Genomic DNA, 144,179 nt, shown 5'->3' on the forward strand with positions numbered 1-144,179 from the left:
GAGCATGTGAAGATAACTGAAAGCAATACTTGCGTATATAATTTCAATTGTGAACTATTTATTCATCTATTTACTTCTTCCATTGTGGGAGGGAGACTGGTAGCTGGGAGATAGGCCAAGGCCCTTCCAGAGCTGTATAGCCACGTTTTTTTATTTACTTCTATCGGTCCGGGGTTCCATACCCGGTGGAAGCACATAGTGGTTCGGATCTCACTTTACAAGGTATGTCAAGTCCCGATTAGCTTTTCTATGCAAAACGTGGATTGAAAAATTACTTAGTCAAAATTTGTGACAGTTAGTTACTGATTGCAAATTGCATTGTTGCAGAATATGCGGATACTAGACATGTTGAAAGCAGAGGTGTTCATTTGAAATCAACCTCCGAGATCGCAGTAGCCCTCGCCCTCCACCGCCCTCACCCTCACAACTCTTCCGGAGAGTGAGGGTGAAGTCTGCCCTCACGAGGGTGAACACATCTAGTTAAAGAATCACAACGATGAGGATGAGTCATGATATGATAAAAGCACACAAAAAACAATGCCCAGGCCGGTATTTTTTTTTTTAAAAAAAAAGGATACACCTATTCGGTAGTATCCCCCGTCATTCACACATTTCTTAAACTTTCACACATGTCAATTTTTACTCTAATTGTTTCTCGGATATGAACGAGATATGCCTCCCCAAACGCCCCGTCAAACAAAAAGCGGATTTTCCCCGACGAACACATTTTGGATCTAATACCACTCATAAATTAAGTGTCCAGAAACAGATATTAGGCATGAATATACGATAAAATAAATACTCCTTAGCAATTACAAATAATTATAAGCTAACTCGTGGCCGAGAGTTAGAACGAAGTGACTAAACTTCCCCGCTCTTGCTTCCGAGTTCGAGGCCTGGTCTCAGCATGGAGTTCTATCTCTGCAGTGTTTCGTAATCATTTTAATGTAATTATCATCCATCCTCATATTTTTTTTTTTAATTTTGAATTTAAAATTTTGGGTGCGTCAGCACTAAGGCTATTTTGCACCCGTCACATTATACGGGGTCCAGCCCCTTATCGTTACAAATAACAACTCTAACGTTGCAGAACTAAAATCATAAAATATTAAAATCTTCTGACTTTCGTTAAAAGCTGAGGCTGCAAAGGGGCACTCAGCACACATATGGACAAAAGAACAGGACAATACAAACAAAATTATACTGGCCATGGGGCCAGTCGCCAGAGCCTCGTTAGTCTTCAGTCCAGGGTGTACTAACGTGGAAGTGAGGTTGACATTTGGGTGTACTATGTGGAAGGTCACCCCTTACACCCCCATCCTCACAGTTGCGACAAATTATAAATGTGTCATGATAAAAACAAAGCAAAATAAGAAAAAAAAAATTGAAACATTACTGCAATGTCAGAACTGCATTGGCAAAAAAAAGTGAACACCAGATCATTTTGAAAAAGGCATTTGGGGAGAACTGTGTAGAGGTAGACAGACAACATGCTCCCGAAAGTTGTCAATTGACATGACCTTCGGTACTGAATTTGTGCGTTGAGAAAACTGTGCTTGAGGCTCTTCAAGCGTCTTATCACAAATGCCTCGGTGTTCGTAGTATTGCCAACTCATTTTTCGTTGAGAAAATCTTTTTTCTCCTAATTCATGTGTTGTTGATTGTACCACAATGTTCTTCAATTTAATCACTGCCACTAACACCAAAGTCGGAGTCTTCCAAAAGATCTAAAGTTTGATTCAACATCAGGTACATATGCCGACTCATTGTTGCATCTAACACGACTCAGCCGAGAAACACCATTGTTGCATTTGTTGACTTATAGTGTGATTGTGCAATTCTATGTTTATCTCTGGGGCAAGTGAACGAAACCAAGTCTCTGCGCAAGTAGTGATGCAAGACGGTTTCACCAATGAACTCATGAGAGGGAATGGGATTGCATGGAGGGGAGGAAAGCAACTGCAGTTACCAGTCCTCGCAGCAGCGTGTACTGCTTTGTTCTGGCCACTAGGTTCCCTCAACGTTTTCTCTGCCCCTCTTCTCGGCCTTGCTCCAGAGGTATCCAGGACAGAGTATAGTTGATTTTATGAGAGTCCATTATGCTTACTGTGGGGAGGAATGTTCATGTTCCTAGGTAGTGTCTCTTTTGAATTTGAATTTAAAATTGTGGGAGCGTCAGCACTTAGGCTATTTTGCTCCCGTCACATTATACGGGGGCCAGCCCCTTATCATTACAAAGAACAACTCTAACGTTGCGTAATTAAAAATCTTAAAATGTTCTGACGTCTGTTAAAAGCTGAGGCTGTAAAGGGGCAGTCAGCACACATAAGGACAACAGGACAATACAAACAAAATTATACTGGCCATGGGGCCAGTCGCCAGAGCCTCGTTAGTCTTCAGTCCAGGGTGCACTATGTGGAAGTGAGGTTGACATTTGGGTGTACTACGTATAAGGTCACCCCTTACACCCGTTCAAAGTACTTCCCTTAGGAAGCTATATACTGACGCTAGCACCTACTCCTCCCTTTGAAGCATTTCTGGGCATGTGTTTATGGAATGGTCTTCGGAGTTGCCATCGTATTAGCCTTACTGTCCTCAATGTCATCCTTTCAAAACTTGTTTGATCTTTGGGTAAAGAAAGAAGTCATTGGGGGCAAGAATAGGTGAGTATGGTGGGTGGTCTGCCAAAGTTATTTGTTTCCTGGTCAAAAACTGCCATATGTGCAGGTGCATTGTCGTGATGCATGAGCCATAAATTGTTGGCAAAAAGTTCCGGTCGTTTGCATCTCACATTTTCACGCAACCTTCAGTAAAATTTTCCGCAGTTTTCCTATCAATGTTCATTTGGTCTGCTATGGATCTCACGGTCAGTCACCGATTTACATGCACGAATGGACGGATTTTGGCAATGTTTTCGTTCGTTTGGCTCGTTACTGGCCACCCTACCCTTTCTTCATCAGTCACTTGTTCCCTCCCCTCTGACCTGGTGGAGTCATTGGCACATCGTGTTACGATGTCAAGGGTCCGGGTTCAAAGCCTGGGCTGGGCACAGAAGTTTGCGAGTGTCCATTCATCAATTTCATCACTCATCCCAATCTTTGCAATTAGCCAACAGTGGCACAAAAGCGAAGTGAAATAAACTAAATTAATCAATGATGAATGGACACTCACATACACCCATGCCCAGACGGGTGTTCAAACCTGAAATGCCATCATTCCATCTTGAGTTTTAAATCTACTTTATGCAAAAACACTAATCGGGACTGGATCAACAGTTTATAAGCGGGAACCAAATCACTGTGTTCCGTCACAGTGTATTGAACCTGAGACCTCTTAATTATAAGGATATAGCATTACCACTACGTCACCAGAGGTTCTTATCATCCATCTACAACTTCCAAGCATACTGCATGAGAGAGAATTGGGGGGGGGGGGTAGGGGACAGGCAATGTAGTACGCATCACTTCTTCCTAGCTACCACCTCGCTACCCTCCAAAGTTCTGCCTGTGTACAGCACCAGAAGCGACTGATTCATCAGATGCCAGGTTTCACTGTTCATTCATTTGCCACGGGTTATTTGTAGTACAGATATCGCCAAGTGAACGCGTGTATTGTGTTTTAGATCTGCTCTGAACAGCATGAGCACAAAACGGAAGCATTCTGCATTTACGGTAGCAGAAAAATTGAAAATAATTCATACCGTTGAAAAAAAAAGTGAAATCGCAAAGGAATTTGGAATTCCTTTGTCAACATTGTGTACGATTTTAAAAAATAAGGATTTGTTGGAGAAGACTGCTTTTGAAGGAAAGGAAACACTTCACAGAAAAAGGAGGCGTGAGTAAAATATGGTGACCTAGAGGAGAAACGGTTTGAGTGGTTTTGTGAAGCGAGGAGAAACAGAATTCCTTTGTCTGGGCCGATAGTAAAGGAAAAGGTGGATGAACTGGGTCTCAAAATGGGGCTGCAAGATTTCAAGTGCTCAAACGGATGGCTTCAGCGATTTCAGCATCACCACTGGATCGTTTTGCTACAATTTGAATTTGAATTTAAAATTTTGGGTGCGTCAGCACTAAGGCTAATTTGCACCCATCACACTATACGGGGTCCAGCCCCTTATCTTTACACATAACAACTCTAACGTTGCTTAATTAAAATCATAAAATATTAAAATGTTCTGACTTTCGTTAAAAGCTGAGGCTGTAAAGAACACTCAGCACAAACAAGGACAAAACACACGACAACACAAACAAAATTATACTGGCCATGGGGCCAGTCGCCAGAGCCTCGTTAGTCTTTAGTCCAGGGTGTACTAACGTGGAAGTGAGGTTGACAGTTGGGTGTACTACGTGGAAAATCATCCCTTACACCCCGTTTTGCTACAAATCAGTGAATGTAGCAGATGCCAAAAACTGCCAAGAAGGTGTGAGAGATATGCTGGGTAGCTATTATGTGAAAGATATACTGTGGCGAAACAGGTCTATTTTATAATTTGCAACCTGACAGAACCTTAACATTAAAAGGCGAAACTTGTAGAGGTGGCAAAAAAGGAAAGAACGAATGTTATTAGCGTGCTGTGGTGATGGTTCGAAAAAACTGAAGCCATTGGTGAGTTCTTTCAGGTTATGTTTATAAATATATATTTTTTAAAAATCGAAGACATTTTTTCCTGATAGTAATTTATTGGAACATTCAATTTGTATTGTTTTAGTTCACTGAATCAAAAACTATTTAAAAATTTCTGGTAACATAGTTAAGAATTGACAATCGAGGACTCGCACCTTTAAAATTATTAAGGGGAGGAGTTACAGTTATGCATTAATTGCACATTTATTTAAATATTGCCTGAATGGGCAATCCTCCAAAAAAAAAATCTGGGTGTATCCAAGAGTATAAATTTCTCTCCATTTTGCAAGTTAAAGCGTTTTTTTATGTTAATTAAAAAGCTGGACACTATGTTTGAAAAATATGATGAATAAGAAGTTTCGGAATACCATGTATTCCTTATGGAGAATCAACTTCAACATCAAGTTACAGCTAATCAAATGGAAGTTTTGACATTTCCGCTGGTCAAATGCATCTTCAAACTGATTTCTTCCCGTTGATATATTTTTCTATTCCATCGGAAGTTTGATATTGCCAAGAGAAGAAATCAAATAATACTCCCCTAAGCCCAATGCATTTCTTCTTGCCTTCTATTTCCATTCTGGCAGTACTGCCAAACCTGATAAAAGAGCTAAATTTTAGCTCAACTGGAGTTAAAACTGACTTTCAAGGAGTAAGATTTACGAAGGCTGGATAAAGTGCTTCCTAGGGTATTTTTTTTTTTCGAAAATTTTGGGTGCGTCAGCACTAAGGCTATTTTGAACCCGTCACAGTATACGGGATCCAGCCCCTTATCGTTACAAATCACAACTGTAACGTTGCAGAATTAAAAGCATAAAATATTAAAATGTTCTGACTTCTGTTAAAAGCTGAGGCTGTAAATGCGCACTCAGCACACACAAGGACAAAAAACAGGACAACACACACAAAATTATACTGGCCATAATGCCAGTCGCCAGAGCCTCGTTAGTCTTTAGTCCAGGGTGCACTACGTGGAAGTGAGGTTGACTTTTGGGCGCCTACGTGGAAGGTACCCCTTACACCCCCTTCCTAGGGTAATTTGAATTTTGAATTTGAATTTAAAATTTTGGGTGCGTCAGCACTAAGGCCATTTTGCACCCTTCACATTATACGGGGTCCAGCCCCTTATCGTTTCAAATAACAACTCTAACGTTGCAAAAATAAAATCATAAAATATTAAAATATTCTGACTTTCGTTAAAAGCTGAGGCTGTAAAGGGGCACTCAGCACACATAAGGACAAAAGAACAGGACAATACAAACAAAATTATACTGACCATGGGGCCAGTCGCCAGAGCCTCGTTAGTCTAAAGTCCAGGGTGCACTAACGTGGAAGTGAGGTTGACATTTGGGTGTACTACGTGAAAGGTCACCCCTTACACCCCTCCTAGGGTAATGTTAGTTGTCAAAGGGATGGGGCAAAGCTATTAGCGTTAACTCTAAATTGATGAAAATTTTGAATTTGAATTTGAATTTAAAATTGTGGGTGCGTCAGCACTAAGGCTATTTTGCACCCATCACATTATACGGGGTTCAGCCCCTTATCGTTGCAAATAACAACTCTAACGTTGCAGAACTAAAATCATAAACTATTAAAATCTTCTGACTTTCGTTAGAAGCTGAGGCTGTAAAGGGGCACTCAGCACATATAAGGACAAAAGAACAGGACAAATAAAATTATACTGGCCATGGGGCCAGTCGCCAGAGCCTCGTTAGTCTTCAGACCAGGGTGTACTAATGTGGAAGTGAGATTGACATTTGAGTGTACTAAGTGGAAGGTCACCCCTTACACCCCTAAATTGATGAAAATGTATTCTTAGTTTTCACCATCTCGATCCGGCGGCATCACCCATCTCATTAATCCACCTGGTAACAATATTATGTCAATTTCACGTCTACACGTCAGTTTTAAAAAAAGTAGCTGGGGATATAAGAGGGGGTGGGTGATGCAGCCAATATAACAATATCCTGTCACTTGCAAAATGTATAATCATGGTAAAAGTTGGTCTATGTGGGCCGGAACCATCATACTGGGGCAAGGCGGCAGGCACTCTAGTTCACAGTCAAACAAGTGCAGGAAGGAGACAGATCTGGCTCTAAGAGAGGTAAGTTGGCAAAACTGCTACAGGGGGAAGAACTCCGTGGAAACTGTTCCGCATGCCCTTAAACTAAAAACATGCATTACCCATGCCACAGCAGACCATTGAGGGGCCAGACCTCACTCCTACTTGATCCTACTCTGAGGTGAGAGATCATTCAACCAGTTACGTGGTGACGTATGGTCAGTACAACAAACCCCCAGTTGTCGTTGTAGGTTTTCACGACCAAGTTACGCTACTCATTTGTAGTTCCCCAATTTAATTATGATGGTGAGTGTTCACCAGTCTCATACACAGGCCAAAATATCAGGAAAAAAGCTGTTACATTACCCCCAGGAGACTCGAACATGCACACATCCCATACCTGGAGCCCAAAGCATGACGCCTTAGACCGCACAGCCACAGTGCGGGACAAAATGTTTAAATTATCTAAAATACTATGTTCTGAAATATTTGACCAACAGTTTGATTCTACTCTTCCTGGATGGTGTAACAGTTAATAGATCTGTGATCAGTTCCCAGGTTTGCGCATTGCAATACTATACTAATACTTGATAGCTGTGGTGGTTTATTCGATCTCCGTGGCAGAGTGGTTAGCACATCACGCTGCAATGCCAGGGTTCCCGGGTTCGAATCCTGGTTTGGACGTGGATGTTTGGGTTTGTCCCAATGAGAATACAGAGAAAATTGATGTGTGTGAAAATTGAAAATATAGAGAGAAAACAGAGGGGATAATACTGCTTTGGGGTATTACTTTTGTTACAAATGTACAAAAAAAGTCGACAGGCTGTCTGACTGTCCTGCAGGAGACCCGGGTTCGAATCTTGGGGTGGGTGATCTAAGGTAGGAATTGTTCCAGCCTTGTCCTTGCATAAAGCAGCTCTGGGTCTCACCCAGCCTCAAATCAATGGTTCCCGGAGGGGTAACGGCAGCTGGAGTTTGGTTGTGAGCACATCACATCCACAATGGCCAAGATCGGGAATATTCTGGCCCTACCCCCATATCCCATGAATGTGCCTTCATGGCACAGTGCTATAGGGGCTATCCACCCAAAGGAAGTGTTTTCGCGCAGACTCCATAGTTGTAGCACAATAACTTCCAGTTCGTAGATGAACAACATGTTGCTGAATGAAGTTAAGGTTGTTTTGTACAAGAAAGGAACGAATGGGTGTGTGGCAGTAGGATGTACAATGCGATCAGGGCTAAATAAGCTTTCACAGATATCTTTTCATTCATTTCTGCGAGATTCAGAACGTCGAAATTGTTGGGTGCAAGCTGTCAGGCATGAAAATTGGAAACCGATTTGATTTGATTTTAAAATTATGGGTGCGTCAGCACTAAGGCTATTTTGCACCCATCACATTATACGGGGTCCAGCCCCTTATCTTTACAAAGAACAACTCTAACGTTGCATAAGTAAAATCTTAAAATCTTAAAATGTTCTGACTTCCGTTAAAAGCTGAGGCTGTAAAGGGCCCTCAGCACACACAAGGACAAAAAACAGGACAACACAAACAAAATTATACTGGCCAGAGTGCCAGTCGCCAGAGCCTCGTTCGTCTGCAAAACGCAGTCCAGGGTGTACTAACGTGGAAGTGAGGTTGACAGTTGGGTGTACTACGTGGAAAATCACCCCTTACACCCCAATTGGAAACCGACAACCAGCAGTAGGGTCTGCAGTAACCCCTTCATTACAGGTAAGTGAAATCATTCACAACCCGATATTCTGTTTCCGTTTTAGTGATAAGATAAAGGAAATATGTTGCTTGTTATTTCAAAAGATGCTTTAAGGATCTTGCTTATTCAGTAAAGTTACACATTACGTTCTCAAAGAACACATAGACTGTAATAAATTTTTGCGCAAGGAGAAAACTCAAGTTGTGGTATTATTATTAATTGTTGTGTATAGCACATTGTAATCTCTGTAACTTCGATAGAGCCTCTGTGCTGAAATGATCAGTATTACGCGATATGAAGACAGGGTCCCAGGTTCGAAATCTGGTCAGGCAAGAATGCATCATTGAGTAATTTCTCCACTTCATTATACATCCTCATTGTCGTGATAAACACCAGTGGGAGAAAATCGACGTGAAATAACAAGAAACGGAAGTTAGTGTGATCGTACAAATGTGACCTCGTAGGTAGACAACTTTTGTAATGATATATCCCTTGCATTTCAATACTGGAAGAGCACCAGATTTTTTTTCTTTTTTCAAGCAGTAACCATTGGTGCACTTGACATCACTTCCTTTATTTGTCGACAGCCTTGTGTGTAATGATATTGACCGATGTAAATATCGATTGAATCTGTGATTATAATGTAATGAATTATACTCAGCTCCTATATCTAAGAAACCCCCCCCCCTTCCCCAGGGGCCCAACTTCCTTTTGTTTTATTGCGATTTCATCATGCTATGAATGCAACTTTTACATGGTTCGATTTCAATGTGCTTCTGTTAACACATACTGCAGAGTTTTAGCAATTACTTAAGATTTTGTTCAATATATGCTTTCGTGGTTAGGTTAGGTATGGTTCTCTTAGCATTAAAATAAAGTCCCTAAATGTATTCTACTAAGGTTACGATTTACTTCTACATTCATTCCAATGCTTCTACGATATTTACTGTTTGAATTTGAATTTAAAATTTTGGGTGCGTCAGCACTAAGGCTATTTTGCACCCGTCACATTATATACGGGGTCCAGCCCCTGATCATTACAAATCACAACTCTAATGTTGCAGAACTAAAATCATAAAATATTAAAATTTTCCGACTTTCGTTAAAAGCTGAGGCTGCAAAGGGGCACTCAGCACACATAAAGACAAAAGAACAGGACAATACAAACAAAATTATACTGGCCATAGGGCCAGTCGCCAGAGCCTCGTTAGTCTTCAGTCCAGGGTGTACTAACATGGAAGTGAGGTTGACATTTGGGTGTACTACAAGGAAGGTCACCCCTTACACCCCGATATTTACTGTTGCTTGTCGATGGAGAAAATCTTGTCCATGGGAAGTGCGCATGTTTGCGTAAGGTAATTTTTAAGTTGGTTTTTTTTCAACATAAATAAACTTTTTTTCGAGTCCAAACTTTAACGAAGGTTCAAATTTCGTGTGACAATGATTTCCAAGATTCTACGATAATTAGTCTTTGTGCTAGAAGAAATCATAAAACAATCGGAACCGTTACCCATAATTAATTTTACATGCTTGCCATTTGTGTCACCAATCCAAACTGATGTATAATGAGAGTGAAATAGTTTCAGAAATATGAGCAGACACAATCATGTGTGCACATACAATTTTCATCAGGTTGTTGCATTGATTTGATTTGATTTTAAAATTTTGGGTGCGTCAGCACTTAGGCTATTTTGCACCCGTCATATTATACGGGGTCCAGCCCCTTATCTTTACAAAGAACAACTCTAACGTTGCATAATTAAAATCTTAAAAGCTTAAAATGTTCTGACTTTCGTTAAAAGCTGAGGCTGTAAAGGGGCACTCAGCACACACAAGGACAGAAAACAGGACAACACACACAAAATTATACTGGCCAGAGTGCCAGTCGCCAGAGCCTCGTTCGTCTGCAAAACGCAGACCAGGGTGTACTAACGTGGAAGTGAGGTTGACAGTTGGGTGTACTACGTGGAAGATGACCCCTTACACCCCGGTTGTTGGAATGAACCTGCAAAACTCTAATGCTAATACAACACAAGATTGCTGCAAGCTCATAGTGCAAGGGATGCAATAAAAATGAGATAGAGGGGGAGATAAATGCCATGTTTTGTGCAAACTAGGAGGCCTGAGACCAACTGCACCCATCGAAAATCACATTGATTTTATTTATTGTCAGAGCTCAATGGTTTACTTAATGCTAAAATTTTGTTTGAAAAGTAGAAACCATATCCAACATAGATATTTGATCCCAAATTTTGACCCATACAATTATATCTCAGGGTTGTTTCACTTTTTCCTTTTTGTGTGTGTGAAATGCAATCACAAACACACATATTAAGACTAAATATATGTAAAAGCTAGGAGCATCAAACTGAAAAATAAAAATAATAACACCATAAAACTGAACTTTTCCAACCAAACAAATATGTTAAATTGCTACGAGCCAGAAACCTTGCAGGCCTAGCGTAACAAAAACATACCATTTCTAAAATTAAAGAAGCAAAATAAATATATAATGCTATGGAGGATGAAACTGAACTGAAAATTGTAAAATTGCTAATAATCTCCCAGAAACATACCTAACCTAACAGAAACAGGCCATGTCTAGAGGTAAAACAACATGAAACATGAATCTAAATCTAAAATTCCTAATACTAACGAGCCAACCTTGCCTTACCCAAGAGTAGATACGTTTATACAATCAAACCAATCTTTTGAATACATTAAATTACTAAGAGCATTAAACCAATCGGGACCAACCTAAAAAAGGACAAGAAAGTTTAACAGAAAATAACTTCATTTCACTGTAATGCATTTCCGTGAGGTAAAATTGAGGGTGGAAAAAAAGACATTCATATGTAGAAAAAACTTTTGTAACACCATTAAGCCTTGTTTCCATGATTATGAAAAACTAAATATGCTGACCAAGGCAGTAATTTATTTTATTAAAAACATAAACTAAACATAACGTTTCAACCATCTAGCAAGGTCTTCTTCAGATTCTGTATCAAGTACAAGACTATTGTACTTGATACAGAGTCTGAAGAAGATCTTGCTAGAAGGTTGAAACGTTACGTTTGTCTGCAGCCAGCCGAAGGGTTAATGTTAACCCTTACGAAACTGAGGCATGGCTTAACAAATTCTATACTGGCACATTTATTTGGTACAAGCGAAGCTAGTGTGTCGAGAACATTTCATGTGTACTTGGACTTGTTATATAATGTTATGATTACACTAATTCAATGGCCAACCCGGAAATTAATCAAGAAAACTTTACCTGCTTGTTTTGAGAACAGTGTGTTTGAAAAGTGTAGGTGCATCATTGATTGCAGTGAGGTGTTCATAACTCGGCGAACAAATTTCACTGCACGTGCTCAAACATATTCGCACTACAAGAACAGCAATACGCTAAAATTCTTAATGGCAATTTCTCCTACTGGAGCTATTACTTTCATATCTAAGTTTTGGGGTGGGCGAGTAAGCGATAAAGAACTGACGGAAAAAAGTGGTTTCCTTGAGAAACTTCAGCCAGGAGACCTTATTCTGGCAGACAGTGGTTTTAATATATATAATTTATTGACCAAGAAAAGGGCTAATCTCATAATCCCCGCATTCACACGTGGAAAAAGGCAATTGTCTGGGAAGGACATTGCAGAAGGACGAAGATTGTCCAGTGTCCGCATACATGTGGAGCGTGCTTATCGCAGGTTCAAAACTTACAAAATCCTTCAGCACAAGTTACCCCACACATTATTAAAAAGACAAAATGATACTCATGAGTGTAGAGCAGACAAAATCCTTGTCACATGTGCAGGATTATGTAACCTTCAACCACCTTTAGTAGCAGCCTAGTTATATATTGTATCTGGATTATTTGTATTTGTTTAATATAGGGGTGTTAGGGGTACCTTCCACGTAGGCGCCCAAAAGTCAACCTCACTTCCACGTAGTACACCCTGGACCGAAGACTAACGAGGCTCTGGCGACTGGCACTATGGCCAGTATACCAGATACTAGAGGTTTGTTAATGTGATTATAAAGAGTGAAGCTGATGGCTCGGCACCCCCCCCCCCAAATATTGCATTTGAAATACAAACGTGACAAGATTTAATAACAAAACAAATATACTCATAAGCGTCGTGACTGAATATATGCTTACAGGCCGAAACCAAGTGTTAGGTAATAATCAAAATCTAATTATTGATAACAACTCGTTTGAACCAGTTTCCAAATTCAAATACTTAGGAGTAATATTAACAAATGAAAATTATATTAAAGAGGAAATAAAAAGTAGGCTTAATTCAGGAAATGCATGTTACTTCTCTCTTCATAAAATTTTGTCTTCTCGTGTAATATCTAAGAAACTGAAAGTTAAAATATACAAAACAGTAATTTTGCCTGTAGTATTATATGCATGTGAAACTTGGTCCCTTACATTGAAAGAGGAACATAAATTGAGAGTATTTGAAAATAAGATCCTTAGGAAAATCTTTGGACCTAAAAGGGATGAGGAGACAGGTGAGTGGAGAAGGTTACATAATTTAGAACTACATAATTTGTATTCATGTCCAGATATTATTAGAATAATTAAATCAAGAAGACTTAGGTGGGCAGGCCATGTGGCACGAATGGGAGAGGAACGAGGAGTTTACAGGATTCTTGTTGGGAAACCTGATGGTAAGAGACCTGTAGGAAGGCCAAGACGAAGATGGAGGGACAACGTTGAGATGGACCTAAGGGAAATCGGTAGGGATGGAAAAGAGTATATAGAACTTGCTCAAAATAGGGAAACATGGAAGGCCTGTGTTGCTGCAGCCATGAACCTTCGGGTTTAAGAAGGCTAGAGAGTTAGTTAGTTAGTTAGCGTCGTGACTGAGAATGACTGACACATTTACCTATCCCATCTGCTTTGAGTTGCGAGACTCATACCTGCACCTGATTCACGCTGTGATCAGCAAATTAGTGCATACGGTATTGAATCTTTCAGTCATCATCTGCTACAAAAGGCATTTGAAATATTTCACTTGGCACTTTTCTGCTGTAAAAAGATGCAGAAAGGAAATGTTGAAACCATGTGTTGCACAAGTGTGTGCAGTGAAAAGATCTCGTATAAGTGTAGATTCATTAAGAACCAGTCCGAACATAACTTCACAGATATCAAAATAATGAAGGCACCATAGAACTGAATGATAGAATCATGGTATTTCCATTCTCAGTTAAGTGAAATTAATATTAAGACTTTGCCAAGTAACCAAAATCCATGTATTCTCACTGATCTGATCACCTGTCACAATTTTACTAAATTAAAAAACTGTAAATTTTGCTAAGTGAAATTTTGTTACTCCTTTAGTAGTTTGTAAAAAAATTCAAAATGCATATTGCTTTGTGCAAGTCACAGGATTTAAAAAATAAGAAATGTATGTTTTGAATTTGAATTTAAAATTTTGGGAGCGTCAGCACTTAGGCTAATTTGCTCCCGTCACATTATACGGGGTCCAGCCCCTTACCATTACAAATTACAACTCAAACGTTGCATAACTAAAAACTTTAAAACCTTAAAATGTTCTGACTTCTGTTAAAAGCTGAGACTGTAAATGGGCACTCAGCACACACAAGGACATAAAACAGGACAACACACACAAAATTATACTGGCCATAGTGCAGGTCGCCAGAGCCTCGTTAGTCTCTTGTCCAGGGTGCAGTGAGGTTGACTTTTGGGTGCACTACGTGGAAGCAGCACCCCTTACACCCCAAGAAATGTATGTGTCCTCTTTTTTTTTGTCACATACATGACCATTATAAAAAGCAATTTATAGGGCCAAACGCTGAATGTAATATATTCTCTGATATTATTTACTGTTCTAACATTCTAATGTATACAATAAAATATGTTTCATCTCAATACTTCATTTGAGAGCCAGATTATCATTATTCGTGAAGGTGTGTCTCATTGTGACTGTGGAGTGAGCCATATGATTTCAAACACACTGTTGTTCATGCATAACTGAACATCAAACGGTAAATTGCAACCAGTTTTACTGTTAAGTTTCCAAAGTGTTATATGCTTTCATCATCTCTGTGCTCTGCTATCAAGTTTCCGTCTACCAGGGCGAATAACAATCATTTTTGATTTAAGTAAGAAATTTTTTATTTAAATATTTTATGATTTTTTTAAATGCTTAATGTTGCTTGCATGTTTTTCGGTACCATAGATATAAATGTTTTTTATAGAAAGACTGTTTCTAGCAAACACCCCTGTAACCTAAATACAGGTTCACCCCATGTGAGTTTTCCTCGTATGTACCTTACCGTGTGATATGACGAACAAAAAAATAATACAGAAACATTACAAACCTCCAGCGCACAAGGTACTTGTTTTCAAATTTCTTTTTAAAAAGTATGCATGATTGGAAAACTTGTATACTAGGGTTAATTGCTGCACAGCGTGGTGGTTTTGTTTGGAATCAGCTGTCCTGAAACTATTAATTTCAGTGGTTCTGAAGGTAAATTCTTCAATTGTACATTATGATTATATATTATTATTACATAAAATAACATTTAACTACATACAATATTCTAATTTTCTTCCAAGCTCAAATCTAGGATAATTCAGAAGTATTTGACCTTACTGAAGTAAATAGTTATATACAGGAAAAGGATTTTTATGTAGTAAAAATGTGCTAAATATGTAAATACATATTTAGTTATTCTGACCAAAATATGGACTTTTACAATTATAAGTTTTTTTTAATAATATAAGACACTATACTAACTACATAAAATACAGTCTTGGCATTGTAAGTATTACCGTGACAGTCTTGAAGAGAAACCAGATGTGAATCCCTTACGTGTGCCACAAAATCATTGCTCCTGGCATGCAATTACTAGCAAGGGTGGGGTTAGCAATGCAATGTTCAACTTGGGACTCTCTTCCAACGTTGCCAAAATAACATTTGTAACAAGCAGGAGCCGATGCTCGAGCCTTCATTCTCTATTGTTGACAACAATGACAGGATTTGATATTTGAATTTAAAAGTTTGGGTGCGACAGCACTAAGGCTATTTTGCACCCGTCACATTATACGGGGTCCGGCCCCTTATCATTACACATAACAACTCTAACGTTGCATAACTAAAAGCATAAAATATTAAAATCTTCTGACTTTCATTAAAAGGTGAGGCTGTAAAGGAGCACTCAGCACAAATAAGGACGAAACACAGGACAACACAAACAAAATTATACTGGCCATGGGGCCAGTCGCCAGAGCCTCATTAGTCTGTAGTCCAGGGTGTACTAACGTGGAAGTAAGGTTGACTTTTGGGCGCCTATGTGGAAGGTGCCCCTTACACCCCAACAATGACAGGAATTTCAAGTGTTTTACAATAGCCAAATCAAACAGTTGGGAGGTGTACAATAAAAATAATGTTCTGAAAACTTGTAAATAATTGCATTTGAATTTAAAATTGTGGGTGCGTCAGCACTAAGGCTATTTTGCACCCGTCACATTATATGGGGTCCAGCCCCTTATCGTTACAAATAACAACTCTATCGTTGCAACTAAAATCATAAAATATTAAAATGTTCTGACTTTCGTTAAAAGCTGAGGCTGTAAAGGAGCACTCAGCATAACAAAAAACAGGACAATACAAACAAAATTACAACAGCATTACAACAGTGAGTGACAATTTCAGTATCTACTCTCCTGTCCACCTCATCCCCTAAACCAAATACATTACGCTTTACTCCTATGGGCTACAGGAATGAAATTCTTGTTCCTGCTCTTCCGACAAGTGTCCCAAAACTGAATGTATGAATGAGACCTGGCACTGAAACCATCATCTCTGACATGTCATGGATTCTCTGCAGTGAGAGCAGGGGCCTTAGTCTTGAACTGTCCACACGTTAAGGTCTAACGATTTGGTGACGTTTTTGTCAAGAAAGGCTAACGAATGCCATTTAGCGTAGTCTCCACTCTTCGTTAACGAGTGTGGTCACGGATACACCAACGGAAAACGACTGGAATCCACTCACAAGGCATGCATCTACCGAGTTCGTTCACGGCTGCATATTTTCAAGATGGACACAATCAGCTGTTGCGGAGGAAGGTTTTGAAGAAAGAAGAATCGAAAGCCCACTTCGTTTCAGTCGTATTTCGAGTAAGTACGTCATGTTAGTATGTTATTAATATTATTGTGTATGAAAATTAAGGGCAATTGGAACAAATTTGGGGGAGAGTGAAATACGTATGTATTGTGAATTGTTGCTACGATGTACCTAAAGAATTGAATATATCATGCGATTTTCCTTTTTATTGTTGATTACATTGTTATACGTACTTTGTAAGACTTAGAGCTGATATTTTTGCAACGTTCCTTAAGCTTGGCAATCGCGAAATAAAATACTACTGCAAAATATGTTTTGATACACCTTGGAAATGTGTGCCAACATTCCACCCACGTCACATCAAAATGTAAAATAACGATGCCGCACAAAATAGGAACAATTAATTTTCTGCAACATATTGTCCTGTTGCAACCAGTGAATGAAATTATGGTACTATAAAATACTTCAATTAGGCACCACTATCATATGTTATATATAGGGGGGGATGAATGATACGCATGATTTATACAGTACGTGAACTGATGATAGAAAGATTTTAAAGGAAATTCCGAAACTATGTTTTAAGTTGTATTAATTGCAGGTCGAGTGTACTAAATTACGTACTCCCTCGAATTTCCAGGAAAAATTCCCCATGAAAAGATTAACTGTTGTTAAGCCTATATCAGAATTTTGAAGGGATAGAAACGTATATTTACAGAGTTACGGAAATTAGAATGTATTCCAAAACTATTTTCTTTATAACGACGGGAATGTAAAATTATATTTTTTTTATTGTAATCACAAAATCTAACCTAACTGCCTAAGCACCAGTAAAATTAAAGTACTCTATTCCGTTACCCAGACACTGGTGAGAGAAAACCTTTTTTTGACAAAAATGTATTTAGTAATGTATGTGATTTTTGATTTGATTTTGAATTTAAAATTTTGGGAGCGTCAGCACTTAGGCTATTTTGCTCCCGTCACATTATACGGGGGCCAGCCCCTTATCATTACAAATAACAACTCTAGCGTTGCATAATTAAAAATGTTAAAATGTTCTGACTTCTGTTAAAAGCTGAGGCCGTAAACGGGCACTCAGCACACACAAGGACAACAAACAGGACAACACACACAAAATTATACTGGCCATAGTACCAGTCGCCAGAGCCTCGTTAGTCATTAGTCCAGGGTGCACTACGTGGAAGTGAGGTTGACTTTTGGGCGCCTACGTGGAAGGTCACCCCTTACACCCCTTAGTAATGTATGTGTGTGTGTGTGTGTGTGTGTGTGTGTGTATGTGTGCATGGGAGGGGGTATTTGGTATACTGTATTCATAACCATCAATTGAAAGGGGAAAATATGTTTTTCTATATGCAACTATCAACAGAATGCACTCAGTTTAACTACCTTATGTCATGTGATAATACAGTGGGTAGCATGAATTCATTTTAAGCATGAAAAGCTTTGAGTCAGTGGGAACTGTTTGATAGGAGTTTCCTTGTAAGATAATTTATTTTTATTTTTTCTGAAATAATTTTATAGGTGCTAGAAGCTCTTATTTTCACAACATGGAGGTACCAGCCAGATGGTTATAGGTCATCAGCCAGTATATAGAGCAAGTGTGCAGTGCTATGGTGGTTATTGCTCCTCACAATGGATGAAGTTCCCATTGATACAAGCAGAGCAGCTGGATGTTAAAAGGAGGTACGATAGTGTGTTATTTTTGCTTCATTATACACTTCTTGCTCAAGATAGGTTCAGATGGAAGGCCTGTGTTGCTGCAGCCATGAACCTTCGGGTTTAAGAAGGCTAGAGAGTTAGTTAGTTAGTTATACACTTATTGACATCCATCATGTGGTGGGTTTGACTTTCTTTCCATTCTCATGTGAAAGTTTTGCACAAAAATTGAATTTCTCTGGAACATTGCATTTATAAATATTTTTGCAGTAAGTAACTAGCTTAAGTATGTATAAATATTGTTAAGCCTATTCTTACACGAACAGTGCAGTTTAGACAGCTTTTACAATAAAATGTAATAAAACATAAATACTGAAATGGGTGGCTGACTGGGTATGTAGGTAGGTATATTGCACGAGTGAACATGTTGGTTAATTTTCAATACTATCCATATAGTTCTGGATTAGCAAACAAAATTGTATCACCTTTTATCTCGTATTCCTATTTGCATGGACAAAACAATAGAATTATAATTGTTAAGACAAACCAAATCAAAGGTGTTCATGGCAATAACTGTTCCAGATATTGTTATTATTTTTTATTGGAACACAGTAAAAGGTGAATTTGTGTGGTTTTCAAAACAGTTGCTATTTCAAATAAATCAGAAGTAAACAACTCAGTAATGTGTAACATCAGATGGTATTTCTCTTTCAGAATAATATGAATATATATATTTTTTATTAAGTTTGTGCAGTATCTCATTACCTCATTACCTCGATACCTCAACTTGTTAACCCAAATTATTTGTGCAAAAGCTACAGTACTTTTCCTCTTTTGCAGATAGCCAATTAAAATGAAAATATTGTGACTACTCTCGGTATCCAGGATGGATACATGAGGAATTCCAACATCAGATACTTTTGTCAATATAAGAATAAGGCAGGTACAAGGAACACTTGGCTGTTAGGTATGTAGATGTTCTAAGTCTGGAATAATTATTGTTTATAATTTCTCGCATGAAGTATTTAAATTGCACTCCTCATATATGCACTGCATTATTAAAGATGTGAAGTACTATGTTTATTACCATTACTGTAATTGAATACATGTGCAGTGTTGTTTCATAATTATGTATATTCTACAATAAGTCTAGTATTCTGTTTTCCCATTTTTATATTATCACAAAATGGGCATGATCAGTAAATTTTAAACTTAAACATTTCTGAGTTCTTCAAATGTTATCAAAACGTTTTATTCTTAGATACAAGTAGTAATACTAATAATAATAATAAGAAGAAGAAACCCTACCAGTATACAAGAAGACCATGCTAGGGACAATTTTATGTGGCAGCTTTTTTATTAATAGAAATGTTACGTGAATGTTTCATAAATCATATAACTATTTTTATTCCAGACAATACTTTACATGGAAGCCTTCACATAACATTCACAGTTACCATAATCTATAATGTTTGCCACATAATGAGCATGTGATTAAATATGATACATGTTTAATTTGAATATGAATAACAAGATTGTTGAAATGTAATAGAATTTGTAGAATGTAAAGCGAGGATGATAAATTTACCTAACCTCATTTGTTGTAGACAAGTATAAAAAACACCTAGGAGTCATAACACATTACTTGTTCATTTGTTCAACATGCCATTTGCTATGGAAATAGAACTTTTGTGAAACACTTGTGTCTTTTTAGAAGTCAAACATTGACATTGCGATTTGAACTAAAGTACTCCAAATTTCTATCACTGTGGCACTTTGGAGGATTGCCAAATTTAACATACAGTTTCTTCATAAGGACTGGGGGAACTGTCACCGGATATGTGCACTTTAGATGTTTTGATTTGATTTGAGTTTAAAATTTTGGGTGCGTCAGCACTTAGGCTATTTTGCACCCGTCACATTATACGGGGTCCAGCCCCTTATCTTTACAAAGAACAACTCTAACGTTGCATAAGTAAAATCATAAAAGCTTAAAATGTTCTGACTTTCGTTAAAAGCTGAGGCTAGAAGAGGCACTCAGCACACACAAGGACAAAAAAAAGGACAACACACACAAAATTATACTGGCCAGAGTGCCAGTCGCCAGAGTCTCGTTTGTCTGCAAAATGCAGTCCAGGGTGTACTAACGTGGAAGTGAGGTTGACAGTTGGGTGTACTACGTGGAAAATCACCCCTTACACCCCTAGATGTTTTGAGGTAAAGGCATAGATTACAGAAGTGCTCGTAAGTTAATACTTGAATTCCTGCTGATCCTTTAAAATCTTTTAAGTGTAGTTACTTTCAATTGATATTGGGATATATATTATCTACAGTGGAAACTCAGGACAGGCCCTTTTTTTTTATCTTTGCAGATAACAGTGGGTATCCAGAGGACCGTGGGTCATGACACCAATAGAAGGTGCTGGTGAAAACACTCCCGAGGTGCATAGCTGTGTAATGTTATGGACCATTGGCATCCTAAAACAAAGATGGAGGTGTCTTTTAAAGGACATGGCGCTTCACTATCGCCCTCCTACGGCAACAAAACTCATAGATGTGTGCTGCACTGCAAGATACTAAAGTGAACCTTTGTAATAAAAAAAATGATGCCAACATTAAAACACTTGGAGGGATGGATTACCAGGAATGTGACATAAAAGAATTACATCAAAAGGTTGCTTTTGCACTTTAATGTTATGTGAACAAAGGATAACTCCTGTATTTCTCAATGTTTGATGTGTTCGTTCGATTTTTCAATTAGAAACCTCCTAGGCACTCGGATATTCTGCTTCCTGAGGATGGAAAAAGTTTGTACATAAGGCCTCGGCTTGACTTTGAAAATGGTCTTCAACTGAGTTGCCAACAATGCTTTGTCTTTCAGTTCAGCTTATAGGAATGTTTAATTTTGCTTGTTTCAGTTCGGACATCTTGACGAACCTGGGGTACGACGTCTTTCTTCTTAGTGACCTTCATGGGTGGGACGACTGACAGATCTCCCGCCTTGGCAGTTGGTTTCAGGGTATCCCAATCTTGTTCCGCATGATTCAGGTCACGCATGGTAGACTGCAGTTTCCTGTTTTCGGCTTCTAACTGTCGAACTTTATCGATCCACACTAGAAGTTCAGCACTCGAACCGGCTCCTAGTTCTTCAGTTCCTTTCTCCTGGCTTCTTGTTTCAGCTGTTTAACTTTTTAAAGCAATAAGGACTTTTGTTATGAACATTTGAATTAATGTAAAATGAGTTATATTCAACTCTTATTACTAGTTCTGAACTAAGTATTTTTCATTGTTAACTTGTTTAAACATGAAAGAAGTTGTGATAAATTATCTTATGTAACATTTATAGTATAATCTTTCTCGAGTTCTGTAAGAGAACATATGTTTAATTGTTGTAAGGTTAACTTTCTAATCAAAACTTTTTCATTAAAATAAAAATATAGAGGTGATAAATTTTAAATCAAAAGATTTTCCCCGAAGGGAGGGGTAATTGTAAGGAACCCGTCTCGTCACAAATTGTACGAGTCACACCTCTATTTTCATGACCATTCTAAGAATATAAGAATTTGAGATTTATCTAAATTTTAAAGATGAGTTCCACCTATATTCTGGGGAACTTATTTTAGGAATATACTTTTATTAGTTTATTACTTCTCCACCCGTCTTCGCTAGCGTCGCAGACCCTATATAAAGGCCAAAGCAATGGAGTTAGACTCCGCCTGCGGGCGAGAGAAGGTGTGCTCCGCTACGGCGAGAGACCAAACACCAAGAAGGGACTTCCACTCTGCCTTCGGGCGAGAGAAGTTGCGCTCCGCTAATGCGAGAGTCCAAGCACCACAGAGGACTCCGCTTTCGGGTGAGAGGAGATGCGCTCCGCTCCGGCGAGAGACCAAGCACCTCAAAGCAGACTCACTTCGCCACATCGGGCGAGAGACCAAGAGTAGTAAGGGCTCCATCTTCGGATGAGAGAAGCTGAGCTTCGTCTCCGGACGAGAGATGAGGTTGGACTCTGTCCACGAGTCAGAGAATCCGCTCCATTTTCGGATGAGAGATAGCCTCGCTCCAACTTCAGATGAGAGATGTTAAGCTCTGTCTCAGGACGAGAGAAGTGAACTTGGCACATCTAAGGAAACACTCCACCCTCTGGTGAGAGAAGTGACAAATCAGCTTTCCTTTACTTCCTCCTCCCCCCCACCACCATCGTCCAACTGCGTGGTAGGAATTTATGTTTTAATAGGTATATTATTTTAGGAGATACTTTAGTAACAGGTTTCAAAAATGTAAACGTTTTGGGTTCCTATGTATCTAGGTAAATTATGAATGGATTAAGTTTATCCTTTGTAGAACTCATAACCTCTCTGTGTTTGTTTAAGTTTTTCTTTCTGAACTTTGTCGTTAAATAAAATTTTATATGTTAAAGTCTATCCTGTGCATCGCTCTGGTCAAGCCTTTGGCAGTACCCTTTCAGCCTTTGGCCACATACACCCGAACCCTGAGAGCAATTTAGAGTCTCATGCCCCCCGACTACTTAAAAGGTTAGCATTATGGGTAATCTTGAAACGACGGTATAGTGTGAGAGAGAAAGATCTAAAGTCTATGCCTGACTGCCTCTGCCGAAGTGGTGGACGACCGAGGACGTTTCACTTTTAACAGACAGATACATTTTGAAAAATAGTGAAATCAAAGTAATTGATTGATTATTTTACTTTGCAATGATATAAACTTTCAGTGCCATGGTGACAAAGGTCCAAAAACTATAATGTCAAACTTTAAAGGTTTCTTGACAAACTGAATTTGAATTTAAAATTTTGGGTGCGTCAGCACTAAGGCTATTTTGCACCAGTCACATTATACGGGTTCCAGCCCCTTATCGTTACGCATAACAACTCTGACATTGCATAACTAAAATCATAAAATATTCTGACTTTCGTTAAAAGCTGAGGCTGTAAAGGAGCACTCAGCACAAATAAGGACAAAACACAGGACAACACAAACAAAATGATACTGGCCATGGGGCCAGTCGCCAGAGCCTCGTTAGTCTGCAGTCCAGGGTGTACTAAGTGGAAGTGAGGTTGACTATTGGGTGCACTATGCGGAAGGAGCACCCCTTACACCCCGCCAGTCGTCAGAGCCTCGTTAGTCTGCAGTCCAGGGTGTACTATGTGGAAGTGAGGTTGACTATTGGGTGCATTACGTGGAAGGAGCACCCCTTACACCCCCTGACAAACTGAAAAATGGACAAAACATTTACATTCTCAATGGAGATGTTGAAAAAAAGACTAATTTTCCATTTATTTTTTTAGCGTAGGTAAAAGGAAGTAGCTAAAAATGAGTCAATAAAAAATATTATGTGGCACAGTGGTTAGCACAGCATGCTAAGACACCAGGGATCCTGGTTTCGAATCCCGACCTGTACATGAGTGTTCTTTGTGAGTATCCCTTCATCAGTTTCAGCATTCGTCGCTCATACTCATCTTTGCTTTCTGAACCGCCAGATTACCAATTCGGATGTACAGCAGTCCCAATGCCTGCTCCAAGTTGCACAGCTGCTTTCGGAACCCTTGGTTTCAAAAGGGGGTGGGGGTGAGGAAAGGGTCTTGACTCCTAGGAGGAGCTCTCTGCTTTAAGGAGAATTTACAGTATATACTTAGTGATTTCAGTTTATTGTAAGCAGTTTTTATCTTATTGCCAGAAAATGCACGCAGTATTACAGCTTCATTTATCTAAATGAATGATCGAGCAAACAAAAATCTCCTCACTGAAAACTAATTGTTTTTCATTGCATGGTGCCTTAAGCAGGCACGCAGTGGCGCAACCAGAGGGGGGCAGGGGGCATTGCTCACAACCTTGGACGGAAATTAAGTCTAGCGGAGGGGTCAGGGTGGGGGTCAAACATTAAAGCACAAGAAAAAACAGGCTAGCAGAATTAAAGAGTAGCAGGGCTAAAGGGTACTCAAGATGGAATTAAATTTCATATTTTTCTTGCATTTTCCTTCCAGACGGCCAAGGTCACCTGCAGAGGGGGAATGGAGGGGTAATTACAACCCCTTGATTTAAAATTTTATGAAAGTATAAATATATTATAAAATACTATACAGTCTCATCAAGTTCAATGCCGTAGAAAAGGGGTAGCGGGAGACGGTCCTGAGCGCCGAACGATCTAAGTGAGAAAAGTTTTAAAACAGAGAATGCTATGGCGGCCCGTGATATTATTTGCTATTAATGTTGGTTTGTTACGAGTTGGATGAATTGATTATGTAATACGTCGCTCCATGTGAAAAGAAAATATTGTAGATGGAAATTTTACATGCCATATGTATGTACATTCGGAATGCATTTATCATGCACTTTCTTTCTTTCAAAAACAGTTTGTGTGCTTGTTTTCCATTATTAACTAATGTGAAATTGACGTGTTGAAAAAAAATATTTCCAAACGAGGGTAACGGCAATGCCCCTGGCTGGCTACGGCCCTGGTGTTCGCAGTAGAACAGTGTGTTGTTCGACTCGCGACCTCAGTGTCGAACGTGACATGTTTCAGTCCTGCCCTATATCACTATATATACGTATATTGGTTGTTTACGACATATACTTATGGATCCTGTGCCACGGAAAACCTATTTCAATGTGTGTGTGGGGGGGGGGTAGCAACAGTCGTAAATCTCATTTCATTGGTGATGTCGCTTACGAAGCTTTGAGTTCCCTTTTTTAAGTAGTGAAAATCTAGTGCAATTGGCAACACTGCAGAACGGTGTGGCTCCGGTGCCGTTTCTACTCGAAGCAACTACGTCATGCAGAGGGAGGGGCCTGCAGTTGATGGAAAGAACGAACTGAGACCTACTAGGTATCGTAAGACTGCGGGTACCCGGCGGGTCTACAATGCCTGCCAGGAACGATCTGGACAGGTGGGCATACAAGCTGCTCAAGCGAGGATGTTGCGCAGGTTGCATGGCATATCAGGAGCGATGTCTCGCGAACGGGTCTGCTCCAGGTCTTGTGCAGGCCTCTGGTAAAGTGTACAGATAGGTATCTGAGTAGCCATACCCTGGAATGATGTTGAAGTGACATTTTCTCATTACCTGATTTCACAAACTTGGAGACATTTGTATTACTTTATGAATCTGGGGTACTGGATTTTCAGTTCGTGGAATAAGGTGTTTTGACATTTTATGAAAGAGTAGAGCTGTAGAAGGTGTGAACCAAAATTCTTGACCCCCCCCCCCCCCAAGGGTTGCAAATGAATAAAAAAAATTATTAGTTATTATTCTTATTCACAGCTTTCATTCTTTCTAGTGTAATTAAACACTTATTTTAAAATTTAAAATACTGCTTTGATATGGAATTCATAGCTAGTCAAAAAATGAAACTGACTAATCAGTTTTTTCAGTGCATTCTTCAAATTTCAGTTCCGTTATTAAATGGAATGTGTGCACATTCACAGAGCTAGAATATATCCATACAGATACAGATATATCTATACAGATATTGGCTCAGCACTAGGGCTGAGCCAATATCACTTGGATGCTTGGAAATTGTAATGATAAAAGCTTTTCGAAATATTGATTGATATCAGAAATTATTCCACTCTAATTATTTGCATAAATTTACCCAAGTTTTTGCTTTAAAACATTCATGAATATTACATGTAATGATAATACAAAATTCAATATTTTTGCACATAAATCGGGCACAACTTCCAATCCTGCATAATTTCCAGGATAATTAGCCTCTGCGAAAGTGTTGTGTGGCATTTATGTGGATCCTGCATATAGCCAAACAACGAAAAAGTATCTGCCAGTATTGGTAAATAGAAAAGATGCTTTCTGATACAGATACCACTGGTATGAGCTCCGCCCTAGTAGGCACACACATGAGGCAAAAACAAATTAATTCCTAGAAGCAATACCCAATGTCTTCTCTCATGACTGCTATTCACATTAAGGAAGTGTTTTCCCACAATATTTTGCTAGGACCAAAATTTGGAATTCCACTGAAACTACTAATAGTGGATAATTTTTCTTGGATGTATATATTGTTTCCATTCCAGAATTATTTATCTCGAGACACCTTCACGTCTTTGGTTTCTGAGGTATGAGGTAACATGGGAGAAAGTTGCCGTGGAATTCCACAGTATTTATGCATGACAGTCTCAGCAAGTTTTATTCTTACGAGAACCTTATAAATGGTGGCGTGGCATTTTTCTGTATGGTAACATGTGTAAGCTTTCATCTGATTATTTTAAAGCCCAAGTATTTTGTATGAAGTTCAAAATTTCAGAGATTAAATCTTGTTACTGCACTTTCATTTGTGCACCTATAGTCATAATGTTTTTTTCTTTAGAGAAAACATGAGCAGAAGTTGGGAGAATATTCTTAATTTTTGCCTTCTTCAATTATTGTAGTGTACTTTCTACGATTCCAAAGTTCAGAATTTGCATAATATTTTTCTCATAAATTTTGGGTGATGCATACACTTGTGTTTTATTTTGTGGAGATTATTAGAAAATGTTTGCTGCATTTTTCAAAAATGGATTTCCTTTGAATGATATGCTACATTTAAAGTACATGAAGGAATCACACTTATGAATTGTTTTAATATTTTCTTCACAAACACCAGTTTATTGCTATAACAAACATTATATTTACAAATGAATACATAAATTCCTACAATGTTTTAAAGTAAAGTACATTTTATTTTTGAAGCAATATACTGTGGTTACGTAACCATTAACCAAAGCAATTGACGTTCTCCAGGAAGACAAGAAGGTGTCCATTGGCTATCTTCTTTCCACACACTACCAACTTCTCCGGATACTTGATTTTACATTGGATTCCGGAGATCTAGTACATTGTGATGCCCTTGCCAGAGCTATTTTTGATGTTCAAAATAATTTGTTGGCAACCTGTATTTTATTTAGTGCATGCCAATGTTGAACTTGTCTTTGGTTGAGAGGCGGATATCTAGTCTTGTCCAATAACACCTTGTGTTATGTGAAGTATACATTTCAGCTGTGTCTTTTCACTAATTTTTTAACATTCGTCTCTTACTAATTTGTTTTTATAAGTATATTTTTTGATGCAGTTTCTCAATATCCTAAGAGAGTTTTTCTTGTATAGTTTCCAGAACTTGAAACACGGTTGCTTATATTTTTTTTCAGTGTTCAAATATAAACCAGCTGCCTTCCATGGCGCAGTAGTAGTTATGAAAGCATACTGATACCGAGGAGTCTTGGGTTCAAAGCCCAGGATGGGATTGTGTGCTCTTTGTGATTGTCCATTCATCAGTTTCACCCATCCTCATCTTTGCGATTAGCCAAGAGTGGCAAAAACTTGAACTAAGATAAACAAAATCAATCAGCCTCTCGTTCATTTGTCTCCACCATATCAGTCATTTTCTCTCTCTCTCAATATGTCATTTATTCTCTCACTTATTTTGTCCCTTGATGTACTTTTCAAATATCTCCCTCTCATATTCAAAATAAACCAAATCAATTAGTTCAATGTAAACCTGGAATAAACTTGAAATTGTTGCCCCAAAGTGGACATCAAAGATTTGTTTTTGTCTTCAGTGTAGTTAACCAATATCCTGATGTAGCACTTTTATTGTATTTCAGATTCAAATTGTCATGGATTGAATCTGAATAAAAGATTGAGGCACGCAGATGGATGGAGAGAGCTGTATCTCATGATACGAAGGCGACTTCAGCTTGTCAGAATGAAGAGAAGAAACTAGATGATTTTGACGATTTTTTCAAGTTTGACCAAACTCAATCAGAAACAGAACTACAAGAACTGTGCAGGTTTCTAAAGGTGGAGACACTGAACAGTTACAGCAGCAACTTTAAAGAAATTTTCATCAAGTTGAACATGGTTATGCCATCAACTGGAGCTGTTGAGCGTTTGTTTAGTGTTGGTGGAAACTTGTTTTCAAGCAAAAGGACACGGCTGACCGACCAGAACTTTGAAATGCAGCTGTTGCTAAAGTTCAACAGACAGTTGAATTTGGATTAAACAACTTGTAATGGACAAACCAAACATTGTAAACCACACATGCATGTTATACACAAAGTTAATAAAGTGGTTTGTACATTCTCAATAGGACTTTCAATAGTGTTATAAAATTAATATCTTGTCTCATACCAAAAGTTTGTCAGCAACTAGCTTCAGGACAGGTTTTTCTTAACTTTATTTTTTTTCCCAAATATCTATTGTGGAAGTTTAATATCGTATTGAGACACACTTTTACTGCATATATGTATTATATTATATATTATATACGTAACCATATATAGAACAGTAATACAGAATCATTAACCTGAGTGTTGATATAGAATGAATGAGTGAGGGTGGAACCCAATAGGTAGAGAAAAAAAAAGTGAACAATAATGCTTAGTTGTGCTGAACGCTAATATCAAGATAAGGACATCCAGATGATAGATGTACTGATATTACAGATAATGTATGTATGCACAGTTTAGTTATTTGATATCTGGATACATTGACAAATATGTATGTAGAGGATGTATAATCAAGTACTGTATTTGGATATTATACATCCAGGTGTATAGTTTACCAAGTACCTAAATAATTTTATTATCTATATATTAAGGCTAAGCCAATACTACTTTGAATCAATATCAGTGCCAACATACATCATAATGGCGATACTTGAAAAGATGTAATAATTCAAAGTAGGTCAGAATGTGTAATACTTTTTATATGATACTGCCCCAGTGGAACTAGGTTATTGTCTTGACTATTAATTTTCATGCAAGATGATCGTTTAATCACCTCATTCATTTTACTCCCAATGTCTCTGGATATTTACCCTCTGCAAAGTGCAGAGACATTTTTGCAGACTCTGGGAAACCACCGGACTCCGGAAAAGTATCAGTCAGCATCTGTGATTCCATTCAATGCATGGGACTCTGTATCAGTTCATTCCTACATGGTGCCGAAGTAGTAGGGAAACTGCACATAGCGAAAGCAGACTTAACGTTATTGAATTTTTGGAGGGAAGTTAGCTACAAAGCCTGTAGCAACTGCAGTAATATATGGATATGGCGCAAGAGAAGGAAAATTCTGAAGTACAATTACGAAGCTGGTCAGTGTGAACTTAGTGAGCACTGTTATTTGCTTTAACATTTATTATTCCCTTCATTTTGCTTCATTTGCTTGGTTTGATCAGTCTGTCATTAAAAATAAACAACAGCTAGATAGATTCCAACTTATTTCCTCCATATGTTAGTTGGATCGGCTTCTTTGGTGTACACCAATGTTCAGCGGCGACGCCAGGATTAATCATGTAGGGGTGCTAGGGGGGTGCAGAATGAAATGTAGAGGGGTGCTATGTTCAAAATAAACAAAACATGAAATATGCATGCATGTTTTAGTCCCATCAATCAACTTTTAGTAGGCAGATATTACGCTACTTAAACTGAAGAATACTAGCGACTTGCTTAATGTCAGGCTGATTTTAGCACAACAACGACGTTTGGAAATTTGAAAAGAACAGCTTGCTCAAGGAAAGCCAATGATATATTTGAATGACTGGAGGATTTTGTTTCCATGGACAAGCAAGCAAGACGAGGCATTTTTAAATTTTTATTCCCCCCCCCCCTAATAGTGTTGCTCAATTTCTCACAGAAAATCCTCCAGTTTGAAGTTACCATGTTCGTGCAATGCAACATAAATGACCGTGATTGAAATGTACACTTTTAGACTTACATCCATTGTTTTAAGTCCACTTTATGCACATACAGGCTAATGGGGACTGTACCTACAGTTTAAAGTGGGATCTGAACCATTATGTGCATCCAACGGGTATCGATCCCAAGATCCCTAGATTACAAGGCACAACCAATTGAGGTACAAAATTAAGTTATTAATCAAATCTCAAATACGTTGTATAGGTGACAACTTCTGAGTGTTCAGTTTCTGTACATTGGGTAAAATAAAAAAAATAGCTACTGTGCAACCTAAAGTTCTGCTATTTGAAAAAGAAAATAAGCAATAAATACGAAATCATGTATGAATAATTATCAATTCACTTTTTTCGGACTGCTTCACTTTTCTGAAAATGTTCCATTGCTTTGTTACGCCTCTTTTCATATGCGTTCAATTTACATAATACATAGCCTACCATCTGTCTGCCCAGATGCTGTGGTGTCAGCAACACAGCAACTTCTTAATTAAAATTCTTGTTCCCATGAAGGAACTACATTTCTTGGCCAATTTTTGTCCTCTTCGTAACAGTCTTTGAAAACTTCTGAAATGGTACGTTTACAAGAACAAAAAGAACAAATTAACAAGGAAACTACCATCACGATACAACTCACGTTAAATGATTTCCCGAGAACCATCTGATGATACTTGTAAGCAACTGTTCCAATGCCTCTTGAAGAGGCGGACACCAAAACTTAACAACAATTCTGAAGAAATAAAGACAAGGGACAAAAAGTGCTAGGTAATCAGAATTCGAGGGTATGCCTGAAATTATTTTTAGTATATCATGTATCAAGTGGCTTTTTAAGTAAAATGAAGGACACATATCACATGCTTGGGTCAATTGAGAGTAGTAGAAATGTAAGTATGCTGCATGTTGCAACTGAAACTGTAGCCTCGAAGGCCGAAGTCGTTGAGTGATCCACTCATACACTCGGTACCAAACATTTCAACTTTGAGTAGACACCTGAGCATGAGTTAATGGTAGGAAGTTTTATAAAATTACTGTTTCTAGAAGATTTGATTTGATTTTGATTTTAAAATTTTGGGTGCGTCAGCACTAAGGCTATTTTGCACCCGTCACACTATACGGGGTCCAGCCCCTTACCGTTACACATAACAACTCTAACGTTGCTTAATTAAAATCATAAAATATTAAAATGTTCTGACTTTCGTTAAAAGCCGAGGCTGCAAAGAACACTCAGCACAAATCAGGACAAAACACAGGACAACACAAACAAAATGATACTGGCCATGGGGCCAGTCGCCAGAGCCTCGTTAGTCTTAAGTCCAGGGTGTACTAACGTGGAAGTGAGGTTGACATTTGGGTGTACTACGTTGAAGGTCACCCCTTACACCCCTGTTTCTAGAAGAATCTTGTCCTTTGTTCAGATTGTATTTCTCAGTCACACGTTGTTCAATGTCCATGTCGACTGCTGTTCTTGCGTTCTTGAAAATTACTTTCATGTCTGCCTATGCTCTTCTTTCAAACATGGTAGGTAGGTGGGCACTCTGTCTGTTTCTACACCAAAAAGTTTAATGCACCTACTGTCCAAGAAGACAAGAATTACTGAAAGTAATTTTCAAAATTGTAAACAGATGAGGGTCCTTGTAAATGATAAAATATACTGACCTTTCATTCGCTTAGTTTAGAGAATCACTTTCCATACAATTCTTGCCTTCTTCAGAGTCCAATGGCCCTGTCCAGCTACAGACCAGTTGCACAAACGCAGTTTTGTTTATTTCGTACAACAATTCCATCTAACATTTCGTTCCTACGTATTTTCTACTTCCTAAAAGTGCCTTTCATATAGAATCAGGGCGATGTCTACTCGGATGCTTTGGGACCGAAGGTCACATGTATAAAGTTTGAAGATTCAGATTTTCCGATTTTGCGTGGTGCTGCTGCTATCAGTTTGGTTCACCTTCTCAAGGTCATGCAGCAAGCAATTATTTTTTGTCTTCCGATAGGAAAAAGCTTGCTTCTCGCTTAGGTGGACGAACGCGTGAGACATCGTGCTTGACTCTCATGGGGGAAGGTTGTGTGGTTGACAAGCTCATGCGAGATGGTGCCAGGTTTCCGAGATGGGGGTGGACATCACCACTTGTAGAGTGAAGATCGGCCTGGGTGGCTTCGGAAAGAAAGAAAGAAAAGAGATGGTCAAAAGGAAAGGAAAAGGGACAGTCAAAAGGAAAGGAACGCCAAGTGAATGTATATTTTGCTTATGGAATAGTGGTGCTAGTGTTACTCTTGCATGCAGGGGTGGAATCTAACCCAGGGCCAGAAAGAATGCTGGAAGAGATATATAATTTAGTGCAAACAGGACAGGAGAACCTGAAGCTGGAAATAAAAAAAACTCAGTGAAAGTGTGCAAAGTCTCATACAGAAGAACAGAAAACTGGAAGGATCATTGGCAGTGACACGGAGACAAAACGAGTGGCTCTCTCATAAGGTGTATGAGTTCGAGGACAGAAAGCAGAGCAGTTAAGAACAGTGAACAAGTAGTAGACCTCATAAAAGGACTTAAGTTAAATGAGATGAAGACGACAATGTTTAGCTTAGACGTGAAAAGTATGTTCCCGAGCATCAAGAGGGGACACGTTTTGGACATTATTAAAAAGAGAATGGGACAAGAAATTATAGGAGAATGGGATAGTGAAAGGGTAGTGAAGGCGCTGGAAACCATTTGGAATAACGGTTACAGTATAATGGGAGATAAAATAATGTTAATGAGTGAAGGACTAAATATAGGTTCCAGTCTAAGCCCAGCATTGGCTGAATTGGTTATGAATGAATGGGAAAAGAAAGTGATAGAAAAGGGAGGTGACAAAATGATTCTGTTTTGCAGATATGTGGACGACTGTTTTGGCATATGGAAGGGAACGAAGAGGCAGCTTGACATTTTTGCCAAAGAAATTCAAGATGAAGAAAGAGGGATATTATTGGAACTTGAAATAGAAGAAGAAGACAAGTTAAGCTATCTAGATATATTGATGAAAAGGAAAAGAGGACAAGAAATTGAAACCGCTTGGCATCAGAAGAAGTGTGCAGCAGGGGTATTCTGCCACAAAAGAAGTGATGTAAGTGAGGTGACAAAAATAAATTTTATAAAGAATATGGAGGACAGAATCAAGAAAATATGCATGAAAGAATGTGAAAAAGAAGGCAAAATAAATAGCCTATGGAAACAGCTGGAAAAGAATGGCTATGAGAAGCAGGATAGACTGGACATAAACAGAAGAAGTAAGAAAACGGGCAGGGGAGAATTGGAAGAGAAAGAAAAAGAGGAGAGAAGGTTTGGAATAAGGAGTATGGGGAAGACCACAGAAAAGATATGCAAAGTGCTTAGGAAAGCAGGAATTAAAACTTACAGGAAGGGAGGAAGAAGCATCTTAGGAATAGCGAGGAATGCTAACAAGAAAAAGGAAAACAGAGAAGAGGAAGAAGAAGGGATTATCTACGAAGTAAAATGTAAAGAATGTCAGAGTGTGTACATAGGAGAAACGAAAAAAAGGCTGAAAGACAGGTTGAAACAACATAGGGATGATGTACGACTTAAGAGAGAGAGAAATGCAATATTTAAACACACGAGAGAAACAGGACATGACATAGAGTGGGATGAGGCTAAGCAGATAGGAAGGGAGAAGAGAATGCTAGTGAGAAAATGGAAGGAAGCCAAGGAAATAGAGAAGAAAGGCGAAGAAGACACAATGAACTGGAATGGGGGACTGAAGTTAAACAAGGAATGGAAGAAGATGTTGGAAAGAGTGGAAAGGACAAGAGAAAAAGAGGAGAGGAGAAGGAAGAAAAATGAAGGGAAAAGAGCGTGAGATTAAAAAGTCCAACCACATTCTATATGGAAGTGTTTAGCCTTTAAGGTGAAAGTAAAGTTGGAAAGTGAAAGTCATCTGCTAGAAAGTTCCAAACAACTTTCTAAATAGTCTGGAGGGAGTAATGTTTGTGTATATATATTACCCTTCTTGTTGTATCTGGTTACTTTTGTACTTGATACAGAGTCTGAAGAAGACCTTGCTAGAAGGTTGAAACGTTACGTTAGTTTATGTTTTTTAATAAAATAAATTACTGCCTTGGTCAGCATATTTAGTTTTTCATAATCATGGAAACAAGGCTTAATGGAGTTATAGACAGATTAGATGCAATGGAAAACCAGAGCAGGCGCTCCAACCTGGTTTTTTACAATCTTATGGAGAAAGACAAAGAGAGATGTGAAGAATCTGAGGAGGCTCTAAAAAAAGGGGATAGAGGACACTTTGAACATGACTGTTAATGAAAGATTTTTCCATCAAGTTCACAGGCTGGGGCAAAGAAAGATAAGGATAAGCCACGACCGCTGACATCCAAATTCGAGCACTTTAAGGACAAATGTGCTGTGCTCCAAAGGGCCAAGGACCTGCGAGAGTTCAGCGTGAGCATCGCGGAAGACTTCTCCTATGAAACGAGGCAGTGCAGGAAGCAGCTAAAAACGTACATGTCCCAAGCCAGGTCAGAAGGATGACAAGTGCAACTGAGATACAAAACGTTGTATATAAACGGGAGGCCATGGACACTTGAGGAGCTACAGAAGAGAGACCAGACCCCGGCTGCAGACAACGGTGTGACAATGTCGCTTGAAGAGGAGAACGCAAGGTCCATCGAGTATGTGGCAACGTCGCAGGAACCGGGCGGCTTAAGGAACGGGACAACGGAAGAACAAAGACAGTCGATTAGGAAACGAGAGATCCACGCCTTAGAGATCGAAGTTACAGTGAAAGGGGGAGGGATGGACACCCCCCTCTCACCTAGGACCAGGTAGGCGAAGTTCCTGAAGGCAAGGACGGACAGACAGACAGAGAGGGGGAAGAGGAAGGGATCTAGGATGACGAGAGAGGAGGAGGTAAGGTCAATGACTTTGAGGGGGTTGAAAGTGGGGTCATAAACATTCTATTTTGGAACATTGAGGGTCTCAGGGCAAAACTCTCGATCTCATCGTTTGTAAATTTTGTGAAAGGATTGATATTTCATGTATGGTGGAAATGTGGTTGCCAGCAGGCAAAGCGCTGCAACCGCTGGACAAATACTCTCTCCTGCAGGAAGCACAAAGGACTGGGAAGAGGACACCTGGGGAGGATTCTTATTAATTTCGCTCATAATATCAGGAAGAACATGGAAGAGATAGATACAGGTGTAAGGGGATTATTAGCGTCAAGGATAAATATTGGAAACTGGCATTTATATATAATAGTAGCCTACAGGCAACCGAAAAATTCAAAATTTCACTCAGAAAAATTCTTTGAAAACTTAACAAAATGCAGGGAGGATATAACAGATAGCGACCCAACAGCAGGCATTATACTATTAGGAGATATGAACGCCAGAATTGGGGACAAAGAAGTCATATCGGAAGGGGGGAGGGGAAGAAAAGATAAGACTATCAACATGGACGGCAGGCAGTTATTACAAATGTGCGAAGCGATGTACCTAGATATATTAAATGGGAAATATTTTGGAGATCGGGAGGGGGAGTATACATTTGTAGCTCAATCGGGGAAAAGTGTCATTGTTTATGCTGTGTGTTCCAGGGAAATAATAGGGGAGCTGAGGGACTTCTATGTAGGAAACAGAATAGATTCGCACCACTTCCCAATCATATTGTCACTGAGATCAGAACCACATGAGATGAGCCTGGGAGGACAGAGAGCACAGAAAAGGGGAAAAGAGGTACAAACTAGAAAAGTTCCGAAATTTAAATGGAAGGAGGAGGAAAGGGAAAGGATGGGAGAAATCATGGAGGACGGGCTTACGTTGATGATGGCAGAACGAATAGAGAGAGAAATGGAAAATGGGGAGGTGGAAAGAGCTTGTAGACTTGCTGCAGCACGCTATAACAAGAGCAGTGAGGCATATGAGAGTGCACAAAATAAAACCAACGAGAAGAGGGTGGTACAATAGAAAATGCAGGGAAACAAAAAATACTTGCAAAAAGCACTGAGAGATTTTAGGATATTAAAGTGAAAATAAAAGACAAGCTGTATGTAGAACTCAGAAGAAAATATAAACAAATCATAGAAAAATAAAAAAATACGGAGATGCTAGAAGCAGTAATGAAGACAAAAGACAGTAGAGCGATATGGGAGGTGATAAAGAAGCTAAGGGGAAGTAAAGGGACCAACAGTACCATAGAGCCAAAAGCATGGGAAATATATTTTGCAGAACTATACAAAATACCAGAGCAGGAAGGGGGAAATAATGGCATAAATGGAATTTTCCAACCAACCCTGGGGGGACATATTCCTGTTCTAGACAATGAAATAACAGAGACGGATGTCAGACGAGCAATACAAAACTTGAAAAGCGGGAAGGCTGCAGGGGCAGATGGAATTTTGGGGGAAATGGTAAAAACAGGACTACAAAGGTCCAATATGGTGGGAGTAGCTACACGTTTATTTAATAGTATGTACAACAGGGGATTATCCCCCTCCCCCCGAGTGCTGGAGCCAGTCTATCATCTGTTCCATTTACAAAGGAAAGGGGGATATGGACAATCCAAACAACTATATGAGGGTCTCGTTGCTTCCAGTATTAAGTAGAGTATACACGAGCATACTGTAATGGAAAATTAAAAAATGGACTGACATATTCGACAAAATCACATCATTACAAACCAGATTTAGAGATAAAAGCACCGCATTGGACAATATATTTACACTCCAAACATTGATGGAAGAAAAACTGAAGAAAAAGAGAGGGAAGCTACATACCTGTTTTGTCTACTTCCAAAAGGCATTCGATACTGTAAATAAAAAACAAACTTTGGGACAAACTGTGGGAAAAGGGAATGTCGGCTGACACCCCCAAGGTCGAGACAACAAGGGTACCGGCACTTCTGTTCATAGATGATGTGGTTCTGCAATTAGTGATAGGCAGGAAATAATAGAGGAATGTGAAACTAAGAGATTGCTCGAGCTCCAAAGAAGGGGACCGTGGGAATGGGGACAAGTAGCATACATCAAGAAGGTGAGCATGGTGGCAAGAAAGGGGTTGGTATGGATGAGGCTGGGGGAAGGAGACACAACAGTAAAAAAATTAGGAAGGGAGATATAAATGCATATTATGAAATGGTGATGGGCCAGAACATTTATTCTTATGTCAGGACACGTGCGTTCTGCAGGAGGAGAAGCTACGCAACATAAGCTTGGAAAGTATGTTCGAATCAATTGAGTAGTATGATTTGTGATAGGATGAGCACACTTATAGCATAGAAAAGAAGAGCTCATATGATTAAACAGCCCGATTTGCCTACACTTAAAATTATGCCAAGATGCCCATATTCTCCAATTCTTCAAGTGTGATATGCTCTTAATTCTAAGAATTTTGAATCCTAGTGTAGAAAAGAAGAGTTCATATGCCCCGATTTGCCTACACTTAAAACTATGTCAAGAGGGGGCATATAGCCCAATCGGCCATGTGTGTACATATTTAAATCTAAAGAATTTTGAATTCTAGTGTAGAAAAGAATAATCCCCCTCAGACAGATTTGCCCATGTGTGTAAAAGCTACATCTCTCAGTTTGTTGTCCATAAACTTGTCAAAAATATGCCCCCCTTGATATTGTTTTGGCTACACTTAAAACTAGGACAAAAATGTTTATATTCTCATGCTCTTCAACTTACAGATCAATACAATAGGACAAGGTCAGGCTGCAAATTGTTTCATGTTTTTTCTAATCTTTGATCAGTTTCATGTCCCGGCCAGCAATAAATTATGCACGCCTGGGAGATTTAATATGCTTGCATGCAAGAGATAAAATCTACACTGTGCTCTTTCAGGGAAAATTCCCCATACATGCCATCATGTTATTGACTCCAGGGGAAATTCTTAGTAAAAAGAACATTGGCCTCTTGCATGTATGCCTGAAATGGATTCAGGTTTTGCCTTGTTCTGATAATATATACCCTAGTGAGACTTACAGATATTCATTGCACAGTTCAAAGTCCAACTTTGAATTGTATTTAGCTGATATAGAGCTCATAACTCCTGGGTTCTGATATTCAATATGTATTGCATGTGGACATAGTCCCATGGCTTATATGCTTTATAATCAAAGGCTTCTGGGTTTAAGACCTCTCTATGGAGAAGTGCTAGTCTTGTTGCCTTGTAATCAAGAGGCCCCCAGGTCTGAAACCTGGTAGAGTGTGTGGGCCTCCCCTGATGGCAAAGTGTTGGTATTATTGCCTTGTAATCAAGAGGCTCTGGGTTTGAACCCTGGTAAAATGTGTAAGATTGAAATACATGTGGCAGAATAATATCCCCACACGTGAGATTTTGAGAATATTCACTGCTAGTTGATATACAGCTGAGGTTTGAAACCTGGTAAAGTGTGTTGTACAACAGCATAAAGGAGCAAAACTATTTTATATTGGGGATCACCAGAGCCTAGTTATTGCTGTTGTTTGGGTATAAAAGCACCAGCTCAGCCACTAGCTGCTGTTATAATTGTTTTGGCATATTGTCCATAGTTTGTTTTTTTTGGACCAATAAATTTTATATAAACAAACAACAAAAATGCCAAACTTGAAATATTGCAATCAATGCAATAAAAATATATCTAGTTCTAATTGGGCTAGGCACCGGTTTATTTGTGACCTTAAGAAATGCAGAAGGGCCACAAAAATGTGTCCAAGATGCCATAAAATATTAAGCAAGGCTTATTACAAATGGCATAAGTGTATTTGTTATGAACAGTCATCAACATTGCCCCCACAACCATCTACATCTGGTCTGAAAAGGAAGCATGAAGCACCTGTTAATGCTGGACCAGCAAAGCAGCCACGCTATGCACCACCTATCCATAGCAGTTTTAAAGGCCAACTTAGGGATCACCGGTTTGTATCAGAGCCAAGATGTGACATTAAGAATTTTTTGAACAGTATAAATCCAGATGTGCAGGCAATTCTAAATGCACAAAATGGCTCTTATAAGCTGTCCCTCAAATTGTTTACACAATATAAGAAGCCAAATGGCACAAAATTTACACAGCCCCACATAACAGAAACTGTACTTGTATATTCAAATACAAATTCAGACAAAATAATAAGCAGTTTGATAGATCAATTGAATATTAAACACTCTGAATTTGCAGCAAAAGAGTCTGGATGGAGCCTATGCGGTTCTCCATACAAGCTCTATGTTAATATTTCTGAATTCAGCCCATTACAAGGTTCTACATATCTGCCATTACCTGCCAATATTAAAAAGAAAAGAGCCGTGGTTAACATAAAAAATAATGATGAGAAATGCTTTTTGTGGTGTATTTTAGCTGCTTTGTTTCCAGTTTTAAGGAATCCTCAGAGAATAACTTATTATAAACAACATGAAAATGATTTTGATGATGCAATGAAGGGCTTAGAATATCCAATACTGTTCAGAATATTGATAAATTTGAAAAAAAAAGGCCAGGGATATTAATGGTAAACAATTATCTATTAATGTATTTACTTGTTCTACTGGCCGTGGCAATTGCTTGATAGCACCTCTTAGAATCAGTACATTTGATGATGATTCTGCTGTTCCGATTGATCTGCTCTTAATTGAAGGGGATGACACATATCATTACACTCTGATACGTAATCTTGAAGCTTTAGTCAGAAAACAACTAGACAAATCCAATACAATATTCAAGTTGTGCAGAAGATGTTTGTCTGTATTTGATGGTAGAAAAATGGTGAATGGTGTTTGTGAACAGAATGCAGAAATTGCTAAAAACAAGTTAATTGAGCATCTGAAATACTGTGGCATCCATAAACCTGTTCATATGGTGATGCATAATCCAAGTGAAAATGCCAAATTCAAAAAATTTGAAGCCTTGTTGGAACACCCAGCATATATAGTCTGTGATTTTGAATCAAATCTCAAACCTCTTGCATTCTGTAGCCCAGATCCTGATGAATCTTCAATTACATCATACCAGTTACATGAACCTTCTAGTTTTTATTATGTGGTTGTACAGGATGGGGTTGTTAGTAAAGAAGATATATACATGGGAGCAGATGCCATCAAAAAATTTGCAGATGAAATAGAAAATGAGTGCCGTTGCATAGCATCTAATGTCTTATTAAAATCAAAACCCATATTGCCTTTAACAGAGGATCAGATTGAAGATTTCAACAATGCAGAAAAATGCCCGGTATGTGATTCTGAATTTTCAGATACACATATCAAGGTGAAACACCATTCTCATACAGATGGTAAATTCTTAATGGCCCTGTGTAATAGCTGTAATATTAAGATCCAGAGACCAAAATTTGTCCCCATATTTTGCAATGGTGCATCCAATTATGATTTTCATCATTTGATCAGGTACGAGGGGTTTGACAAGCAGAATTTAAATATTTTAGCTGAAAATAATGAGAAATATATTGCCATTAGCAAAATAATTAAAGTTAATGGTGTTCCTATTCACTTAAGATTTCTTGATTCATACAGAATTCTGTCTGCTAGCCTGGCTACACTGGCCACTCAATTATCTGATGATCAATTCAAAATCACATGTGCTTCGTTTCCAAATCAGGAGCTGAAATTAATTAGGCGGAAGGGTGTATATCCATATGATTATGTTACAGATTTTTCTAAATTTGATGAGTGTTCTCTGCCACCACAACAAGAGTTTTACAGCAAAATCAGAGGATCTGGAATTACTGATGAAGATTATCACCATGCCCAGTTGATGTGGAACAATTTAAAATGCCAGACATTTGGTGATTATCACAAGGCTTATTTAAAACTTGATATCACTCTCTTAGCTGATATACTTCAGGCATTTAGAAAATCTTCCATGCAAAATTATAAGCTGGATCCAATGTATTTTTACAGTGCTCCGGGCCTAGCATGGTCTGCAATGTTTTTAAACACTAAAATGCAATTGGATCTGATCCAGGATCAAGATATGTATCTGTTTATGGAACAATGTATAAGAGGAGGCATGGTGCAATGTTCTCAGAGATATGCCAGAGCAAATAACAAATATATTCCTGATTATGATCCAGCACTGCCATCAAATTATATACTGTATGTAGATGCCAATAGCCTCTATGGTTATGCTATGATGAAAAAACTGCCATATGCAGGGCTTGAGTGGGTTGAAGATTTCAATATTGAAGATCTTAAGGATTTTGATGACAGTAACTATGGCCTGTTCTTAGAGGTTGATCTGACAATTCCTGATGATTTACACAACACATTTTCTGATCTGCCCCCAATTCCTGAGGTTAAGTGTTCACCTGGCTCTAAACAGAAGAAATTGATGATGACTCTAGAGCCGAAACAGGATTATGTCATATATTACAAAAACCTCCAGTTCCTGATGAATCATGGTGTTCAAGTGACCTAAATTGGCAAAGTCTTAAGGTTCAGGCACTCAAGATGGTTGAAGCCATATATTGATACAAACACAGAGCTTCGAACATCTGTAATGAGCCAATTTGATAAGACCTTGTTTAAATTGATGGTCAATTCAGTGTATGGCAAAACAATTGAAAATGTCAGAAAACATATTGATGTTAAAATAATTACTGACCCCAGCCGGAGCAAAAAATTGATTGCAAAGCCTAATTTCAATTATAGAAGAATTTATGATGAAAATATGGCACTTTTCAACATGAAAAAAACAAAGATTAAGTTTGATAAGCCTATTTATGTAGGGGCTGTGATATTGGAATCGGCCAAATTACACATGTTAAAATTGTTTTATAATGTGTTGAAGCCTTTTTATAAGGATCGTGTAAAACTGATGTACATGGACACAGATAGTTTTGTTCTTGATATTCAAACAGAAGATGTTTATCAAGATATGGCACAGCCTGAATTGTTTAAATATTTTGATACCACTGAACATTCAAAAATTAAACCCCACAACAAAAAAGTGCCTGGCAAGTTAAAAGATGAGACACTTGGTGATGTTATTGTGGCATTTGCTGGGTTAAGGGCCAAGATGTATAGTTTTGAAACATGTAGTGGTGCTGTTGCCAAAAAGGCCAAGGGCATTGGCAGAGTGACTGTAGACAAAGAGCTTGAATTTGAAGATTACAAAAATTGCCTCAAATCATGTAGCACAATCAGAACATCAGAAAATAGAATTCAGAGTGTGGATCACTTGTTGACTACAAATATTGTAAGAAAAGTGGCTCTGGGCCCACATGATGATAAGAGATGCATTTTATCATGTGGCATACATACTCTACCATGGGGTCATTGTGATTTGAAAAGTGGTAATCAATGCCCAATTACAGAGCATGATTTGAAATAAATAAACATGCCTATGAACTTATTTGGGTTCAAAACACAGGCTATTATGGACCTGCCAACACCACAACCCTCTTCTGATATGATATCTAAACTAAGTGCTTTGTTAATTATTCATCTGAACAGCATACTTACAGATGTTGATGATGAAACAGGTAAAACATTGTACATATTTAACAATAATTTAAATCATTACCAATTACCTGTAGGTGGTCAATTGCAATTTATTACAACCCCTGAGGGTAATGTCAAGATTTCAGTAGGGAGAAATATTTATAGAATTAAGCACTCAAACATGATTTCTGACACTGTATATACTGTTTCTGCTGGTGACTGCTTATATATTGAGGTCCCGGGATCATATGACAAGCTTATACCTTTTTTTATAGAATTAAGAATCAGATATTCAATAATAAATAACCACTAAAACAAAATGCCTAATGATATATTTGGCCATACAAGACATGAAGATCACAGTGATGAGATTCTGATGCTTGATGTCAGAGTCAAGAAATTAAGAAGTGATTTACAAGCTTTACAAACCACACTCAATGCCAGTCTTCAACTAGAAATTACAAATTTACAATCACAATGCATGGACCCTCTTCTTAAAATTGATTCTGAACTCAAATTATTGCTTCAGAAATATACTGATTTGGCCACATTGGATAATTTTCAAAGTTTAGAAGAAGCTGTAGCAGCTCTTCAAGCCAAATTTAAGACCCAGGCCACCAACTCTGAGCAATTGAAACAGCAATTGGAAGAGCAGATAAATAATGTCCAGACACAGCTCCAAACAATTGTCAAAAGCATAAAATCACAAGAAGATTTTGATCTAGTGATTTCCACTCTAAAAGAACAGATTCAATCACTCCAGATACCTAATCTGGACCCCTTGAACAATGCCATAGCCGAGGTTAAAGAAAAAATTGAGACACTTGAAAATTTTATGAACAACTTGCCATCTTCTGATGCTTTGAGTGCAATAACTCAGAGTGTTGCCAACATTAAGCTGCAACTTGAAACATAAGAAGATTTTGGAAAAATTCAAAGTACCATAACCCATCTTGAGGGTACAATAGCAGCAGTGCAAAGTGATTTGACAAATGTACAAGAATCTCTAGAATCCCGCCTGCCTGGTATTGTAGACACACTTGTCAGTGTCCAGCAACAGATCACAAAGCTTGAAAACCTCAACACTGAATCTGAGCTATCTCATTTTCATCACTTGATCGATGATATCCAAACAAAACTTGAAATTTTACAACAATCAACACCCACTCAGGCAGATATAGCCCTGCTCCAAAATGCTATGCAAAATGTGGCTGATGCATCTGAATTAAATAATGTGAAATTGGCACTTGAATCTTTGCAAAATACTGTAACAAATCTGCCTACATCACAGGAACTTAAAAATATTAAGAGAGCAGTGAATCGCATATTGAAATCAGAAGATATCAAGAATATCCAGACAGAGATCAAACAACTTACTCAGACAGTGGCCACTCTACCAACTAATCAACATATTAATGAACTGCATGCCCTGTTTGAGGATATCAGAAGACAGGTCCATGATCTTACTGCTCAAAATTCAAAATTGGCAGTTATTGAAAATTTGCAACAAATTGTAGCTAATATCAAGCAACAGCTAGGGACCATGGAATCCAATCAAGCAAATGCTCTGTCTGTTTTTGCCACCCAGCTTCAAGAGATTGTGCAACAATACAAGAAACTTATTGTGGACATAAAAATCAAGCCAGGCCATGATGATGTTGTTAGGACCATCAATGAGCACCTTGAATCTGTAACAAGCAGATTGTTTACAGCAGAAAAAGAAATAACAGGCATAATCGAGAATCCTAAACATACAGTAATTCTTGAATTGTACAGCATCCCCAACAAAGAATATGATTCACCATTTACACCAGGTGGCAAAATATATATGCTGTCCCCTGCTCAATTTTATTACCAGTTTTTTGTTGGGGGCACACTTAGACCAATCAAGATCAAATATTGGCTTCAACCACAGGCACACCACTACCCCACCTTATCAATAACAAATGCTGACAACAAACCAAAAATCACCAGTGTAGAGTTAGAGGATTTTACAGATCCCAATACATTAGAAACATCTTATGCTGAAGATGATGGCTCTCTGGAATTTCATATACAAATAGGAGACAAATTATATTTAGAAAATCCTGTAGTATCAGCTGCTGAACACCCCATAGTTGCAATATTCTTGTTTTCATATTATGTCTAGACAAATTATTGTTGATGAATTACACAGACAAGCCAGACATAATTATAAGAGACTGCCAGTAGTCACAAAAGGCATAGATGATTTATGGCAGAGCAACTTGATTGAGATGGCAAGTGGACAGCTGAAAAACTTAGACAAAATCAACAAGGGCTACAAGTATCTACTTACTGTAATAGACACATTTTCAAAATTTGCCTGGGCTGTGCCACTCAAATCCAAGACTGGAAAATGTGTTACAGAAGCCTTCAGGACAATCATCAATCAGAGTGGAAGATCACCGCGCTATTTGCAAACAGATAATGGCAAAGAATTTTATAATTGTGTTCCAACAATTTATTAAAAGCCAGTCAATACATTATTCGAGTTACAGTGATCTCAAGGCCTCAATTGTAGAGAGATTCAACAAAACCCTAAAAAATCTTATGTATAAACAATTTACACTTCAAGGTAATTATAAATGGCTTAATATTCTTCCAGAACTTCTACATAAATATAACAACTCGGTCCATTCCACAATCAACATGAAACCCTCTGAAGTAACTTCATCTGATGAGCAAAAATTGATCAGGACTGTTTATTATTCTAGATACCAGCCAACAACAAGAAAGGCCAAATACAAGGTGGGTGATCAAGTAAGAATCAGCAAATATAAGCACTTATTCAAAAGAGGCTTTACAAGAAACTGGAGCACTGAATTATTTACAGTGGTTCAAGTTAAACCTGGGACCCTTAACACATATATAATAAAAGACCACCGAGGAGAAATTCTCAAAGGCCGGTTCTATGAAGAACTCAACAAAACTAAACAGCCTGACACATATCTCATAGAAAAAATCATCCGCAGAAAAGGCAACAAGTTATTTGTCAAATGGCTAGGACTTCCAGAACACAGCTGGTTCGATGCAGACAAAGTGATAATATGAGCACCTGGGATGTTATAAAAAGGCTGCCAGAACCTGAACAGCAGATTAAGAGAAATGGAAAGTTGCTGCCTGATAATATTAGATGTCTTATTGTTGGGCCGTCAGCTTGTGGTAAAACTACACTAATGATTGATAATTTTTTATTGGCACCCAACTGGTTAGACTGGAAAAACAGGCACTTGTATGTCTTCTCTAAGAGCTTGGAACAATTAAAATATCAGCAGCTGATGAAGCTATATGATGGATTGGATATTGCCACTTTTGAATCAGATGTTAAGCCACTTCATGAATGTCTCGATAATTCTGTTGTTGTGTTTGATGACATTATACTGGATAATCAAAACAAGGTTAGAAATTTCTTTACACAGGGCCGACACAAAAACATTGATTGCTTCTACCTGGCACAGACTTTTTCAAAAATACCCAAGCAGCTGATCCGAGACAACAGCAATTTTATATGTGTGTTTCATCAAGATCATACCAACCTCAAACACATACATGATGAATATGTAGGTGGGGACTTGAGCTACAATAATTTTTCTAAGTTTTGCAGCAGGTGCTGGAACCAGGACAGTTATGGGTTTGTCACAATTGATATGACAAGAACACCCAATAGTGGCAAATACAGAAATAAAAACAAAAATTTTCTAGACATTGAAACATAAATAAATAACCATGAAAAGGCCAATTATTGATGATCTTAAATTAAGAGATTATCTTGTAAAAAGATTTAAGGGATGGAAATCAGAGAACCGAGGAATTTATGAAAAATACAAACAAACACAACAGCCTGTAATAGATGCTATTAGTGAATTAGGTAAAAATATTAAAACTGTTACAGAGCAAAATCAAAATTTGATCACAGAGCTTGTACCTGTAGCTGCAAGAAACATATTAGATTATCCATTCACCCCACTTTCCAGTATTCATACACCTAGTCCTCTTGCTCCTAGAAGAATTGAAGCTACAGGATCCTATTGAATTGGGTCTTCTTGCTCAAAAATATTTAACCACACCTAAAGACAACAAAGATGAGGTGTTTGGCTTATATGCTGACACAGAGCTTGATGGTAGCATCATACATAGAATTGGCAATTTCAGAGTAACATTTATGGGGGATGATCTGATTGTTTATTCAGAATCTCGTCTCGGAGAAGAAGGTGCTTTTGTTAAGTACCCCGGCACACCTGGATTGTGGGAACTGATGACTAGGAAAAGGCCTGGCAGCTATACAGATCAAGATTATGAATATTACAAAGAAATATTAATAAAATCAGATGCTCTATACCAGAACAATGATCCCACACAAAAAAGAGTCAAGTCTAGCAGTGGAGCAAAATACAACAATTTAATCAAGCCCATATGGTCACAAATCAAGACAGGTAGTGGAATCAAACAATACAACACCCTGCCTAAAGAATTTGTCTGGGTTGATGATGTCAGGAAACTTGTAGATAGGTTATTGGTGATAGCTGGGGAGGAAAATGCTGGCAACCACAATTTTTACAATGAAAAGGTTGGAATTATGGACATGATAAGCACCAAATTGTCTAATTTTATAGTGAATGACACTAAGGGGATTGGATATCTTATAAAAATTATTAATACTCTACCACCTAAATTTTGGAATATTTCTGAGGGTCGGGGGTTGGTTAATGACATTATAAACAAGCTGCCATTTGAACTACATATTCCAGGCTATCAGTATTGTGGTCCAGGCACAAAATTGGACCATAGATTAAACAGAGGGGACCCTGGTGTTAATCCCCTAGATGCTGCTTGTAGAGACCATGACATATCATACAACACACATTCTGATCTTGACAAGAGACATGTTGCAGACAAGAAATTAGAAGAGGCTGCATTTGGTAGATTTGTAAGCAAAGATGCTTCTTTGAGTGAGAGAATAGCAGCATTGGGAACCACCATAGCTATGAACACCAAACAAAAACTGGGGTGGGGGCTGTGAATATATATATAATAAACCTAGAATGAAGACCAAGGGTGTTATGTATCAAATACCTTATGCAGGTCTTAAATCTCTTAAAACTATTGATAGTCTTTTAAATAAAAAGCAGCGCAAGAAAAAAAATTCTTGTCTTGCAAAGGGCCATGGTATGAAATTGTTGCTTAGTACCCCCCAATTAAAAAAATTACAACAATCTAGAAAAAAATCACATGTAGGTGGATTCATATTTACTATCCCGGCCATCTTAGCAGCACTTGGGGCTGTTGGGAGGTTGGCTGGGGGATCAGCTGCCATAGCAAAAACAGTAATAGATGCCAAGAAGAATAGGGCAGAATTAGATGAATTGAAGCGCCATAACCTGGCCATGGAGAAACAAGGCAAAGGTGTTAAGAGAGCCATGAATAAGTTTAAAAAAAACAAGAGCCGCTTACAAACCAAGATATTGAAGCTTTAATCAAGCCACTGGGCATCAAAAATTTTAGAGGAGTGTACATGTCTGATTCTTTGCCAGAGCAACCACTCAACAAAGAGTGTGGCATTGTTAATTTGGATAAGTACAAAAATCAGGGCACTCACTGGATTTGTTATCTTAAATATTTAAACAATGAGGCATTTGTGTTTGATTCATTTGGAGGTGTTCCACCTGAAAATTTAATAAAATATCTAAAATCAGCTAATCTTTATTACAATAATGCCCGTGTTCAAAATTTCAAAGATGTTAATTGTGGACATTTGTGTTTATCTGTTCTTAGATATATGTCTCAAATAAATAAACCATCAATTGAAAATTTTCAAAAAGCCTTGTGGTATTTAAAACATCATGGGGGTATTCCATCTCACCAGCCAAAATTCAATATTGAAACTCAAATTACATGATGATATAGTGTATCCCAAAACAATAGCTCTCAGAGCATTTTATGGCATGTACTTGATCCCTAATATTACACACCACAACAACACAATTGCAGTAGGGGATCAAAATATTGTCATCACTCCAGGGCAATATAATCTGTCCACTCTAAATGCTCAATTACCCAGAGGTATAGTATTAACTCAAAATTCTGTCACTCACAGAGTAGACATTGTATCTGCTACAGAAACAGTGGATCTGGGTACTATAGGAGAGCTGTTAGGCTTTGAGAACACAAAACTTGAACCAGCCATCAAACACACTGCTATTAATATACCTAAATTCTTAGCCATAGAGACTCTGAATATTCACTGTAATGTGGCCGAGGGTATGATCACCAAATCAAATGGCATAGGCACTCACAAACAAACTGGCATCATTGCAACATTCAAACCTAACTCTGAATTTATGGAGCCCATCATCTACACTCCATCCCCAACATTATATTTTCCTGTGTGCCATAATAGAATAGATTATATTGAACTGATGGTCACTAATGAAAAAGAAGAATTAGTTGATTTTGCTGGAGCCACAACAACTGCAATCATAGAGATTAATATTTAAATAAAAATACATACCAAAAAAAATGGAAAATATTGAGAGTTATGAGCTACAATTATTCCCCCCAAACAGGAGGACATTTGCAAATTTAAATCAACCCAACACAGAGATTGAGGTTGATCTTGATGTAGGGGATGGCTTTATACACCCCCACAGAGCAGATCTATACATCAAATTTGATGTTGTAAAGATCGATGTTACAGATTATCCGGCAAATTCAAATATAAGATTGGTGGACAATTTTGTGCCGCATCTGTTCTCTGAAATTGAGATCAAAAAGCATGGTGTTGTTATAAACAGAGTGGATTATCCCGGCATTACCTCCACAGCTTTGGCCACACTAAAATTATCCAAAACCGAGGCTTCTTACTACAAAATAGGTGGATTTGAGGCTGGTGATAAAATTATATCTAAAAGCCACACAGTGCTGTTCCCTATGCGCCTGTTGCCAGGATTCTTCTCAGATTACAAAGATATTATGTGGAAGGGTGGTTTAAGAGTCACATTTAGAAGAGCTGCCAATGATAATAATGCTTTGATGAGGTACAGTACATTAAACTCTACAGGGGAAGCTCTGCCCAATACCCTACCTGATGAAGGCAAATGCATTATTCAGACTATGGAGCTAAGAATCCCAGTTGTTGAATACGAAGCCAGTTATGCTCTTAAATACAAAGCAGATATAATAAAAAATCCACAAGTACCTTTACAATTTTATACATATCAATGTGTACAGAAGCCTGCCACTGGTACTTATTATGAGTTTGATGCTACAAATTCATTCTCCAGTATACAATATGACATGCCGGATTTTGTGGTGGTACTGTTTCAGACTGGAAGACACAATAATCAGGAAAAAAATTCAAGAAGATTTGATAACTGCAACATCAAGAACATATATCTTAAAAATGGCAGAAATGAGGTGTTCCCTAGAGAAAATTATAATTTAGACATGTCCAAGGATGATTTCCTTAAATTATATGAAGCATTTACAGCATACAAAAGGGTCACTACTGGCAATACTGACATGTATTACACACCAGATGAATTCAAAGCACAGAGACCCATGTTTGTCATCAACACTTCAAAAAGGAAACAAGTTGTGGTTAATGACAGGACAAACATTAAAATTATCTGTGAATTCCACGATACACTCCCTGATGACACTATATGTAGTGTTATTCTTATAGGGGAAAAATCATATATTTATGATGTAAGAAATGATAGTCTCACAGAACAATTCTAGAAGATTTTTGCACTAGATATGCAAGTTGAGGCTGGTGTCCAATTAAAATATTGAGCATATTCCAGGTAACATATTAACATAACAGCAACAAGTATTTAAGCATATAATACATTATATTATTGTGTAAGCAAAAGCTCTTATGAGCATTTTTGCCTTAGTTTTAAGTGTAGCCAAAACAATAACAAGAGGGGCATATTTTTGACAAGTTTATGGACAACAAACTGAGGGATGTAGCTTTTACACACATGGGCAAATCTGTGGGGGATTCTTCTTTTCTACACTAGAATTCAAAATTCTTTAGATTTAAATATGTACACACATGGCCGATTGGGCTATATGCCCCCTCTTGACATAGTTTTAAGTGTAGGCAAATCGGGGCATATGAACTCTTTCTTTTTTACACTAGGATTCAAAATTCTTAGAATTAAGAGCATATCACACTTGAAGAATTGGAGAATATGGGCATCTTGGCATAATTTTAAGTGTAGGCAAATCGGGCTGTTTAATCATATGAGCTCTTCTTTTCTACGCTATAAGTGTGCTCATCCTATCACAAATCATACTACTCAATTGTAGTGCAAAGGAACATTGAAATATTGGAAAATCTGGGGTATATTTACAAACAGTTAGGGGGAAAAGTGTAATATTCCCATATTCTATATTTCATTAGTGAATATTACACGTACCATTTGGGTACGATTACAGAGCTTATTTTGTGTAAATAAACTCTCCAACCCAATAGACGACAGCTCTACGGCATTTGGATCGTGTCGCCGTCTATTGGTGATAACGAAAACTACATTCCCTCTACCCCCTTCCTTTTTTTCCCCGATGATTCCGATCGGGGCTACAAGCAGTTCGCTTCCAGACTTCACGCAGTTGCCTACCAGCCTGATTAGCACCGACACAGGAATGCTTCACCTTGAACGTCAGTTCCTTCCGGGTACCTACCGAGACCACGGAGACGGAAGATATTCTATAGCAGCCACAGTTTCCGGACTCGAGTGGGAAAACTGGACTGCAGTTATAGGTACCCGAATGGTCGAGAGTGCATGGTTTTTGACTGGAACCTCCGAAGGAACACACCCAAGGTAAAGTGGACCTTACTATCAAAAATCCTGTTGTCTGCTCACTTTTAGAACTTTGATTATTGCAACTCGCGTTCGACGTCTCCTTCACACCCCCCCTTTTTTTTACCTTTTTCAATCTAGTGCAATAAACGAGTGCTACGGGTTGATTGGCTGGATAGTGACTACTCTTAATTGTTCCCAAACAAATTCGACTTAAATGTGTCCCATATGAAGTGTTAGATTTATGTACGATAGGAGGATAATCAAACGTGACCTTCCCTTTGTGATCGAACGAACTATCATAAGACGAAAGCGTCCTTTTCACATTTGAAATTGTTGCTCAAGAATCGTCGGGAGCTTATCCTGAATCTTCTGTTTAACTACGCCCCTGTTTGCCCACGGTTCGTATACCGCAACCCACACTTTACCGTCCCGAATCAATACCACCTAAAACCCAGCTCAGTAGCATCAATAGCCATGCAAGAGAAATTATGTCATTTGAAAACAACTGTTGTAAATTATTTGTAAATAGAGGCCAGCATAGTCTGCCTTTTATTTACCCACTGCCCGCTTGCATGCGATAACAGGTTTACCTGCTTGCCTGCCCACGGCAACGAGTCAACTTGCGTCTCTACCCGGGTTCTTGGTCTTCAAGGCGCTCTGCGCTTACAAGGTACCTGGGCATTCAACAAGACCCGGGCGCCTGCAAAACCTGCTGGAAGGAAACAGCCCTCCGGCAGCGTGTCGCTCCAGGTGTTTCATCACCACGTGGATGGCTGCAGCCAGTGTTGCCTACTTACGTAGCTACTAAATCCTACGAAGTCCTAGGAGGAGCTCTCTCCTCCAAGGAGAATTTATATACTTAGCGATTTCAGTTCAGCGTAAGCAGTTTTTATCTTATTGCCAGGAAATGCTACACATTTTACAGCTTCATTTATCTAAATGAATGATCGAGCAAACAAAAATCTTCTCACTGAAAACTAATTGTTTTTCATTGCATGGTGCCTTAACCAGGCACGCAGTGGCGCAACCAGAGGGGGCAGGGTGCATTGCTCACAACCTTGGACAAAAATTGTCTAGCGGAGGGGTCAGGGTGGGGGTCAAACATTAAAGTACAAGTCTCATCAAGTTCAATGCCGTAGCAAAGGGGTAGCGGGAGTCGGCCCTGAGCGCCGAACGATCTAAGTGAGAAAAGTTTTAAAACAGAGAATGCTATGGCGGCCCGTGATATTATTTGCTTTTAATGTTGGTTTGTTACGAGTTGGATGAATTAATTATGTAATACGTCGCTCCATGTGAAAAGAAAATATTGTAGATGGAAATTTTACATGCCATATGCATGTACATTCGGAATGCATTTATCATGCACTTTCTTTCTTTCAAAAATAGTTTGTGTGCTTGTTTTCCAGTATTAGCTAATGTGAAATTGACGTGTTGAAAAAAAATATTTCTAATCCTCTGTTTCAACACAAATGCGTGAGAACCGACTTCTACCCCCTTTTTGCGTGATTTATGAGGTATTGTGATTATTGTTGTTGTTACGTTTATCCAAGTACTTGCCCCCCCCCCCCAAACGAGGGTAACGGCAATGCCCCTGGATGGCTACGGTCCTGGTGTTCGCAGTAGAACAGTGTGTTGTTTGACTCGCGACCTCAGCGTCGAACGTGACATGTTTCAGTCCTGCCCTATATCACTATATATACGTATGTTGGTTATTTACGACATATACTTATGGATCCTGTGCCACGGAAAACCTATTTCAATGTGTGTGTGGGGGGGGGGGAGCAACATTCGTAAATCTCATTTCATTGGTGATGTGGCTTACGAAGCTTTGAGTTCCCTTTTTTAAGTAGTGAAAATCTATTGCAGTTGGCAACACTGCAGAACGGTGTGGGCCCGGTGCAGTTTCTACTCGAAGCAACTACGTCATGCAGAGGGAGGGGTCTGCAGTTGATGGAAAGAACGAACTGAGACCTACTAGGTATCGTAAGACTGCGGGTACCCGGCGGGTCTACAATGCCTGCCAGGAACGATCTGGACAGGTGGGCATACAAGCTGCTCAAGCGAGGATGTTGCGCAGGTTGCATGGCATATCAGGAGCGATGTCTCGCGAACGGGTCTGCTCCAGGTCTTGTGCAGGCCTCTGTTTGTAAAGTAGGTTTTTTAACGCAAATAGCGCGTCCTTGAGAAATACATACACACATATATATATATATATATATATATATATTTATAATCGTATCGTTATATTGCACTTGTTTTTTAACATAGTCCTCTTTGAGAGACATAAGTGATAATATAAGTCCTGATGGGTCTTTTTTATATTTGTTGTTGGAAATAAAATCAAACAGAAGTTGTTAAGAGGCCTTAAAATTGAATTGTTCTCGTTTGATTGGAAGTTTTACCCTATTTGAACGATCCCTTGTGCTTATTTGATTAGATCATTGTATAAGATTTGATTTGATTTGATGTTAAAATTTTGGTTGCGTCAGCACTTAGGCTATTTTGCACCCGTCACATTATACGGGGTCCAGCCCCTTATCTTTACAAAGAACAACTCGAACGTTGCATAAGTAAAATCTTAAAATGTTCTGACTTTCGTTAAAAACTGAGGCTGTAAAGGGCACTCAGCTCACACAAGGACAAAAAAACAGGACAACACACACAAAATTATACTGGCCAGAGTGCCAGTCGCCAGAGCCTCGTTCGTCTGCAAAACGCAGTCCAGGGTGTACTAACGTGGAAGTGAGGTTGACAGTTGGGTGTACTACGTGGAAAATCACCCCTTACACCCCCATTGTATAAGAGATGAGAACATTGCTTTACATGGATAACTGATTCTCTATTCCATTTTTTTGATGTGTGTTAAACATTGAACAGTAAATAATTGAAACGTCGCGTTTAACCTTTTATTAGCGACGCCTTGTATATATTGACACGCAACTGTTCTATTGGGTTATGGTATGTACTAATTACACGCGAGTATTCTTTGTGCTTGAGTACCTTTGTATTTGGTCTTTTTTATATATGTTATAATAAGTTCTAATTTACAGCATAACTGACAAAAAAAAAAAGGAACGGAATCTTTACGATTTCTCCCGTTCTGTTGGATTCCAGTGTTTAATGGAACCTGACGCGACCTTTCTGTGACCTACTCAACGATTGGGAACAAACAGGCAACGGAAACGTCGCGTCAGATTGTGTTTGTATCGCTTCTATAGGTGTAGGTGCTAACGAGGGTAATTTTTACCACGCGCTTCCAATACGATCATTACCAACAAGTCGGGTCAGTTAACGCCTCCCTACATAAGCGTTACAAAGTTCTGGTATCAGAGCTGGTTATATTTGTGATCCATATTTTCAATTACCATTGTAGTAACAGAAATTTTTTACCCCCCCCCCTCCCAATTTTTCCCCTTGTTTGATTTTTGCTGCCACCCTTTGTTTGGTGTCAAAATTTTTACCTATGATGGCACCTCCAGACAAAATGAAGGTCCTGGATGCTAGTTGCCAGACGGCTTTGTCGTTTCCTGTCGCGCCGCCCTTTCAAGGCGCGATTCCTCCTGTGCCTTCGGCCCCCCCTGCTCCATCTTCTCATTCTTCTTGGGCTTTTCCTCCATTTTATAGGTGTCCCGATTTGGCGGTTCGCTCCTTGTCGGCTATGCCACCTCGATCATTCACAACACCACCCCCTCCTTTTGTTTCTGTTCCTTCCGCTTCTCTGGGTGCTTCTCAGGCCCCGGGCTCATTAGTGACGTCCCATTCACCCTTGGATACAATTAAGATGAAAAACCTCAATAGGGCAATTGATGCCTTACCAGTTTGTAATGGTATGGACCCTCCTCGACTTTTTCTGTTTATGGCTGCCTTACAGCACCTTGTTGGAAATGGTCTTTCTCCCCTCGAATGGGTTTTGCATAATGCCTTCCGCCGTACGTCTGGTTTCCTCGAGACTACGTGGTTGGAGGCATTGTCTCAATCCATGTCCTGGGAGGATCTTAAGTCGAATATATGGAACAGCCTTGTCCCGAACCACCAATATCTTATGTTGGTCAATCAGCATGTTACTAGTCTTCAACGAATAGACGAAAACTTATACCCTTTTGTTACTGATATTGTCAACTCTGCATCTGCCTTGGCATTTATTTGGGATGAATTTACTCTCTTACAAACCATCCTCCTTCATCTCAACCACATTTCAATGGGATGTCTTTTGCTTCGTGGTCATCCCCAATCTTTAGCAGATCTTACTGCCTATGCCAAGGAAGTATTTTCTATTGAAACTAACAAGTCGGCTTCTTGGAGACAAGTCCTTTAATTTTATGGCGCGTACACCCCAAGCTTCTCACCCCTCAATCAATAGGGACCCGGGACCTTATTGTTCCTACTGCCGTCGGAGGGGTCATTCATTATCTACATGTCATCGCCGTCCTAACCCTGCTCAGGATTTGGGATCTACCCAGGTCAGGCACACTTTACACAGTCCTAATAGTAATACCTAGGCACCTTTTTTCTCCAACCCTTTTTGGCTACATTTCTTTTATTACAAATTTGTTACTTGTAGAGATAAGGAAGTGTCTGGGATATAAGTGTACTTGTTACCTTTTCCTGTTTGTTTTTTTATTTAAATCAGGTATAATATTGATATCCAGATGTAAGTGTTTGTGTTCAATCTAAAGATTTATTGTGATATAATATGTGATTTTTTTAAACTATTTCTTTTGTATATGCGGTTTGGGTATATTTTGATCAGTGCAATATTTGTGATGCATGCGATCTTGTGATGATGCTACTTTCCTTCTCTTCCTTCCTTTTGTAGTTCGTAGTCTTAACTTTCCTATTTCTCTTTTTAACTTCCTACTTTCTTATTCTTTTGTTGATTCCTTTCCTTTTGTTTTGTTTCTTATTTCACGAGACTACTGCGCTAGTTACGCCTTAGGAAGACTACTGCTTCGTCAATGGTATCTGGACCGTTTCACGACGTGTCGTTCAACACCTATGGAAATTTGGAATTACTGTGCATCACTATACCCTTCCCCTTATGCCTTCGCATTCTTCTGATTCTACGCTTATGGCGCTGCCCATTTTGACTATAGATTGGTTATGTGTTTGGTACTCCCGACGTTCCTTGTGAGGTGAACTGGGTGATTTTGTGCTTGTAATTAGCTCTCCTTAGATGTTGGATCCGGGATGGTCAGCATGGAGTTCTGTGTCAAACGAAAACCACAGATACCTCCCATGAAATAGAGACGAAAGTGCCCCTTCCACTTTGCTGAGAGATGCCTCCGTGAGGAGCTAGACAATGCCGAAAACGTGTGAAAATGAACTTCACACCTCTGTACAGCCAGTACCAGTGAAGATAGAAAGGCGGAACAAAAGAAGTCAAAAGGAACACCAATGTCGCCCATCCCAAAAACACCAGGCGGCAGCTGCGCAACGCATGCGCATGGGGTTCCACAAAGGAAATAGAAGTGTCCCGCAAGACAAGTGAAGGGAAAGGGTAGCGATCGACAACGGTAGGGACAAAAGAAGCATGAAGTAACAATTGCACAGCGGCAAACAAACACCATGGCTGAAGCAGTGCAGTCGAGAAAAGTAGTGCAGAGTTACAGAACCACGGGAAGACGACGTAGGACGAAGAAACAGACCGAGAATGCAAGGAAAGTGGTCCGTGACACTCGACAGGCAACAGACGCGTACATGGTTCAGCCATGGTGTTTGTTTCCCGCTGTGCAATTGTTACTTCATGCTTCATTGCTTCTTTTCTCCCTACCGTTGTCGATCGCTACCCTTTCCCTTCACTTGTCTTGCGGAACACTCCTATTTCCTTTGTGGAACCCCATGCGCATGCGTTGCGCAGCTGCCGCCTGGTGTTATTCGGATGGGCGACTTTGGTGTTCCTTTTGACTTCTTTTGTTCCGCCTTTCTATCTTCACTGGTACTGGCTGTACAGAGGTGTGAAGTTCATTTTCACACGTTTTCGGCGTTGTCTAGCTCCTCACGGAGGCATCTCTCAGCAAAGTAGAAGGGGCACTTTTGTCTCTATTTCATGGGAGGTATCTGTGGTTTTCGTTTGTACCCTACCTTTAGAATCACCCTGTATATATGTAAGAGAATGGCAGGAGCAAATAACAAAGATGAAGGCAGCTCTATCCATGAAACGGACTTTCTGTGAGAAGCACCCATTCATGATAGCTTCATACGTTGGAAACTACTTTTGACGAAGTTATTTTCCATTATTTGGATATTAAAAGCACTGAAGTTTCTTTCCCTACTTCTATCTTTCTGAGTTACGTTGGCAGCTGAAGCTTCCTCTGCACAATTTAAACAAAATACAATTTTTTAAAGATTTTTTGGTGAAAACATTTTCATGTTCTTTTTACCTTACCACAATATGCATCCTGTGTACAACAGGTTGTATAACTATACAGGATAAATGGTGTTACCGTCTCCAAGGAATCTCTGTACCCATGTAAGGTCTGTGCTCTCATTGTGTGTCATTTTTAGTCTAAAAAATACAGTTTCTTTAAAACTTACAATATTATTATATAGTACATATTTACTTTTTTTTTTTTATATACTGCAACTCCCAACCATTATTATATTTCAGTGCAAACTTTACGAAACACAAAGAACAATTTTTACAGGACTTGTATATACAAGAGTGGATATCAAGCGCCACTGACACTGCCGTATTTGATGACTTCTCCTTCATCCTCGGTGATCAATATTCTTACAAAATATTTAGGAAAGTCAAAGATAATGTTATAAATGTGTCATGAAATGGTTTATCTATTTATTATGAAAATAATGTCTTTGGGTGTATAAATATTATATGCATGCATGTACATATTGTAAGTAAATAAATTGTTAACTGGTGCATGCATTATGTCCACAACCAATAAGGCTTAATTTAAAAAATAAATTTTTACAGCTGATTTAGCATGTGCTCTTAGTTAATGTATTCATATTTTCATGATAGGCTATACTTAAGCTGATGACTCATGCATTGACAGCCATTTGTTTAGCTCATTGCATTGCATGATAGTGATTTCTGGTGTTTGAAGCATGTTACTTCCTATTTATTAGTTTGTTCTGTAAATTCCAAGACAATGAAAGATATTAAGTGTAGTGTTGGGCAAGTAATTTGACAGTGTGTCATGAAATAAGTTATGTTTTAAAGAATGGTATTGAAAATGTTGAAGATCCAACTCAGGACAGTAGACAGTAGAAGCCAATGAAGAATTCCGAACAATTTGTCTGTTCCGTAAAAATGTTTTCCTTAAGAAGTTTGACTTTCTTCAAAAACAAAAGAAATCTGTTGAGAAATCACTGCATGTAGTGACTGTACATCAATTAAAAAAGATAATAACAAGAGGATTGAAAGTGAAACCGTGCCAAAAACTGTGTAGTCAGTGCAGAATAAATTTGTTTAAAGATGATGTGGTGGGTACTGGTGAAGGTGTTGACAGTTTAATAGTCACAGAGGAAATTGATTTAAGTTCAGAAGATTTGAATTTTAAATTTTGGGTGCATCAGCACTTAAGCTATTTTGCACCCTTCACACTATACGGGGCCCAGCCCTATCATAACAAAAATAAAACAAGTTTCTGAGGATTAATATATTCTTACCTTGGTTAAAAACTGAGGCTGTAACTCTCATGGCACACAGCAATACAGGACAACACACACACTCCTACGAAGATTATACTGGCCCATAGGTCCAGACGCCAGAGCCTCGTTCATCTGCAAAAAGCAGTCCAGGGTGTACTATGTGGAAGTGAGGTTGACAATTGGGTGCTCTGCGTGGAAGGATCACCCTTTACACCCGTAAGTTCAGAAGAAATGACTGACTTACAACAGGAAGAGAAACAATAGGAATTGGTTAGAGTAGGATGTTCATTAAAATTCCATGCTCTTGGTCAACATAAAAATAAGTCTTATGGAAGGCAAAAGTTAGAAAATTTTTAAAGAAATGAGTGGTGAAAAATTCAAAATATATTGGAAGTAGAGATTCCAATAAAAGAAAACAAAATAGTGGACCTTGAGGAGAAAGCTACTGATATTGACAATATATCATGAGGGACAAATTGAAATCCACTTCAAGGGCAAAGCAAATTCAGCTATTAACTATCCCTGGCTCACTAGCATGAACCTGCAAAAAAATACAGAAAACATGTGATGTGTTTGACTAGATTGTTCGCCAAGCTCAGAAACTTGATAAAGAAAAGGGATTTTTAGCTGAACCTGATCCTAGATGCGGAAAAAACTTGAGATCTGAAATTGCAGATTTGGTGAGCAATCTAGAGTGATGCCTGGAATAAAAAATGTAGTAAACATTGGAAGAAGTGAATGTCAATGTTAATCATTTTTTTTCTACATTTTGTGGTATGCAGCTGAAGTGGTGTGTTTATCAGACGTCAGTGGGACTCACTCAGTGAGCGAGCGAGCGAGCGAGCGAGTGAGTGAGTGAGTGAGTGAGTGAGTGAGTGAGAGAGAGAGAGAGAGAGAGAGAGAGAGAGAGAGAGAGAGTGTGTGTGTGTGTGTGTGTGAGAGAGAGAGAGAGAGAGAGAGAGAGAGAGTGTGTGTGTGTAATTCACCAAAATGTCATATGTCTCCTCCATGCTGCACAAATCCAGGAAAGCTATACGGATGTAATGAAGTATAGTTGTGTGAAAAAGCTGGGAGAGGAGGAAGCATGCTCGAGTTATGATTGCCCTCCCAAACAAAATTATTGATACTACTTAATGTGAATTTAAAATGTTGGGTGCATCAGCACTTACACTATTTTGCACCCATCACTTTATACGGGGTACAGCCCCTTACCAGAACTAAAGTAACATAAATGTAATGTCGTAACTAAAATATTAAAATATTCTGACTTCGGTTAAAAGCTGAGGCTGAAAAGAAGTACTCAGCACACATGAGAACAAAACACAGGACAACACACACACATTCCTACGAAGATTATACTGGCCATATGTCCAGACGCCAGAGCCTTGCTTGTCTGCAAAATGCAGTCCAGGGTGTACTATGTGGAAGTGAGGCATTGCCCTCTCTAATGGAAATGTGTAGAATTTTATGCTAAAAAAATGTGCTTCAATTTTATTTTGAACCTACATTTTAGATTTTCAGTTAATTTAAAAAATATAAAAGTCGATAATCATTTTGAAAAAAATTAGAAACGAATTGTCATATTTTCAGAAGAAAGGAAAAAGTCATTGATTATATTAGTGGGTAGGATAGATCATATGTGCAAGTTTATTTTAACAATAGTTGTGTTGGTGTTAGACCTTTACCTTTCAGTGATAATTCCAATTTTATTAAACTATGTTTTGGGGCAAAAAATCAGAAAATAATATTTTATTCTTTTGAAATCCTTATTGTTTCGTTAACATTGAATGATTTGTAAGGAAGACAGATTTTTTCCAAGGCAGTATAGCCTTGCACTGGAGTCTTTGGGAATGGAAGAAAAGAGGAATCACGGAAAGTTTAAAGGACTATAAAAATGGAATCAGACAAGTTAGAGAAAAAAATAATTATGTGCTTTCTCACCAGCATGGAAAGATTGATGTGCCAAGTTTCATTAAAATCTGAGATCATGGGTACCAAAGAAAATTATTACTTTTGTGAAACAACTTTTTCTCTATTGGGTAGTAATATAAATATACAATATAACAGTTGGGCTGAAAAGTTCGTAGGCTAACATAGTAAAAAAATTTTTTTTGACAAAATTCGATTTTATTATTCAATATAGTTGCCTTTGAGGGCGATACAACGATTACAGCGGTCATACAATTTTTCGATGCCATTTTTATAGTACGATTTCTCTTTAGCCTCAAAATAGGCCTCAGTTTCGGCGATTACCTCTTCATCAGTGCTAAATTTCTTTCCAGCGAGCATTCTTTTAAGGTCTGCAAACAGGAAAAAGTCACTGGGGGCCAGATCTGGAGAATATGGTGGATGGGGAAGCAATTCGTAGTCTAATTCATATAATTTTGCCATCGTTTTCATTGATTTGTGACACGGTGCATTGTCTTGATGAAACAGCACTTTTTTCTTCTTCAAATGGAGCCGTTTTTTCGTGATTTCATCCTTTAAACGCTCCAACAACGCTATGTAATAATCTCAGCTATCTCGATCAACTTCACTTTACGATCATTTAAAATTATTTTGTGGACTTTTTTGATGTTTTCGTCAGTAACAGCCTCTTTGGGGCGTCCACTGCGTGCATCGTCTTCGATGCTCATTTCGCCTCGTTTAAATTTAGCAAACCACTTCTCAACGGTTGATTTTCCTGGTGCAGAGTCCGAATAACGTTTATCAAGCCAAGCCTTGGCTTCAACAGTATTTTTTTTTTTTGCCAAAAAGCAATGCTTTATTAACACACGAAATCCTTTTTTATCCATTCTTTCACAATAACAAAAGCTGCTTCACTCACAATGCTATATCTCACGAACTAATTATCCGGCAGCTGTGAAATTTATACACGTATCTTTTGAAGGTTAGTACTAAGTAAAAATCACATGGATTTAATTCTAGTAACGCCATCTATGAGTCAGCCTACGAACTTTTCAGCCCAACTGTTAAATTTGTCGTGAAGATTCGTCTGAAGAAGACCCTGTTAGAGGGTGGAAATGTTATGTTTTAATGTATATTTTATACTATAAAAGTTTGCCTTGGTCAGCATTTTATGTTGAACTGTGGTTTATGCAGGCTGTCACTGCAAGTCAAATGACTGCATGCAGGTGTTGACTTTTTTTGGGTTTCTGGGAACAGTGGGGAAAGTTCAAAAAATTCATCTTGGAGCAGCCAAAGTTCTCAAATTCTCAGAACAAGAATTGGTTTAACATGTATTTCCTTGCGAACAATATCTGAGAACTGATGCCAACCCTTAAACACATTACATGGAGTTCCACAATTAGTGGTCATGGTAAGGGGCTGCAGCTGTGATTGGCATTATGTCAGGTCAAGCCTTTGTCCATAAGGTCAAAGTTGACTGTAAACCAGTCACGCTGAGACAAAATCAGAGGAATTGAAGCACATGAAAAATAAATTACCACACTGTGTGCAAATGGTTAAGGACAGTGCCACATTCCACCAAGTTCCATTCAAAAATGATGAGATTAACATGTTGAGGGAACACAGTTTGATTGACTTGCTTTATTTTACTTCGCCTTTTGGCTAATTTGCGAAGTTGGGGATGAGTGATGATATGATGAAATTGATAAATGGACTCTCACAAACATCCATGCCCAGGTCGAGATTTGAACCCGGGACACCTGTCATCGTAGTGCGATGTGCTAACAACTCCACCATGGTGGCCGGCGAGGAAACTCAGTTGTATCACATCATGTCACCACCAGGGAAGAAACACACTGGACTTTACTCTTGGTATCCTCCATTCACTGGTTTAATAACACTAATTGTAAGATGAACACAACTATCTACCTTATTTCCACCCTAAAAAGATATGTTACTGCTTCCGTGTTGTATACAAGATTTAAGAGCTATAATTGAACCTCCTGTACCAAATAGTGCAAGATCTCAAAGGATTGCTTCCTCTCATTCCCAAACTGAGTGGGCTAGGTGTATGGCTTCACATGAATGCATGCAAGGATTTTGCAGCTACACAGTGGTTTGTAAAAGAAAAATGTTATTGGTGTATGTGGACTGAATTACCGGTAGGTTAAAGTAACAAAAAATTAGAACAAGTAAGATTTTTGACATAAAAGGTTAAAAAAAAATAAGTCTGGTAAAAAGACAACCTTTTGTTGTGTGTATGACTGTATACTTTCCTATCTCTTGAGGTATGAGAACTTGAAATGGAGAGAAAGTTTTCATTTACTTATTATTTTTTTGCAGCTACTACGATTAATATTCATTCTTTTTCAAAGCTTTCCTGTGTTTTAAAAGTAAAACAAAATAGGTAACGGAAGTGACGAAGCAACTTACGGTGTAGGTAACACAGGATGAGTATATAGTCACAGAGGTCGCCCACCTACTCTTAACAGTGGTCAAGCACTTGTAACAGCAGGCCATATTGTAGGTAAGAAAGACTACATTCAGAAATTCACCTGCAGTGACTTTGGTGTCAGATTTATTGGATTCGATGAAAGAGGGATAATTGTAGCCTTTCAATTGTTTCTCTTCAGGAGAATGTTTTCATAGCATTAAGACAATACAGAAATGGCTACTGATGTGTATTTAGTACATAACCTGCAATTCCAGAAAAAAAGTAGTTTTTCTTAACAGGTATTATCTCAAAACTTCAACATGGTATCAAACATACATATACTGCCTCGGTACAAAAACAAGGCACCCCCTAGAACCATTTTATTTTTCTATGTGCATTATGTTAAGATATGTGTAACTTCTGTCGCAGATTTTGTAGATTGCAGTTCAAGAAAACCCTTCTGTTAGTTTTACTAGAGAACATATGTGGTACATGTTTCAAGAACATTTAAAGTTATGAAATACAGCCTGACAAAAAAATTCCTTTCACTTTCAAGGTAATGAAATGAACTCAAAATGGCCAGTCTGTTTAGTACGACCCACAGGAAAACAGCCTGTTAAGTTCAATTTGTGTACTCATAAGCTTCCATGGGAACATAATGGAGGGACGGGGCACTGTTACAATGCATGACATTATGAGAAGTGAAAAAAAAATCAGTGTTCTGATTTAATTACGTCTCAACCTTAAAAGTCAGTATGGATGTAAATGGAGTACTTCCCTCTCTCTCTAATACATGAGTTTTCCCAATAGCTCAGTGATTTTGAAGATTTCCTATACAATATTAAGGAAGTAAATTTGTCGCAATAAGTAGCGATAAACAGCGACTCGATGCACCTCCGTATGTTGATCTGACAACGCCATGCTCCATTTAACCCATACTGGCTTTTAAGGTTGAGATGCACTATAGTGAATTCACTTTATTCAATTTCCGCAGTACTGAAACTATAAATAGAAATAAAATTCACAATTTCAATAATATGTACTCAATTCCCTCTTTATCCTTGATACACACACAAATGTTTTGCATCAATCAGTGATGTGTGTCTACACGTAAAAAATGATAGTCTACATTCTACATGTATACTATTTTATACACGTAGATTACGTAATCTGTGTAAACAACATGGCGAAAGGTGGTAACTTAACAAAGGGCACCTTGGAAGTAGAACAAAATAATAATGCGTAGCAGGTGCTGATGTGTGAGGAGAACTTTTCATATGCTCATATGCATATGCTCCCTTAGAACAATTTCTCAACTAGGAAAAACCTAATAGAAAATATTCTAGTGTTTTATGGGACAAGGACTAATTTTGCCTAAAGACTGCCATCTGTTGTTTCTTTTGCATACTATTTATCTTCTTCCATAGTTGATGATAGAAGAGAACGGAAACTTTATTGTAAATAGGATTTGTTAGGAATCAATATAGTTGAAAATGTGACTTTCCTTTCATGAAAGCCTTGAAAATTAATTTTAATGCACTTTAGATTGTCTACGTAGTCTTTGTAAACTACAACCCAATGTAATCTACATGTAGATTACGTGTAGACAACGCATGTAGACATAAACTTATAGTTTACAGCACATAACTGGCATCAATTCATTACCATCACAGGTGAAATTATGAAGTGTAGCTATGTTTCTCCAAATGAGGAAGTAACTGACAAAAAAAATGAATCACCACACTATTTCACAGCATCCCCAGTGGCATAGTGGTAACGTTGTGACTTGTTATGAAGAGGTTCTGGGATTGGTGCCTCCTTGCCTCGTGGAGGCACACAGTGGTTCAAAATTCCAGTTGAAACTGTAGGTCCAGTCTGGATTAGCCTTTCTGTGCATGAAATGTTGTTCTTAAAAACAAGCTCAAAATATTTATTTCAAAATTATCAGCTCTGTTCAACCTGACTCTGGACACATGTTGTTATTTGTCACAAATCTTTTTCTACCATGGTCATGCACCAGGTGATGTGTGCAAGGAGAAAGCACAGCCATACAACTGTCTCGTTTAAGTGTATCTATACAGTTTTGCATCATGAAGTTTAATAAGATATTCAGTAAGTTACCTAGAATAAGATGAAGTGAATGAAGATCTTATGTATCTGTACGATCTGTATGCAAGATGGCATACATGTTAAGAACGTATGATTTCAACTGACATCTAACTTTAAAACAATTTTTTTTTATTGTAGTAGTAATACGTTAAAAGTATCATTATTTTGTAAAATCTATGGTTACAAAGAGTAGTCAAAAGTAATACAATATTTGAAGAGCCCAGCAAGCCGAAACAAAAGAGAAAAAATGTCACAATGCACAAACTGTGATAATCTGAGAGTTGAATTTACCAGCGAAAATGAAATTATAAGGATCGTGAATTTGAATTTGATATTAAAACTTTGAGTGCGTCAGCACTTGGGCTATTTTGCACCTGTTACATTATATGGGGTCCAGCCCCTTACCGTTACAAATAACAACTAACATTGCATAAATAAAATATTACAATCTTCTGACTTTCGTTAAAAACTGAGGCTGTAAATGGGCACTAGGGTTATGGGTAAAAATATTTTTGCAAAATTTTGTATCACCTGTTGTCGCATGAAATGATGAACTTTTGTGAACTGATTACTAAAAAATAATTATTGCAGGTGGCTCTAAAAAAATAACTTCCCGCACCAACCCGTTTCAGTGTGTGTCACAAGAACTAGATGTACGGTGCTGTAGCTACTAAAAAAGTAGATCCTTAAAATAACACTCACGATAAAATGACTAACAAAATGTGTTGATATTTTTAGTAAAACATTATTTAAAATGACACGTGTATTTGTCTCTGTGTGTAGTTACAGATTATGTTAATTACACAGTGTGTGTGACTGTTAGTGGGTTCAAACAATGGGGTTCTTCGCAAAGAGCTTCACAATAAATTTAATATTTTCATAACCCTACATTATCAATAACAACTATCTTTGGGGCTCTTTCGAAAAATACCACAAACAACATTTGAAAAGGGCATTAATAATGTAATAATTAGGAAATTAATGTACTAATTATTAAATGATTATTTATTAAGTGACTAATTGTGTATATCTTCTCTATTTTCAGGTTTGGTAGTTCAACATTAGTATTATAATGGCATTTTATAAATCAAATGAAACGATTAAGAAAAATGCAGAATCGTGGATGTAGAATGTAGCTATTGATGCAACAAAAAGACGAGATGTACCTATAATTGAAACACTTAGTTCTTTTACTTGACTTCCGCGAAAGAAAGACATTATTGGTCGCCATCTTACACTTCTGGAAACAGAGAAAGATAAGAAAGAAAGAATGGTGAGCTTACTATTCTCCGGGAAAAATTTAGTTTTCCAATTTTATCAAAAACAATTATGTCAAAAGTAGTTAAATTGATTTAAGAGGAAGATAAAAATAGAAAGAGGAAAAGGATTCATTTCAAGTGGAAATATAAAATATATTTGACATAACGATTTGTGATTTGATTTGCTTTATTTTACTTCACCTTTTGTGCCACTTTTGGCTAATTTACGAAGATGGGGATGAGTGATGATATGATGAAATTGATGAATGGACACTCACAAATATCCATGACCAGGCCAGGATTCGAACTCGGGACCCCTGGCATCATAGCGCGATGTGCTAACCACTCCGCCACAGGGGCCGGCTTGACATAACGAAAAGAGATGGAAATTGGCTGTGCCAAGAAGATAAGGAACTATACAAGTTACAAGTTAAATCACAAAGTAAAATAGGATATTTAACAAGCACAGTTGCTCCACAATCGTCCATCCACCCCTCTAAGCGAATTTGAAAATCGGCTTCACAATCTGAACCAAACGCTGTCTTTGCCACTGATGTAGACGATGCATCATCAGCAGAAGTAAGCAGTGATGAAATCTTTTCTGACACAGCATCTGTATCAGAAGAAAGTGAAAATGACAAAAGAAAATGAGTCGTGCATTTTTCAACATCACATGCAGCTAAGTTGGTGACAAAAAAATTTCTTTCAAGTAATAAAGCTGCTGTAGTGTGCTCAAGTCTAGCCGAAGATGGAATCAGTGTACCAACACCATCACAGTCAGGTGTTTGGCGAGCTGTTATAAGAAGTGGCGAAGATGCAAAGCGTAAAATAAAATCTATTTTGCAACAAGATAAACATTTCTGCCTTCATTTCAACGGTAAGCGAATTGCAAATCACGAGTATCAAGTGGTAATCTTGAAGAATTCACTTAGAGAATTGAAATTAGGTATACAGCAATTCCAGAAAATTGTCAACCTGGAGCAAACAGTGTAACATTGTCATACAGTATTAGCACAGCTTATATACCTTATTTCCTTTGTACAGTGTTTAAATAGTGTTTGTGTGACTTATTGTTAGTAGTTTTAGTGTTACTTTAATTTCAGTTATATAGTAAAGAAAAACATTTTTCTTAGTAATAATATGTACGTCTGTTGAGTTTATGAATATATTTCAGAAGGTGTCAGTCCGTTACCAGGCTTATTTTATTTTTTTCTGAACCACTGAATAAAACTGAAGCATTCAGATTTTGCTGTCTTACTGTACAGCCTTCCACTATTAATCATTGAAAAAGAGAAGTACTAAAGTGTTCAACTTTCAGAGAATTTTATCAAAACATTCAGTAATTTGAAACTGTGGGTTGACACATGTGTCAGTCCGTTACCATGAAGTTTTTTATTATTTTCTCCATAGTCACACAAAATTTAGGAAAGTTTGTTACTGGGTTAAAAAGGACTCTTTTTGTTATCTAACATGGTGATGTTTTGGAAATGTAATATTGCATATCTGCCTAATTAAAAATTTAAAAAGCTGAAGAAAATCTTCTAAAGTGTCAGTCCGTTACATCTGGAATTGCTCTATAGTAAAATATGAAAGCGGATCATCACAGGATATTTTTAATGCACTGCAAAGTTTGCTGAATGAATTTTATGCATGGAAGAACTTCAAATGATCGTATGTGACACAAAAGCAGTTAATACTGAACGAGTGAATGGAATTGTTCAAAAATTAAAAAGTGAAATGATCACAAGAGGATTTGATCAGCCACAGTACATTGGCTGCCAGCATCATATTCTTGATAGAATTGTAAATTGTAAACCTTCATTAATCCGATTTCTTCTACCAGACCAACTCTCAACTATGAATTCATGGACGAAGTGATAAAACAATACAATGTCTTGCAGCAGTCCTCCAAGCCAGAAAGTGAAATGATAACTGTCCAAAATCCAGGTTGGCGAGATGATTTTAGATTTCTGTATGAGCTATGTAGGGCATTCCGTTTCCTTAAAAAAACTGGTGCATACCCAGTACTTAAATGGATAAAATTACAGTCTCTTCACAATGCCAGATGGAATTCACGTGCTATATATGCTCTTATTTCGTACTTCCTCATTCCTAAATGGAGAATATCACAGGAAATACCGTGCGCTTTCATCTCGTGCAGGAAGCCTGGATTCTAACCAAATGTTCAAAGCAAAGATTCACCAGAAACTGTTGGATGGAATTTCCGAATTAAATTGCTCTGCAGCCATGAAGTGCTTTGTAACTCACTGGAATGTTGAAAAATCCGTTGTAGATATCCATGGACGAATATTTGTGCCGAACGAGGGGTGAAATTAATGGAAGAACTGTACCAGAAATGCAAAACAGATAAATATTTGAATCTGAAGCTTATTTCAACTAATACATTTTGACTGTGCTGAATGTACTTAAGTTTGAGAATTTTCATTGGCATTGGTGCGGAACATTTTTTATGAATTGAACGAGAGTTGTCATTTTCTGATTCTGTATTAAAAAGTTTATTGATTTCTACAACAGGCTAAAATTTATTTTTTTCTCATAACCCTAAGCACACATAAGGACAAAAAAAAAAAAAAGAAACAGGACAACACACAGAAGTATACTGGCCACGGGGCCAGTCGCCAGAGCCTCGTTTGTCTGCAAAATGCAGTCCAGCGAGCACTGTGTGGAAGTGAGGTTGACAATTGGGTGTACTACGTGGAAAGTCACCCCTAACACAACAAATTATAAGGATCCTAGGAGCTAATCTCTTACTGTTCACAAGAAAGAAAGTGGGTGAAGAAACCGAGAGAGCTCATGAAGAAATGGAGTGATGTAGTCAAATCACATTCAACACGATTCAAAAATGCCTGTCTGCCAAGGGGAAAAAAAATCCCACATGCAATACCAAAATACAAAAATCAGTTTTCTATGTTATAAGACATTGTGGAAGGAAAACCCCAGCAATGAAAAACAAATTCTAGTAATGAACAAATCTACCATAAAGAGGGCACACAACAACAATGTATCTAAACCTATAAAACACAATGAAATCGACAGAAGAAACAATGTGACACAGACAGTCACGGGTGTAATCTAGCTCCACAAATACATGAAAGAACGCCAAACACACCCTGGGGTGCTACCGTGTAAGGAATGAAGAGGCCACAAAAACAATAGTTGAGGATGTCAAAATGCTTGGTGCAAATGTTCACGTGGTCATAATAAGTGGTATAAATGATGTTTTGAAAAATAACATAGTAGTCATAATCCCAAATCTTTTAAATACTCTGTAAAGGCTAAATCACACTGACGTAATCACTGCTAACATTCCCCACTGCCATGACCTAATGAAAAAACTTGTGTAAATTCAGAAATTAAAAATGTAAACAGGAAATTAGAGAAAGTATGTTAAGCATTCAAAAATATCAAACTTTTGGATCTAAACTCAATGGACAGGGCACTCCACACACAACATGGCTTACACTTTAACATAAGAGGAAAAAAATTGCATTTGTCAAAGGATCATAGATGTAGTAAACAAGATTGTACAAACTGTTCTACCATCTCTATCCCTTGGAAACAATGCCCTCTACAGAAAACATGAAATACAACGCAGTACTCAATACATGCAACATTGATGATAGTGATATGGAAAAGTGTCACAAGTGGTAGATGCATGGTGATAATGATATAGAAATGAATGCATTTCAAAGCAGAAATACAACAGTGCCAACAAGTGTAGATAATTACATACTCCGTGTACTACTAAGTAACACACCATCCTTGCAAATCCACAGTGATGCCATATCTCTACCTGTCTTACTCCCTCTGGAAAGAAGAAGGAAACACAAACGAATAAGATCCTCACAAAGAAAGCAAATCAGGAACCACCAATTAATGAAAACTCTTTCGTGAAAGTTGGAAGAAGTGCAGTTGAAATGAACACAACTGATGTCCCATTAAGATTGGTATAAATTTACAATACCGGAAGTATCGTCGATTGGGTAACAGTATGGTAAAGTGAAAACACATTTCACTCGTTTATTTCCTAATTATGTACATTTGTACTTACCTGTTATGCATAGCGGAACATTTTTGAACGTGGGATTTTGCTTTTTCACTGATAAAAGTGTAATTTTTCACTGAAAAAAGGGTAATTTTTCACATTACACGTATTTATTTTTCATTGCTAATTTGCTTTCGTTACACACAATATGGTGGGCAAACCTTGAGTCACGTTGACTATCGTCAGCTGATATACAGTGTTTCCAAACTTATTAACTTAAAAATGCCGCACAAACTATTCACAGAAGGTTTTTAAGTGAAAATTGATCCACAAAAAAATCACGGAAGGTTAGGTTAGATTAGGCAAACAGAAAATTAAATTGGAAAAAAAAATCACAATGCAACCTTCACACGTCATCTTGTAAAACTACCGGGTGGTTGCTACACTAACAGGGGGTTACGTAATCAAACGCACGGAACATTTAATTCACGTAGTCGACGGTAATGGTGGCAAGAGCTATCGTGCATCGGAGATACATCTGTCTGAGAAAATGGAGTCTTGCATAAGGTGGAAAAAATGTTTGCCCCACATACCATTCACGGTAAGGTAAGGTTAGGCAAGCATAGTTGAAATTCAGGGTCATCATAAACATAGTTTTGAAATGCTAATCATTGCAAAAAATTGTTGTTTTCTTCATAAATCAAGGACATTTACTCCGTTGACACTTATTTCGGTTTTTTTTTAATTTATAGATGTGACCGCCAAATTTTAACTGCAGATTCGTGATTACGAGGCCAAAATTAGTGAGTATGCCGAATTTGAAAGCAATTGAAGATACTTCCAGTATTGTAAATTCGCTCCTTAAGATCATCAAGAACGGTAAAACATGTGCCCAAAAATTAAATTAAGATTTTTTATTTTAAGATGCAAGAAAAGTGATGAAAAAATACAAAAGAAAGCAAATGCAAAGAAAATACTAACAATGGACACAAGAAGACATCTGAACTATATCAGTTCCAGAAACAAAATTCTAAAAGTAAAAAAAACGGATTATCTATTCTAAAAACATAAAATAGGCACTCCATGTGAGGGCATAACAAATGTTTAACATGTAATTGCAGTACCACCTCACTCAAGTCATAATTCTTGGTAAATGCTGTTTCAACCTGGAAATACTCTCTTCTACATGAACAGTACGAGAAGCACACACAAAAAAATTACAACCTACAATGGATCAATGTCAAAGTACTTACTGAATTTGATATTATTTCGTATTACATATTTCTCTGATTGTAATTTTAAACATGCACATACATAGATTTACAGATGTGTCTGCTTAGTTTTAAATGTACACATATACTCCACAATTGAATGTTTAGTATATAGTTCTATTTTGATTTTCTGATTATCCATATGTTGTTCTTTCGTATTTTTTTTTTTAGTTAAAAACTTAAGGACTGAAATATGGGACTATATAACCCCAGATAAACACCCTGAACATGCCTCAGGTTATTAATTTGACAGTACTCAACAAAATTATAGTTTCATACATCCTGACACACTCATACACAAGTGGCAGTCAAGACAGGTCCTGGAATTGTAATACAGTACAACACTATACCTGCCGCAAAATTAGTTTGGTACTGACGCTTGCGAAGCACGTGGAGAAATTGGGTCTACGTCACTGCGGGAGGGTGGGTTGCTGGCATGCGAGCCATCAAAATCTTCCCAATGCTTCACCCAAGCCCGGGTTACCTAGCAACAGAAAACGTTTATCTTGGTGTTGCCGCTTATCAGGCGATTCTTCCTGCGATCAGATTTCATGTTGGGAGAGGATGTGTTGTTTGTTTGTTGCGTTGCGTTTCTGTGATATTTAAACCGGTCCGTTTGTTTAGTGTATATTGAATTTAGAGTATTCTTTGTTGTATATAGCATGTTGTTTTAGTGTGTTATTTTTTGTACATAGTTTTCTGTGTTCTGCTTGAGTGTGTCGTGAGCTTGTGTGAAGAATGTCAAACACAGGAGGCAATACTCGAGATGACATGTACCAAAGAGGCCATGCACTAAAAGAAAAAGGAATTCTTCTCAAAGGCCAAACGCGGGAGATGGTTTGTTCTGAGCGCAAATAATTGGAGCAAGAGAAAAACAATGGGGGTCCAATCATTTCTGTAAATAAAGTTCTGGACAGGACTGCTGCTGCTGATGGCATGTCTAAGAACACTATTGTTACATAGGGAAAGAAAAATATAATGTGGTAGAAATAAATAAATAAATAAATAAATGCGAGACTTCAAAACTGGAAACTTCAGGAAACGCGGGACAAATTTAGATACCTTTCAGCAAGACTCTACTCGTTGCCATATTTACTCTTATTATAGAAGGAAAGATCATCCCACTGTCGGGAAACTACGAGTTTCGTTCAAAGATTCGGGACTTTTTCAAGGTGGGGAAACATCTTTAAGGACAATCATAAAATCTCTGGGATTCTCATACAGAAATGGACGCAAAATAAAGTAAAGTATGGAGTCATATGGGGATGTGGAGGTAGGGCTCCACACATTCTCGACCTCGACCTAGGCCATATTATGGAGGTGATGCGGTTCACCAACCGCCTTTACCCCAGGTTTGCCCCAGGTACTCACTTGGGCTGAGTCGACCCCGGAGCCGCTCAGGTATTTGAAAAAGTTCCACAAACCACGTCGGGTCTTCCGCGTGAAAGTCAGACACCCCACCAACTGGACTTTGTGCAATTCAGTTATGGTATAATTGAAAGGCGGGCAGACTTTAACGGTGACTTCGGAAAGAAATGATTATTGAAAGTGTATATATTCAATATTTTCAGAATGGATTGAAAATGTAACTTGTAAACAATGCTCGTTTCGTTAATTCGTTCATGTTGTACGGGAAATGGAAATGAAGACAGAAAACAATAACACATTTCATCATTGTTGTTGTTATCATTGTTATCCAGTTTTCCTCGAAAAACAGTAACACATTTCATCATTGTTGTTCCATTTCATAACACGTGTTCCTAGACACAGCGTCAGATGGCTGCACTGCGTACCGTACCGCATGATATGGCAAAACCGTGACGTGTGTTCCTTCAGCTCTCAATACCAAACTAATTTTGCAGCAGGTATAGTGAGACATATCGCAGTGCTTACTTAAAGACCTTCAAAGTAGGACATTTGCACTTAAAAACATAAACACACTTGTTCAATCGGACACCAGTCCAACGTGCAATCCTATATGTGAGTTGATTTTGCTTTAAGTCCACTTTATGCAGATGTGCTAATCATGACTGGAGCAACCATGTGTCTCCACCATGTATTGAACCCCTTGAATGCAAGGCAATGACGTTACCACTACGAGATTAGGGATTTAAGTGAGATTGATACTTGGGTGCCTTGCAAAAAGATTCCTCATAGTCATTACATCCATGTCATCATAAACTAAAATGCAAGTTGTTTCGAATCTGTAACACATTATGGCCGTGATAGCATACTGGTTTAGGGGGCGTTCTGAGTGTTTTTGTCGATTTATGCAGTGTTGCAACCTCGTTCACCGGAAAATATCTACTTTCGTGCCCGGATTTGACATTATGCTAATACGTCTCAAACCATTGACGTTAGTCTCACAAACCATTGACATTAGCCCCACAAACCATTGACGTTAGCCCCAAAAATTATTCACGTTAACCCAAAAACCATTTTCCATAAGGTTAGGTTAAGTTAGGTTAGGCAAGCATAGTTAAAAAAAAAATTAAAAATACTCGACACGTCATATTCTAGTGAAAACACAGCGAGGCTGAAACAGTGGCTACGGGGTTGCATCATCTTAACACACAGAACATTGCACTCTCGTGCAGAAAGCAAATGGCGGGAGCAGAAACAGTGTGTCGGACAGAGATTTTCGCAGAAACAGGGTGGCTACAAACAAGCAGAAATGAAATTCCCTGACTTTTCCAGGTTTTCCAGGACAAAATTTACATTTTTCCCTGACAATTACAAACTAAACTAAATCGATGTTTTTGCAAATAGAAATAATAAACTCACATAGATCCACGTATGGTTTTGTTAAGTACCAATATTATCTTTTATGAAATTGACTTAATTTCTCTATTCTCTATGATTTGAATTCAAAAACAGCAAAATAGTGAATTTGGAAAATTATTACAATTCACAAGCTAGGGAAGGATTACAGAATTTTGTCATACGCAGTAAGTTTAAAATAAAATACTTGATTATTTTTAAAGTTACGACTAAATGAGATAAGAGGGCAGAGTGATTAAGAAATACTATTTGTAATTTATGTCTCCTTATCCATTCTTGGTATTATACAGGGTGCTCGGAAATTCCCCTTACAAACTTGTAGGGCTAGTAGAGGGGATTGAGTAGACAATATTTGGAATAGGAACCCATGTCCGGAAACGTACCGTTTCCGTGCTACAACCATGACAATATGTCGGATGTGCCTGTGTTGGTATGCAACATGGTAGGCAATACATGACGTCAGAAGATCACCTGATGGCACGTGACGTCTACAAATTGTTGCGTTTCACTGTCGACACAGGTGTTGATCAATAAATAGTAAGTTTCTTTTTGTTCCCTTGGCATTGTTATCAAATAAATTTGTTTGTATTATGGACTGAGTCACACGTCATTCACTTCTGTACCTTACGTAACACCTCATTTGACATGGTTGTAATAAATTATTACACTTTAGGTCATCAGGTGATCTTCTGACGTCATATACTGCCTACCCGGTTGCATACACACACAGGTACATCCGACACATTGTCATGGTTGTAACACGGAAACGGTACGTTTCCGGACATGGGTTCCTATTCCAAATATTGTCTACTCAGTCCCCTCTACTAGCCCTAGGAGTTTGTAAGGGGAATTTCCGAACACGTTGATATTTCCACTGAGGTTTGGAACCCTCTGCTTGCAAGAACCATGAGTGCGGATTCATTTTTCAATGCATAAAGCTACTTCTCTCTTCTCTGTAAAGCAAACAACTTAACTCTTCCATATAAGTGAAACAATTCAATTGTACAAAAGAAAGTGTCATATTTCCTTACATTATCAATGGGATTTATGCTTCAGTACAGTATATCCAAGTGAAGTACTGTGAAACTGACAACATGCAGTTATACCATTAATGCTGACGAAAAGGGTATGTAGGTATTAGAAATTGAACGCAAGGAATTTGTAGAATTGCATTGTATAGGTACCTGATTTAGCTAACCACACATTAAAACAGGAACACTCTAATAATAAAAGCTTCTGAAAGTTCATATACGAGGGGCATCCTGAAAAAAGCTCCAATGGTGCCTATACGCAGAGATAGACACACACATGCAGGCAGGAAGAAGTGGCATGTAGCTGTAATCTGGTACAGTTGCAATGCAGCCGTTTTAGGACAGTTCTAGGTTAAAGATTGCAGCTCCCACCGACTGCGATGTAGCCTACATTGCATGCTAAGAATTTGGCACAGAGCCACCATCAATCGTGTGAGGTGTGCAGACCGGACGTCGTGAGTGATAGTATGGTCAGACGATGGTGCAGACAATTCACGAAAGACCAATCGAATGTGCACAACCCCATACAGCTGAGTACACGCGGGTACTTGGCATCACTTCGGGTGAGAGATCTAGGACCACAGAATAGCCAATTCTTGAAGAAAGGGATTTACTTTTATGATTGAATGATTCGAATAAATGATATTAAAATATTTATGTATTTATTATTAGTATTTCATAATATTGGACATTAACCTTACTCAGTGAGAGATTAATGACCATCTCTCATGAGTTTAAACAGACAGGACAGAGAGTGGCGTTAATTTCATTGCAATACTAGTGTTGCAGTAAATTTGAGGTTGGGAGCATGCACTTGCCAATTTTTATAACGTTCACCAATGCAGATTTATGTTTCACTTTTTCGTGATAGTATTCAATATATATCCCGTTTGGTTGGTTTCTTCTTGATATCTAAGAATAGTGCAATGTCATTGTAAACGTACGTTAACTTGTGCGAAACCAGTAATACGTCAGGATGATGAAAGAAAACTTTCGTAAGCACTGCTACATTAAATAAGGTGAAGTGAGCCAGAAGAGTAATAAAATTCCAGCAGCTTATTTGCAGTCTAAAGCTCTTCTTATTTATGCATGCGATTTTTGTTGTATGTTGCAGTCCATGCAATTTCTGTCGCATGTTGTAGTGAGATACTTTGTCGGGTGGCGATATTCGACAAAAATCGTATGTATCAATGGAACATATTTGTTTCCATGGTCTTTCAGTTTGCCCAAGAAAATGCCTTACTACGACATCCGACAACTATCGGACGGCGCCACCCGCTCTTATCCCCTCCATCTGTTGATAAGTCCCCTTACTATTCCCATACGGACAAGAAATGATAATTCAATGCATTTTCCACGTAATATTTAGAGGCTTAACCTTTACTCCCCTGATGATATCATATGGTATCATCAGAGTAAAGTCGTACTTGCCCGATGATACCATTTGGTATCATGGTGCTGATTACGAAATGGATGTGCTTTTTGGACCTTCATACTCTTATGTTTGGGTGGAAACTCTGACACAGGTCTGGAGCAAGCCTGGGAAATTCATATTGATGACCAACCTACCCCCCTTTCCGCAACATATCCATGCCACATTTCCGAACAGAGTTTCACATTTTGGCTCATTATTCAACTTGTATGGCACCCAAAAACATGAAAAATATGACCTTCTCTTGATAAAAGTCCATTCTTTGAAAAGAAAACTAAAGTTTGTGCTCTCTCCTCAAAATAGCGAGGGAAGAAGGGCAAACTCCAGATTTTTGTTTTTTCCATTGAAATTCGGGGGTCGTGCTCCCAAGCCCCCTTCCTCGGTCCGGTGTTCTGAATTGTATACGGGTGCATGCGCTGATGTTGTAGCTGCTAAACAAAAGTTATCCGAAGTAGATTGCTCCCATAGTGTCAGAGTTATAACAATTTTCCTCCAAAGAGTGTTCGAATTTAAAATTCCCGCCGAGAAGCCCGGGCGAGAGAAATTTCTCTCTCTCTCCTCCTGCCATCACTGATTTCTGGCGGCGTGGTTGTGTTGCGCATAAAAGGGACCTAAAGGTTGAGGCCGAAACTTACGAACGAGATTTCCTGTCCCCGTGCAGAGTTCCATAACGATATCTTTAAATATATAAATAAGAAAAAGTCAATGAAGACGACATTCCCTGACATTTCCCTGTTTTCCAGGTTTGTCGCCACCCTGAGAAAACAACACGCATTCACATTAAAATGGATCAAATCTACATTCAGGATCTTCCACAACGCTAAAGACAATTATTTCCGTAAGTACTTTCTCCTGTAAATTTGAAGGAATCCGTTTCCCTCATACGATAATGTTACCCTGTTTTCACCAGATTTTAAGCTGAGCAAGATGTACAACCTGCCCTGACCTGCAACAGGGATGTGTGTACCATTCTTTAGTTGTATGTGTATGAAGCCTATGTTGGTGTGCAATTACGTTCGTCCAGGAGATGATTACTATTACATGTCATATAGGCTAGTTGGAAAAATACTGCAAGGTGCTCTGATAAGGACCAGTGCTGATAATATGTCAGGTGAGCTATGTATGAAGGGGTATTACGTTCCTGAATACTTCTAGGTAACAGTAGTATAAGCCGGAGACACATTGAACTCGTTTCTTTTCAAATAAAAATCATTGCTACTTACCTCATATGCATAGCGGAAGATTTTTCTAGCTGGGGATCACTTTTTTTTCCATGAAAAAAGCGTTATTTTTAACATTATAATCATTTATTGGTTGTTGCTAATTCGGCGTGCAAATTTTGACTCACGTTGTCTATCGTCAGCTGATGTGCAGTGTTTCCAAACTTATGAACCGATAAATGCCGCACAAACTATTCACGAAAGGTTTTGAAGCGAAAATTGAGGCTAGACTCTACTTTACGTCCTTATCTGCATGGTGATTGCTTCTTTGCGTTCGCGGTGCGCGATCGTGGCGCGGCACCCAGCATCTCTTCGGGTAAGTACCTTTTCCTTTTTACACTTTCTGTTCACGATAGCCCCACTATCCATTCACGGGGTCGAGGTATGCCTACGAGGTTAGGTTAGGCCTGTTAAGTTAGGTTCCATTAGCACTCATTTCACCCCTAAATATGTGCTTCATAAATTCCTCAGTACGTTCAATTGCGCATATCCGGAAAACATCGTTTTTTCTCGATTTACTCCTTCAGGAAATTTTTGCTCGCTTTGGGATTTACGTTGTTGAATTCCTTATAAAATAAACTTTCCAACGATATATGACACGTATTCCTCAGGAAAAGGACGTAAACTAGAGTCTTACCTTACATTGGGGGAAAAAAAAAACGCTCACACCTCATCTTGTCAAACTTCCACGTGGTTGCTACACTGTGAGGGGGTTACATAGCTGAACGCACGGAACATTTGATTCACGTAGTCGACGGTAATGGCGGCACAAGCTATCGTACAACGGAGATGCATGATTGACGAAAAATACCTTATTTACAGGCAAAATACGTTGCACGATTCTAAAAAACAATTTCCCCGGCTTCAGAAAGTCCAATTCTGTCATCTTTTCTCCTGTAAATTTTAAGAAATCCGTCTCCGGCTTATACTACTGTTACCTACTTCTATTCTTAGGTTAGGCAGGTCAGGCTTAGGGCTATTAAAATTACGGTAAAACTGTCAAAGCCGAGAATCAGATTTCTTCAAATTTACAGGAGAAAGTACTTACGGAATTGAGTTTCTGTGTAATTTCGGAAGGTCGTAGAAGTGTTTTCTTGCATTATTCAATGTATTTGGCTGCTAATTCATGTATTTTTCTATAATAATGTCCGTCTGATGCACGAAAGCTGTTGCTTGCATTTACATCCATGTACTTGAACCGGATGTTGCGAGCATCTGATGACGTAATCCCTGGCAAGTGTTTCCAAACACACAGTCTTTTCGCTTTATTGCCCAACCTAACCTAACCTTTCCGTGATGGTGCATGGGGCTATCGTGAATGGTTTTTGGGGCTATGCGGGAATGGTTTTTGGAGCTAGGTAATACTTTACTATACCTGAGACACCTGGGAATCATTTTTTTCGCACTTTTTTACATTGCTAATGTACTATTCTGCATTCCGGAACACTTATTTAGGTGAAATAATTTAATTTGTTAGGAAAGTAATGTATATTTCTTACATTTACGAGTACTTACTGTTCTTGTTTATTTCCACACACAACATGGCGATAGCTTACCGTTGATCGTTCCTTGAGCCAGAAAAACCATTGACGTTAGCCCAAAAATTCACGATAGCCCCACAAACCATCACGGGGACGAGGTATGCGTACTAGGTTAGGTTAGGCCTGCTAGGTTTGGTTCCATTAGCACTCCTTTCGTTCAATTAAGCATATACGGACAATACGAGAGCGTATTCTGCTCTCACGCAGGAAGCAAATGGCGGCAGCAGCAATAGCGCATCGGAAATAGATTTTCGTACAAAACCACATGCAATCGCATTAAAATGAATCAAAATTACATTCCCGAACATCAACAACGCTACAGAAAATGATTTGCGTAAGTACTTTCTCCTGTAAATTTGAAGAAATCTATCTCAGGTATAGTAAAGTGTTACCAAACACCTATAACTTCTGAGTTTCGTCAATTTTTGACATTTGTACTTACCTATCTGCTTCGCGGATCATTTTTTAACGTGTATTCACGTTTTTTTGATAAATTATTTTTTTAAAAAAAGTGTTTTTGTAACTGAAGAACGTACGTTTCCACAAATGGTTTGTGGGGCTATGTGTCAATGGTTCGTGGGGCTATGCGAGAATGGTGTGTGGGGCTACACATATTTTTTTCGAAACCCCTTTTTGGTACTATTATCGTATGGGTGAAACACCTACGAATCATATATTTTGGACTTCTTTACATTGCTAACGCGTTGCGGAACATTTCTTAAGGCGAAATAATGCATTTCTAACTAAGATAATGTTTATTTTCTCTATTTAGGAGTACTTACTCTTACTTGTTGTTTCGAATCTGTAACACATTATGGCCGTGATAGCATACTGGTTTTGGGGGGCGTTCTGATTGTGTTTTGTCAATTTATGCAGTGGTGCAACCTCGTTCACCGGAAAATATCTACTTTCGTGCCCCTATTTGAAATTATGCTAATACGTCGCATTTACGTGTAGAACTTGTAAAATAACCTTGCGATTTACCACGTTCATTGTCCATACACAGCAATTCGGAACCATCTTTCTTTCGCAATTCGGAACCATCTTTCTTTCGCAATTCGTTAATGGTCTTCCTTTACGCACAACTCTCTTGCAACCTTGAATATTGACGTCAGACGAGGAATGCCTACGTGGTTAGGTTAGGTTCCATTAGCATACATACAAAGAAAAAATAATATTTTCGCTAAGAGACGCGTTACCTTTGTATTGCCTAACATGAAAAAGGTCTCTCCTGTGACGTCAGAACACAATGTTGCTAGAGTGTTGTGCGATAAAGTGACACCTATTCTGGTCGGAACCATCTTTCTTTCGAAATTGGCTAATGCTCTTCCTTTACGCACAACCATCTTGCAACCTTGAATATTGACGTCAGACGAGGAATGCCTACGTGGTTAGGTTAGGCCTGTTAGGTTAGGTTCCATTAGCATAGATACAAAGAAAAATTATTATTTTCGCTAAGAGACGCGTTAGCTTGTATTGCCTAACATGAAAAAGATCTTTCCTGTTACGTCAGAACACAATGTTGCTACAGTGTTGTGCGATAAGTGACACCCATTCGAGTCGGAACCATCTTTCTTTCGTAATTCGTTAATTCTCTTCCTTGCAACCTTGAATATTGACGTCAGACGAGGAATGCCTATGTGGTTAGGTTAGGCCTGTTAGGTTCCATTAGCATAAATACAAAGAAAAATTGTAAAAACAGCTGTCTCCTGTGACGTCGGAACACAATGTTGCTACAATGTTGTGCGATAAGTGACACCCATTCGGGGAAAATGGCTTGTTCCGAACTCGACAGGTGGTTCTAGTGAAAACACGGCGAGGCTGAAACACTGGCTTCGGGGTTGCATCGTCTTAACACAAGGAACATTGCACTCTCATGCAAAAAGCAAATGGCGTGAGCAGAAACAGCGTGTCGGACAGAGATTTTCGCAGAAAACAACACGCATTCACATTAAAATGGATCAAATCTACATTCAGGAACTTCCAAAACGCTCAAGAAAATGATTTCCGTAAGTACTTTCTCCTGTAAATTTGAAGGAATCCGTTTTACCCATACGATAATGTTACCCAATTTTTAACTATTGTAACCTATTGTAGCCCTACCTAACCTAACCTTACCGGAAATGGTTCGTGGGGCTATGCATCAATGGTTGAATTTCTGCTATGAAACATTCCCACATCCCACAAAACACCTTCCGGATGTTAGAAGATACTACAGGAATTTATTTCGGTAAGTAGTTTCTTCTGTAGAAATGAAGAAATCTGTCCGAAGGATAGTAAACTAGTACCCAGAATAAGTAAGTATGAATGTCAACAATTACAGAATAAACGAGTTACAGCCGATTCCCCGGTTTGATAGTTTTACCAAAATTACCTCTACAAATATTACCCAATACCTGATCATGTAATTTATGGTCTACCATTGAGTTTCAGCAGACTTCCGAGAGACACAGTAGCGTACAATTAATAACAGTAGATTTTGTCGACTGTAAGCACTAGAAATTTCGCATCCCGTACCTGTATATTTTTCTATCGTTTCCTTCTTCTTCTTTCTTCTTCTTCTTCTTCATGCCCCGCACCGCTTAGATGATAGCAGTCTTGGGCAACGGTCTGAGAACATTGAGGGTTAGGAGTTCGCGCACTAAGATGTACATCACTATATTATTTGACACTTCACTTCACTTCACAGTCACTATAGTACAGTAATGATGAGGGCGGGAATCAAAAGCGAAGTTCGCACTGTCGGGCAAAGCCATAGAGAATCCACATAGTTGAGGGGGAAGGAGATGAAAGTAGTGTGGGCAAGGAGAAAGGAGAGGCAACCTGTTGTCGATGTAGTCTGTGGAAAAGTGCCTGGCGTTGTGTGTTCCATAGCGGGCATTGGAAAAATAAGTGGGTGGGGGTTTGTTTATGTTCTCCGCAGGTACAATTGGGAGAGGGAGTTTGATGAATGCGTGCCAGATGTTCGTTTGTGGTCACATGTCCCGTTCTTAGGCGAAGGATACAGGTGATCACTTCACGGGGTATTTTTAGATGATGAAACCAAGGTCGAATAGGGAGTTTATCATAAAACCATTTGTAAGTAGTGGTTTTTGCTACTGCGTCTTGAACCCGATTTTCCCACTGAGATTGGATTTTTTTTTTGACCCGTGGGAGAAGATCAGTATAGGCGAGTCGTATTGTAGAGGGGGAAGGAACGTCCACAGCTGTTTTGGCATAATGATCCACAAGGTCTTGGTGAGGATTAAGATTGCTATGCGCTTTGACATAGGTAAACTGGACGCGTTGGGCGTTGTTTTGGAGGTGAAAGTACTCTTCTAAGATTAAGATGGGAAAGAGTTGCAACCGATAAGCATCCTTACCGCAACGAGCGATCGCGAATAATACGCTAAGGGCATCTGTAAGAATTAAAGTTTGCGTGTAGTGTGCTTCGCGAGCGTGAATCAAGGCCTGATAAATGGCATAGCATTCAGCCGAATAGATAGATGCTTCTGACGAGAGGGAAAATTGTCGTACAACATTGTATTGGGGGACATAAAAGGCACATCCAACTCGGTCAGCATTTTTGGACCCGTCTGTGTAGATAAAAATATGGTCGGGCCAGAGTTCTTTGTAATATTCATGTCTTCCGAAATCAGTAAAGTTAATATGCGGAATAGGGGCGATGAGTATTGGGAGAGTGTATATCAAAGGGGATGTAAATGTAAAGCTGAGATGGTAGGCGTCGCTATCGATATTATAACAAGATAAAAAGAAAAGCCGAAGGCGAGAGCTATCGAGATTGAGAGTTGCATTCAGTTGGCGTTGAATAGCGAATACGGTATTAAAGGGGTGAGGGTGTCGTTCCCATGTTTTCAAGATGTATTTCGTTGTAGAATATTGATATCGGAATGAGAGAGGCAGTTCAGTACTCTCTCCATAAACGCTCACATTAGGGCTAGATGCCATTAGTCCGAGGCAGATTCGGAGTGCCTGTCGCTGTAAGATATCCATTTTTTGGAGCCAGCGATCAGACATCCCTCCCAGTACGGGCGCCGAATAGTCGAAAAGTGAGCGGAAGCAATTCTTATAAAATAATAACATAATGGAGGGGTGACCCCCCCATTTGGTGGTGGCGAGCCCTTTCAAAATGTTGATCAATTTTTTCCCTCTTGTGTGCAAATAGGTGAGATGTGGTTGCCAAGTTAATTTACGGTCGAAGTGGATGCCTAAGTATTTACAGGTTTGGACCACCGGAATTTGATGTAAATGAGTTAACGTATTGGGATAGCGGGTGAGCGTATACGGATTGAAAATAATGATCTGTGATTTCTCCGGGGAAAATGATAAGCCGCGGAGCGCTAATTGATCACGTAATTGAATGATGAATTTGCGTAGGTCTAATATGCCTCGAGTGGCATCTGGTGTGCTATTGTAAAAACAAAAATCGTCGGCATATTGCAGTATATGGTGATTAGAATTTAGTGTTTGATGCAAGTATTGTGTGTATATATTAAACAGAATTGGGCTGAGCGGGGAGCCTTGGGGGACACCACTCCGAATTATTCGTGGTCCCGTAACGTTATGGGAGAACCAAAAAACCAATATTCGTTCGTGATATAATTGCCATATTAATTGGGCTACCCCCGGATGAATGTGAATATTGTTAAGTATTTGGTATAATATGGGAATGTGGACCGAATCGTAGGCGGGAGCAATGTCTATGAATAAGCTAAAGCAATACTGTCTCAAGATTTGGCTATTCTGAATTGCCACTGTGAGAGTACAGATAGCATCTTGGCTGCCGAGTCCGGTTCGAAAACCCATTTGAGAGGGGGGGAAAAAGTTTCGTTTCTCTAAATTCCAAGTTATTCGGTGTTGTAATGTTTTTTCGAATAATTTAGCCATTACAGGTATAAGGACAATGGGACGGTAAGACGTCGCATGGGTAGCTGGTTTCGTCGGTTTTAATATTGGAATGACAATATGTTGGGTCCAGCCTCGCGGGATTTTACCCCTACGGTAAACAGAGTTGAAAATTGCCGTGAGGATATTAAGTCCTTGTTCTGGGAGGTGTTTAAGGGTGTCGTAGGTGATGCCATCATATCCTGGGGCAGTAGAGGGGGTATTCTCTAGGATATGTTGGAGTTCCGAAATGGTAACAGTAGGGAAATCTGCTGTAAAGGAAAAGTTTGTCGGGGTTAGGGATGGGGGAGGTAAGGTAACCGTAGGGGGTGTGAGGAGGTCCATGAATTCCACTTCCCATGCATTATTGAGCGGTCGGGGGCGGGGAATATGGGGGTGTCGTAAGGAGTTGAATTTACGCCAAATGGCTCCTATGGGGAGAGTCACATCGAGTGACTGGCAGAATAGTTTCCACGCCTGTCGTTTTGCTGTGGTATACGTATTTTTGGCGAGCGTCTGTAGTTTATGGAGCTCCAGCCATATTTCGGGCGTGGGGTGTTTGGCATAAAATTTTTTTAGTGTGTTTTTTTTTTTTTTTGATGGCGGCACACTGTTTGTTCCACCAATGAATCTTAGGGAATCGGTCAATGGAAAATAATTTTTGGCGCGTACCGCTCCGATCAAGCGCTAACGTAAGCATTTGGAGAAATTTGGTGTACGTCATTGTCCGGTGAGAGGGTATGTCGTCCGTGTAATATAATTTAAGGAAATATGACCGGAAGGTATTCCAATTAATAGATTCTCGTGTCCATCGACGGACAGGGATGTCAGTCACGCCTGTATTCGGAAAGATATTTGGTAAACAAATAAATATCGGCGTGTGATCACTCCCTCGTAAGTCTAAATCGTTTGTCCAGTTGATATGAGGAAAGAGGTTAGGGGACACTATTGTTAAATCGATGACGGTCGGGCTGGAACCATTGTGTGGGTAGTGGGTGGGGGTACCGTCATTCATTAGAATAAAGTCGTTCTCAAATATCCAATTTTCAATGTTGTAACCTAATCTATCGGTCTGTACATTGCCCCACATTCGGTTATGGCTATTGAAATCTCCGGTTATGAGATAGGGTCCTGGGAGTAGGGCGAGGAGGTCTGTGAGGGTGGATAAAGGGATATTCTGCGAAGAATGATGGGGAGGAATATAGAGGGAGAGGAGTGTGAATAGGTGTTGATGGAACTGGATGCGTACAGCAACAAGTTCGACATTGAACTGATGTATTAACGGAAGGGAGGAGGGGAGAGTGAGGGGGGAATGTGGAATATTTTCATGGACGTAAATGGCAACACCTCGTTGTGTTGCGGGGAAAGGGGGACCGTAGGAGATGAAATGTGGGAGTCTGTAATTCTCATAGCGAGTTCCTTTCACCTCTTGTAGGCTGAGGAGATGTGGTTTATAATCCGCCACAAGTTTCTGTATTTCACATTTTCTGGCCGAAAAGCTGCGGACGTTCCATTGAATAATAACTGGAAATGACATGGAGGGGGAGGAAGGGAGGGAAAATAAAAAAGGGAGGGAGACTCATGGAGGCGGTCTATGCCGGAGTTGACGGGCTTCCGTTGTAATATCTTCATTTTGTCAATAGGGTAAGAAAACGAGGAAAAATTGAAGAAAAACCGAAGAATAAAGAGAAACAAAAATGGATGGGTAATCAGTCTTCTATTATTGATAACAGTTGAGTCGTGAGGGCTTGTATTTGCTGAATGAGAATCTTTTGTTCGCGTATGTTTGATATGTGGAGCACTGATGCCCATAAGTTTGTTATGAGGTCCAGGAGTGATTTGTAGATTGTTTGTTGTTCGGAATATAGAACTTGCTGTGGTTCCGATGACGGTGGTGGTACCTTGTCCGGGGGGGCCCTCCGGGCCGGATGAGCGTTACGCCCAATGGGGGGAGAGGGGGTAAATTCATCTTCTGATGTCGAGGAGCTGGAAATCGTTCTTGTTGTGTCAACGTTAGGGCTGGGTGCCTGAACTTGTAAATCTGGGTGTTGTTCCTGGTGGGAGGAATGGGGCACAGGAGTATTGGACTTGCCAGTCCAGCGGCGGGGGTGGATTTTGTTTGTGGAGCGGGCTGTTTTCACTGCCTGCGGTGTGGCGGTCTGCCGATCGCTTGGGGTGGGAGGTGCAGATGCAAAGTGCGTCTGTAAAGTATGAAAAGGGTTGTCCCAAGCGCCGAGTTGGCGTGTTCCATTCGTGGGGGTCGAGGTGGGTGTGGGAGACAATTTGGGGAAGTCGCGCCTGTTGAGCAGGGGGTTTAAAATATCTTCCCGGGTTAGGGGTGGTTGGAAGGTACCGGAAAGTTTGGCCTTCGCCTCGTAATAGGAGATATTTTCCTCCGCCATGCGAGTTTGAATGTTTTGTTCTCGTTGCCAGAAAGTACATTTGCGGTCACGTGCCCCATGGGGGCCCTTGCAGTTGCTACAGTGAGGGGGGTTGGTGCATCCATCCCCGTGTCTTTCTTGCCCACAGTTAGCACATTGTGGTTTAGACCGGCATTGACCCTGGGAATGATTATAACGATAACAGCCAGAACATTGTAACACCGAGCGTACTCGCGGTTTGACTGTAAAGATTTCCTTATTTATTAGCACTTTTTCAGGTAGGTGTTTACCATGGAAGGTAAGGCATATCAACTTGGTGTCCACGAGGTGGGAAGTGCCATCCTCTCGCCAGATTTTTTTCTTTAGTCGTTTAGCGCATGTTACCCGAAATGGGGAGTCAATGCCGTCTAGGATATCTTGTTCTGTCACGTCAAGTTCCAGGCCATACACTAGCCCTTCCCGTTGGATCAGACTGTGTGGTATTTTGGCTCGGACTCCAATTGAGTCCAGAAAGGTCCCGTTCCGAACAAACGCGTTTGCTGTATCTGCTGTTTTAAAGGTGGCCCGGACCCTGTTTTTGCCACATTGTTCCACTAAACTCACGGGTATGTTGGCCTTCCGGAATTTGTTGCCCAAACTGCCACTAGAAAGTTTACCAATGTTTTGATTTTGTCCTTCTAAGAGGACCACAAATGGGCCGGTGGTGTCGGTCGAATACCAAAGAGTTGGAGGTCTTGGTTCCGGTTGAATGGGGCGAAATAGTTTCTCTTGTTTGCTTTCGGTTTTACTCACCTCGTCCAGTGTCCTTTTACCTGAGCGTATCGTTGAGTCGGTCATGGGGATGTCATCTTCATGTTGGTTTAATGGAAATTCCTGTGTGGCCAGATCGACTAAGCCTTCCGCCGCCGTCCTCTCTCTCAGGTCCAACATTGCGGCATCCTGCATGCTAGCCGGCTGCCCGCCGGAAGCCACGATGTTCTAATGGGTCGCTGGCTAGGGTATACACCAAGGGGAAAAATACACTATATCGTTGCACTGCACTCTACACGTAATTAACTTGAGAATAAAGTCGTCGAAATTGAACCAATCACTCGCGATGTGTTGCTCTGTCGGATATGTACCGCTTTTTACGACTGAACCTATCACTTCGAGCGCTCGTACGCGAATCCTCTATCGTTTCCGCGTTTCCGAAAAAGAGAGAGAAAGCACAGATTAATAGCCTACAGCGTTGCCAACCCCTCAGCTACGAAAAGTGCTGTTCGAACTGTGAAATTATGCTAGAATGCCATCCAATTGTGCTAGGGCAGTATTATTATTATTATTATTATTATTACTTACAATATATTTTATTACTATTTTCAGATGTTATATTTTATCCCACCCTAAGATCTGTTTATTTTAAGTCGCTGTTTTGCCTTTGCCTTTTTTGCCTATATGGAAGGACGTATTAACCCATATCCAACTCCAACAACACCTTGCTAGAGACACACACTTTTGTGCTAGTTCTTTACAACTTTCAAATGCTCATACAATGCATTTATATGTAAACTAATAATTTTTCGAAATAAAAAAAAAAAAGGAAGGAAAAAAGGTACTCGCCAAACACTTTTTTCGCCGCGGGAGACGGCTTCCGAAATGGTAAGATGTCGAGTGACTGAACCGAACCGAACACAAGCTGAAGACAAAGATGGTGAAAATTTGCCGACGAAGGAGGGCTCCACATGAGCTTCATTTTGTAAATCCAACTTTTTACTAAACATTCCTCGCGAAAATACAGGCACCGCAAATGGCTGACCACTTGTGTCGGTGCTGGGAAAGGACAAACTTTTGAGGGTGGGCCGCCCCAACCCTCCTCTTCGATTTTATGGCAGGAAGATGCGGAAGAGATGAAAGGCGTTGGTGGGGGACGGGATCCCCGGGCCAATTTACTCTCTTTTGTTGGAAACATGTCCACTCCTGAAATAAAGATGTGCAGTTACTTTTATTTTTACTTCCTCAGAGCACTTTCCTTTGAGTTCAATATCTACCGATGGTTGCAGATTATGCTAGATTTGGCTGTTATGCCAAACACAGGGTGCTAGGTACCAAAGACGGTTAAATTATGCTAGGTTTAGCACCATTATGCTAGGGTTGGCATCGCTGATAGCCTAAAAAGAAAGTAAAATAATATCACAGAATGATATACCCAACCACAGACTAATGATGGGACTGGTCAAAGCAAACTATTCTAGGTGGCAGCACCCCTGTTGTGTCCCCACGCTTTTGATGGGCAATTGTTCTCCCATTTAACTACATGGGGAAATTGATACTGAACGTGCTGCCATTACATTAAATTGCAAGTTTAATTTCATCTTTACCTCAGAAATGATGTCTTGAATAATCAGGGCTGTAAAACTACGATTTTTGAAAAGAAGATCGTCAACAACATAAAAGATATCGGAACTCAAAAAAGTCTTAAAATTTGCACAGCACTTGTTAACGTCAATTGCAATTTTCACAATTTAAAGCCCCTATCACAAGGAACTGGATATCTAGTAGGAATGCCCTAGTTGGCGCCAGTGACGTCCACTGAGGAGTAGCTAGTCTATCAGAGATAGATCAATCAATCTCACGTCTCTAATTATTTTCAAATCACAATATTTATTATCTTGAAGCCTCAGTTCATATGCAACACTTCTTTCCACGCGCTTCTCGTCCCTCGATGTGATCAGCTGGCAAGGCTGAATACCCTAGCTGACTCTTCTTCTGCCTTACCAGATCCAGGTATAGACAACTGCCCGAAGCGAAAGGGAAGATTTTTGCCTGTACCTCCCTTGCCGCCTCGCCCCCCGCTCCCATGGTTGAAAGCCCGTGGTTTCAGGTCCTCCAGTCTATCTCCTATAGGACAGATATTGGATAGGTTTCCTTTCGATTGCTTTGTAAATCCTCTAAAGAACTCAGGGGGAAATTTTCTGCAGTACTTATGTTCTCTGTATTTACACAACCTTTTAAACGTTGTACAATATGTATGTATAATATGGGATGTAGTTTTATTTGTATATGAATGGGAACGTACTTGTATTATGTGCAGACAAAAATGTTATGGTTTCTTTTCTTTTTCAAATATGGAATATATAATGATTAAATAACAAATATTTGTTCCCGCTCTCTCTCTCTCTCTCTCTCTCTCTAGCTCTCGTTTTAGTAGTGTTTTATTTAAATATACTAATAATTTGGCCTTCAATAAACAATGGGTAAACTAAACAGTCATAAATACGGATGTATTAATTTGGGCAAGAAAACTAATTGTTGTTGTTGGTTTGGTTTATTTTACTTCACCTTTCTGCCACATTTGGTTATCGCGAAAATGAGGATGAGTGATGATATAATGAAATTGATGAAGCAACCTCACAAAGAACAATTCAGGCCGGGATTCGAATCCGTGACGAGAGCGCATTCTTGTTCCTATGTGTTGTACTCTGCAGTGAATAATGAAAAAATTCGGAATGTAAAATGTATCCCAGAACTAAAAATACCAAATGAATATTGTTGAAGAATCTACAAAAAAGTGTGGTTGTTACCTGTTCATCCCCTATAATATATTGAATTTTTGCCACCTTCCATCACTTTTTCTAGCTGTATAGATTTAATAGCGATAAGTAGCTAATGAGCTTATGGAAGTCACGAGGGACAATCATAAACAGAGAACTCTGGACTCCTGATTTCACAGTGCCCTGCAGATGCACTGGGACGAAATTATTTGTATTTTCCCTCATTTCTTTAGCGTTGCTATTCCATCACTTTACCTAAATTCTGCCATGACGGTGAACGTTGATTAAATTAAACGGATGAAAAGTTGTTACAAAGGAACACTCATGCACAGGCCAGGGCTCGAGGCCGAATCCTTCAGTAACGAGATCGTGAGATGAAGAAATTAGGGAAATCAAGCAATGCAATTTTTTTGGGGAAAAACGTTAATCATATGCAAATATGGTGTTTCAAAAATCCAATTGAAATTTACGTACCATTGAGTAAATACGCAGTTTGCTTTACCGATACCCAAGTATCCGAATAATTACAGCTTTCCCCTCATCTTTGTTGTCGGCCGACCTCCGTGGGGGAGTGCAAGTGGCCCCGGATCGGTACCAGGTGGACGCACATAGTGGTTTGGATCCCACTTTAAACTGTGGACCCAGTCCCGATTAGCTTTTATGTACATAAAGTGGACTTAAACACCAAATCAACCAAACGTGGGGGAGTGGTTATCACTGCACGCTATGACACCAGGAGTTCCGGGTTCGAACCCCGACCTCGGCATGGATATTTTTTTTTGTGTTTGTATCTTCATTAATTGTATTGTACCATCTTCGCGACTAACCAAATGTGACAAGGATGCTAAGTAGCATAAATCAAATCATTGATTGATTGTTTCATTTGGTTTATTTTACTTCGCTATTCCTACACTTTTGGCTAATCGTCAAGATGGTACGATAAAATTGATGAAGGGACAAACACAAATAACAACCATGCTCAGGTCGGGGTTCGAACCCGGGATCTCTGGCTTAATAGTCAAATCAACATGTTTTGGATTTTCGAAAGTGGGTGGGTTTAACGTGTACTTCTTTTCAGTAGTCCTTCCTCATTTTGCAATCCTTTCCTTTCTTTGACGTTCTATTTTTAGGAATACTGGGCCCTAAAGGGGGGAGGGGGCTTATGACCCACACCAACCTCCCTTGGACACGCCACTGATTGCTACCCCAACTCTCGACTTCACCGTACGTCACTGGTTGGCGCTAACTTTCTAGGTAGCAATCATGGCCCCCTGGCTGACTGCTTGACTGGTTTGGAGGAATAGGACATGTTCTAAAGCCCGCATCACACGGAACTGGATAATCAGTAGGTCTATAAGTATGCCCTAGTTGGCGCTGGACTGGCTACCAATTTGCTAGTTCTCGCCTCACACGATACTTATCAGTGTACTTGTCGATAGACTTTTGTTCCCATACGAGGGAAGTTGTAATGGCGGCCGCGTGAGATGTAAACAATGTATCACTTCACATTTTTAAAAGGCGATAACTATTGAACCGAGAGGAATAACGTTTATTAGTTACAAAACAATGGTGCTGCTTAAATACATACTTTACAACATTTACTGTACACGTATGGAAGAATATTTTAGTTGTTTCAAATGTAAACACCGTGCACTCAACATAGATGATGTAACTCAACGCGCCTTTTATGCTGTATACGTTATACATTGCTGGAGTAACACTCGGAAACCACAGAAAAAAACGATCTTTTGCACACTCACAGATTATCATCACATGGCGAACATTTGCTCTGATTAGCTGTTCCACAGAATCCAGTCGAGGAAAGCAAGTAGCAATTAGAACATGTCCTATTCCTCCAAACCACTCAAGCAGTCAGCCAGGCGGACATGATTGATACCTAGAGAGTTACTTCAGCGCCAACTAGGGCATTCCTACTAGAAATCCAGTTTCGTGTGATAGGGGCTTAATTGCTACTTGCTTTCCTCGACTGGATTCTGTGGAACAGTCAACCAGAGCAAAGTTTCGCCATGTGAAGATAATCTGTGAGTGTTCAAAGGAGCGCTTTTGTCTGTGGTTTCCGAGTGTTACTCCAGCAATATATAACGTATACAAATCGTTCCCGGATTTGACATTATGCTAATACGTCGCAAACCATTGACGTTAGTCTCACAAACCATTGACGTTAACCCCACAAACCATTGACGTTAGCCCCAAAAACCATTGACGTTAGCCCCAAAAACCATTCACGTTAGCCCCAAAAACCATTCACGTTAGCCCCAAAAACCATTTTCCGTAAGGTTAGGTTAAGTTAGGTGGAAAACGACCCAAGAAACTAGTTCCCCAGACGAATGACAAACATAGATGGCAGTGCGATCAGTACGAATGCTAATTTCCTTGTGAAAGTAATGTGGCTTACTTAGTTTTTGGAATATATTGTGTAGATTTTGCGACGAGCCAAAGGACATTCGCTCAATTTATTAATTTAGTTCAGTTATCCACGACTCAATAACTGAATCTCAACTTTGCCTGGTAACGCTGGTGACGAGTGCAGATCGCTGGAGATTAAAAGTTTATACTTTCAGATTTTCAAGTAGGATTTCAGATAATTTACAACTAACAATAACCCCTTTCCATAACAACAGCAATAACCCAATTTACACATACGAAATTCCCCCCTTCTGAAAGAGAAGAATTAATCATTTAAACATTTTCATAAACACCAAATACAAATGGAAGAAAATATTTTAGCACGTAAATATGAACATCAGAAACAGTAAACTTATTTATTGTATTCAATTTAACACATATTTCCTGCGTAATAAAGCATCAACAATCTGTCCTTATTAATTAAGAGACGTAAAATAAAAACTGTCGATACGTGAACGAAAATTACCCATCAAAGTCATATAGCATGCACCTTTAATGCCATATAAGGAATTACAAAGTCCTAATTAGTTCCTATTTTGACATAGATCCAATCTGGGAACATGCTCCTCGTTTATTTGATTAGTGCTATGCGTTTCTTGCACGAAAATAAATCGTTTTACGTGTGCACAGAGCCCTTTTCAAACATGGCGTCCATGGCCATTTTGTAAATAACGCATGGTCTGTGACGTGTACTAGTACCGTTTCCCGTAAAATTCAACACACGCGAGATAGCTATCTCATAAACAACTTTGCTTAAACGTTGTAAACACGATCTTCGAGAATTTTCTTCTTATCGAAGTCACTTAAGATAATTAATTTCCTCACCTGGTGTGTCGGGAACGACGAATCCAGCACGCACGAGTTCACTCTTACCTCTCTCTCCCCGAGAGCTCCATTCCTTTCCAACACCTATTTTTGCGATGTGCTTTCACTTCTTGCTATTATCTGCCGTTTCGTCCTAACTGCAGATGTAAAATTCCTCCCTAAAGCACGGAAACAATTCTGATTTCCTCCACTGTAGTGACATTACTCTGTTCACTCCATGTTTTTTCTTCCGGAAGTCCTTCTCCACCACTGCACACCCCTCTCGATCACTATTCGTCATTTTTTTAGAGCACATTTGTCTTTACCAAACAACAATTTTTCATAATTTAAATACCACACGTTAACAGATATGTATATGCGTTAAGGAACCCAGTGAAATGCTCAATAAGATAAACTTTTTGCTGATAATTAACCAAAGGCATCTCGATCAAAACGCTGTATATTTTATTCTTTTGCGCCATAACTGCGAATTGCCCATGCGTGCAGTGACCGACACATCAAAACGTCCTTGTGCATAAGGAAACCGCGAGAAAATCGGATCTTAAACAAAGGAATTTCCAATTCAAACGCGCCCGACGGTCAGAGCCATCTAGCGATTTTTCGCGTAACTGTTAAAGCAACAAAGTTTTCATATTGCATAGGCATTCCACCTATCGTGAATTCTCTGCATTTGATGAGTTCATCGTCTTAGAACTTGAGTTGGGCTACTATACCCGAGCAAAACACACACAAATCTCAAGTTTGCAGAATACATTATGACAGTTCGTCATAAATGGCGCCCAACATAGGGATGAACCCTCACACAATACTTTTGTTACAATACTAAAGTTAGACTTTCATCAAATAAACATTCATATTCTACATATTCACTAATATACATATTTGATATATACAGACATATTACTTTATTGTTTACAATATGAAACATCCCGGATCACCAACTCTGGTGACTCCATCATTCTCCAGAAAGAAGGAACCCCGCATGTGTTTTGGCGTCTTGCAGAACATAGTGGCTTGTATATTTTTGGTTGGAGCAGGAAACAAATGAATGCCTAGGCCCCCCGCAACATTATACTTACTTGACTATTAGCCCGCCGCAAGCATAACCTAACTTGACCTCTACCGCATCATACCTGCCCCCACCCGCAAACTCAACAACACCCCCATGGAATTACCTAAACAACTCTTAATTCGATTCTGGAATCATTCTATCTGAGCCAATAACTATTGTAAACGTTTCACCTTATTTTGGAGCAATCTGGAAGATTTCACGCTCATCTCGCATGCTAGTACGCCGCATAAATTTCACCTACTTGGTCAACTCGCCCGCCGCAGGCTCAATCTCACTTTACCCATACGAGAAATTTTAACCTTGCTCTTCCCCTACCCCCTCTTTATCTACACTGTCCTTAACTAAAACGTCTGATTTACAGCTAAACCCCATCGTCTGTAACATTTCATCCACACCTTCCAAATTCAAATCTAGTAATCTTTTCACCCAAATTTTTACCTTGTCATCTGAACAATTCCAAACTTTACAATTTTCTATCGACTGGTGATCCATTTTTTCTCCTGTCACACAGTCTATCAATGAAAGCGTGGAATCTTTACTGTTCTTAACACAAAGGTAAGGGCCGACAAAGAGGTCACAATATTTCCTTATCACCTTATCTCCGATGCCACTTAAGATCTGATTCTTAACGTGTTAAATTTACTTTTACGCAATATCTATATTCAAAATAGATCCCATAAAACTCAAAATTTGGTGTGTCAGATAGCCAGAAATATGTTTTTCTTACAAACACAATTCGATGTTTGGACAAACTCAGTAACCTTAATTGCGACTGTGCAAGGAGAATTCACCAAAGCCAGAAGCTACATCAAACAGATGACGTCAACAGCCCCGTAATTACATGGCGCGCAATCACTGCCACCAAATGTACCACTAACATTTTTGTTATTAATACTGGAACCGAACCAGGATACTCGCCTTGAGTAAACCAAAGATTCGTTTTATATGACTTATAATTTTATGTTGCCATGCAAGATTAATTGAAATTAATTTGTTCCCTCTTGAATACTGGTTACCATCGGGTGGCATATCTCAGATACCCCCTACCATCACCATGTCATGTATACAGAGAAATCAAACCTATTGAATGTCGTTACTTAAACTTTCCAAAATACAGACTCCAGACGAACTTGCGTCAGGACTAAGCCGACACTAATGGCAAATGTCCCCTCGACACCCTATCGTTCTCACATTTTCTATGTGTGGAGACGTATTTTCCCAAGGACGAACAAATACAACATCCAGTGTCCCTGATGTTCCCTTGTGTTTCTTTAGAACGCCAATCAACACGATTCTACCCGAGAAATTCGCACAAAAGTTTACAATGAAACTTGCATGCACATGTGACAACAAATTCAAAATGATACTGCCCACTTAAAAGCTGTTGGCTCCAAAATGATAGTGAGGCTGCTTGACTTGTTAAATACTCCCATTTCAAATTTCCCGCATAAGACTGTCCATCAGATATCTTTCCTGAGCTATAAATTTGACACCAGACCCCAACTGAACTGACGTTTGAAAATAAAAAAAATAGTATTCAAATGATAATTATATTCAAAAATTTATTTTAAACTTTTCAAAGATCCATACGTTATTAAATCCTTCAAATTAAATATATTATCTATAATATTTACATTTTGTACAAAGCGAAGTTGTTTTCACTGATCAAAGAGTGATGATCGCTCCGATGATCTCAACAGGCATCATCTTTGAGCAATCATACTCAACTATATGCATCCCATGCCATTTTCTTCTGACATGAGTGCGATGCCAGATCATTCTAACCCTGTACCAAAGAGACAAAGCCAAGAGAAGACAAATACTCAAAATTTCCCCCAAAACTTTTGTGCTGGTACTTTTCCGAGGAGACCTTTTTGTTCTTCTCTTCCTAATATGGCTTGGATGGAGAGATACTCTTCCTCCAGCAACAGTTCGACTTACTACCAAAGTTTTCCTGGGAAGTGAGTCAGTGGGTGACTTCATTTTAACTCTGATGCGCCTCCCATATCTGACTGAATAACCAGTGCCTAATTTCATGAAAGAAACGACACATGCCATACTGGCAATTCTTTTGGGCATAAGAACACGCATAGGACCACACCTAATGCAACTTCTGGTTTCGATTACTGAATTCCTCACAACAGTCTGCAATGGATAACCAACTACTGGTATGACTACGTTGTGTACTGAATGATCTTGAACTATGGACACTTCAGGTAAGTCAATACTATTTTCCCCAACTGACACTACAGACAGGATAGATTTGTTCTGAGATGATACTGAATTTGAGTGTAGACACTGAGAATCCACCTTACTTTCCGGACACCCTGTATCAACTTGCACCGTGTGGACACGCTTACTCAACGAAGATGAACCTAGAGAACCACTTCGTTTACAATCAACACCCAGTAAAGGAATTTGCAAGCTCGGTTTTGGGAAAGATGCATCTTTTGTGCAGAAGCCGACAGGGAAAGACTCGTCTCTGTTACCCGACACCCCAAAAGACCACTCCTCGCTTATCAAATATTTTCCTTTATTACCCTTGTGGTGTTTTTGCTCTAACGTTCTGTTTCGGTTCAGTTCGCTGGTACTCTGTGCATAACTTTCCGACCAGGAAGTCAGAGTGCCTGTGCAGTGGTCATGTTCGACCGAATGTGAAGTACACATGCAATTGGTGACCGCAGAAGAAGTTACAACACCATTCATCAGTTCAACTTTGCTCCCTGACAAATCAAACTCCTTCGTCAAAGACTCATGCCCTTTTTCTACCAACTCAGCCCTGTATTGTGATACTTAAAACGTGAGATCGTGCAGACCCTCTCTTGTTTTAATAACATCTTGCTGCAGCTCCAATATGCATTTACTAGTGCCCCCTAGATCAGACTGCAGTTTCCCCACTACCTTACTAGTATGAGCTGCAAGTTCTGTTTTGAGCAACTGATTGCTTTCATTAAGTTCTGATTTGAGCAACTGATTGCTTTCATTAAGTTCTGATTTGAGCAACTGATTGCTTTCATTAAGTTCTGATTTGAGCAACTGATTGCTGTCTCTGAGTTCTGATTTGAGTGACTCAGTACATTCCTTGTACCTTTCCTGACTTTGTTTAATAAAGGCGAACAAGGAATCTAATGTGACCGGTTCCTGCTCAGTTGCCATTATTAATATTAGCTTTAACAACAGCAATGAACCAACTAAAGATTAACCTACTTGAAACCCAACAAAAATTCAATAACGCAGCCCCTCTGCACTTGAGTCCTCGTAATCTTGCGACGAGCCAAAGGACATTCGCTCAATTTATTAATTTAGTTCAGTTATCCACGACTCAATAACTGAATCTCAACTTTGCCTGGTAACGCTGGTGACGAGTGCAGATCGCTGGAGATTAAAAGTTTATACTTTCAGATTTTCAAGTAGGATTTCAGATAATTTACAACTAACAATAACCCCTTTCCATAACAACAGCAATAACCCAATTTACACATACGAAATTCCCCCCTTCTGAAAGAGAAGAATTAATCATTTAAACATTTTCATAAACACCAAATACAAATGGAAGAAAATATTTTAGCACGTAAATATGAACATCAGAAACAGTAAACTTATTTATTGTATTCAATTTAACACATATTTCCTGCGTAATAAAGCATCAACAATCTGTCCTTATTAATTAAGAGACGTAAAATAAAAACTGTCGATACGTGAACGAAAATTACCCATCAAAGTCATATAGCATGCACCTTTAATGCCATATAAGGAATTACAAAGTCCTAATTAGTTCCTATTTTGACATAGATCCAATCTGGGAACATGCTCCTCGTTTATTTGATTAGTGCTATGCGTTTCTTGCACGAAAATAAATCGTTTTACGTGTGCACAGAGCCCTTTTCAAACATGGCGTCCATGGCCATTTTGTAAATAACGCATGGTCTGTGACGTGTACTAGTACCGTTTCCCGTAAAATTCAACACACGCGAGATAGCTATCTCATAAACAACTTTGCTTAAACGTTGTAAACACGATCTTCGAGAATTTTCTTCTTATCGAAGTCACTTAAGATAATTAATTTCCTCACCTGGTGTGTCGGGAACGACGAATCCAGCACGCACGAGTTCACTCTTACCTCTCTCTCCCCGAGAGCTCCATTCCTTTCCAACACCTATTTTTGCGATGTGCTTTCACTTCTTGCTATTATCTGCCGTTTCGTCCTAACTGCAGATGTAAAATTCCTCCCTAAAGCACGGAAACAATTCTGATTTCCTCCACTGTAGTGACATTACTCTGTTCACTCCATGTTTTTTCTTCCGGAAGTCCTTCTCCACCACTGCACACCCCTCTCGATCACTATTCGTCATTTTTTTAGAGCACATTTGTCTTTACCAAACAACAATTTTTCATAATTTAAATACCACACGTTAACAGATATGTATATGCGTTAAGGAACCCAGTGAAATGCTCAATAAGATAAACTTTTTGCTGATAATTAACCAAAGGCATCTCGATCAAAACGCTGTATATTTTATTCTTTTGCGCCATAACTGCGAATTGCCCATGCGTGCAGTGACCGACACATCAAAACGTCCTTGTGCATAAGGAAACCGCGAGAAAATCGGATCTTAAACAAAGGAATTTCCAATTCAAACGCGCCCGACGGTCAGAGCCATCTAGCGATTTTTCGCGTAACTGTTAAAGCAACAAAGTTTTCATATTGCATAGGCATTCCACCTATCGTGAATTCTCTGCATTTGATGAGTTCATCGTCTTAGAACTTGAGTTGGGCTACTATACCCGAGCAAAACACACACAAATCTCAAGTTTGCAGAATACATTATGACAGTTCGTCATAATTTGTTTGTCTTGAAAGGCTGTACAAGAATTGATGGAAACCGTTATATTTGTGGAGTGATTTGCAGTCACGAAACAGCATTAATTTGGAAAGAAAAGTAAAATAAAATTAATAAATCAATAGCATGCGTAACCAAGAAGAAACATCGCAAAGTGATTCCGGACGTCAGGTGTTGGATTGTGTACTAGAGTTTTATTTTTCTATGTTATTAGAATATAAATAGTATCCTGAGAGATAATTCATACCAAGGCGACAAACCACAAGTGTCGCTTGGAAGCGAGCAGTCCGTAATCAATGCAGCCTTTCCAACCGTAGGGACTGCACCGTTTCCTGAAGGAGATCTTACACCAAAGCGACACGTGACAAACGATACGAGGATTTCACACCAAAGCGACACGGGTCCTTTGGTTCAAGGCAACTTTCATACCGAAGCTACACATGTTGCTTGGAAACGAGCCAACCAAACGGCATGACGGGACGCACAGGCCAGCGTTCGGTTGGTGAAACCCTCAAGCGAGAAGTGTCGCTCGCCGCTTGTCGCTTTGGTGCGCAATCTCCCTAAAGCAAGACACTCACTGCATCGCGTATGCGCGAACAACAAACCACGGCAACATGTTGCAAGCTATTGAGGAAATGGCTCAGTTTGAGCGACGCAAAAGCGACAAAGCGACACGTGTGGCTTATCGTGTCGCCTAGATCTGTTGTTGTAATGTGCGGTTTATCGTGTCGCCTATCTGTTGTTCGCACAATTAGCAGCGAACACTTGCTAATGGACTGAAGGCACCATGTCCTTTGTCACTTAGTTGGGAACTCCCCCTGTAGCGCGTCACTTCGTTCAGAGCACCCTTCCTTTAAGGAGCTTTCCGACCGAAGTAACAAGTAGCACGCGAATACACCATATGAACGTATCGTTTGCTGTTTGGACCCTCATGTGCAATTAATGCTATTTTACAGTCTAGAAGTGTGTGTCACTAGTGTGACAGTGTGAACATCCAGTGTCGCTTGTCCCATTGGTTTGAAAGTTTCCTTACACTCATGTCGATGGCACTAAGAAAGTTTTGTGGGGTTCCCCTTGTCGTCTCATGCAATCGTCATTATCATCATCGTCGCGATTAGTTTAAAGCGAAAGAAAAGAGACAGTAAATGTCAAAAATACAAATGCTTCAGTGTGTATATCTTTAAAAGAAATGATGATGATAATAATAATGAACCTAATTCATACACAAAAATTTAGTTGCCAAGAGCATTCCACGCGTATTTTTTCTCCCGTATTATTAACGAAAGTATGACGATAACAGGACGTGGTCGACTGTCTAGAATGTTCGTTAATATCTTCGCGACCACTGTACCAAATATCATAGCAATTATCACATTCATAGCAATGCTTCATGTAAAATAATCAGACGTTGCAGCGAAAACTCCATTTACTTCCATTATAAGCAGACTAATACCACGCACCGGGATCAACACCAGCGCCTCTAGAGGTATCCTTTCTGAGTGGAAGCTGCCAGAGAGACCAAAACCGTCCGTTTTCCACACTACATTATTCAAGGCACTGTAGTGAAGTGATACATTGTTTACATCTCACGCGGCCGCCATTACAACTTCCCTCGTATGGGAACAAAAGTCTATCGACAAGTACGCTGATAAGTTTCGTGTGAGCCGAAAACTAGCAAATTGGTAGCCAGTCCAGCGCCAATAGGGCATACCTACTGGAAATCCAGTTCCGTGTGATGCGGGCTTAAGTTCTTTATTGTTTTGAACCAGTAAATAATAATACATAATAATTTAGCGCGACTGTACTTTTACCATGCTTTTACTTTTATAGTTGTTATTAATAAGTAGGGGTGTGCGGAATCCCGAAAGGTCGGGACCGGGATCGGGAAAAAGTTTCCCGTTCCAATCCCCACTTCGGGAAATGACTTCCCAACTTTTCGGGATCCAGAGCAATCGGGAAATACCGAATGGTCATTTTAAAAAGTCGTTAATTCTCGACGCTCTCTGCATTGAAAGTTTCTGGAACTTATCGGAAATTGTTAGTTCTTATTACAGAAATGCAAAAGCAATCAATTAAAGAAAATGGCGTGTAGAATTCGAGATTTCCAGAGTTTCGAGAAATTTCGAACATTTCCCGTCCCGAATGACGGAATTTTAAAAAAAATCCCGTCCCGACCCAAAGAAGTCTGTCCCGCACACCCCTACAATAATAACTGACTCTTTTTTTCACGTGATATCATACTTTTCCACATGGCTAGTAAATGTGGTCCATTGTTTTATATACACATATAATTTATTGAGAAGAATAGTTATTACAAAACGAAGCAGCTGACGCTGCCGCCAAGTCTGCTGATGCAGATGGCGATGTTCTCGTCCACCTTTTGCCAGCTAGCGACCTGCAGAATGTGTTCCGTTGTCGCCTTCTTGACACTTGGCAGGCCGAGTGGGATACGGAAACGGGGAACAAGCTTCTCGCTATTAAGCCCACCACAGGTGCTTGGCGTTCCTCGTCTCGTCCCTCTCGGCGAGAAGACGTTATTCTTACCCGCATGCGTATAGGACACAGCCGTCTTACGCATGGTCACCTGCTCCAAGGGCTGGACCCTCCGTTGTGTTGTGTTTGTAATGTCGTTTTAAGCATTCGTCACATTCTCGTTGAATGTGTCGATCTTGCTTACCTCCGGCAGACTTTTAACCTTTCCGGCTGTTTGTCATCCCTCTTGGGTGAGGACAGCAGTATTTTATCAAATGTTTTTAGTTTTTTACGAAGAGCTGGACTCTTCCACCGCCTGTAAGGAGGTTTTTCCTTTGCAGGTCTTTTTACAACCTGCACTTTTAATGTTTTCCCAAGGGGCTATTTACACCCCTTTTTGAGATTTGAGTCAGAATTTTAGATAAGGGGCTATTTCCCCGTATACATAGAAGGGTGAAAAATGGCCTTAAGTGCCGACGCACTCAATCAATCAATCAATCAGTTATTACAACAAATATTTTATCTTCTGTTTCATGTTTCGCAACCACTAGTTAGGTCTTCTTATTTACAGGAATTATAATTTTAAAATTGTTTTTGTCAAAAAAAAAAAAAAAAAAGGACAAGAATACGATGGGAAAATGCATGCTTAATAGTTCATGTTTTAATTCCACTTTATGCAGAAGTAAGGCTAATTGGGACTGAGCCTTCAGTTTAAAGTGGAATCCGAACCACCATGTGTCTCCACCGGGTATCGAACCCGGGACCCCTTGAGTACAAGGCAACGACGCTACCACTGCACCGTTGGGGAGGCCCCTGTCTACTTAATACAATGAAAGCATACTTTTGTATTAAGTTATCCGATAGGGCATAGTGTTATAGTGTATAATAATAAATATCATGCGCTTACGCACTTAAATCATTTCTTCTTTATAATTTTGGAAGTTTCCCCGATTACAACTCCCGCCGTTGAATTACACATACACGCAAAAAAAAAAAAAAAAAAAAAGTGTATTATGAAAATCTAAATTTTTGCATTATCGACCCGTAGCAGATATGGATGACCCAAATGGCGTCTTGTTTAGTGTTCCTTGTGCATAAACATACTATATCTTGTCCATTTGCACAACCCTGCCATTGCGCTATAATATATTAATTCTTAGGTTCAGGAGAATGTAATTTTCGGAAATGTATGACTGGGTAGTGGCTATATAATCTTCAAGCTTTTCTAAACCCATTTTTGTTATCGATTTACACGAGAAATTCTTACCTTCGTTGAAAATAACGAGTGAATAGCCATCACATCGCGCTCCAATGTAAAACTTAGGGCAACCAAATGACGAACGAAATTATTTAGGGACACAAGAAGGCTGGCGCCGTCACCTGAAAAGTTTGGCAATGAACAGCCCCATTGACGAGAGGCTAAGGACAGAATTAGCACCTTGAAAAATTCATGCCAACAGAACCAAACCTGGCCTACCTAACCTATCCACGTAAACCCCGCGACAGGTTAAGTTTGCAGCAGGTTTTATGTATCAATCCACGCGAGAACAGCGCTTAGCATTTCCCGTCCCAGTCTTGCCTCAACCGCCGAGCTGTTCATATCACTGACAGTGAGAAAATCGGCAGTACTGCAGCGGAACTATATTCTGCGCGGACGTTTGGGTCCATATATGCCAAAAGTTGCTGCAAACTTAACCTGTCGCGGGGCTTAGGCATATAATAGCATAAATAAGGATGTAAATAGTTTTGGCAAGTTTTATTATGTTTATTTAAGTTATTATATGCGTACGTGGATAGGTTAGGCAGCCCAGGTTTGGTGCGGTCAGCATGTGTTTGCCAAGGTCCTAATGCTGTCCCTAGCCGCTCAACCCCACTGAAATAAAAATTAAAATCGATTGAAACGATTACTTGTTTTCGAAATATTCGATTATCCAAAAAAAAAAAAAAAAAATCTTTCAAACTGTCCATACCCCATTTTTCTCACATCGATTACTGTTTCATTCAGCTGCAGTCTCAACTGAAACAATTTGAATACATTTTGAGCCATTCGAGTGAGTAAAATCGTATTGCAACGATCACATTGAGAGTCAATGGAATTGTTACAACATAGAAGCATACTAGAAGTGTCCATGACCGTACATAAGTTTCATTTTCCATGGAGTTATGAGTGAAGTGATCCTAATCTCAATTTTGGATAAGGTTTAATTTGACTTTGATAAGTTGCTTAAAGTCCACTTTGTGCACAGTAAGGCTAATCGGGACTGGACCTACATTTTAAAGTGGGGTCCGAACCACTATGTGCCTCCATCGGGTATCGAACCCGGGACCCCTTGATTACAAGGCAACGACGCTACCACTGCTCCATCGGCGAGCCCTTATCGCTTCAGTATTTCACCAACCGAACGTTGGCCTATGCTGCCCGTCATGACGCTACGATGTGAAATGTTAATCTTGATTGACTCGTTTCCAAGCGACATGTGTCGCGTGTCGCTTCGGTATGAAAGTTGCCTTGGACAGAAAGACCCGTGTCGCTTTGATGTGAAATCCTGGTATCGTTTGTCGCGTGTCGCTTTAGTGTAAAAGCTCCTTAAGGAAACGGTGCAATCAGAACTTGTGTCCCTATGGTTGGAAAGGCTGCATTGATTGATTACCGACTGCTCGCTTCCAAGCGACACTTGTGGTTTGTCGTCTCGGTATGAAATATCTCTCAGAATATTATTTATATTCTAATAATAGCGTAGAAAACTAACCTCTAGTACACAATCCAACACCTGAGGTCCGGAATCACATTGCGATGTTTCTTCTTGGTTACGCATGCTATTGATTTATTAATTTTATTTTACTTTTCTTTCCAAATTAATGCCATTCCGTGACTGCAAATCACTCCACAAATATAACTGTTTCCATCCATTCACGTACCGCCTTTCAAGACAAACAAATCTACACAATATATTCCAAAAACTAAGTAAGCCACATTACTTTCACAAGAAAATTAGCAGCCGTACTGATCGCACTGCCATCTAAGTTTTCATCCGTCTCGGGAACCAGTTTCTTGGGTCGTTTTCCACACTACGTTTTTCAAGACGTTGTACTTTACACCTTTGAATTCAATGTTATTCTTATCGAAACCGGAAGTGCAGTCTCCGCCCGCGCCAAGGAAGCACAGAAATGTAAGCATCCGGTGAAAGTTGTTGAGTGTGGAAATGTATGTGTACGAACATCTGAAAATGGTATGTGATATCTATGGTGAAAAACAAGTGTTTAAAACGCGAGGAAAACAACGAGTACTCAGTTTTATCTACTGATCGTATTTGGCGCTGCAGTCGAACTGCAGTTCTAAAGACTTTTACTTTCAGTCCACGACTTGGAGCAGGGGCTGCTCGTTCGGCGGCGCAGATCGTATGCGCAGTTGTCCGTGGATGCATTACGTCATCGTCGAAACGCTCGGCACGGAAAAGGCTGGTTCCTTAAGAAGCAAATATTGAGATATTTGACAACGAATATCTTCTAAAATATAGTAGCAGGGGAAAAGTTACAATTTTTACTGTTAAAATTCATCCTTTCTAATCAATTTATCACAAAGTTGATTCAAATGTGTAAAATGGTTTTCAAGAAATCGTGTTACGAAGGAATCCCTGTTTTGTTCTCTCCAGGCTTCCAATGTAAGGGAGTTTTAACTTAAGCGCGTTGGATTTCTTTTTGCTCTATGTTTTGAATAAGATTATTTTGTTCTTGTCAACTGAAATCATGCCTAAATGCTATGGAAAGCTGTGAAAACTATTATCAGAAAACTAACGGAAGAAATCTAAAATATCACAGCTTGATTGATATAAAAAATACGGGATTGCCCATTCTTGTGAAAAATTCATTGTGCGAGATCTAAAAGCAGAACTTTTTAATGTTGTATGTAAATGTAAGGGTGTAATAAACGTGACTGCTTCCCGTAAAATATCACTGCACTCTCCACGTTTCTCTTCTGTCTTTTTTTTGGCGCCGTAAATAGCTTCAACACGTTGTTTCGTTTTATATATATTTGTCACTTGTTTTAATCAGTATTCTGCTCGTTCTGCCACCTGAACGCAGCAGCTAGAGCTCAAAGGGCAGTGCAGTTACACAGAAAGAAGGCTCGGAAATGGCAGGCTTCAGAAGTTAACTCATCCAAATTAAATTAAACAGGTATATGATCTCTCTAAATTTAAATCATAGTTCACAAATAATTTGATTAAAAGTTTTAAAAGTATCTGTTTTATTTAATAGCGTATTAATTGGTGCATTCTTCTCCAGCATAGCTATAGGCAGTGACCATACTACGGCGGGGGGGGGGGGAGCAGGAACGCCCCCCTATTCTCGTTCGACAATTTCTCTCGCTCTCTCTCTTATCTGCCCCCAGTAACACGACAAAAATAAATAAATGAATGAACGCTCTTTTAGCCAAAATATGCATTTTTGTGTCGTATGTAACGGAATAATAAACATGATTGCCCCGGGAAAATATGATTTACCCCTCCATCTTTACTATTGCGCCGTCACTAGCTACAACATATTTTGATTTCTATTGTTCCCACATATTTATTTTAATTTTAGTATTGTGAATCATATTCCACTGTGTTACCTCACGTAGCCAACCCCCCCCCCCCCCACACGTACGATTTCAGTTGTAAGTTTTAGACTAAGCTTGTTGTTGTTGTTGTTGTTGTTGAGTTAAAATTTATGGGTGCGTCGGCACTTAAGGCCATTTCGCACCCTTCTATGTATGACGGAAAATATCCCTTATCTAAAATTCTGACTGAGAACTTAAAAAAGGGGTGTAAAGAGCCCCTTGGGAAAAACTAAAAGTGCAAGGTTGTAAAAAGACCTGCACGAGACAAACACAACACATTAAAAAGTCAGAATAAAGTAAAAACCTCCTTACAGACGGTGGAAGAGACCAGCTCTTCGCAAAAAACTAAAAACATGTGATAAAATACTGCTGTCATCACCCAAGAGGGATGACAAACAGCTGGAAAGGTTAAAAGTCTGCCGCAGGTAAGCAAGATCGACACATTCAACGAGAATGTGTCGGATGCTTAAAATAACATTACAAGTACGACACAACGGAGGGTCCAGCCCTTGCAGTAGGTTACCATGCGTGAGACGGCTGTGTCCTATACGCAGGCGGGTAAGAATAACGTCTTCTCGCCGAGAGGGACGAGACGAGGAACGCCAAACACCTATGGTGGGCTTAACAGAGTGAAGCTTGTTCCCCGTTTCCACATCCCACTCGGTCTGCCAAGTGTCAAGAAGGCGAGAACGGAACACATTCTGCAGGTCGCTAGCTGGCAAAAGGTGGACGAGAACGTCGCCATCTGCATCAGCAGACTTGGCGGCAGCATCAGCTGCTTCGTTCCCCTGGATGCTCACGTGGCTAGGGACCCAACAGAAGTGTACATCCGTGCTGGCAGATAAGGACACAAGCCGTCTGAATATGCGTTGCGCTACTGGATGCCGGGAATACGGCGAATCCAGAGACTGCAACACGCTGGTCGAATCACAGCACACAAGGACCTTCTTCAGACCGTTGACATCTGCAAAATCCAGTGCCTTTAGAATGGCGTACAACTCTGCCGTATAGATGGAAGAGGCAGGATGTAGTGAGTAACTGGAGCTTTGAGAGTCTAGGACGAAGGCGCAACCAAATGATTCGACTGTCTTGGACCCATCCGTGTAAAACACATCAAAATTGGGGTGCTTCGCACGAAGTTCTAAAAACCTTTGCTGGTATACAACCATTGGTGTCTCTGACTTTGGAAGGGCAGTCAGAGATAAATCGATGGAAGGTGCAGGAAACTCCCAGGTAGGGAGGGGCGGAGTGAGTGGAGAGACGCCAGGAAGATCACTGTCAACACCAAGTGCTGACAGGATATCGTCTGCACGAACACCAAATGGTCTTGTGGCACTAGGGCGGAGCCGATACCTTGCCAGCCTATTCACGTCTGAGATGGTGTGAAATGAGGGATGTGAAGGCATCGAGCGAAGATGGAGGAAGTAGTTCACTACCAGCCGCTGTCTTCGCAGAGACAGCGACGGCTCAGATGCCTCTACGTACAAACTGGCGATAGGGCTGGTCCGAAAAGCACCAGAGCACACACGTATACCAGCATGGTGGACGGTGTCAGTAGTAGTTAAAATGTGCATCCCACCGCAACTCTGATTTCTTGACCAAACGACCACAAAAACCTGAAAAACTCACTTTCTCTCCACGTTCCGCGCCTTATTTATTGCGCTGACGATGTTTCACGGCGCAGAAAAGCAGTGATGAGTGAAAGATGAGCTCTCATCCTCTCATCCTTTCAAGGATGAGTGCACCTTATCGTAATTTTTCAAGTCCCGGGGACCAAAATGTTTATATATCGTGACCTTTGTAAACCTCTCTCTCTCTCGGGGAAACGATGATGTGCCTCTCATTATTTCCGTATTGTGTGACGCAAACAAACAAATAAATAATAATTGTTTTTTTTTTTTTTTAGGAATCCCTGGCCCCTATATAACCTCGCCAGGGGTGCGTGGTGCCCAACCAAAAAAAAAAATGTTCTCTAACGGCTGCGGTTATAGATTACCACACCTCTATAGAGTTTCACGTGTTTCTTTTTTTTTCTCAAACTTCCATGAAACTCTACAGAGGACCTCCGTAAATGCATGCAACGTGTACTAACGACTCTAGTGTTATTTTGATGTTGTAATTTTTTTTTGGATATATAGAGTTTTATTGTGAGATAGATAAAAAAATTATGTTTATTATAATATTTTCTTGATGAAGATGGAGAATATGTGTGTGTGTGTTACAAAATAAAGTTGCATGCTTTTTTTTTCTAGTGTGTGTATATGTGTATATGTTTTTGATGTTCGACAGCATCTGAAACGATAAAAAAAAGAATTTTATTGTTAATTTTCTCGTGTAAAAAAAATAACAAAAATTTTGTGCAAATTTTCTGATTGTCTCGTGCTATAGTGATGAAGAAAAAAGATATTGTAACTGATAACTGATGAAATTGACATTGTAACTGATCCCGAAACTAGTGAAATTCGTATTGTGCCATTGTAACTGATTGTGCTAGTACTAAAAATTCCTTATTGTGCAAGAAAAAAGATGTTAAAAACCTGTTAAAACTGCTCTGTGACCCTCTCGTTCTTCACGTCGTACGCGAAGGACTTCTCTGCAATGAGGATGACACTGCATATAGTATCCTCGGGCAAGGCATCGTGGAACTCGCAGACGATCTTGATGTTGGTTCGATCGTTGACCACCACCTGCTTTCTCTTCGTCGTGTTGATGACGGTCATGGGTCTGTGGGTTTTGAATTCGCTGGGCGTGTAATACATGTTCACGCTTCCCTCGGTCACGCGTTTGTAAGCCGAGAACGCTTCGTAAAGTTTGAGGTAATCGTTTTTGGTCATGTCGAGGTTGTAATTCTCGCGCGGGAACACTTCGTTACTACCGTTCTTCAGATAAACGTTCTTGATCTTGCAGTCGTCGAACTTGCTGGAATCTTTTTCCTGATTCTTGTCCCTCCCGGTCTGAAAAAGCACTACGACGAAATCTGGCATGTCGAACTGTATGTTGTTGAACTGCGTCGTCACGTCGAATTCCATGTGACTTCCCGACGCCATCTTCTGCACGCACTGGTAACCGTGAAAGTGAATCGGTACCTGCGGACTTTTCAAGATCTCCGCTTTGTACTTGAGGGCGTAGTTCGTTTCGTATTCCACCACCGGCATTCTCAACTCCATGCTCCGGATGACGCATTTCGCTGCTTCGGGTAAAGTGTTGGCTATCGGCGTACCGTCGGCGTTCAAGTTGGTGTATCGCATCAGTGCGTCGTTGTCGTTGGCCGCTCTTCGAAACGTGACGCGCAATCCTCCCTTCCACATGATCTCCTTGTAGTCCGAGAAGAATCCCGGAAGCAGACGCATGGGAAAGAGCACCGTGTGAAGACTTCTCGTCGATATTTTGGTCCCGGCTTCGAATCCCCCGGCCTGATAGTATGCTGCGTCCGTTTTGGATAATTTCAATGTTCCCACTGCCGTCGACGTGATGCCTGGATAATCTATTCTGTCGATGACGGTGTTGTGTTTCCTCACCTCCACCTGCGAGAACAGGTGAGGCACGAAGTTGTCCACGAGTATCAAATTTGCTGCTGCTGCGGGAAACGCATCTCCGCTTTCCTTCTTCACCACGTCGAATTGAAGGTAGAGGTCCGCTCTGTGAGGATGAATGAACCCGTCGCCTACGTCCACGTCGTATTCGATCTCCCTGTTCGCTTCGTTGAGATTAGCGAACGTGCGACGGTTGGGAGGAAAAGATTGCAACTCGTAACTTTCGATTTGCTCCATTTTCACTATGTGTGTATGGTTATTTATTATACGTTGATCTCCACGATGGCCGTCGTAGTGGCACCTGCGAAATCCACCACGTCTCCTTTCTCGTTCGTCACCACCAACTCTATGTCGTCTATGCGGTTGCGACATACTGGAAAATAGATCGGCGAAGATGGTGTGTAGATGATCGGTTCCATGAATTCGGAACTTGGTTTGAAAGTGGCTATGATTCCCGTCTGCTTGTGACTTCCTAACAATCCGTCCGAGGATTTCGTGATCATGCCTTCCGCCACGTTGCAGTGTACGTTCAAAGTCTCTATGGCTAAGAATTTAGGAATGTTGGTTGCTACGTGCTTGATGCCAGCTTCGAGTTTGGTGTCGTTCTCGAAACCTAAAAGTTCTCCTATGGTGCCCAGGTCCACGGTCTCCGTCGCGGACACGATTTCCACTCTGTGCGTGACCGAATTTTGAGAAAGGTACGTGCCTTTGGGTAACTGAGCTTGCAAAGTGGAAAGATTGTATTGACCTGGCGTGACGACGATGTGTTCGCTTCCGACGCTAATTTTGTTGTTGTGATGCGTGACGTTAGGTATGAGGTACATGCTGTAGAATGCACGCAGAGCCACGGATTTAGGATAGCCGATGTCGTCGTGCAGCGTGAGTTTCAAGATCGAAGATTCGCTCGTGAGATGGAACACGCCCATCGTATTTAAGATTCCACAATGCTTTCTGGAAATCTTCCACTTGCGGCTTATTTGTTTTAGAGAGACGCGAGCACGGAGAGGCAGAGATGACCGCAGTTCACGTCTCCGAAATTTTGAATGCGTTCGTCGTTGTAGTATATAGAGGTTTTGTTCGTTTTCAGGTAATGGACTAAATTTGTAGGTGGAACACCTCCGAAAGAATCGAAAACGAATGCATTATTGTTTTTGTGGTAACATATCCAATGCGTGCCTGGATTTTCTTGACTGTCCAAGTTGACTACGCCGCATTCTTTATTTTTGACGGTTGAAGGTAACGAGTCGGACATGAAAACTCCTCTGAAGTGTTTGATTCGTAATGGTTGGATCAGAGATTCAATGTCTCGGTTGGTGAGTGCTGCTGTTTCTTTTTTTTAAACTTTTTCATCACGCCCTTCCCCCCTTTCTTCTCCATGGCCAGGTTGTGACGTTTCTGTTCTTCCAACTCGGCCTTGTTCTTCTTCGAGTCGATGACGGTTTTCGCGATGTCGGCGCTACCCCCAGCCAAACTTCCAACGGCCCCCAATGCTGCCAGGATGGCCGGGATGCTGAATATGAAACCTCCGATCTTTTGCTGTTTCCGCGAACGCTGCAAGCGTCTCAATTGAGGTGTGCTGAGAAGTAATTTCATTCCGTGTCCTTTGCTCAAGCAAGAACGTTTCTTCTCGCGTTGTTTCTTGGTGAGTAACCCATCGAGGGCACCTAGATTTTTAAGATTCGAATATGGTATCTGGTACACGACACCCTTGGCCTTCATGTTGATGCTTTATATATATATATTTTTTTTCACGGTATGTTATTTATATATATAAATGTTCTGAGATTCTTTTTTTGTTTCGTGTAATTTTTTTTTCACGGTATGTTATTTATATATAAATGTTCTGAGATTTTTTTTGTTTCACGGTATGTTATTTATATATAAATGTTCTGAGATTTTTTTTTTGTTCCGTGTAATTTTTTTTTTTTCAAGGCCTCGCAGTCGTTACACAAATTCTATTACATGCTTCGTTTTCTTGCCAAGAAGTTCCTTTGTCCCCTTGTACACGATTCGAGTTTTGTTCTCGATTAAGATAGATAGCTTCTCGTCGGATAACATGTTAGCATATCGATCTGGTAAGAATAGACTGTATTGTCCGTTGAGCAACAGACGCACCTTGGGACCATACTGGGTAGAAACGATTGAACCGGAAGTTATCGTGAAAGGTTTGCCGACTTCCAATTCCTGAATTTTTACATACTCGACTGACAAATTTAGCATTTGTTTTAATGCTTGGAGATCAGTCATTTTTTCAGTCATATCGAAGGAGAAAAATTTTCAGAGTGTTATAGAGAGAAATTTAATTGTTTTTTCACGATGTGTGTTATTTATATATACTTTTTTTTCACGATGTGTGTTATTTATATATCAAGTTTTTTTTGACACGTATATATTATTATTTTTTTTTCACGGAGGAAGAAAGTCCGTGCTTCGGAAAACGCGATGATGTGCGTAATAATATCTTCCGTCTCCTGCTTAGACTTACGCCAATCTACTGTGTACCGTCTTCTTCCCTGTCTTGCCTCGTGCAATTCATCTAACCTATCGTTTAATTTTTCCTCTGCAGCCGAAAGAAGTGTGTCGAGATCACCGCACCTCAGGCCGCTGATCTCCCGAAGACGGTCCTTGACGGCCATTTCACACGGAATTCGAAATGCTGGCGTCGTTCTTGCTATTATCAAAAGTTTTCCTATATCTCTGTTTACTACCTTTTTGAATATTTTAGATAGTAGCTCGGGTGGCAAATTGGTTATGTGAGCCATGTTGTTTTTTTTACTGTATGTTATTTATTTATACACCCCACCCAAATTTTTGTTTCGTGTTCATGGCGATGGTGGTGCCCAGTGCTGCAACTCTTTCACCCAACGAAGCGTCTCTGCTGACGAATCTTTCGAAAGCTGCGTGCTCTAACTTTCTGTCTGCTTCGTGACGTGCATCCAGATCCGTCTGCGTGGTGTTGTAGGCAATGTCGTGATCTTTGCATGCGGCGTCCAACGGATTCACACCCTTGTCTCCTCTCTCCAATCTTTTCTCGAGTTTGGTACCCGGTCCGCAGTACTGGTAGCCAGGTAAATGCATCTCGAAAGGTAACTTGTTGATGATGTCGTTCACGAGTCCCTTTCCTTCGGCCACGTTCCAGAATCTCGGAGGCAGCGTGTTGATGATTTTGATGAGGTAACCTATGCCCTTGTCGTCGTTCACGATGAAGTTGGAAAGTTTGGCGCTGATCATGTCCACGATGCCAACCTTCTCGTTGTAGAAATTACGATTGCCTGCATTCTCTTCGCCGGCTATCACCAACAATCGGTCCACGAGCTTCCTAACGTCGTCCACCCAAACGAATTCTTTGGGTAACGTGTTGTAGCGTTTGACGCCGCTGCCTGTTTTCACCTGGTTCCAAATCGGTTTGATGAGATTCCTGTACTTCTCGCCGCTGCTCGATTTCACCCTATTCTGCGAGGCGTCGTTGTTCTGGTACAAGGCATCCGTCATGATCAGAATTTCCTTGTAACTCTGGTAATCTTCGTCGGTATAATCTTTCGGCTGCTTTTTGGCGACGAGTTCCCACAGTCCTACCGTACCCGGATACCTGGTCCAACTATCCTTCTCGCCTAAATTGACTTTAATGTCGTTGCCTTCGAAGGTCACCTTCGATTTTCCAATCTTCCACACGACACCACTCTCGTTGCTCTCCATGCTGGGATACAATCCGAACACTTCATCCTTGTCGAACTTTCCCGTGCTCAGGTAGTCTCGTGCCAAAGGTCCCAACTCGATTTTATCCGAAGACGACGACGAGCTACCAATAGCTCGACGTCGTGCCGGTGCATCCTTCAGTTCGAACGGCGTCGAAGGAATGCTCGAAATGGGCGTGGGTACGGCGTAACTTTTAGCTGCGAGTGGTACGAGTTCGTTGATCAAATTTTTATTTTGTTCCGTGACACTTTTAATTTCTTTACCTAGACCGCTGATGGCATCGATCACAGGTTGATCTTGACGTTTCTTCTCTTCATAGGATCCGCGATTCTCGGATTTCCAACCTTTGAATCGCTTCACGAGGTATTTTCGCAAGTTGAGATTTTCGTCTTCTTGAAATTGACGTTTTGACATTTTGCTATATACGTTGAAACGTTTTTGAAACGTCGAATTCTCAGCCTATATGTTCGGTTCTCCTAGTTTTCTTGCCGTCACCGCTTGAGACTATCCATTTTTTTTTCTAACACTCACTTTTTGTTGTAATGGTTATTTTATATATGCTTGTCAGACGTTTGAAAAAAAAAGAACGTTTTATTTTTTTTTTTAGATTCTCATGACCTTTTGATTTTTTTCGTCTTGTTGCAAATCTGAAATTGTCCTCTTGTTAGCCTTTGAGACGTCTAGATAAACGTTTATTTTATTCCTATATTTTCCTTTCGTCTTCTTGAAATTGACGTTTTGACATTTTTCTATATACGTTGAAACGTTTCTGAAACGTTGAATTCTCAGTCTATACGTTCGGTTCTCGTAGTTTTCTTGCCGTCACCGCTTGAGACTATCCACTTTTCTAACACTCACTTTTTGTTGTAATGGTTATTTATATATGCTTGTCAGACGTTTGAAAAAAAAAGAACGTTTTTCAAATTTTATTTTTTTAGATTCTCACGACCTTTTGATTTTTTTTGGATTTTCTACTTGTTGAAAATCTGAAATTGTCCTCTTGTTAGCCTTTGAGACGTCTAGATAAACGTTTATTTTATTCCTATATTTTCCATGGTTTGCTTTTCGAGTCATGTCGATGGTCACGAATCCGAAATCGTCACTGTTCCAACAGTAGGAGCAGAATTGAGAAAATAGATCGTAATTTATGTCAGCCCCTACGTAATCATCGTATGCATGTTTTAAATTAGTGTGGTCTTGTCGAAACAAACATATGAAATTAGCGTTGTCGCGTAGCAGTTGTTTCGGAACCTTGGAAAAAGTTTGTGCCAGGTAGAAACAATCCAATCCTTTGTGACGACCTCGAGTGAAAAAATTACGAATCTTGTTTTGATTTTCCAAGATCATGTCGTCGAACACCACAACGGAATTCTCGAGACAATCGTCCAGTGGAATGATTTCAGTTGCGAAAGTTGCAATGCCCAGTCCCTCGTACAGTTTCATAAGTTGTTTGTGTTTCGATTGTTCCAGACTTTTCGAGAATACGTAGAGGTGTCTGTTTTCCCAGTCTAACCAATTGGGTGCGAGGATAAAATTATCAGTGAGCAGTGTCGTTTTTCCGCACCCCGAAGGTCCTACGATCAGACACCGTATGCTGTCGGGGAGCAATTCGCCGTTCCTTTTCTTCGTTTGATTTTCCGAATCAGGTAAACGCTTCACGACATTCCACGCACTCATAGAATCACTTCGTTTGAATCGATCCAACTCGTGTCCGGAAGTCCCAGCCATTTCACCAAAAGTTTGTCACCTCTCTTACGCAAAACTTTTTCGATGAGGTACGTGTCGGGGTATTTAGTTTTAGAGAGTTCCTCCTCGTAGAAGCGCCCCAATAAAATTTCACCGCCACTGTCCTTTATTATATACGTGTGACGGTTTCCGGGTAAAACTCGAACCACGGTAAAAAGTTCCGTGCTCCAGTTTCGTGTGAAACCCCTGTCGAACGTTCGCTTTAATTTACTGACCCTCACCTGGTCTCCAATTTCGTATTTGGCTTTCTTTGTCGTGGGCGTGTACTTTGGACAGTAAACGCTAGAAATTAAACGTTGCTCGTCGGACTTGGTAACGTCAGCTGGCTTCATGCCTATCGTTCCGTGCCGTGTGTGATTATAGTCGTTAACGAGTTCCGGAAGAATGGTGACCCACTTGTAGCTTCCCTGAAGCGTGAAGCGTGACCACATGCGCGATTTCAGAGTGCGATTGAATCTTTCCACGATGCTGGCCTTGACGTCACTGAAGGTCGAGTAATGTCGAACGTTGTGTTTCCGAATAAACTTTTGGAATACGGCATTGTAAAATTCCTTCCCCTTGTCCGTGTGCAGAAACCGAGGTCGTCTGCCGCCGCTTTCGCGAAAAATTGTCTTGAATGCTTCCGTGACGCATGTTCCTGTTTTCGCCTTCAAAGGTAGAGCCCATGCGAATTTCGAAAATGTGTCCATGACTGTGAGGAGGTACTTGTTGCCCTTGTTCAATTTATGTACATTTTTTAACTTGCCGCTACTCATCTCCACGAGGTCGCTTTCCCAGAGGTCGTCGATTCGCTTGGTTACCACCGCCAAACGTTCGTAGTTGCGGCGTGCAGGTTTATGCAATTCTTCGACGATGGCTTGCCTTGACATTTTTAGAGATTACGTTTGAAGAGAAGCACCAGCGTGATGGGATTCAAAGAGGGTGGCACTTCACCGGTGTTTTGAATGATCAGCTTATCGCCGGCACTCACGTCGAAAACGGTAAGGTCTTCGTCTTCGTGTATTTCATATATGTTGCGCGTTTCGTTCCAACGTGCCAGAGGAATGTTTCCTGCTTTCTGGACACCACGATTCGATATCAAAGTCATGGTGCGAACGCTAGCTTTTCTGCCGTGAGACCAGTACGAAAATTCGTTTATCTGAATCGTGCCATCGAGGAGAAACTTGTAGTACGGATGATAAGGATGCAACATGTACAGTTTGTTACCTTCGACGAACGTGGAGATTCTCTGCTGATTGGGTACGCTGTTGATTTCGATGGCTTGCAAGGTGAACAATTTGGCGAATTTAGTGTCGAAGGTGACGAGATTACTGTGAACGTGTCCGAGTTTATTTTCGATGGGCAACAAATGCTCGACTATGGTATCCGTTACGGTAGAAAACGACGGTTTGATTTTCACTTCCACGTTCAACTGCTTGTAGTTTTCGTTGAGTTCTTGCAACTTGGCACCGAAAGAGGCCAGCGTCGATTCCTGCGTGGATTCCAGCACTCCAACTTGATCTCTGATGTTGACGACAATGTTCTGAAGGTTCTCGACTTGATTCAATTTCGAACTCTTCTCGGTAAGATCGTTCACGATGCTTCGCATCTCTGTAAACTGGGTGTGAAGGTCGACGACGCTCTGCGAAGTGAGCAGCGTCGACACCAGCGAACTGATTTCATCTCGAATCTGTTCCACGTTCGCCGTTTCCGTTTCCAGTCGTTTCAGCATTCGAGATATCAAAGCGTGCAATTCTTTGGAGGTGGGGAGATTGGCCACCCTACTCTCGAGATCGCTCAACGAACTTTTGACGTCGCTCGAATCGGATAATGCCGTCACCGCCGTTTTCAATTTTTCCAAATCTTCTCTCGAAGGCACGCTCGTCCGTAACGATTCCAAGTCAGCCTGTATGTTGTCGAGTACGTGATGAAAATGAGCAAGATTGGATTCGACGTTCAAATTTTCTAAATATTCGATCTTCTGCTGAACCGTGCTCAACGTGTCTTGTATGCTCGTCAACGCTCTTGCTTCAGCATGAATATTTTTAATTTCTTCGTTGATCAATTCCAGAGACGCCTGAAGCGTAGCGATGGTGGTTTGAATGTGTTCGAAATCTTGATACGCCTCCAATTGAATTTTTATGTTCGCGACGCTTTTACCGATGACCTGCAGTTCGTCTGACGATGGTAGGTTCGTCATGGTATCTTCCAAAGTCTGCAACTTGGATTTGATTTCTTCCAACGTGCCGGTGAATTCTTCTTGTAATTTGGAAACGACGACATGCAAGCGTTCTACATCAATATTGTTCACGACGGTTTGAAGTTCAGAGAAATTCTTTTCTATTGCGGAAGTTCGTTCTTCGATTTCGAGTTTCAATTTTTCCAAATCTTCATTTTTAGATTGAAATTGCTGTAATTTGGCCAAATCATTTTGAAGCGAATCCACGCTCAACTGTATATTTTGAACGTTGTCGTAAGAAGGTACGTCGACGTAATTTTTTATCAGCGTCTTCAGTTCGGAATCGATTTTCAGAATGGGGTCGAGACATTGCGTTTGGAGCGTAGCGATCTCCGACTCTAAACTTTTGTTTAAGGTCTCCTGCAAAGCGATCAAATCGCTCCTCAGCTTCTTAACACGAACGTCCAGCATGAGAATCTCTTCTGCGTGGTCTACACGCTTGGTGTGGCCGAAAATGTCGTTAGGCATTTTTGGTTAACGGTTATTTATAATAGGATAGACGATTCGTAATTCTACGAAGAGAGGAACGAGTTTGTCGTGATCTCCTAGGAGTTCCACGTAAAGTAAATCTCCTGCAGACACATCGTACGTTATGTTAGAAAGCATCTTGTCGTGCTTGATTCGAAAAATGTTCTTGCCGGTAGAAATTTTGATTTCGCCTGCGTTTTCCGGATTCACGGTGATTTGAAGTTTCCCGTCGATCGGAATTTCGTAGAAATGTAAATTGTTATTGAAAACGTAAAACATCTTACCCACATCGTCATTCAGTTTCGTCCAAATGCTGTTGAGGTGTACAATTAGTAAACCATTGAGTTTAGATAACACGGAAGGTAAGAGGTTATTGGAATTTGGTAGTGCATTTTCCATGTTGATCTGTTTGCGGAAGCCAAAGAGATTCATTGTCCTTGTTAGTTATTTAAATTTTCTATATGCTGTGCCCCTTCGTAGATCGAATAAAAAGAAAAGAAAAGAGAAGATTTTATCTACGGCGATGCAATTCAAAAGACTCTCGAACATGTAATTATGTCATTAAATCACGATGAAGAAGAAAAAAGTAAAGTAAGAGTTGAATTTAATGAGCCTCGTGTTTGGAGCGGGCTTAACGACATAATTACAACTTGCAACTTTTCATCGCCTTAGGGCTCCCCCTTTCATTCTTTTCCTCCGTCTGGTTTTGAAGAATGGCAAAAGACACAGCGGACTTCATGGCTATGGGGTTACAGTTAACACACGTCACATTTATCGCTTCCATTGCAGTGGCCCCACTCTCTCGTGTGAATTTCACACTCGAGAACGCGTAGCTTATTGTCTCGGCCATCCAATGCAACCTTTGTTACGCGCGTCGTGTACAAATCATGCAATTTACTTGCAATGCGATGATCGGTGCTGAGTTGCCTTTTACCATGAAAAAGACATTCCTTGTAGTCTTGCATGCTAAATTTGCTGGTACTTATTTTTCCCACCCCCTTCGCTTTCTTGATCTCTTTTTCTTCTGCAATCTTTACACAGTACATTTTGGCACGAAGCCCCGCAAATTCGCTGATGTAATTACCAGCCGCTTCGTCTTTGAACTTTCCTATGGTCATTTTATTTTCTGTCGAATGCAAGTGATGGCCTGATGGTAAGTTGCTAAAATCAAACAGATGCTTCATCTTAGTCAGATCATGTTCGAGGCTTGGTGTGTTTTGGATTAGAAAAATGAAGCTATCCGTGTCAATGTAACATATTTGGATGTTATCTCCATAAAAGGGTTGAAACTGATCGTAGTACGATTGGTACATGTGCAATTTTGATAGTTCAAGGACGGTAGCACCTATGGCAATCGGCTTGTTGAGCATCACTTGCTTCTTGTTCTTCTCCACGAATACTAGATTCTCGTCGAAAATGGTGAAGTTTTTGAAGTAGGGGGACGCGACGATCTTCTCAAATTTCTTTTCGTCCGTGACCAACGTTGCGTCGATGTAATTACGAACGTTTTCCATCGTCTTGCCGTAGATGGCGTTGTTAAACAGTTTGTACAGATCCTTGTCTGCAGGCGATGTCGATTGCGCTCTGCGTTGCGTGTTCTCGGCTATGTAGGATTCGAGCCACCTACTCTGTCGGAACTTCAATCCTCTATGAACTTTCTTCAGCTGCAAACCGTGACTTATGTAAAATTGGAGGAGTCGGTAGTGCAGAACGTAATTCCGCTTGTTCTCCATGCTTAGTATTAGTTTTGGCTCCGATGATCCTCCAGGTGGCTTCTCTTTGGTGGGGGCCAGGGCCAATCCGTGATGTTTCTCGTGAAGCGTTTCGGGATAATCGAGATCCACTTCCAAGAAACAGCCCCATTCGTTATCTTCGCTCCAGTTGAGAAAATCCTCGCAGGAGAGTTCCTCTTCGGTCATCCACGCGTAGTCGCTGATGGGAAGACACTGGGACATGGAGTGGCCGTACAGGTTGTTGACATCCCAGTAGACGATGTAGGTGTTGGGCTTCGATGCATCGTAACCAGGCGTATGAGGATTGTTTGCCTGAGCATGGCGTCGAGGACATTGGACGATGCCACCGCGTATCGCACTCTCCATGAAGGCATACTGTTCCTTCTCTGCAATAAGTCCCAGTTCCACGTTGGTGTATTTCATCATCGATTCCCAAGTCAATCCCGGCGTGGTGAAGAAATACGCAGGATCCAACTTGTAGATCGAGATGCATCTCTTGCGAAACGATTCGAAAATGTCCATGAGGAGAGTCACGTCCAATTTGAGATAGAGATCGTGATAATCACGAAAAGTTTGGCAATTGAAGGCCGTCCACACACTACGAGCGTGTTCGTAGTCCTCTTCGGAACAGACGTCCTCCGTGAGATGAGAATAAAATGCCTCCCGGGGTGGAAGTTCCGTCTCGTCAAATTTGTCGAAATCGTTGACGTACTCGTAGGGGTAGACGCCCTTGCGACGCAACAGATTCAAATTCTCATCTGTCCCCGAAAAACACATTTGCTTGGTGGCCACAAGATCTTCGTCGCCAAGTTGAGCTGCAAGGGTGGCGAGGCTGGACGATAGGAAATTGTAAGAGTCTAGGATTCGCACTTCCACACTTCCTCCAGCCTGGAGAGGGATCCACACCCTTACAGCAATATACTTCTCGCTCGTTCTAGGGATGATGCTGATTCGAGAAGTTATGTTGTAGAGCTCTTTGACGAACAGATGCGTGTCGTACTTCTCCGTGTAGTGAAGAAACACGGCAACGAAGTACGACTCCTTAATCTTAAGATTGCACGAATTACAGATCGTGCTCAGGAATAATCCATTCTGGTGGTCATGGTGTACGACCTTGTGATTTTCGGGGGTGAAAGCCTGGTTACACTCCGCGCATCTTGTCGCCGCGTCATGTCTCCGCTGTTGTTCCGTCGTGAGAGCAGGTGGAGAAACGTAAGAGCCTTTCAGGCTGGGTGCAAGTTCTCTCGCGCATTCCGCTATCTTCTTAACAAAATGTTTTGCCGCATCGGATCCGCAATACAAGATGACATCATTCAATTTTTCTCCGTAGATGGAGAAACTGCAAGGCTCGTGGTGAAAAATTTGTATCGTGCTTGAGGTAGAGGGATCAGGGTCGCAAGACGTCATGGGAACTTGGAAGCTTTCAAAGTCGGCATAAAGGACAGCGGGATGGTGGAGAAGAGCCTGGTGTTTCTGAAATTTCATCTTGGTTCCGGGTTCCGGCATGACATCTTCGGGTTCTGCATTCACGGAGCCAAAACACTTGTGCTGTTCTTTCATCTTCTTTCCCACGCGAAAAATTCTCAAGCATCGATCGCAAATTTCGATCTTATCGTGATTCTTGCTCATCTGTCTTCCGAGTAGGCGAGAAAAATTCCGTATCAAACTGTAACGGCCATCTACAAGCAAGAGTCGAATTACATTATTCTGGCTTCTAGCAGGTCTTAACACACGAATGTTGTCGCAATCGTCAACCCCAAACACAGAAATATTGATATCTTCTCCTTTTTCCTCTCTATAGTTTTTTTCAAATTGATTGATCTTATTCAGAGGCACAGGATAGGAAATTCCTCTCATCATATTCTCGTATCCCCCCTCGTATCCTCTGTAATTGGACAGACGTTGGGGGTCATTATTATTAGCCGGGTGTAATGCGGCGATGACAGACCACAGGAAACTCTTCTGATCATTACTTTGTATGTTCAACACGGCTTTTTTTTTTAATGTCTCGTGCAACATTCTTTTTTTTTTATTTTGTTTTTTTGAGCGCTGCGTAACGGTTTGAAGTTACATACTCGAAGTTCTAACGTGTGATTCTCACCGCAAAGACTCCACCCGCTCCCTCTACCTTCAAACGCTTCTTGTTTTTCTCCTAAGTGGTCGAATAATCGTGTCACAATCTCATCAAGATCCTCGTTATTGTCATCGTGTAAGCCTTCACACCCCACGTAAAAGTTGAATGTAGTTGTCTTCGAGGAGACAACTTTCTCATACAGCAGGGTCAAGACGAGATGAATTTTAATTGCAACATTGACGAGGCAATCACGTAATTGATCTACTACCAGAGATTTCACATTGTCGAGGAAGGTGCTCGAGTCACACTTTTCGTCGCTTCCGGATGTATACGTCATGATGCATGCACTTTTATTCAAAGAACCGCCTTCATGTGCATCAATTCGAGATTTTTTTGCCGGCGGGACTACGACATCATGTTCCGGTAGACGACATTTTTTCAAATGCCTAGCAATGTTAGGTTTCGAAATTAATTTTCCACAGTTGCGACATGCCACTTTCCCGCAAAGACCGGAGGGACCTGGTTGCGGTTCCATTTTTTTTCCTCTGTTATTTATATATATACAGAGAAATTTTTGGGGGGGATTGTGGTGATGGTGGTGGTAGGGGAAAGCGCACTGAAACAGAAGGAAAAAAATAGATAAAAAAAAATGCTAGACATTTTTTTTCCTTCCACAAGTACATATATATATTAGACGCGAACAGTGTGTGCACTGTTGTAGGAGGTGTGTGTCAATTTTTATGACTCCTCTGAATATGTGTGTGTGTGTCAGACGCAAAACAAAATAAATATATCATAAAAAAAACTTACCTTTTAAGAGAGATAGAGAGACTTCAAAATAAAAACTTCTAGTTCACTAAAAACTTCCACGATGATATATATGTATACTGCCAGACAAACAATTAAGAATACTGAACTGCCACGATTGACGTTCACCTTTTAAGAGAGAGACAGACTTCAAAAAAACTTGTAGCTCACTAAAACTTGCACGATGATATATATGTATACTGTCAGACACACAATTAAGAATACTGAACTGCCACGATTGACGTTCACTATGATAATAATGTACAAAAGGAGAAACTGGTGTGTTATATAGGAACCCCACCCACTCGACCCCCCTTTTTGGTTAAAACACAATATCCTACCAATGAACCCCCTTGACCGATTCACCCATGCATGTGGTACAAACGAACAATGCTATACTTTTTTTTTTCAACAAAAGTCTTTTGTGATGCACACAATATCCTGTGGGGGACAAATAACAATGAACGGGCGTTGACAGTTCCACCCATGCATGTATTGTCGATCATTTTTTTCCTCGACCTCTCTATTCCACGCCCCGTCAGGGTGTGTAGTATGTGAAACGGGCGATCCCCCAGCACAAAACTCAACCATGCCTGAAAACAAAGCATCCACTTGTTTCGTGCTTGTGATTCCATAAAAATTTCCACGTGCAGCAATGCAGCTTGTGAATCGCTCCAATATGCGAGCACGGAACAAAAAAAAAAAAAATAAGTAAGGTTTTGAAGCCACGATGAACGTTCAAACACACCTGTCGTCGTTTTCAAAATTGCATTATTGTATGATGTCAGTTTTTTGGAAATGCTTTGCAATATATACTTTGCACGTTACGTGAAAACAATAATTTCACCTCGGACGAAACAAATTATTTCTCGCTGTGCAAGCTCCGGGATGGCAGCTAACGTTTTGAGTTGATGATGCTCTCAAACAAATCGAAAATTGATTTCAATTTTTCCAAACCAAACTATCGAATGACATTCGGTAATTTCGAATTCGCGCAAATGCTTCTGGGTCGGTTCGAAAAAATAGTTTGGTCCGTGATGAAAATATTACATTGAGCGATGAAACACAATTTCTCCACAGGGACGGGAAAAGTTCTACCGAGCGTCGCTATCCACGCGAACATTAAAAATTGCCTGAATGCCTTGGGGGGGGGGGGCTTTGCATAGGATTATCGATTTTCGTTTTAGAGAATAATCTATGTAAGATTCTAGCATTGAGAACGACCAACGTTGATTGAATTTTTGACAACATTCGCAGTACAAATCCAAATTAGTAATGATTTCGCCGCCGTCGCGCACCCTGGCGAGGTTATATAGGGGCCAGGGATTCCTAAAAAAAAAAAAACAACAATTATTATTTATTTGTTTGTTTGCGTCACACAATACGGAAATAATGAGAGGCACATCATCGTTTCCCCGAGAGAGAGAGAGGTTTACAAAGGTCACGATATATAAACATTTTGGTCCCCGGGACTTGAAAAATTACGATAAGGTGCACTCATCCTTGAAAGGATGAGAGGATGAGAGCTCATCTTTCACTCATCACTGCTTTTCTGCGCCGTGAAACATCGTCAGCGCAATACATAAGGCGCGGAACGTGGAGAGAAAGTGAGTTTTTCAGGTTTTTGTGGTCCTTTGGTCAAGAAATCAGAGTTGCGGTGGGATGCACATTTTAACTACTACTGGTGTCTAGGATGCGAAGTCTAGATGGGCGGGAAGAAGAATACACAACACATCCATAATCAAGCTTCGACCTGATGAGTGCACGGTACAGGCGAAGCAGTACCGTCCTATCAGCACCCCAGGAATTATGGGATAAAACGCGTAAAAGGTTGAGAACTCGAAGACAAGAGAACTTTAACTGGCGAAGGTGAAGTAGCCATGTTAATTTCTTATCGAAAATGAGGCCCAGGAAGCGGACCTCATTCACGAAGCACAGGGGAGATTTCCCCATGTACAGGTCAGGATCGAAATGACATGTACGTTGACGACAAAAGTGAACACACACGGATTTCTCGGATGAGAAGGTGAAACCTGTTTGGGAGGACCACTCAACCAAACGGTTTATCGTCAGTTGGAGTTGACGAGAAGCTGACGCGAGATTCCGTGAGCGACAAAAGATCGTGAGGTCGTCTACATACAGAAGACCATGTACAAGGGCAACAATGCTCGCCATAACACTGTTCACTGCTATGGCAAACAGAGTCACACTTAATACGCTGCCCTGCGGGACACCGTGCTCTTGTTCGTGAAGATCCGAAAAGGAGTTACCAACACGTACGCGGAAAAAACGATCAGATAAAAAGTTTTTAATAAAGTACGCCATATGGCCACGCACGGCCCAAGAATGGAGCTGCTTTAGGATGCCAAAACGCCACGTTGTGTCATATGCTTTTTGGAGGTCAAAGAAAACTGCAACTAAATGTTCCTTGTTGAGGAATGCATCCTGAATGTGTGTTTCCAGCTGAACCAGATGGTCCAGTGTGGAACGGTTGGAGCGAAAACCACATTGAAAATTACTTATCAAGCAGTTTTCCTCCAAAAACCAGGTGAGACGCTTGTTGATCATGCGTTCCATCAACTTGCACACACAGCTAGTTAAGGCAATAGGCCTGTAACTCGAGGCTGCGGTGCGTTGTTTACCTGGTTTCAGGACGGGAACAATAATAGCTTCATTCCAGGAAGTGGGGAAAGAGTCCTCCAACCAAAGCCTGTTGAATACCGCCAAAAGGAAATTTCTTGCTCCAATGGGCAGATGACGAAGCATCTCATAGTGGATCTTGTCCACTCCAGGAGCTGTATTCTTAGAATCTCGAAGTGCCTGATCGAACTCCCGTTCAGTGAATGGAGAGTTGTATGGCTCGGTGTTATGACTTCGAAAAACGAGAGGCCGTCGTTCCTGACGGTCCTTCTCACGGCGGAAACGTGGTTCGTAATTTACAGAGCTAGACGCATCAGAAAACTGCGTGGCCAAGATATTAGCTATGTCTCCGGAATCTGTGTACAACGTCCCATCGTGCTCCAGAGCGCTCAGAGGAATAGGTGCACCCCCCTGGATGCGACGTACTTTGGTCCAAACGGCTTTCGACGAAGCCTGCTTCGTCAGAGAAGACACGTATTGGACCCAGCACGCCTTCTTACTGGCTCAAATGAGCTGACGGGCACGGGCACGTTTAATGCGGAACTGCTCGAGGTTTGCGGCAGTGTGGTTACTATTAAATCGATCGAGAGCATGATTGCGGTCCTTGATGGCTGCACCGATCTCCGCAGTCCACCAGGGGACTGGGCGTCGCCTCGCAGGTCCACTGGGATGTGGAATGGAGGTGCGTGCAGCATCATGCACTCCTGACACAAAGACATCTAAGGCATCGATTGGTGGTAAAGTCCACGCAAGATCGACTTCAAAGTCCACTGCACGCTCGAAGGCTTCCCAGTCGGGCCGACTGAGATTCCAGTGAGGGTGTTGTTCACGTGATTGCTGAAGATGTTCGAAGGTAAGAATGAGAGGGAAGTGATCACTCCCACAGAAATCAGGATGAACGCTCCAAGATGTGGTAGGAGCAAGGCTGGGACTGCAAAAGGACAAGTCCAACGCAGAATATGTGCCAGAGGAAGGACTGAAATATGTGGGAGTCCCATCATTCAGCAACGTTAAATCTGATGCCTCACGGAATTGATCTACAATTTGACCCCGGGGCTCTGTACGAACGGAGCCCCACAAGCAATGGTAGGAATTAAAATCGCCCAAAAGAACTACAGGAGACGGAAGTTGTTCGAATATAGAAAGGAGGTCCTCAAGAGAGAATCGCTCCTCCCTTGTGATGTAGATACAGCACACAGATATTGGCTGTGGTAGATGGATCCGCACAGCGACAGCTTGGAGGGGGGGTGGTGAGAAAGATTGGCGTTGAGTGGATGTTATCTCGAACACCGATTGCAACACCACCGTGTGCACGACGACCCTCAGGAAGCTTGTTGGTGCGGTAAAGCGTGTATCCGTTCAGAATCACTGATTCATTTGGACAAAAATGTGTCTCTTGGAGACATATAATGGCAGGGTCAAATTCAGATATTAGAATTTGCAGTTCCTCGAGATGTGTATGGAATCCGTTAAGGTTCCATTGGAGACAATAAGCCATAGCTGTAGGTGTGATTGTTACCTTTTAAAGCGTACTCTATTTCTAGGCCCTGTCACCTTGATAAATTCTTCATCCGCGGCTTCGTCCTGTATCATGTCCTCGGGTAAGGACACAGAGGGCGAAGGGGATGAAGGAGGAGGAGTGGGGGCGGGTGCTTTGAGCGCCCGCCGGGCAGCTTTCAGCTGCGCCTTAAGTTTCAGGGTGGTCGATGCCACCCTGACTGGAGAGCTACTGGTCTTCAGGAAGTATTATTTTGTGTGAACCTGCTTGACCTTCTTCTCTGTGGAACGAGGAGTGGTTGCTGGTGTCCTCGAAGCAGGACGAGCTACTACAGGAAGCGTTGTTGTTTGCGTGGACACGTCGCTGGTTTGTACACCTACACTGCGACGGCTAAGAGCAGCTGCAGCAACTGTAGCGAATGGCACAGGTAAACTGGTGCGTATGCTGTCACGGAGACGTTGTTTTGCTTCACCAGCAGAGATTTTCTCTGTGACGACCAACTCTCTGATTTTCTTCTCTTGTTGGAAAGAGGGGCAGTCACGATGCCAGACTTGGTGCTCGCCTTGGCAGTTAATGCATTTGGGACCTGAAGAACAAGGTTCGGTCCCATGATCAGGCTTACTACACTTACCACAAAGGGCGGTACTGGCCTTGCAGGAAGGCTGAGTGTGCCCAAAGTGGTGGCATTTGAAACAACGCATCGGGTTAGGAATGTACGGACGGACTTTGAGTCTCAAATATCCAGCCCGTACAATAGCTGGGAGAGTGGTCGTTTGAAACGTCACTCTGAGTGAAGCAGATGGTGCTAGTTCTCCGGACTTACGAGGCTTTATTCGCTGCACTGCGGTCACATGTTGGTCTGAGAGTGCTTCAAGAATCTCTTCCTCCTCAGCATTTAGCAGATCCCAGTGGCGAATCACACCTCTACTACTGTTAAGTTGACGATGAGGTTCAACATTAACAGGGAAGTCGCCCAAAGATCTTAGCTTTAAAAGGTTGTTGGTCTGGCGATCTGTGCTGGTCTGGATCAGTAGACTCCCGTTTCGCAGCTTTTTCATTTCTGGTACATCTGAACCAGCGGCGTAGTCTAGCTGCTTCTTGATCAGAAATGGTGACAAGTCCTTTAATGTAGCAGCTGTATGTTTCTTGGTTGTTGCAGATTCATCGTTACTATCGGTCTTCTGCACTATACTAATCAGAAGGTAACGTGGCACGTTACTTGTCTTTTCCACTAACTGAAGCGGGCTCGAAGCCCGCGCTCGTTTTGGGGGTTTCCCCCCGTTTGAGTTGTTTTTGTACCCATATACAAAAATTATTTTAAGTGGAGGGTCCATAAATTGTCGCCTCGACATGCCCTGTATGCCGAGGAAGGCCTACCCCCAAAAATGGAGGCTACTCGAGGACCAAAGCGAAATCCCCGAGGCCACGTTCGCGACTGCACCTACCCCTGCAGCCAACACTGTCCCATCGGCACGTGCAACTCACACCTTGGGATAGGGTTTTTTTATCGAGGTTGTCTCCTCTAGCAGGACCCTTAGTTATAGGGAGGTCAAAGATATGGAGATGAATGACGTGATGGAATGGTGAAAGCGTGAGATATGTATGTGAAGAATGAGTGAAATGATGAGATGAAAATGACCTCCCTACCTTACTTAATGGGGAGGTCAAAAATATGGAGATGAATGACGTGATGGAATGGTGAAAAACGTGAAGTATGGATGTGAAGAATGGGTGAAATGATGTGATGAAAATGGCCTCCCTACTAAGCCCCCTCGCCCCGTCAAGGCAGTCCTACATGGAGGGGGAGACTAAGCTTTTCAAATGTCCACTTATATCTTTGTATTCTTGAGCCATTTTAAAAAAAAAATCATTTCGCCCCTTCTTCTGGACTATTTCATAGCAATGTTTTCCCGCTGGAATCCCCTTTGCAGATCGAGATCCGGGGCTATAGCCTTCCCAAGCCACCGTCCCCTCCAAATGCTCTCTTGGCCTCATGAAAGAAAAATATATGTATTTATACGAAATATTAATTTGACTTCGCAGTTTCTTTATTCGAACAGGAATAAGTTTTAAATTTTAATAGCTTATAAATTTACACTAGCAATTTTGAGTAAAGGTTTTGCGTAACCCTAAAAGTACATTTAGAGACTGCAAGGTCAACTCTCGATATTTCAGATATATTAATAATTTTCATCACAACGTCTTGTAATAATTATTTGTTACTTCAATAACCTCCTCGCAAATGCTTCTCGCATATAGATGCCATTTTCTGTTTATTTCCTTGTAATGCTGACCTCCGTGGCGAAGTGGTTAGCACAACGCTTTACGATGCCAAGGCCCCCAGGTTCGAATCCCCGTCCGGGCATGGGTCTACTTTCCTTTCTTCAATTTCATCATATCATCACGCATCCTCATCTTTGCTATTAGCCATATGTGAGAGATAAGCGTAGTAAAATAAACTAAGTATATTAATCAATTATTTTTTTAAACTCTTCGATTCTTCTTTAGCATGTCACGTTTTTGTTAAAATTATATTACGATTTGTAAAATGACGAAATTCTAAAGGAGAACACCCAACGTTCTTTGTAGCACATCGGTCAGAAAGTTTCAGGAATATGGATTTTCAAAATAAATTTTTTCACATGTACTTTACCCCCTTTTAAAAGTAGCACGTTTTAAATTATGTTACTAATCATTAAAAGGATGCCTCAATACCATTTTGGAGGATGAAAATTATTATTTTCCCCCTCCTAAAAGTAATAATATACTTTCGCTCTCTGAATCTCCCATATAAATGCTAGGGGCCGTCTGCTTCAGCCGAGCTCACTGCTTCTCCGGTGACGTCACGCGTTCGTGCAAGATCGGCAATCTTCAGATGACTTTACCTAATTTCTATGTACCTTGGACTTGGAGACCGTACTAAAAGAGCATACTCAGAGGATGCTCTCTTCAAGTCGGGGCCTCCGAGATGCGTATACTTAGTTGATAACACCATAAAAATCTTGTTTCCATGCTGACCAAGGCAGACATTATTTTATTTTGAAACCTAAACTATATAAACGTTACGTTTCAACCTTTTGACAAGGTCTTCTTCAGACTCTGTACCAAATACAAATTTTCAGAAAATAGAAAATCAAATAAAAGCAGTAAAGTCGGGAAAATCCAAATAAGTGCAAACCTCCGATAACCATTTCTGTCTTTGAATAACTTTTAAAACGAAGGTTTAAGATGTTAATCGAAGCTCATACCTCATTAAAGAGAAACAACAACAACTCCTACAGGGCATCATATGTAACAATACGGGACGTCTAGCGTTTGTGCAAGTGATGCCATTTAACAACTAGTTCCAACAATGTTTTCTTATTAACGTTAAAAGGAGAAGGCGTCATTGTTAATGTTACAAGAAAATAGCGGCTTTGCAGCTAAATAGAGAACGAGAGAACGTACTGCTCCTCATTGGATGGGAGAAAACAAAGGAGTGTACAAAGTTTTTTCCTTCAGTGCAGAGTAGGGCTGCACAACGTATGGGACATGATGGAGATACGCTTGACTGTCGTGGAATCTTACTTTGAGGGACAACAAGGATAAAAAGTTTCCTGTACGATGAAAATACTAGCATCCAGGACTAACTTGCTAAATATCGTTGCATTCGGAAAATCATAGGATTTGCTCATTAATTTGCTCCTGTTACAAACAGTATTTGTTCTTATGTGATTTGTGTATAATTATGAGGAATTAATTAAGTGTATTACTATTTCATAATTGTGTGTGAATGACTGTGTTTGTTTCATCTGGTCACATCCTAATTAAAGTTTCCGCCCGGCTAAAGAATGGACTTGAGGAAACCCAGACTTTCCGCCTTTAGTTCAATTTGTGAAGAGTCTGTATTCTTGGGTTTCTTCCATGGTTCGTAAGAGTGAAGTTCGAAACAGCCAAGGAGATTTGAACATTCTGCCCTCCCCCCATGCGAGGGTGAAGTTAGTATAAATATGGCCTGTCTGACAGAGGACGAGGACAGTAACATTTTGAATTACCAGTGCGTAGTTAGAGATCGGTTTGTTCGAGTGACGTTCGATGACGTCGACACTTGGGGTAGCAATCAGTGGCGTGCCCAAGGGGGGGTTGATGGGGTTCAACACCCCCTTTAGGGCCCAGTATTCCTAAAAAAAAGAACGTCAAAGGCGGGAAAAGATTGCAAATTGAGTAATAACTACTAAAAAGGTATGATGTAACACCTCCGCTTTCGAAAATGAAAAAAAGATTTGATTTTACTACTAAGCCAGAAATACCGGGTCGAATCCCGGCCTGTCCACGGGTGTGTGTGTCCCTTCATCAATTTTATAGTATCATCTTCGCGATTAGCCAAACGTTGCAGAAAAGCGAAGTAAAATAAACCAAATAAAACAATGAATTAATGATTTGATTTCATTTTTGTTACTTAGCGTCGCTTTTTGCCACATTTGATTAATCGCGATGATGATACGATAAAATTGATGAAGGGACACACAAAAGGAACAGCCATACCCAGCTCTTTCTCTTGTATCCACCCTTCACCCGTTTAATTGAATCTACGTTCATCGTCATGGCAGGAATTAAGTAAAGTGATGGAAGAGCAACGTTAGAAAATTACAAATAATTTCTTCCCAGTGCATCTGCAGGGTATTGCAAAATCAGGAGTCCAGAGTTCTCTGCTCACTATTGTCCCTCATGACTTCCATAAGCTCATTAGCTACTTATCGCGATTAAATCTATACAAATATAATGTGATGAGAGGTGGCAAAAATTCGATATATTAAAGGGGAATAAATTGGTAAGAAAATACACTTTTTGTAGTTTCTCCAATAATATTATTTAGTTTCTTAAGTTCTGGGATACATTCCTCATTCCAAATTATTTCATTATTCACTGCAGAGTACAACACATAGGAGCAAGAATTCGGATCCCGACCTGGACATGGATGTTCATTATCAGGTCCCTTCATCAAATTCCTCAAATCATCACTCATTGTCATTTCCGCCATAGCCAAATGTCTCAGAATAGCCAAGTAAAATAAACCAAACCAACAACAACAGTAAGAACCGGTGACGGCACCAGCCTGATATAAGTGGGGGGTGGTTAAGGTTTCGGAGTCAAATTCTCGGGGGGATAATGTGTTAATGATACTATTTTCTCTACTGCCATGATGAAATATCTTACGTTTTGTTGTTCAACGACAGGAATTCAGAACTTACGGCTAAAAATGGTGAGGCTACGAGAAATACCGTCCACTTAGGAGGTGCTACTCTCAAGGAACAAACTCATTTTCACTACAAATTCACCTCCATTACGAGACAAATATATTGACATAAAAGCAATTAATAGAGTTGCAACCCTTACACTGACCATTTTGATTAGTGAAAATAACTGCTGATGATTATAATTTTATTTCAGAATATATTATGCATAAATACTGCTCAGAATTGGATCAAAGATTGATTCTGCTGCACAGATACCACTATGGCGGTACTGCAGAAATTGTTTTCTAACCTCACAAATGATAATTAATTAAGATGTAGGACTAACACTGCGAGTAATAAATTTGCCCAAGCATGCTGATTTTCACACCGTATTGCAATGATTAGTTGATTGGATTTGTATTAAGGTCTACAATATGCACAGAGAGTTGCAATATAGACGAGAGCTACAGTTTCTAGTGAAATCCGAACCACTTAATGAAATGTTGCCTCCACCGGCGATGTGTCCTGGGACCACCTGATATCAGGTTTATCGCTAGACTATCGGGGCTGAGAGCTCAATTTTAATCTTATCATTTAAGAATCAGGTAGTGTGTGTACTCTTTGATTCTTTATCATCGTATTTGTCCCTCTCGAATATTTGCAGCGATAAGAATAGATATAACGATGAAACCAATGAGAGAGTATTGCTAACATTCGTGCAATTGTCGGTACTCCAATGAGGAACTAACAAAGAAGAAACATAACGCTTCTTTAGATTTTGAATGTCGTTCTACTTATCCTTGTAAAATCCATTTGCCACACTTGCTAGACCTATTCAGAAACTGTATATCCCAACAATCAAATAACATCTCAAAGTCACTGAATTCGTCCACCTATCAGACAGGCAGCAGATTTCGTAACATGTTTGGCGACTTGATTGGCCAATTACTTGGTATCAAATAAATGATCAGTGACCACTGCTATCCACGCACATCTGCAGCTGATCCCCCCCTTCCCTTTTTGATTTTACAACACATCATAAATATGGTAACCTTGCGATCTAACCGAACTCAAAAATGTATTTGAACATTGTACTTGCCCCAATGGAAGTTTTATAAAGGAAAATGTGAACTTCTACTTTTTAAGTTTTCGATCAAAATGCATCTACCGTATTACAAAATCTAGGGGGCTACAGGGGGCTGAGACAGGTCCTTTTGTGCGGCAACTCTTTGAACACAATTATTTTTTATGAAATATTTAGTATTACATTTTTTTCTCTATTTCCATAATTAACAGCTTTTTGAACGCCGAAATCTTGTCCACTCGACGCAGCCACATTGACCACAGATTATTCAAAGGCAAGGATATTTCGATTAATGAGCAAACAGCGTCAAGTAAATGATCTGTCTACTCAACGATCGAAAATCTTGCCCCTGAGGTTCGCTGACCTTAGTTTGGGCGCGGAGCAATTGTATGTTGGTAGTAATGCTGGTGCGAGGAATTCGATCCCACTGCCATCTAGATGTCTAAATTCAAATCAAATTTCGTCTGGTGTGAAAAGGTAGAACTACAATAGGGCACTTGAGGTTGTTCAAATTCATTGGTTACATTGCAAATACAGTACCTAACGTGCGTGTATTGCATTGCTACAAAGAAATGCATATAAGGGGAAAACAATTACTTACACATTTGGCTTTTTTCCTAAAAGAGATTGACTTCACAAAGCAGTAAAATCTAGCACAAATAAGTATTTTTTCATACAGGATGAAAGAGACATCAGAGGCAAATAACTCCAATCTAGCCCATGTAAGTAGAAAATATGTTGAGATTTTGAACTTAGTGACTAGAAGTTTATATCCCGCTTTGTACACAATTTATTCCCGGGAGAAAGTAACATCACAGAAAAACTAAATATTTCTTATTGAACATTCATACTTTGTAGGCAACTTTTACACCTTACCTCTACCCGACGATATAAAAATAACAATTTTTAATAAATATTTTAGGATCGCGCAATATAAAACATAGAATCAATGTCAAAATCGTGGTAAATGAACGATAAAAAAACGTCAGCTGTAGGACTCGAACTAACGACATAAAACGGAACACGCGCTCCAAGCTAGCGCCTTATCCACTACACCAATTTGCCACCTCCCAATTTCCTTTCATTCCTTCGTCATGGGACAGAGATGTCTACAGTACGTGGACACAAATCAAAGTCTGGCGACTATTTGTTTAGTTTTGCCTGTTACTGCGCACTTCTTTGAATTCTGCCAAGTTCAACAAGTTTATTTTTACACCAATGTAGTTTTCTATTGAATTATTTCTCGTTTAAAGTGCCTGAGAATCTGTCTGGTGAAGATCTACCTTCCAATGAGGCAGCCATATTTGATCGGAAACTACCAGTTATCTCGCAGACCACCAGGTGAAGCACGGATCAAGTTCAGTGCCACTTAACCTCCAGTTGGGGAGCTGACCGCAGATGGAAAAACCCAAAATTGCTGTAACCTCTAGTTTTCTCAACCCGAACTTTGATCTCACATTGAAAAACCGCCCCTAAGTTTTGCTTTTCAACTTTGGTTTCAACAAGACAATAAATATTGTGATTTGAAAATAATTAGAGATTGATATTGATTGATCTATATCTGCTAGAGTAGCTACTCCTCAGTGCATGTCAATCCACTTTCCTTGACTCATCTCACCCAACAGGTCGATAGGTGCCGGGGCTTGCCCCGAGTCGAGGCCTGTTCGAAAAAGGTTTATTATCCAAGGGGCGAGGACATTGTGTGGGAAACTGATAGCTGGAGGGAGAGTGATCTTCGGACTTCAGCGGCCTCTCAACAATCATTGCGAGGCGGTTCCGCCGATGATAGCCTCCACGCCGCGGTTCGGCAGTGGGGCTCAAATTAGAAATAATATGTAAATAATGTAATGTAGAGAACAAATGGAAGAATCCCAGCCTTGTCAGTTGTAAATAAATATATAAAGCCCATTACTGCAACTTTCAGCAATTTACCCTGCAACGAAAATTCAGCGTGATCTTGCCTGTGCATTGATTCTTTGGTTTCTAGCGCTCTGGTGAGGAACGGGATGGGAACCCAGGACTACGAGTACGAGCCTATTTAGTTGTCTATTTGGGTTTTTCCTGATAGAAGCGACTCGGAACACTCCTCAGGTTAGTAAGTTAACAAAACTGTATCCTTAACTTGAAAATTTTAATAAACCTGAAAATTTGGAGGTCTCTCGTTTACAGACGCAAATGTGGAGACATACGGTATGATTTCACTAATATATTCGATCATCGGAAGTGTCCGCATGTTTCAATGGGTCTTGTCAGTAGCTACAATGATTAGTTACCAAAACCGCGGGGGAGGACACTTTCCTTCTCTTGGTATAAAAGGCGTAACATTAAAAGGCCATGCACACCTAATCGCCGACACTGGATGGGAAAAAAAGTTTGCCCTTTTTAATAGGTTATTGTTTACGAGCACGAACATTATAATTCAAATGGGTGCCTTTAGATTGTTGTTGCCGATCTTCATGTGGGAGTGTTTAGCACAGGTTCGTATCTCGGCATTGGTGTTCTTTGTTAGTGTCCCTTCATCAATTTCATCATATCATCCAGGGGCGGTTACTGATATTATTGCAGTGTTGCACAACGACCGGATATTTTACGATGAAATTTCATACAAAATGTATTAAGTATTAGTATTTTTTCCATTGCTTTCCTATTAAATATATTGAACATAAACAAATAATTATACCCTTGATTACTTCAAGAAAGCTAATTCCATTGTAAACGCGTTAAAATGAAGGAGGTAACCTGCTTAAGTCGGGTTAGACGTTGCAGGCAAGTTGCAACACAACAAGGTTAGGTTTCGACGGAGGACGGACCAGCAACCCAGGAACAAACGTTGGGGTGCTAATTCTTTTACACGCCGTTAGAGAGCAGCAGCGTGAGAACAGCAGGCAAGCTCTGTCGCCCACGTTAGGCAAAGATAAATGTTTTCTTTTGGGGAGAATCTTAACCTACTAACCTTACCACCAACAGCCTTCGGAAAGTAACTAGTTACAGTTACTCGCTTTAAAAAGTAACTCAGTTACAGTTACATGTACCTCAAAAGCAACTGTAAGTTAGTTTTACAGTTACTTTCTGCTAAAAATTTTCTTGCAACCAAATTACACAAATCGATCATTAATTGTAATAAAATATTTTGTGGAGACTAACATGTCCTTTACTTATGTTACTGGTACACAATATACGTAAGTCTTCGTTTATTTATATTTATTACAAAATGAAGTGCTCTCCTGTGCTTTGCGCCATGCCATGAAAGCGTATGGGGGGTGTGGAGTTAGGGCCCCACACTTTCTTGATCACGGCCGAAGGTTGGGGTGATGTGATCAGCACCACGTCCCTAGCCGCCATTACACCCCAGAGCGGCTGCAACAGGTGAAAAAAATCCCGGTTCTCCCACCGAGGATCGAACCCGGCACCCTAACGACTTTCGTTTTAAGGAATACCCCCGTTATTCACATTTTCTCAATTTTTACGTACGTCAATTTTTTCTGGTTCCTGTATTCTCATTGGGACAGACACAAACATCCATGTCCGAAACGAACTAAAATGCGGGGCATAGAGTGCGCTGTGCTAACCACTCCGGCACGGAGGTCGACTGAGACTCATACATTTATATTTAAATAAAATTTATATTTATTATCATTCTTGTACTTAAGGAATGTCCATTGGAGGGGGTGGGGGTTCTAGAAACTGTATAGAAATAGCATGATTTTATACCATCTAACATACCTGTTCCTCTAATTTTCTGCTCACGTATGTGTGTCTTTGTGTCCGCTAACATTTAACTTCAAAACAAACTTTGTACAAAACATTTTTTTAAAAAATATGGGATATCATTTTTTTAATAGTTGACGAAAATTGCTGATTTGAGTTTGTATCCTGACAAAATAAGTTCAAGGCCACTTTACGATCAGAACAGCTGCTGTGACTAGGGCTACACGTTGAAGTGAGACTTCACACTTCCACCAGAAAACCTATTGAATAGATGGCGATAACAATAAACACAACAATATATCAGAGGCCCATTACTGTGTACATAATTTCATAATTTATTTTGGTTTTGGAACTGATAAAGACAATGAATTCAATATAGATTCTTCTGTATTTTAGTAATGATAGTTGTTCGCTAATGCTACTTGAGAACGTATGATCAAACCAAAAAATATTTCTAACAAAAAATACAACCTTCCAACTGGCTTTGTGTTTTAATTCAGTGCTTTTGAAATATTATGTATGAGCTTCAAAACATTATCAACTTAGAAAGTTACAGAGTTCCACTGTATAGGCTTGTATAGGGTGTCTTTGTGTGCTTAGAGAGAGAGAGAGAGAGAGAGAGAGAGATCACCCTCATACAATATACAGGGTGATTCTTATGTAGTTTACAACTTCAATAAATTATAATTATTTATTGGAACCACATACAGACTTGGTTTATATGTCATTATGCAGCAAAACACTTCCAGTTTTGACTCACGTAGTGTGTAGTTGCGGAATTGATCACATGCGACGCCACCGGTCTATCGTTGAAAATGGCGGCTTTCACTGGTGCGGAAAGAGCTAAGTGCCACGGTCTCCAGATTACACTCCACTCGACTTTTTTGTGGGGGTTTGTGAAAGATAGGGTGTACAGTCAGGAAAGTAGTTCTTGGGCCACGAGACGTACGATATCCTAACATCTTAAAGCCTGTTGTCTATGCAACCCAAATAACAAAATTGTCCCTTAGGTTTGCTTGGCGGACCTGGATTCTCGGGAACGATTGAGTATTGACAGCAGCGTGAGTCATACCCCCAGGTCCAGCCATAACAAACAACAGCTGGGTGCAGTGAGACCACCAGAAAAAGTTTGAGGAATTGTTTCTTAACAACAGCTACTCGTAAGGAAATGTTCTCTTTACTGATTTTAGAGTCATTGTCAAGAAAGTTCACTGAAGTGGTGGTTTTCATCGAACCCAGAAGTCCTTGAATAAGGTTGGAGTTAAAAACAACTACTTGACAAATGATAAGACGAATCGATATTCATTAGTCCCAACTTAGAATTTTGTGTACGGCATGGATCAACATGTCCTATCATCCATTTCATAGTTTCATTAATCATCCTGATCGCCTTTGTTGACGCAAGTGCTAGAAAAGCAATATAAAATAAGCAAAATTAATAAATGACATTTTCAGCGATTTCACACAACGACTCAGTTGCATGTAGACAAACTTTCATTAATCGGGATCCAAGGGCCCCCTCGTTGTGCTTCATTGTCATTTTCCCTCCACTTTGCCTGCCACGATTAACCTGATGTTGATAAATGCAACATTATTGAAAAAAACCAACAACGAAACAATCCACAAAGTGCACATAGGTAAACTATGTGATATTATGCTAATTTAGTTTTAGTAATAAAATGGGAATTTTGGGGGGTTCAGTTAAGTGGCTGGACATCCTTTACGTAATCGCGATATCATCAAATTGGTTGGTTGGTTGATTTAGTGTTTTAAGTCCACTTTATGCACAGTAAGGCTAAAAGGGACTGGACCTACAGTTTAAAGTGGAATCCGAACCACTACGTGCCTCCACCGGGTATCGAACCCGGAACTCCTTGATTACAAGGCGACGACGCAACCACTACGCCATCAGGGAGGCCCATATCATCAAATTGTACGAAGCGTGTCTACACCTACGTAAAATTTCAGTCCCCGTCATAGGCGTCCGCAGACCCTCTGATTAGGGGGTGGGGCAAACGTCTGGGTGTCTTTATATATACACACACCCCTCTCCCCGCCCCCACACACATATACATACATACATATGTATACAACACTCACACATACATATACATATATACCAACAGTAAAAATGATATAAATTGTCTCTCAAATGTGCCCGTTCATTTTCCTTAAAAACAAAATGTTGATGCACATAGGAGAAAACCTTTTAGCAGCAGTACTTTTCTCCTCGGTAATTTAAAATGCATTACAGAAAATAAATTGCGAGCGAAGCGAGCAATAAATTTTTAGATCCAAATTTTTGCAAAATGAAAACAATATCGATTTAATATCGTGAAAAATTTCATGGGACGCCATATTATTCTCTTTTACAATTTTTCCCATTTAGATCGTTTCGCATCCAGGGTTAACTCCCGCAGACCCGTAGCTATGGCTCTGAACTTGACAGGACTGCCGCTCGGGCTTGGTTGTTTGCGAATGTCAATTTCATCACTCACCCCCACCTTCGCAAATTGGTCAACCGGCACAAAATGCAAAGTAAAAGAAATAAATCAATAAATCCTCAATTGAGAAGACTACAAAAAAGCAGGTAATGCGAGCGAAGCGAGCAAGAAAATTTTACAAAATGTATTTATATTTGTATAAAATTTGAAAACAAGGGGGCAATTGTAGCTCTGCCCCCCCCCCACTGGTTCTCTTGGCGGTCTGGAAGAAATAATGCAAGAAAGACGTGAAAACTAATTCCATCTTGAGTATCCTTTTGTCCTGCTACTCTTGCTTTCCTTCACTTCCATGTTTTCCCCCTTAAAATTGATTTCCGTTCAAGGTTGGGGGGCGGGGGGGCTGTGGTTGCGCCACTGCACCCCGTTCCCCCGTATTTGCTTTGAACTTTCATCGGCTTGAAAATACTTAATTTTCTTTAAGAGTATAATATTGTTTAATAACGGCGATAAGATTCATCTATCCTAAATTTCTAGGTGAAAATATAATAATATAGGGGCATAGATGTCTGGAAGGGGGCAAGTATTGCCACATCTTCCCCTTAGAAAACGAATGTCAACCAAAAAGTAACTTTTCACATGTATAATTTGATTTCAGTCATCATAATGTACATTAATTATTATAATGAGGATGCAGGAATTCGATAATTTCAAATTTAACTGGTGTCTTTTGAGGGGGCAACACTATTATCGGGGTAATATGCCCCATGGAAAAATACATTGCTTGTCTCTTCGTGGGAAAAATATGCGAACGTCCTTTATTAGGGGAGGGCATTTGCCTCCCCTTGCCCTCCTGTGTGCACGCCTATGGTTCCCGTGATGGAATATGTAGCGCAAAGCCAGGGCTTTAAGATCAAATTTGTTTTGTTATTGTTTTTATTAGTAATTACCTCAGTTTTCTTCCTCTGAAGTTAAATTATTCATGACGACGATTTATGATTACATTAAAGACATGGATGAACATACACAGTGAACCCATTCTGGTCTGAACTCGAACTCGGAACCTTGTTCGGCAAGAAATACAAATATCCATAAGGCATGAGTGTTTCATTGGAGATGTTCCTCTACTTCCGTCATTTTATCACTAATATATTTCTTTAATATACAATAATAAATCACAACTACCTAAAAATAAATATTATTTTGCATTTTCACATGCATATGTTTCTTTGCGGTTAGAGTGTGAACTGGCACCTGTTTATTTAGATTGTTCTTTATGTTTCGTGTGTAGTTAAAGATAGGAAAAATGCTTGAGGAACGATTAGGGCTATAAGAATTCCGTCCGTGACAGAGTGGTTAGCACAGTGCGCTACGATGTCTGATGTCCTGGGTTCGGATCCCGTCGTGCGTATGGGTGTTCTTTGTGAGTGCCCCTTCATCAGTTTCATCATATCACTCATCCTCGTCGTCGCGGTTAGCAAAAGGTGAAACAAAAACAACGCAAAATAAAAACATAAAAAGAGGTTATAAGAAGCATTCTTATTTTCGGACGTATCCTAGATTTTAAAGTTGTCTGTCCTCCGGAAGGAATTTGAAAGAAATGTCTTATACGTATTTTGAGCATCACGTAACTTCAAATAGATGGAGAAACAGAAAATCTGAGGGAAGTCTGAGATAACGTGGTTCCTTGGAGAAGTATGCTTAAATCAAAGAGTGTGCATTGTTGCTACTGGATGATCGGAAAAACAATTACTATCCCAGCTCAGAAATTACTTCCCGATTTTCTAGATCCGGAAAAATCCGGATATATGTATAAAAATGCTTACTTTGTGAAGTTTTATCGATACTATAAGTGTCGGTAATTTGTTCGAAGTAACAAGTTTCATTCCAGAAATTACATACGCAGTCCTTAATGGAGAAATAAGGCACACAATTCTGTTTTTTCCCAGTGTACGGTATTTTTTTACATATCAATAAACAATAAATTCCAGACCTTGTTTACGAAATGTTGAACTTTTTCCTTCCCGAATTCATGGATTGTTTTCTCTTCCTCGCCCCACCTCGACAAAAATGTTCTGTCTTGCATACACAATTTGAAATCACATACTGCCGAGCTATTAATTAGCAGTTTACGAATTTTGAACTCAACCGTTCACTTCAACATTAATTTTTGAGCTGAAGATGTGCCATATTCTCGTTATTGCTAAGATGTCCTAGTAACCTATTATATTTACTGCAAATGCGTTCGTGTCCAACATTTTGACACAATTTGTCCTGCTTTCCTCTGAAGAGTGGTCTGATAGCCCTATGTGTGATGAAAACTGCTTTTACTCAATTTCTGATATAATTTATTCCAGCATTTCCTTCAACTTCTATTACCTTGTTATTACCTCCAATGTTTACACGACTTTTTCTTCTTGCTCGACCTTTGGGTTCAGAAATGTTTACAACACTCCCATCTCCCGCGTGTAAGACCTGTGAATGTGATTTTAAAATTGTGGGAGCGTCAGCACTTAGGCTATTTTGCTCCCGTCACATTATACGGGGGCCAGCCCCTTATCATTACAAAGAACAACTCTAATGTTGCATAATTAAAAATCTTAAAATGTTCTGACTTCTGATAAAAGCTGAGGCTGTAAACGGGCACTCAGCACAAATAAGGACAAAACAAAGGACATCACAAACAAAATTATACTGGCCATGGGGCCAGTCGCCAGAGCCTCGTTAGTCTTCAGTCCAGGGTGCACTACGTGGAAGTGAGGTTGACATTTGGGTGTACTACGTGGAAGGTCACCCCTTACACCCCTCTCCCGCGTGTAAATACCAGGCAACAACACTCTGGAAAACCATAATGTATACAACTTGTTTACTACATAATTTACGAAAATATTAGAATGTTAGCTTGATATAACTGTGGATTGGAACGAACGAAATAAAATACCTGTTTTATACGCACACTGGAACGAGCGCAGGTCTGCCGTGAGTCACTCTGGCAGTGAATGTCACTGATCGAAGCAGTTAGTGCTTGTTTGCTACAAGCAGGCGCCTTATCTTTGCTCAAGGAAACACGGAAATCTTCGTTACTTTTTTTTCGCCAGACTAATGGTGAACATTTACATGAACGTAAGGAATAGTATCCTATTATATTGGAATTAGATTTCGTGACGTTTAAAATATGTTATAACAATATGTAAATCTCTTTTGAGACCTACACTGAACTCATGTTAAAGTTTCATTGACATGTGAAAGCGGAAATTTAGAGATCCTTCTTCCTTACGATTTCTAAACAACCGAAGAGTGTGCTGAACGTGAAACTACTTATTGTTCGCAACAACGATATGTATCATACAAATGGTCTCTAATCAAAAACCCTATTACATCACAGGAAGACAATTCTACCATGTATCCAAAGTAACCAATATTCAGATTGATTCCAAGCTTCTGTTTGGGTTATTTTGTGTCGCATTTTTACCTCTTTGCGATAATCGCGACGATGAAGATGATGGGTAATGATACGAATGCAATGCTACATCTAAGCCTCAACAGGTTTTGAACCTGGATCCTCTGGCTTTGTAGAGAGTTACGGTGATTTTTATTTTTATTTTCATTTGGTATTTTAAGTCTACTTTATGCAGTAGAGGTTGCATCTGCAGTTTAAAGTGGGATCCGAACCACTATGTGTCTCCACCGGGTATCGAACCGGAGACTCTTTGATTACAAGGCGTCTCCGCTACTACTGCAGCATTGGGAAGGCTGAGAGAGAGAGGGAGGGAGAGAGTTAGGGCCCCACGCTTTCTTCATCAGGCCGAAGGTGGGGATGATGTTATCACCACTACGCCCCTGGCCGCTTTACCTACTCCCTTCCCGAGAGTTTCCTCCAGGTACCTACTTTATACGACGCTGGGTGGGCACCGCAGCAGCTAGAACAGGTGGACAAAATCCCGATTCTCCCCCGTCGGTGACCGAACCCAGATCTCTCGCATGGTAATAAAACGCCCTAACGACTGAGCTACTGCAGCACATATAGTATAGTAGGCTATGTAATTAAGGCAAGAATTGTTTTAGCGTTTCGTTCAACGTTTTTAGGCGAATCATTTTCGGAGATATAACATGTAGCTCTTGTCGGTTCTGCGACCTGGCTTGAGAAAAGGCAATTTTCTGACGAACAATATTCCACCTGACAAATCACGTGACTTTCCTACATTTCCTGTGCCTGTTGGCTTTTGCTGAAAGACGAGTTGATCCATGAGACAGACAGAATCACCCGATCACCTAAAGGTGCAATGTGTGTTGCCTACCCTTCCGGCATTATTTACTGCCATTAAAGTCTTATGGGGAAGAACTTTTCTCCACCACTGTACACCCCTCCCCTACCTCATAATCTTCAAGATTATGGACCGCATCACAACAGACATCGCTAATGTTACCCCTGAAATGCTGGTTAATGTTTGGCAGGAAATTGACTTTCGTTGGGATGTGTCCAGGATGAACAACGGTGCACACATTGAACCATAACAGATATCTAATAAAAAACATAATGACATATA

The sequence above is a fragment of the Lepisma saccharinum genome, chromosome 12 (genome assembly GCF_977018435.1).
Source record: "Lepisma saccharinum chromosome 12, izLepSacc3.1, whole genome shotgun sequence".
Classification (NCBI taxonomy): Eukaryota; Metazoa; Arthropoda; class Insecta; order Zygentoma; family Lepismatidae; genus Lepisma; species Lepisma saccharinum.